This window comes from Papio anubis, chromosome 9 (genome assembly GCF_008728515.1).
Source record: "Papio anubis isolate 15944 chromosome 9, Panubis1.0, whole genome shotgun sequence".
In the NCBI taxonomy this organism is placed as follows: domain Eukaryota; kingdom Metazoa; phylum Chordata; class Mammalia; order Primates; family Cercopithecidae; genus Papio; species Papio anubis.
The window spans coordinates 70,651,321-70,795,499 of NC_044984.1; the positions used below are offsets into that span (position 1 = coordinate 70,651,321).

Below are 144,179 nucleotides of genomic sequence, written 5' to 3' on the forward strand. Positions count from 1 at the left end.
TGGCTCATGCCTACAATCCCAGCACTTTGGGAGGCCAAGGCGGACACATCACCTGAGGTCAGGAGTTGGAGACCAGCCTGGCCAACATGGTGAAACCCTGTCTCTACTAAAAATACAAAAATTAGCCAGGCGTGGTGGCACGTGCCTGTAATCCCAGCTATTCCAGGAGGCCGAGGCAGGAGAATCGTTTGAACCCAGGAGGCAGAGGTTGCAGTGAGCCGGTATTGTGCCACTGCACTCCAGCCTAGACAACAGAACTACACTCCATCTGAAAAAAGAAAAAAAGAAGAAAAAAAAAAGGCACTGTTCTCAGCCAGGCATGGTGGCTCACGCTTGTAATCCCAGCACTTTGGGAGGCCAAGGCGGGCAGATCACCTGAGGCCAGGAGTTTGAGACCAGCCTGGCCAACATGGTGAAACCCCGTCTCTACTACAAATACAAAAATTAGCCGGGCGTGGTGGCGTGCCTGTAACCCCAGTTACTCAGGAGGCTGAGGCAGGAGAATTGCTTGAACCTGGGAGACGGAGATTGCAGTGAACCAAGATTGCGCCACTGCACCCTAGCCTGGGCGACAGTAACGCTCTGTCTAAAAAACAAAACAAAACAGGCATTGTTCTCTCTTGGGGCTGTCATTGTGGGAAAGCCGGCTGCCATGTTATGTGAACACATCAAGCAGCCCTATGGAGACACCCCCAGAGCGAGGGACTGAAACTTCCTGCCAGTAGCTATGTGAGTGAGAGAAGTGGATCCGTCAGCCTCTCAGGTCTTCAGTATTTTGACTGCAACCTTATGAAAATCCCTGAGCCAGAACCACCCAGTGAAGTTACTCTCAGCTTCCTGACCCACAGAAACTATGTGAGAGAATAAACGTTTGCCTTGTCAAGCCACTAAATTTGGGGATAATTTGTTACACAACAATACAGAACTGGAAGAACCAATAAGGGAAAGGATGGGAAATTTGAGAAACTTGTTTAAGGTCCCACAACTAGTAAATGGCAAATCTAGGATCCAAACACCAAGTCAGTGTGTCTCTAAAGCCCATGTTCTCTGTACCATGCCATACTTACGTTTTACTTAGTATGGCAGTACTAAGTATGGCATACTAAAGATGCTTAGTACGGCAAATGTAAAAGTCATTTCACTGTGCTATTATAAAATCTTTGCAGATTGGTTCATGTTACAGTGCCAGGAGGTTGCTTTCTGTATTTCCAAAGAAGCTGCTGACTGGAGGAATTTCTGTGAGAATGGTGAGTAAAACGGCAATTCTAATGAAGAATTTTAATTGTGCTTTGCTATTTAAAGCATTTCCATGAAGACGTTTTGTTGGAAGAATAGATCAAATCAAGTTTGTTATGAGTTAGAAAAGAGATAACTTGAAAGTGACTTTTTTCTTCAGTTCATCATTATGGCATTGTAAGATAGTTTTCATAGTGTGAGTGGATTATACTAGATTTCTCAATTTTACAGATATTTAATATTTATATGCATCAACATATATTATTTTAAAATATATTTAAATACTTATATTTTGCATTTATGAAGAAATTACCCAAATTCAGTATTTTTCTGAGATTTCTTAGTACCATTTCAAAGACCCAAACTTTGGAGTAGTCAAAGATTTCTTACACAAAACACAAGACACACCAAATTTAAAACTTGTATCATCTACTACTACTTTGGTCATACATGCCCTTTTTTGGACATACTCAATCATAATGGAACCTGGCAGCATTTAACTAATGAGAGTTTTGATGTAGCTTCTAGTCATACCTAATTAGCCATTGTAAGCTATTTATATGCTTGGTGCTTAGTGGTTTTCTAATCTACCCTAATTAGACCTAATATTTTCATCCCATCACCCTGGAATAACTCATTTCCACTTTCTTCCCTGACTCCTGTTTACCTAATCAAATTCATAAAATATTCCTTCTGTCTAATCTTTCCATATTTTTACTTTCTTCATTAAAGCATTTTCATTGGTTTCTTTTCTTACAAGTATTAGACTCTTTGAGATAACTTAAGTAGAGGAATTTCGTGGCATCCAAAAGCAGGAATACTGCTGGGCCTTGACAAGCTTCGGGATTGCAACCTGAAGAGATTGTCTCTGATTTCATCTTTCCATATGTGCAGTAGGTTTAATCAAGCCATTTTTATTCAGTGGCACAGAACATGGAACACTGGTTCTTTCAATAATTTGGCTTTTTAAGAGTCTCAACTCATCCTGGAGCTGGAAAAAAATTAATATTATGCCAAATAACAGCATTTGGGTCTCTTTGGCTAAATTAAGCCCATGCCAGTGACTGCTTTTAAAGCTGGGTTATTGGCTGGGTGCAGCTCACACCTGAGGCCAGGAGTTTGAGGCCAGGCTAGAAAACATGGTGAGACCCTCATCTCTACAAAGAATTTAAAAATTAGCTAGGCATGGTGGTGTGCACTGAGGTGGAGGATCACTTGAGCCCAGAAGTTCAGCCTGCAGTTCAGCCGTGTTTGCACTCCACTGCACTACAGGCTAGGTGACAGAGTCAGACTCTGTCTTAAAAATAAGGCTGGTGATATCTGTTGATTATGGGGTTTTATAGGAACCAATAAATAACTCTACTCCCACTGGGAGGCAGACAGGGGAGTCAAGCTTGAGGGAGTTGGAAAAACTACAGTAACTCCGGATAACGCTTATGCTGAATAGCAGGCCCTAGGTGCTAAATCGAACAGGCTGGTCCATGCTCCCTCTCTAAATCAGACCAAATGCAGTCATGATCCCCAACAGCACTGACTCCTGTTCCAGGCCTATGACAGTAAAGCTGACCATGCTTCCCTTCTTTAACTAAGAGAAAGAAAGTGAATGTTGAGCCAAGCATGTGCTGTTCTTCCACCCAACCCAACAAGTAAGTCCCTTTGCCTTCCCTGGGGGGCAGTGAGTGTGACAAGAAGCAAAGAGGAATCTCAACCAAGTAGGACAAAAACAATCCAAATAAACATATAAGAATATGTACGCACATGCTTGTATATGATTTTATAAGCAGCACAGTGAAATGTGTGGAACAACATCAGGTAGGTATTTCACAGGATTACTTAGGTTCAGGGGTGGTGGCTGGGACCCAAAGTGAAGGGAGGAGCAGAAAAGTGTGGGGAGATAAGCAGAAAGGCAAAAGAAAACAAAGCACTGAAAAGCAATATGTGTGGCATGATCACATAAATGTGTATATTACACATATACACATGCATGTGCACACACACACCATATTAAGGAATGATACTCCAAATCCTTAAACCAGTATGGCATGTCTAATACTTCATCAGAGTGGACACCGAAGAACTGAGGCAGAATCTCTGGAAGTCCCTCTATTGAGCCAGGCATTAACCTGAGTTGTGGGGTAGCCCACAGGGTCTGGGGAGAGGGGCTGTAAGGCCAGGATGGCAGGAAAAGATGTGAGAAAGGATGGTGGCACTTGGGAGGCTCAAGACAGTAGCTATTTACAAAACCAAATCAGAAGTACGTCAATGTTTTGACAACATGTGCCGTTCTATCTGTGCATTCCAGCTGAATAACATACTTGCTGACTTACTCATAAGATCAAATTCTTAAAATATAACAGGAAAGTTTTCTTCTTGTACTAATATAATTATTTTAGGTGGGGATAGGCAGAACTCACATGAAGAAAACCTATATTCTGGGTCTTGGGGGAGCCACTTCAAAGACTCACTCAAATGACTAGAAATTTGGTGCTTGGATATTGGTTGGAAATTTTGCCAGGACTGTGAATTGGGACCTTGGTTCCTCTCTACGTGGGCCTCTCCTTGGGCTGCTTGAGCTTACTTACAGCATGGTGGTTGGGTTCCAAAAGTAAGAAGTCAAGGGATTTAGGAGGTTCAATATTCCCATTCATAATCTAAATTACAGTGTCACTTTCATTATAGTCTAATTGGGCAAGGCTGTCTCAAGGGCTCGTTCAGGTTTAACAGAAGGGGACAGAGACTCCACTGCTCTATGGGAGGAGTGTGTAGGTCATACTGTTAAGAAGACCATGTGGCAAGGGAAATATGGAGGAAAATACAGTCTGCCAAAACACATTTCTGCGACAACTGTAACATCCATAGTCCATGCTGGCATGGATCTCAAAGGTTTCTCCTATTCCCATGATGCCACACTTAGGACACAGAATAGCTAGTATAACTGAAAGACTGGAGGAAGGGGGGTAAAGTTAAAAAAGTATAGTCAACCAAAGGAAGAAATAAAGCTAATATTAAGCTCTTAATAATGTGGCAGGCATTGTGCGAGGCACTTTGTGTTAGAGTTCTCTAAGAGGGACAGAACTAATAGGAGATTTTATCTATATATATATATATATATATATGAATAGATATAAAGGGGAGTTTTACACACACGCGCGCACACACACACACACACATATATATATGGGAATTTATTAAATATTGACTTACACGGTCACAAGGTCCCACAATAGGCTGTCTGTAAGCTGAGGAGCAAGGAGAGCCAGTCCGAGTCCCAGAACTGAAGAACTTGGAGTCTGATGCTCAAGGGTAGGAAGCATCCAGCATGAGAGAAAGATGGAGGCTGGGCGGCTGGGCCCGTCTCTCCTTTTCACATTTTTCTGCCTGCTTTACATTTGCTGGGAGCTGATTAGATGGTGCCCACCAGATTAAGGGTGGGTCTGCCTTCCCCAGCCCACTGACTCAAATGTTAATCTCTTTTGGCAACACCCTCACAGACACACCCAGGATCAATACTTTGTATCCTCCAATCCAATCAAGTTGACACTCAGTATTTACCATCATACACTTCTTATAAGATATCTTCGTTAAATCTTCACCACAGGTATGTAAGGTAGGTACTATTATTGCCATTTCACAGATGAGGAAATAAAGGCAGAAGTATTTAGTAACTTGTCCAAAGTTACACAACTGGTAACTGGTAGAGCCAGGATGGCAACACTGATCTGTTTGATTTCAAAGACTGTGTTTTTTTCACTACACCATGCTTCAAAGCATAGAAAATAAACACAATCTGTAAAATGTCCCTCTTTTTTTATAGCTATGCAGTTCATTCTATTTCCTCTGATACATATCTAAAAGATCTCTCTCTCTCTCTGTCTCTCATTTCTCAAAAGGGTTAGAGTAAAATATTGCAAATAATAGAAATTTATTCCCCCAAATAACCAACAAAGTATTTTCAAGGAGCACATTAGACAACTCCCTTCTCAATTCATGCCCAAGTTATCACTGGTTAATGCTCATGTAGGAATTACTATCTGGAAGATTGGGTAAGAACGTCAAACTAATTATTAAGACTAACATTGCAAATTAAATTGCAAGACACATAATACAAATTAGAGGAATTCAGTATGGGAGTTTATTCAGTACAAAAAAGATTTGTAAATTGTGAAGAAAAAACAAGTGAACTCTCAGGAAGTTTGCATAAATGTAGTCTTCAGAAATGTATGATGACTAAATATACCATGGGAGCTCCCTGCTTAAAGAAAATAGACATTTCTTTTGTTGCAGCCAAGATTTCCCTATATTAGAACACAGACAATGGAGTTCATAATGAGAAACCCCATGAGTAGCTCATGGAGCACACCCAATCGGTAAGTAGGTGTATTCAGTTGAGGCACAAGAACGTTGGCTGCAGTGATCAGGGAGGTTCTTACCCAGATATCTCTTTATAATAAGATCTGCAATTGGTGATAGCAGGGATGAGGATCCCCCACCTCTTTTCCTTGTTGCTAAATACAAGCTTCCAAAAAAATGGTTGTGAATGACAGAGACTGTAAGAATTATGCATATTTTACCATACCATTAACCTGAGCAAAGCATGATTCAACCACAATATACCATCAATACATGGGACTACAGTGATGCTTCTGGCAAAAATTTGGAAATAAAATTTCTTGCAGAGAGAGACTCTTTGAAATTAACAAATAATTGTTTAGCAACAGAGACATGTTAAGTAACCTGTAGAAGACAGAATGGTTTCAAAGCTGGTGGGACTCTGCAGTAAGCTGGTATTTTAAAAAAGCTGTGTCCATCAGAATTTAAGTAGCATTGGAAGTATACATAAATGGAGTCATTGAGGCAAATTGGATCCATCCAATTACTGCTCAGGGAAAGGCAGCTTTAATCAGGCTTTTCAACTGGTCTAGACCTATTAATTCCTTCATTTACTCACTGAACTTTATTGAGTCCTTACTACCTCAGGCATTATCCTACACGCTGGAGATACGGAGGCGAATAAGTCAAAATCCTCATGTTTATACTCTGGTGGGAAAGGCAGTCAATTAAAAAATAAACCATACACCAATGACATCAGGTTTGTGCTTCAAAAAATGCTTAACAGCCGGGCGCGGTGGCTCAAGCCTGTAATCCCAGCACTTTGGGAGGCCGAGACGGGTGGATCACGAGGTCAGGAGATCGACCATCCTGGCTAACACGGTGAAACCCCGTCTCTACTAAAAAAAATACAAAAAAATTAGCCGGGCGAGGTGGCGGGCGCCTGTAGTCCCAGCTACTCGGGAGGCTGAGGCAGGAGAATGGCGTGAACCCGGGAGGCGGAGCTTGCAGTGAGCCCAGATCGCACCACTGCACTCCTGCCTGGGCGACAGAGCAAGACTCCGTCTCAAAAAAAAAAAAAAAAAAAAAAAAGTGCTTAACAAGGTGGGAAGATATAGTGAAGGAGGGAGGTTTTGGGGAAGAAATAAGGTATTATTTTAGATTGGGTGTCAAGAAAGGCACTGCTAAGAATGTGATATTTAAGCAGAGAGAGCTGCCTAAAGTGAGGAAGACAGCCATACAGAGATCAGAGTTAAAGAGTTCTAAGCTGACAGAACAGGAAGTGGCAAGTTCAGAGGTTGGAATAAATTTGTGTATTCAGGGAACAGAAAGGCCAGTTTGGCGTGTGTGTTGTTTGCCAAATGTTCTGGTTCTCCGTCCTTCTAGGCACAAGATAGGATTGCACCACTGGTTCTTCTGTGGATGTCTATAGGACTATGTGACTAGTTCTGGACAGAGTCATAAGCGAAAATAATATGTTCCATTTACAGAGAGAACCAATGTAAGACGCTCTAGAGCTCTTTTCCCTCTCTGGTACGATCAACAATCACCAATGCGCGATAGTGGCTGCTCCATCAGCCTAGATCTAGCAGTAAGGAAGGAAACAGAATCACCAGTTGTCTTCTAGTAGACATGTAATGTGAGTAACAGCTATTTGTATTGTGGTTGTTTTTGTTTTGTTTTGTTTGGAAATGGGCTCTCGCTTTGTTGCCTAGGTTGGACTCAAAACTCCTGGGCTCAAGAGATCCTCCTGCTTCAGCCTCTTGAGTAGCTGAGACTACCGGCACACACCACCATGCCTGACTGTATTGTTTTAAGCCTGTGAGATTTGGGGATTTCAATATGGTGTTACCTATCCAGACAGAGACAGTAAGTGTAAACTGGTGGAATGTAAGCTAGAGGGAGACTGGTAGACTATGAGATCTAAGGAATAGGTGGGGGTCAGGTCACGCTAAGCCTTGTAAATTATGACAAATTTGGATTGCATTCTGTGTGAGGGAAAATCGTTGGAGGACTTTGAGCAGGGGAACATGCCATGATTTGCATTTCAAAAGAATCAGTCATGTAGGGGAAACTTCTTATTCGTAGGAAACATACTGAGGTATTGAAAGATAAAGTATAATGCTTTCTACAACTTACTTTCAATTGGTTCAGTAAAATATGTGTGTGTGTGCATGTGTGTACATGCACAAAGGGGGTAAAGTGTTAATAGGTGAATCTAGATGAAGGTTTCATTGTACTCTTTCAACTTTTTTGTGGGTTTAAATTTTTAAATAAAGTTGGGGTGAATCACTCTAGAGAACTGTAAGACCATTATGAGCTGGTGGAGGTGAGATGAAGTGGTTTGGGCTGGAATGGCAATGGTGAGAAATGGGTGGATCTGAAACCCATTTTGCATTTGAAGCCAGCAGGATTTGCTGATAGATTGGTTGTGGAGCATGAAGACAAGTCAATGTGCTTCTTAGGTTTTTGTCCTGAGCAGGTGGGAGGTGGGTGATACCATTAACAGACATGGGACGACAGTGGGAGGGCTAGGGTTAGGATATGGGAAATAGCAATTCTATGTTGGGCATGTTAAGGGTGAGCGTCCAAGTGGAGACTGTGTTGGCAGGTGGATAAATGAGTTGAGAATTCAAAGAGGTCTAGGTTGGAAATATATAATTTGGGATTATCAGCATCTATTGGCACCCAAGCCATCATGGATGGATAGGCTCTCCTAGGAAGCAACTGTAGGTAGAGGAAGGCCAGGACTATGCCATGGGGAACTGGAGCATGAATGGACTGGAAACAGGACCATATATTTCATTTGATTTCTCTTGTTCTGATTCCACGCTTACTGAGCAAGCACCTAATTATTGTTTGACTTCCCATAGAGGTCCACACACAAAGGAAAGATTGGCCATATGGACTTGGAATATTCTAGTTCCTGGGAGAGTTCTCACTGTAAATAAATTTATCACATTCACAAGCTTCGTGCGAGTTAGCCCCTGAGACAAAGCCATAATCAGTGTGCTGACAAAAATCTGATGGTGAGTCTGCATAAGGGAGAGCCAGACCCTGCACTGTGGAAATTCCCACAAGAGAATGAAGCACTGCTTGCTGGCACTCTTCCATAGCTCACATCTCTTTGCAGCCTGCCAAGTGAGGATGTTCTCATATTTCAAGAACTAGTGAGACAATCCTAAGCCAGGTGTAGCTAAGAGAATATTCCTTTTTTTTAGGTGTATATCTTTTATTGTCAAAGTTCTACTTATTTGTCAGGGTGTCTCTCACATAGTTTTTCTTCCACGCTGATCTTGCATTTCCTTAGATCAGGGTCCTTATTACTTAATTACTATTTGGAGAGTATTCTCTATATGCTCGCACTAGATCTATTTTAAAATTTTATTTCATTTTTGTATAGGTAATATTCAATTGGTTCAAAAATCAAAATGACATTGAGAAATCTTCCTACCTCCTCCTGATTGGTAGGAGACACCCCCACCCCTCCAAATCATTGCCTCTATCTCTTTGTGAATCCATCTAGCTTTCAGGCTGTTAGCAATCTTTTGCTATGACAAAGTTGCAATTAATAACTATATATACATACATATACATGGTTTGTGAGCTGTAGTTTTTGTTTTCTCTGCTAAGCTGTGATGATGGGAAAGACATATTCTACTTCTTTTGGGAGGGGATGGGCAATTTCTGATAAAAGTTCAAGCTCAAACTGCATTCTTCTTCCCCTTCCCTTTTAGTCTGAAATGTGGATAACATGGCAATTCCTGTACAACATGATTAAATAGCATCCCTGGCTGAACCAGTTCAAGGATGTTCAAGTTTAACTATTTAGTGTCTATTGCTTTGAAAATAAAAATGGCTCATGCTGGCCCAAGGAGAAAAAATAAGAAGGTCTATAATGATTATTGGAGAAAATGTGTTTGTGGGAGGTGGATCGACATGTAACTTAATAATAAAAAGAAACGCAGCTGAGAAGTTAATGCGTATGTCTTTTCCCTCCCATGGTGCAGCAGATTGTATTTTCCAAAGATAGCTGCCTCAATATATCCCATCCCACATGCTCTTATGATGTGACACTGACACTGTTCCCATTGAGTGGTGGGGCCTGCATTCTTCTCCCTTGAACCTCAGGTAATACTTATGACGGCTAAACAATAGAATACAGCGGAAATTGTCCAGTTAAGCCCAGTCAACCCCCAGAATCACAAGTAAATAACATAATAATTCAAAAAACTAAGTTTTGGGATTATTCATTATGCAGCAGTACAAAATAGAAACATGATCTTGATTTTGATTTTAACTTGTCTTTACATTTTCCTTGGTCTTGATTTTTAAATTTTCATTCAGATTTTACTGTAATTTTGTCTGTTCCTTTTCTTGGGTGGGGGTGGTCTGTTCTTATTGCAGGTCATTTCACATCCTTTGTGGTAGAAGGTATAAGTATAATGTAATTATATTTTTAAAAGTGCTTTCCTATCTAACTCAGTGATGTAAACTGTCTAGTGTCATTCTGTAAATAAGGATAAATCCATGAAAGTTTTACCACTATTTTTGAGGGGTTTCTTTTAATGAAAAGAAAAAGGATTACTTTGTGTAGAGAAGTCCTTTGCCCATGAGTTTATAGAAATTATAATCCCATCTATGAGGACCAAATGACTAATTCATTCAACAAATAGGTCCTCAACAGACATCTATTGTGTGTAAGATATAGACCAAGTGCCAAACATAAAACGACTCAGTCTCACTTCACAACAGGGTTCCCCCGTTCCTGGACTAGTGACTATTTATACCTATTAAATGCTTATCATATGCAAAGCACTGGGCATGCCTGGAAGTCATTAAATGCTTACAGTAATGGAGGAGTGTTTAACACAACCACAAAAAAAGGAAAGTGACTAAATGACCTGAAAGGCAATTTAAAAAAAAAGAAAAAAATTATGCAGCAATTTTAAAGTAAGTTCATTCATCCATGAATTCAGCAAAAGAGCTCATTTATTCTCTCCATATTCACAGAAACAAAATAATGCATCATATAGCATAAATGTTTAAAAAACCAGAATTATATTTAATATAAAAGATTGTGATATTATAGTTTTTAAAATACATTAGTCACCACTTTTTCAACTGTAATGAAAGTTTTTTTCTTCAGTTTTCCTAAGTTCAATCCCAACCCAAGTAAGAATCTGTTGAATAAGTAAATTGGAAACATGTAATTAGAGGAATGAATTAAAGATAACACTGTTTTATTCAACAAGCATTTCTGAATACTTGGAGTAAATATAGCACTGTTTTGGCTATTACAGAGAACTGATAAAGGTAGAAGACACTGTCCTTGTCCATGGCAAGATGCATAATGTTATTTACATTGATAAGCTTTTAAAATATGAACATTTGTAAATGAAATAAATTAGAAATAAAAATAAAAAATAAAACAAACATTAGAAATAAAAATTGTCAAATTATTTGTTACTGTGGAACTCTGGCTATGCACCAAATACAAGAAAAACCAGTAAATACATGAAATATCCTTACAAGCTCTTGGGGTCAGGAGAAACTGAAAGTATTAATTGTATATCCTTTCTAGTATTAACCTTTTACTACAGAAATGAAAGAGTTCACAATGCACAGTTATATTTCAGATAACATATATTCAAAGGTATATCAAAGGTGAAAATCTATCCAAGGTGGCAATAAACCAATGACCACATAAAAGTAAAAATTAATTTTATGCTTTTTGAAAAAAAATTTGAGCCTTTTATTCACTGCTAATTTTATGCTTTTCGAAAAAATAATTTGAGCCTTTTATTCACTGCTTTACAAAGTATGAGTAGGGAAAATTAATGCAAGTAATGTATTCAATATTAAAAACAATTAGAATAAGCCTACCCAAATCAGAAATTAAATGATTCTATGAACTAAACATGTAACGATGAAGGAGGGCTGGAGTGAAAAAGATACAGAAGAGTAAAAAGGAGCTACAAAGAAACACCCTACCCTAAACACAGAGGCTAACACAGAGCTGAGACACAGAGGCATAAAATAGGGAAAAAACAGACACACTTAGCCAAATCTTGGCTTCCCCTCTAGATTTGTTCCATAAAGTAATTTAGTATTTGCATCTGGTCTGGCGACCTTAGTGCCTTTCTTCTAAAGACTTTTAAAGTTACACTATTTTCCTAAGCAGACTGAACTGACTTTAGAATCGGTGGTCACATGCCTGCTCTACTTGGCTTGAGTTAGATGAAAAGTTTGGTTAAAAACTTCTGATGCTGACCGGGCGTGGTGGCTCACGCCTGTAATCCCAGCACTTTGGGAGGCCGAGATGGGCGGATCACGAGGTCAGGAGATCGAGACCATCCTAGCTAACACGGTGAAACCCCGTCTCTACTAAAAATACATTTAAAAAAATGAGCCGGGCATGGTGGCGGGCACCTGTAGTCCCAGCTACACGGGAGGCTGAGGCAGGAGAATGGTGTGAACCCGGGAAGCGGAGCTTGCAGTGAGTGGAGATCGTGCCACTGCACTCCAGCCTGGGTGACAAAGCAAGACTCCGTCTCAAAAAAAACAAAACAAAACAAAAAAAACTTCTGATGTTATAGTTCATCTTCTGAATCTTGATTGTGAACTTTCTGAGGGTGTCTCTTAACAGTGATTACCAAGTCAATGGTTAATATTTTTGTCAAACACTGAAGGACTGAAGTTAGTAGCTGGTATTTACCTGTTACTGATTCCAAACCTGTCTGACTGCTTACCAAGGGTTGATTGGTTTTCAGTGCATGGACAGCTCTTATATATATATGTGGAAAGCTGTACTTTCCTGTTTTAGATTTATAAAGGACTCTGGGAATGCCTAAAAGTGCATTAGCTATTATCATACTAACCATGGTTTCTTCTGATTGATGGCATTTTTTGGCATAGTTGAGAAGATAGTAATGTAACAAGATCTCAAAATTACCACCTACGGGCAAAACACAACCAGCTGGCATAGATGAGGAAAGGTAACTCTGGGAAGCACCCATATTCTGTAACTTACAACTCACTGGTAACATGCTTCCCTTTCCAGTAATATTTGTGACTTGTAAATTTTCATAAGAAATGTCTATTCTCTTGTTTCCTCTTGTTGAATAAGCAGTGGAATTGTTTTTGAGTAATGGTTCATAATCATCAGTTAGCCTGTTTCTTTCCAAAGACAAACATTTCAGCGTTTCATCTGTTTGGAATGTATCTGTTGGGGTTGAATACGGAATATATGTTTCTAATTCTACATCTGAAATTACCAAATTAGAATGTACTTTTAAATATGTTTGAGGTTTTTCCAATTCATCTTTGTTCTCTACAACTGTGTCCTGATAAGGCCTTTGTATTGAGCCCTTACCAGTATCTGGTGCTTGATAACTTTCTCCACTGTTCTTATAAATAAAAAGACTTGAAGTGCCATTTTGGTCACTGGTTTGTGTCATGTAATTTAGATCAAGGTCTTTAAATAATTGCCGAAGCATTTTAAATGCTCCATGTAAAGCATCCTCATGTTGTTCAATGAGACCCCGCACGGGTCCACAAAGAACTACACAGTGTGGTATAAATGTACACGTGCCAATCAAGCCGAGATGAACATATCTTTTGGATCTGAGGATAAGAGGTTTACAAAATTTCACCAAAGCAGTGTTAGATATTTCACACTGTGAAAAGGCCTGTGGTGGTACAAATGGAGAAAGACCAATGATCCTCCGGATAAGAGAAACTTCTTCTGATGATAAACACTCAACCACTGATATGCCATTCACCCCTGCATAATAAATAACTAAATCTGGTTGTTTCACACTAGATAGGAGCAATTTTACATTCTGACTACGTAGATGTTTCATTATTGCTTTTGTCTTTTCCATAATCCAAAATTGAGATGTTTGAAACTGTGCTTCTGAATTTAGAATAAACTCTGACCCAGAAGTGGAAAAAAGAGGCTGAATGGTTTCTGTTACTATCACCATTCGTATGTCACCATCTGCTGGGCAGTACACAGAAAAATCTTTCTGAAGCACAAGACCAGCTATGATCCTGGAATCTGAAACAGGAAGGCCAGTGACACCAACATTCAACTCTACAAAATAGTCATCCACTAACTCAAACACATCAATCCCAGTTTTACAAGTCATACACTTGAAAAAGTAATCACACATCAACTGTGAAATAAATTTGTGATTATTTCTTCCCACTCTTCCACAAAAGTATGCTTCTAAGAGCAACTCTAAAGAGCTCCTACACAATGTTCTCTCTTTAACAGATGAAAAGATAGACAAAAAGTGTCTACTTAGGTACTGGTCCATAATACCGTCTAATATTTGTGTCTGAAACGTTACGAGAGCCTGGGAAATAAATTTCCACTGACAACAATTTTTCCAATGCCTTCCATGGGTTTGAATGTTTTCACACATCAAAGGATCCTTTTCTCTGTCTGTGACTGCATGAAGTCCTCTAAGCAAATGGCAAAGAAAGATAATAAATGTTTTTGCACCATCTCCTGTTTTTTTGAGATGACTGGAAACACAGTCCACTATCATCCTGTACAAAAAAGAAATAAAGCAACTCATTTTCAAAAGGCCGGCTTCCCATATTTTAAATTAAAATCATGTTTACACAGCCATAAGTATAAAATGAGAATATTGTTCCTTTGATACATCCTTAGTTTTTTCCTTTCTTGGAAAAAATTGTGCTCTATTCCCAGATTCTACGGTTGGGTGGAGTGGGGAGAAGTGGTCTTGGGAATTGGTAAGATTTGGGGTAAAGGAGTGTTCCCTTGGGCAGGGCTCTAATTCCGAGCAGACAGCGGTTTCACCCGAGGTCAGTCTTTCCAAGTACGTATAGCCTCAGGATGGGACAAGAGGTCCACAGAGGCTGCCTGGGGTGCCCAGCTACAGGCTAGCGTGTGGGACGCGGGTACCTGGCTATGGGATGCTGTAAGTGTAGCGCCTCCAGGAGGCGGCCTCCATTCCGGCTGAGAAGCACCTCGCCAGTCGGCTTCGTACACAAAACCTGCCGTCCCTCGGGCCCCATGCAGCAGCTTACGATGGCTTCCAGCACCTCGGCCACCTGCAACGCCGCCTTCACAGACCCTGTGGCGGCCATAGAACTTAGCATCTGGGCCGCTTCCCCTTTTTGGCCTGCTTGCAGAACACCGGGGCCGACCGAAAAAAGGGGTGGGAGCGGCCGGAAACGGAATAGGCGGGGAGAAAACCCGGAAGCCGGTAACACGGCTTCTTGGTTGGGCGAGAGGGCTGCCCTTCTGTCCGCTTGGTGGAAAAGCCCCGCAGCTTTGCCAGGTGGGGTGAGCTGCCCTGTTGTCTGCGAAGACAGATAAAAAGACTAGGATTTCCAGCAGCTGTACCAGGAGCGGCAACCCTAAGCCCTTCCCCGACTCCCTAGGTGAATTCATTTCCCTCCAGTGGCGTCCGCTGCCCCCAAATCCCTTAGTCTCCCGAGAAACTTTCTTCCAAAGTCAGCACGGTATTGGGGCCTGCGCGAAGGAGAGGGCACCCCGGTTGGAACTCAGCTGGCTTTCATCCCCTGCCAGAAGCTGCTTGTTCCGGGGCAAAACCTCTGTCTGCCTTGGATTCACGCATGTTCTGTCCACATTCTCCACGAATTGGTCTCCTTACCGTCACGGAAATAATTTGTAGATGCAGGACAGGTGAGGAGAGCCTAGCTACAGCCATGAATTGCAGGCTTTATGTCCGCTGCAGAGGCTTTACCACATTTCCTTGACTCAGGTATCACAATAAAACTCTAGACACCACAGAGATATTAAGCAGAAATGATGCGAAGATTCCATTTATTTATTTATTTATTTTTTGAGATGGAGTCTCGCTCTGTCGCCCAGGCTGGAGTGCAGTGGCGCAGTCTCGGCTGACTGCAACCTCCGTCTCCCGGGTTCAAGCGATTCCCGTGCCTCAGCCTCCCAAGTAGCTGGGATTACAGGCATACGCCACTGTGCCCAGCCAATATTTGTATTTTTAGTAGAGATGGGGATGTCACCATGTTGACCAGGCTGGTTTCGAACTCCTGACCCGAATGATCCACCTGCCAGGGCCTTTCAGAGTGTTGGGATTACAGGCATGAGCCACCGCACCAGGCCGATGTGAAGATTTAAATCCATTAGTCACGTTGGTGATCAACAGTATGCTTTAAAACACATGGCCAAGGATTAGTGTATATAATCCAAAGACAGAAAATACTGTCTCTTATATTACAACCCTTTTTTTTTTTTTTTTTTTTTTTTTTTAAAGAGACGAGGTCTCACTCTGCCGCCCAGGCTGGAGTGCAGTGGCGCCATCATAGCTCACTGCAGCTCCGAATTCCTGAGCTCGTGATCCTCCTGTCTTAGCCTTCAAGTCGCTTTGTGCCTCACTACACCCGGTTATTTTCTTTTTTAGTAGCGACAGGCTCTCCCTATGTTGCCCAGGCTGATCTTGAATTCCTGGCCTCAAGTGATCCTCCAGACTTGGCCTTCTAAAGTTTTAGGATTACAGGCATGAGCCACCTTGCTTGGCCTAAAACACAGGCACTTGAGAGTATGGGCTTTGGATTCAGACCTGGGTTTGCTCTGTCATTTCCTTACCTGTGGCATTCACCAAGCATCCTCTTTGACCTCTGCTTTTCTCATCTTTAAAAACAATGGGCCTGGTGCGGTGGCTCATGGCTGTGATTCCAGCACTTTGGGAGGCTGAGGCAGGCGATCACAGGAAGCCAAGAGTTCAAGACCAGCATGGCCAACATAGCGAAATCCCGTCTCTACTAAAAACACAAAAATTAGCTGGGCATGGGTAGTGCATGCTTGTAATCCCAGCTACTCTGGAGGCTGAGGCATGAGAATCGCTTGAACTCGGGAAAGGAGGTTGCGGTGAGCGGAGATCGCACCACTGCACTCCAGCCTGGGCGACAGAGCAAGACCTTGTCTCAAAACAAAACAATCCCCGCCAAAAAAACCAATGGAGATAATATATATAAAATAAAAATCTCAAAAGGTTTTGAGGAGCTCTGGAGAATGTTCACTAAACACTTTGCATAGTGCCTGGCATAGTTAGCACTCAACATTCAAATACTTATATTACACCTGTTTCAGGAAAAGGGTCCCAATCCAGACCCCAAGAGAGGGTTCTTGGATCTCATGCAAGAAAGAGTTCAGGGCGAGTCCATAAAGTGAAAGCAAGTTTATTAAGAAGAATAAAATAATGGTTACTCCACAGGCAGAGCAGCCCCAAGGGCTGCTGGTTGCCCATTTTTATGGTTATTTCTTGATGATATGCTAAACATGTTAGGGGTGGATTATTCACGCCTCCCCTTTTTAGACCATATAGCGTAACTTCCTGACATTGCCATGACATTTGTAAACTGTCATGGCGCTGATGGGAGTGTAGCAGTGAGGAAAACCAGAGGTCCCTCTCGTGGCCATCTTGGTTTTGGTGGGTTTTAGCCAGCTTTACTGCAACCTGTTTTATCAGCAAGGTCTTTGTGACCTGTATCTTGTGCCAACCTCCTATCTCATCCTGTGACTTAGGATGCCTTAATCGTTTGGGAATGCAGCCTAGTAGATCTTAGCCTCATTTTACCCAGCTCCTATTCAAGATGGAATTGCTCTGGTTCAGACACCTCTGACACACCCACCAAATTACTGTGGTAGGTCACCACTCTCCTGGTTTATTATTCCCACAAGTGATATTTTGTGAGATGCAGAAGATTCAACTAGCATAACAGCACAACATACATCATCTAGAGTAGAAATATGCCAATATTAGCAAGAAAATGATCTTGTAGATGTTTCACTGAGGTTGGACAATGAGGGGCCCGTTTTCCTTAATCCTTATTGCTATGAACAAGATAGGAGGAACCGGCAGGCCCTCACATCTTTTTCTCCCCAATTAATCAAACCAAACCAAATGACAGCCAGAAGCAATTGGACCCTGAGCAGAGAGAAGAAAGGAGGGTGGGGGAAAACCAGAGAGGAATGATGCCTCGGAACTCATCTGATGTTGACTTGGTATAGACTAATAGGTGATCTGAGGGGGGTAAAAAAAAAAAAAAAACCCTTTCATATGGATTTCGTGTATGTTTAATAGTAGGGTTTTTTTCTGGTGCTACTCGGGTTACATTACTCAATATCAACCAGTGGATTATATTCCTGACATTTAGAAGTGAAGTGCTATTAGAGTTCTATTTAAGTGTACTATGGAGATACAGATTCAAACTTGTGTTTTTACTCTTAAAGTAACAGTGGGCTACCACTCTTACTCTGTAGCTTTTGGAGACATTCAACCTCTCTGAGCCTCAGCGTCCTCATGTATAAAATCTGGCTAACTTCCTCTTAAAGTTCTCATAGAGGATTCGAGAAGAATGAATATAAAGCACCAAGCAAAGCATACTTCAGGGATTCTCACTGTTGAATCCCTTTCAAGTCCTTTGCCATCCTTTGCAGCTATCCCTATCCCCCTAAAAGGGGGGATTAAAACAAATTAGCACTAATTTAGTCACCATATTGTATTAAAAGTCACTTGATCACCGTTTGCTTTTTTTAAAAATTTTATTTAGAAGCCTACTTGTAGAAGTTAGCATAATTTTACAGATTATTAGAAAAATTCAATTCTTTTCTCTCTGCAAACAGTTATAATAGGTTAGGAATAATAGATTAGAAATGTACTACATTACAAAACAGTAGCCTATAACTATCTGTACATTTACTGTGCACCTTAAGGAAAAGAATTTGACAGTGTGCTGTACTTACACTGCAGGTAACATATTTTTATTCTGTCACACAAAACTGACCAGTGGTAGTGCTTGTATTTATAAATGGCCATTAAACAGAATATTTAAACTCAGATGTATATTTAGCATGCTAAAAAGTGAAAAAAATTTCAGCTGAAGTTCTGTGGCTCATCAATTCAAATGTTTCATGACATTTTTTTCTTTAAATGAAAAATTTTGATATTGTAAAACAAATTACATAAATGCAAAAAGATATTTTCTAAATTTTTAGAAAGAATATTCACATTCATTTTGTCATGGGTTTCGTGTGGCTCTTGTAAATATATTAATCATATTAAGACGACACTGGTCCTATACAATTTTAACAGTCCATCTTCAATTAAAAACTGTAATAAAAATAAACAGTATGTAAAGAGTAACAAAAAGTAAATTAAATATACTAAACTCACACAACAGGTAGAATAAAATGAAACCAAATTACATAATGGCAGGTTATACATTTTAAAGAATCTCTTTCCACTTAGTCAAATAAGATAGAAACTGAAATGTAAACTTACTGATTTCTGTGGGATTTTCCCCACTGGTTCAAATAGGAAAATTTGATATAAATCTAGTATTTTATTTCTGTACATTTAATATGATTCAATATAATCTGCAGTCTCATGTATGGCTTATCAATAATGCCATCATCACTGTATGTCAAACAGAAAACCTCACTGCTTACTAGAAATGCTAAACACTGGAAAAAATGGAATTTTATACATTTGTTTTCTTAAATTTTGACAGATATTCTTCAAAAAGTTAAAACTGCCTTCCACAAAATTTTGTGTGTATATGGCACAAGTTAACAGCCAAAAAGTGTGAAATCCATCGAAAAGGCACTGTTAACAATACTCAGAATAATCTGACAAGTCTACATCAATGTCTGAGTAAAGAATAGGTAAATAGACAAACCCTTATAAAAGATAGCATTATTGTTTAAATATAGCTATATAAAAAGAAATAAAGTGACACACAGAAATGACCCTTTTATGACAATTAAGCCTATAAACACCTTGAATCATATTATAGTTCTGTAACACAAAAAAATGACAAAAATATTTTCTTAAAGGCACAAAAGCATGAATATTAAATGAGAGTTGTATTTTACAAGGCCAACTTTTCAATGGAATGCAATTACCAGCTGAGCTGTGACAAAGAGTACACTGTACCTTTATAACTGATATAAAACAAAAAAGTACTAAAATGAAATATAAGTAAAATATCTATTGCTGTAACTTAACATTTCACATGCTCTATTTATTGTTTTTTTTTTACATGTCATGGGCCAGCTACATCTTACTAAATGGTGGATGATGGCATAGTACATTTAACAGCTAAAAAGAAAATGCACATGTGAATAATTATTACTCAGTTAAATTTTCATGTAGGAAAATAACATTTGGATAAATGAAAAAAACTGGTCATAAATCCTAGAAACCCTCATGAGGCTCTCAGACAACTTGGAACCGTAAATCACATTATGAATCCATATGTGAAGGAAGATTAATTTCAGGCAAATAACATTCAAAGTCAATTACATATATGGCTACAAAGTTAGTAATTATGTGTTTTAAAGATTCATATAACTAAGTCTAGTACAAGCACTGATCTAAAATTAAGCCACCAATTCCTGAGTTTTGTGTTCAGTTCATAGAAAGAAACTCATACAACTAAAAGCATAAGAGGACTATTAGATTAGATGCATGCTTTTAGTGTATAAGGAACAGTCATGAATAACCCTGCTCTTTCTTAAGAAATAGTTTTTGACTCTTTGGGTAAGAACCCATAACATTTGCTCTAAAAAGAAATTTTAAAAATAAAGAACATAACTACCTATTTAGTCTTAGAAGATACCCATACAAATAAAATATTATTTGGACCAAATGAAAACAACATACACGTGGATAAGACCAAAGTCCTAAGAGGTGGGTCACCAATAAAAAAAATGTCAACAAGGTTTAATGATGAAATGATTTTTGTGATAAGCCAATAAAGTTGTATGTAATTAACTAAACCATAAAAAAGATGAAACTGTACAATATTTACAGAATATCATATATCAATGAATAGGCAGAGTGTAACAGAATGTGAATACAAACATTATATTGACAAATACAAAATATAACCAAAACTCCATTTGTTCTAATGTCATGAAAACACTGGGTATATTTATGCTTTTATCAATTTAAAACATCCTGTCACATGTACATATGGAATACAGCATTATTTTGCCAACAAAACATGGGAAATGGTTCTTCATAGAAACCTAAGGATACTTGAGATAGCTATATTGATTAGGGAAAAAAGCAGGCTCTTTTTATCATTTTGATTTTCATAATTTACCAATCAACCCTTGTATTTATCATGGCATAAATGATTGTAATTTTACCATTTCACAGCCTCCTCCTACAGAAAGGCAAATGTGGTGGGGGTGATTATTCTCTCTGACCTTCATTTTCATTAAAAAACATTTCAAAATCTATACTTTCAGGATTCTGAGATATATTTTAGAACAACATATTCCTAAACCTAACTACCTTGGCAAAAATTGCTTTCGAGGAATATAAATATTTCTGTAAAAATACAAAGTCAAAATATTAAACTGAAGAAACAAACAAAAAAACTTAGTTTGCCTTAGCCTGAACAATAGGAATCTTAAAGAATTGTGGTTTTGCCACAGAAAGAAGTTACTAAGAAGAGGGAGGATAATAAAAAATTAAACTTCAGAACTTGATACTCTTCGTAAATACTCAACTTATTGCACATTTTACAATTACCAATTTTAATGTTCACATAAAGGCCACCACACAGTGTCTTTTCTTATTGCCTTTCTCTTTTTGGTTTTTGAAGTAAAATACTGGTTATAATTTTTTGTATCCTGCTTATTCACTGAACACATTAGAGTCTAAAGCTAAAATAAATTTTCATAACGAAAAAACATGAATTATCAGCACTTCAAATGCCCTACAAACATCTCTAGAATTTGGCCTATGTTATGAACCAGCTGACTTAAGAAAAACAAAAATAAGAAAAAAGGACAGCAATCAACTTTGACCACATTTTTTTCAGCAAGTGCTTAAGGTGGTATTATAATCAATCCAAGTAGTTGCACACCAGTGTTTTTATACTGATGTAAACAAAAGTATATATATTTACCTGGATCTATAGATATTAAATTCTAGGGGTTAAAAAAAATCTTATGTAAACTTTTAAAAAAGCAATTTGCCATTTATCTCTCTCAGTGTATTCATTTTGACTATTCATACTTTTTCTTTCCTTCTAAGAAGACAATTGAGCTGAGTGCTTTGCAAATGATTTTAACAGTAGTGTACTGAATTAATTATGTCTATTTTTCCATCATTTCTCAATCTGTAATTCCTTACTGATAAAAGTTTTGTGCCTGTTTTATGAAGAAAATAGATTACATATATTTATAAGATTGATAGCATTTTTTGTTATGAACAATGTTAACATTATATCTCAGAACATACTATAGAATACAAAGACTACTATCAGGTAAGAGTACATAAGAGACAATTGTGTATACATGTGGGTTTATTCTACTCACATGTAGACACATTCTCACAAAAGCTAGAAATGTCCTGGCACTTAACACATAGCTCACTTTAATAATCAAATAGGATAGCTCTTGTTTCAGTGTGAAGATAAAAGATACGAAAAGTCAATACCTCTACATTTATCTCCTAGGTTTTTTGTTTTCAGAATATTGTGATTTTTAATCAAGACCAAACCAACTTGAACACTGGTCCCAGGCCAAATCAGATCTTTCTAGTTCACTGATTCAATGGCAGAGAACTTCTACTTGAACATGAAATTTATTATGACTTGAAGCAAAATCAGGAGGAAAATGATGAAGTAGTCTTTTTGTTGCAGAAAATAATCTGTGGCAGGTGTGCTTGAAACTAAATGATTTCGAAGAGCCATAATATTTCTACAAAAATAAGCAACAACAAATTTTATAATGATTTGCCAGAAATGTTGGCATAGAGCCCACAATTTGATATTATACACTCACAGAGCACTTAATAATTTTTAGTTGCTGGGTAATGGGGTGGTATGTAGGGGCTGGGGGAGGGGTCTGAGACTGCAAAGAGGAATACTTAAGGGCTCAGAGAGTGAATATTTACCCACTGTTATGGATGCATTTCAATATTTCAGCTGATGCATTCCAATGAAATAATAGCCATGCACAGAAGGCACTATAGAGGCCTTTGTTAACTGACTTTCTCAGAAACAACCCCACCTCCACAGGCAACTCAGCTACATTCCTAGCATACTACAGGAGTAAATAAAGTGATTCCAATTCTACCCTCACAGAGAAAAAACCTCTCCTCCCTTCCCAAGTATTTTAGTGATGGAGGAATTTCATAAGTGTCAAACATCAGGTGATAGAAACTAACATTCTATTTTAACTTAGCTAAATGTTATAAAAATATGAAGTTTGCATATGATTTCCCACATAACAGGATCCTTAACTACTCCTTGGTCTCAAAGGAATAGTAACTGTTAGCATATTACCTTTTAATTTCTTCCTGTGTTTGTTTTATAGATTCGATGGAACTCTGAATGTCTCCCAGTTCTATTCCTTTCTTTCTTCTTGTACTTGGTTTTACTGATTGAGCTAAAAAGACATTTAGAATGAAGCTGAAACTATAAAAATAATCTACAGTTCAATTTAATGTTTCTCATGTAATAAAAATTTTCCTGGGCATTTGTTTTTGTAGCCTAGAGATTAGCATAGTAATATGAATACTCTGCACTTTTGAAGTTTCAAACACATCATTGCAACACTAGAACACTACAAATATATTTAAAGAACTACACAGTTGAATTGTGGATGGCACCAGTTTTATTTTTTAACTAATTAAAACAAATAATTCATTAGAAAATATATATTAACTTGAAGAAGGTATTACTCTTTTCTGTTCCTTGCCCATTTGCCTACCTCTGAAGAAGTTAGCTTCTTGAGCCCTTTTTTCAATATTTTATTGTTAGTGTTTAGTTACCCAAACTTTAAATCCCTTTCGACACTTCTGCAAATTTTTACTGCCAATCAGCAAGCTGTATATGTTTTTCCAAATTCCCTCTCATATGCATTCCTTCCTTTCCATTTTGGTTCAGATCCTACTTAACCTCTCTACAAGTCTCAGCTTTCTCACTTTAAAAATAGGGATAATAATACCAGACTTCACAGGGTTGTTATAAGGTGTATTTAACATACAGTCTGGCACATATTAATTACTCAGTAAATGTCTGCTGATACGTTATAGTTATATAGTAAAGTGGATGACAAAGTGAATTAAGGAGCCAAAAAAAATCTGCATATATAACATACATATACCTACTTATGGGGTATGTGACCTTAGGCAGGTTAACTTGTGTCTGTTTCTTTTCTTGTAAAATGGGAATAACAATAATACAACCAATACTCTCTTCTAACACACTGGGATGCCATGTGACTCCTGCTTTTAAACCCTTATTTGTTTCATTCCTCTAACTACTCGAGTATGTTACCTCACCCCACTCCCCAAGCCTAGACTGCTATAATCCATTAGAAATCCTAATAATTCATCAGAATTCTAAGAACTTTCCCTCGAATTGAATTGAGCTCCCTCTCCTTTAAACTGGTTATCGCTTGTCATCTAATTTCTTAGTAATCTACCATTTATTCACCTCTAGTGTTATCTTTATAGGTTAAAATGGGCTCCGTAGTTCAGTGTAAACTCAGTAGAGATTATGGCTTAAAGTTTTTTTTTTCTTTTTTTTTGTCATAATATCACAAACATCACTTTAATCCTTTCATGATTATATCTCAATGTAGTTCAAGATAGTTTACACATTATCTGACTAGAATAAGAATGGAGTACAATTTAATCTAGCAGTTCCTAAGTTTTATATTTTTATTGTCTGTCACTTCCCAACACTACAGTAATATATTCTGGAAATGAAAAACATTTTTGAAGCATGGAAGTGAGCTCAAAGCTCAAAAAATGCTTCTGAATTCAATCTAGGGAACCATCAACAATTTTTCAGAGGTTAACAAGGCATAAGAGGTAGCTATTACCTAGAGTGTGGGTTTTTTTTGTTTTTTTTTTGTTTTTTTTGAGACAGGGTCTAACTTTGTCACCCAGGCTGGAGTTCAGTAGTGCGATCTCGGCTCAGTGCATCTTCTCCCTCCTGGGTTCAAGCAATTCTCGTGCCTCAGGCTCCCAAGTAGCTGGGATTACAGGTGTGCACCACCGCACCTGGCTAATTTTTTCCTATTTTTAGTAGAGACGGGGTTTCGCCATGTGGGCCAGGTTGTTCTTGAACTCTTGGCCTCAAGTGATCTGCCCACCTTGGCGTCCCAAAGTACTGTGATTACAGGCGTGAGCCACCACACCCGCCCTAGAGTGTGGTTTTTATTTAGGTGTCTCCCCTTTTTCATTTTCTGTTTCTTTACCTTGCGTCCTTGTCTCACAACTTATCTATGATCTAGAATCGCTTTTGTACCTCAACCCTGCCCCAACCAAATCATGTAACTTCTTGAGTTAATATGAAAAACCATATTGATATCAAATTGTGTAGTAATTAAAAAAAATTAAGACTCTCATTAGTCTGCAATAAATGTTTTTACCTTCACTTCCAGAGGAGTCTTGGATGTCAGGTTCTGGGGAGGAATAGCCTTTTGCTACTTTCTTCTGTTGCCTGGTTGGCTTATGTTTCATTTTGGGGACATTAACCTAAAGAAAAAAATAACTATTTTGTGAATTTGCACTGTATTTTGGACTGAAGACCAATTGTGTACAACTGTCAAAATTATCTGCACATAGGCATGATATTCAGAAAAAAAAGACAACAATGAAATAGTCTAATTCAAATTTAACAAAGGTGATGCGCTTATGCAATCAAATGATCTTATTTTAATAGGAAGTAATTTGGCACAAATGTCAAAAAGTAAAATACACAACAAACAGTATACCCAGTCTCTCACACTAAAGAGGTACCCATCACTATCAGTTTATATCCAGGGATATTTTTATGTATACATAAACAAATACGAATATAGATCCCCCTACCTCTGACTGCACCAGCTAGTATCTCTAGTAGAATGTTAAGTAATAGTGTGTATAAATTATATTTATCTTGTTCCTGATGTTAGAAACATTCCCACTGAATGATGCTGGGTTTCCAGTAAAACTGTTTATTTACTTTTAATCACATCTGGGTAGTACAGAAAGTATCTTATAATAAATAAAAATGATACTATTATTTTGTAGAGCATTATTTTAACTTATTGAAAGCAATTAAATGGATGCACAAGATTCAAAAGTATACGAAACCATCAACTATGACTAAATTTTCCTTAGAATAATAAACTTTGGACTCTATCCTATTAATAGATTTGTAATTTTGGTGTTCAGTATTAAACTTAAAAACCTAAATGCAAGATTAGAAACTAGAATCAGAAAGACAAGATGTATTAGTCCATTTTTATGCTGCTGATAAAGACATTCCTGAGACTGGGACGAAAAGGAGGTTCAATTTGACTTATAGTTCCACACGTCTGCGGAGGTCGCAAAATCATGGCAGATGGCAAAAGGCACTTCTTACATGGTGGCAGCAAGACAGAATGAGGAAGATGCAAAACTGGAAACCTCTGATAAAACCATCAGATCCCGTGAGACTTATTCACTACCACAAGAATAATATAATATGGGGGAAACAGCTCCCATGATTCAAATGATCTCTCACCAAGTCCCTCCCACAACACGTGGGAATTATGGGAGTACAATTCAAGATGAGACTTGGGTGGGGACACAGAGCCAAATCATATCATTCTACCCCTAGCCCCTCCAAATCTCATGTCCTCACATTTCAAAACCAATCATGCCTTCCCAACAGTCCCCCAAAGTCTTAATTCATTTCAGGTTCTTAGAGACCTACAAAGAGACTTAGACTCTCACACAGTAATAGTGGGAGACTTTAACACTCCACTGTAAATATTAGATCAACGAGACAGAAAATTAACAAGGATATTTAGGACTTGAACTCAGCCCTGGATCAAGCAGCCCTAATAGATATCTACATAACTCTCCACCCGAAATCAACAGAATATGCATTCTTCTCAGCACCACATCACACATATATTAAAACTGACCATATAATTGGAAGTAAAACACTCCTTAGCAAATGCAAAAAAACGGAAATCATAACAAAAAGTCTCTCAGACCACAGCGCAATCAAATTAGAACTCAGGATTAAGAAACTCACTGAAAACCACACAACCACCTGGAAACTGAATAACCTGCTCTTGAATGACTACTGGGTAAATAACGAAATTAAGCCAGAAATAAGTAAGTTCTTTGAAACCAATGAGAACAAAGATACAACGTACCAGAATCTCTGGGACACAGCTAAAGCAGTGTTTAGAGGGAAATTTATAGCACTAAATGCCCACAGGAGAAAGTAGAAAAGATCTGAAATCAACACCCTAACATCACAATAAAAAGAACTAGAGAAGCAAGAGCAAACAAATTCAAAAGCTAGCAGAAGACAAGCAACAACTAAGATCAGAGCAGAACTGAAGGAGACACAGACATGAAAAACCCTTCAAAAAAATCAATGAATCCAGGAGCTGGGTTTTTTGAAAAGATTAACAAAACAGACCACTAACCAGACTAATAAAGAAGAAAAGAGAGAAGAATCAAATACACACAATAAAAAATGATAAAAGGGAGGTCACCACTAATCCCACAGAAATACAAACCACCATCAGAGGATACTATAAACACCTCTACGCAAATGAACTAGAAAATCTAGAAGAAAGAATAAATTCCTGGACACATCCACCCTCCCAAGACTAAACTAGGAAGAAGTCGAATCCCTCAATAGACCACTAACAAGTTCTGAAATTGAGGCAGCAATTAATAGCCTACCAAATCAAAAAAAGCCCAGGACCAGACGGATTCACAGCTGAATTGTACCCGAGGTACAAAGAGGAGCTGGTACCATGCCTTCTGAAACTATTCCAAACAAAAGGAAAAGAAGGACTCCTCCCTAACTCATTTTATAAGGCCAGCATCATCCTGATGCCAAAACCTGGCAGACACAACAAAAAAACTTCCAGGACAATATCCCTGATGAACATCGACGCAAAAATCCTCAATAAAATACTGGCAAACCGAATCCAGCAGCACATCAAAAAGCTGATCCACCAAGATCAAGTCGGTTTCATCCTTGGGATGCAAGGCTGATTCAACATATGCAAATCAATAAACTTAATCCATCACATAAACAGAACCAAGGACAAAAACCACATGATTATCTCAATAGATGCTGAAAAGGCCTTTAATAAAATTCAACACCCCTTCATGCTAAAAACTCTCAATAAACTAGGTATCGATGGAACGTATCTCAAAATAATAAGAGCTATTTATGGCAAACCCACAGTCAATATCATACTGAGTGGGCAAAAGCTGGAAACATTCTCTTTGAAAACCAGCACAAGACAAGGATGCCCTCTCTCACCACTCCTATTCAACATAGTACTGGAAGTTCTGGCCAGGGCAATCAAGCAAGAGAAAGAAATAAAGGGTATTCAAATAGGAAAAGAGGAAGTCAAACTGTCCCTGTTTGCAGATGACATGATTGTATATTTAAAAAACACCACTGTCTCAGCCCAAAATCTGCTTAAGCTGATAAGCAACTTCAGCAAAGTCTTAGGATACAAAAAAATCAATGTGCAAAAATCACAAGCATTCTTACACACCAATAACAGACAGAGAGCCAAATCATGAGTGAACTCCCATTCACAGTTGCTACAAAGAATAAAATACCTGGGAATACAACTTACAAGGGATGTGAAGGACCTGTTCAAGGAGAACTACAAACCACTGCTCAACGAAATAAAAGAGGACACAAACAAATGGAAGAACATTCCATGCTCATGGATAGGAAGAATCAATATCGTGAAAATGGCCATACTGCCCTAAGTAATTTATAGATTCAATGCTATACCCATCAACCTACCACTGACTTTCTTCACAGAATTAGAAAAAACTACTTTAAATTTCACATGGAACCAAAAAAAAGCCCATATAGCCAAGACAATCCTAAGCAAAAAGAACAAAGCTGGAGGCATCACGCTACCTGACTTCAAACTGTACTACAAGGCTACAGTAACCAAAACAGATATATAGACCTATGTAACAGAACAGAGGTCTCAGAAATAATGCTACACATCTACAACCATCTGATCTTGGACAAACCTGACACAAACAAACAATGGGGAAAGGGTTCCCTATTTAATAAATGGTGCTGGGAAAACTGGCTAGCCTTATGCAGAAAACTGAAACTGGTCTCCTTCCTTACACCTTATAGAAAAATTAACTCAAGATGGATTAAAGACTTAAACATAAGACCTAAAACCATAAAAACCCTAGAAGAAAACCTAGGAAATGCCATTCAGTACACAGGCATGGGCAAAGACTTCATGACTAAAACACCAAAAGCAATGGCAACAAAAGCCAAAATTGACAAATGGGATCTAATTAAACTAAAGAGCTTCTGCACAGCAAAAGAGTCTATCGTCAGAGTGAACAGGCAACCTACAGAATGGGAGAAACTTTTTGCCATCTATCCATCTGACAAAGGCTAATATCCAGAATCTACAAGGAACTTAAACAAATTCATGAGAAAAAAAAAAAAACACCACCACCACCATGGAAAAGTGGGCAAAGGATATGAACAGACACTTCTCAAAAGTAGACATTTATGCAGCCAACAAACATATTTAAAAAATCTCATCATCACTGGTCATTAGAGAAATGCAAATCAAAACCACAATGAGATACCATCTCATGCCAGTTAGAATGGCAATTATTAAAAAGTCAGGAAACAAGAGATGCTGGAGAGCAGGTGGAGAAATGGAACGCTTTTACACTGCTGGTGGGAGTGTAAATTAGTTCAACCATTGTGGAAGACTGTGGCGATTCCTCAAGGATCTAGAACTAGAAATACTATTTGACCCAGCAATCCCATTACTGGGTATATACCAAACGATTATACATCATGCTACTATAAAGACACATGCACACGTATGTTTATTGTGGCACTATTCACAATAGCAAAGACTTGGAACCAACCCAAATGCCCAACAGTGATAGACTGGATAAAGAAAATCTGGCATATACACACCATGGCATACCATGCAGCCATAAAAAAGGATGAGTTAATGTCCTTCACAGGGACATGGATGAAGCTGAAAACCATCATTCTCAGCAAAGTAACACAAGAACAGAAAACCAAACACCGCATGTTCTTACTCATAAGTGGAAGCTGAACAATGAGAACACATGGGCACAGGATGGGGAACATCATACACCGGGACCTATTGGTGGGTCGGGGGGTAGGGGAGGGATAGCATTAGGAGAAATACCTAACATAGATGACGGGTTGATGGGTGTAGCAAACCACCATAGCATGTGTATACCTATGTAACAAAACTGCACATTCTGTGCTTGTATCCCAGAACTTAAAGTATAATTAAAATTAATTAATTAATTAATTAATTGACCATGGATGTCTAGCTTGACATTTAGACACTCAATTCTATTCCATTGGTCAATAAGCCTGTTCTTACATAAGTACCACATTCCTTCGATTACTGTAGCTTTACAGTAAGTTTTGAAATCGAAAAGTGAGAGTTCTCTTTATACTTCTTTTTCAAAATTGTTTCGGCTATTTGTGGTCCCTTGCAATTCCATGTGAATTTGAGGATCTGCTTTCCCATTTTTGCAAAAAAAGGTTTGTAACATTGACAGGGATTGTGGCGAATCAGTGGGTTGCTTTGAGTAGTACTGTTATATTCTTATTTTTCTGAGACAGGGTCTCACTCTCACCCAGGCTGGAGTATAGTAGTGCCGTCACGACACTGCAGCCTTGACCTCTCTGGGCTCAGGAGATCCTCCCACCTCAGCCTCCCAAGTAGCTGAGACTACAGGCATGTGCCACCATGCCCAGCTAATTTTTCTATTTTTTGTAGAGCCAGAGTTTTGCCATGTTGTCCAGTCTGGTCTCAAACTCCTGGGCTCAAGCAATTCCTCTGCCTCAGCCTCCCAAAGTGCTGAGGTTACAGGCATAAGCCACTGTGCCTGGCCAAAATCTTAACAATATTAACCTTTTCTACCTGAGAATATGAGGTGTCTTTCCCTTTATTTAAATGTTCTTTCATTTCTTTAGCAATGTTTTATAGTTTTCACTGTAGAAGTCTTTCAGTTCCTTGGTTAAATTTGTTCTTTTAGATGCTATCATTGAATTGCTTTCTTAATTTCGAGAGTTTTTACTGTTAGAAACATAACTGATTTTTGTGTGTTGATCTTATTCCCAGCAATTTTTCTTAAGTTCATTAGCTCTAGTAGCTTTCTATGGATTCTTTGGGATTTTCTATATATAGGATAATGTCACCTGTTAATTAGAGATAGTTTTACTTCTTTGTTTCCAATTTTGATGACTTCTCTTTTTTTTTCTTGCTCTAGCTAGAACTTCCAGTACAATGGTAAATAGGAGTGGTGAAAGTGGGAATGTTTGTCTTGTTCCTGATGTTACGGGGAAGGCTTTCAACCTGTCACCACTGAGTCTACTATTTGTGGGTTTTTCATGCATGCCCTTAATCATGTTGAGGAAGTCTCTTCTCTTCCTAGTTTTATGAGGTCTTTCTTTTGATTATGAAAGGGTGATGGATTTTGTCAAATGCTTTCTCTATGTCAATTGAGATGACCATGTGATTTCCCCCCTTCTTAATGTGATATATTACATTGATTTTCTTACGTGGAACCAACCTTGCATTTCTGGAATAAATTCCACTTGGTCATGGTGTGTAATCTTTCTAATATGCTACTGAATTTTGTTTGCTACTATTTTGTTAAGGATGTATGAATCTTACTTATAAAGGTTATTGTTTGTAATTTTATTTTCTTGTGATGTCTTTATCTGGCTTTGACATTAGGGTAATGTTAGCTTCAGAGAATAAGTCAGTAAATGTTCCCATCTCTTCTAGTTTTTAGAGTTTGAGAAGGATTTGTGCTTGTTATTTAAAGTTTTGTAGAATTCACCAGTGCAGCCATCTGATCTTGAATTTTTCTTTGGAGGTTTTTGGTTACTGATTCCATCTCTTTATTGTTACAGCTCTATTGAGATTTTCTGTTTCTTTTTGAGTCAGTTTATGTAATTTGTGAGTTTCTAGGGATTTGTTGGCATACAATTATTCATAGTGTTCTCTCATAATCCCTTCTATTTCTTTATGATTGGTAGTAACATCGCCACTTTAATTGCTGATTTTAGTCATTTGTTGTCTTCTTTCTTGCTTCCTCAGCCTAGCTGATGGTTTATTGATTTTATTTTTATCAAAGAGCAACTTTTGGTTTGGTTTCACAAATTCTATTTTTTTCCTATTCTCTATTCTGTTTATCTGTACTCTAATCTTCATTATTTTCTTCTTCTGCTAGCTTTGGGTTTAGTTTTTTCTTCTTTTTCCAGTTTCTCATGGTATGAAGTAAGGTTATTGATTTGAGATCTCTTTTAATGTAGATGTTCACAGATATATATTTTCCTTACCTCTGCTGCATCTCGTAAGTTTTGTTATACTGTATTTTTGTTTTCACTTGTCTAAGGATTACCTAATTTCCCTTGTGTTTTTCTTTGACCCATTGAGTTTTTTTTGTTTTGTTTTGTTTTGTTTGTTTCTGAGATAGAGTCTCACTCTGTTGCCCAGGCTGGAGTGCAATGGTGTGATCTCGGCTCACTACAACCTCCGTCTCCCAGGTTTACATGATTCTCATGCCTCAATCACCTGAGTAGGTGGGATTTACTGAGACATGTTATATGGTGTAACATATGGTCTATCCTGAAGAATGTTCCGTGTATACTTGAGAAGAATGTGCATTCTTCCGTGGTTGGGTGGATTGTTCTGTGTGTCTGCTAGGTCAAGTTGGTTTACAGTGTGGTTCAAGTTATCCATTTCCTCCTTATTGATCTTCTATCTAGAGGTTCTACCCATTGCTAAAAGTAATTTACTGAATTTTCCATCTATTGTTATAGAGCTGTTTCTATCTTCCAATTCTGTCAGTTTGCTTTGTATATTTTGGGGCTCTGTTGATTGGTGTGTATATACATATATATGAATTGACCCTTTTATCAATACGCCATGTTCCTTTTTGTCTCTTGTAACAAGTTTTGACTTAAAGTCTATGTAGTCTGACATTAGTATAAACACCTCAGTTTTCCTTTGGTTACTATTGGCCACCTCAGTTTTCCTTTAGTTGCTATTTTGCACATAATATTATTTTCTAACCTTTCATCTTACTCTGTCTATGGATCTAAAGTGAATCTCCTGTACACAGCATATAGTTGGGTTATGTTTATTTTAATCAATTTTTACAATTTGTCTTGCTCAGAGAGTTTAATCTATTTACATTTTAAAGTGACTATGGATAAGAACTTCTGATTTTGCTACTTTCTATATGTCATATATGTTTTTTGTTTCTTATTTACTCCATTACTGCCTGCTTTTGTGTTTATTTCTTGTAGTAAACTGTTTTGATTCCCTTCTCATTTTCTTTTGTGTGTATTTTTTAAGGTATTTTATTTGTGGTTACTATGGGGATGACATTTACACCTACCTCTACAACAATCTAGTTTGAGTCGATACCAACTTAACTTCAGTAGTACACAAAAACTTTCCTCCTATACAGCTCCATCCTCTCTGCTTTTATGTTGTAACAAACTATATCTTTATACATTGTATGTCTGATAACAAAGATATGTAATTAAGTTATTTTTCATTCATTTATTTTTTAAGTCCTGTAGGAAATAAAAGATGACTTACAAACTAAAATTACAACAGCACTAGCTTTTATATTTGCCCAACTATTTACTGAAAATATTACTTCATACAGCTTTGAGTTTCATTTTATTCTGAAGGATTTCCCTTAGCATTTTTTTGTAGGGCAGGTCTAGTGGTAATGAACTCCCTCAGCTTTTATCTGGGAATGTCTTAATTTCTCCCCCATTTTTGAATGACAGTTTTGCCAGATATAGAATTCTTGATTGACAAGTTTTTTCTTCTACCACTTTAAATATGTCATCTCATTGCCTTCTGGCCTCCATGGTTTCTATGAGAAATCGGTTGTTAATCCTATGGATGATCCCTGATGTATGTGATAAGTTGCTTCTCTCTGCTGGTTTTAAGACTCTCTTTGGCTTTTGACAGTTTGCCGTGGTGTGGTTCTCTCTGAGATCATCCTACTTGGAGTTTGTTCAGCTTCTTGAATTTGTAGATTTATATCTTTCACCAAATTTAGGGATTTGGGGGTCTTCTTTCCTTAAATATTCTTCATTTGTTTCTCTGTCTTCTCTCTGTGGAACTCCCATAATGCAATGATAACCCATTTGATGGTGTCCCACAGGTCCTTTAGGCTCTGTTCATGTCACTTCATTCATTTTTCTTTCTCCTCCTCAGACTGGATAATTTCCATGATCTTATCTCTAAGTTTCCTGATCCTGTCTTATGCTTGCTTATATTTGCTTTTGAATATCTCTGGTGAATTTTCATTTTCATTATACCTTTCAGCTCCAGAATTTGTTTGGCTCCCTTGAGTAACTTGTCTTTACTGATTTTCTCAGAGATGAGTGCCTGTGTAAGTCCTTCAGGTAGTATCCTGACAGCTTAGGACAGACATACACAATTGTGTCTGAGGTCCACTCTGTTCCTTCTGGAACTAGGAACTTACACTGGCAATGCAGGGGCCCTTCAAGACTGCTACTGCACTGGGAAGGACCTGGGGCAAGGGCAGGAAAAATGCCATAAAGCTTTCCTCTCTTTGCACTTTCTTGATCCAGTGTTCACTTGGTTGCTGAACACCTCTGACTGTTTTCCAGAGTTCTGGCAAACTGAGTTGACAGTTTTTGCTTGTTTTCTGATGTTTTTTTGGGGTAACAAGAGTTCAGAGCTGCCTATTTTGCTCACCCCAAATTTTACATTTTGAAACCAAATTTTAAATGTTGGTTGTTACAGATACTAAAGATTTAACAAATTTATGTATCTAGTGTATCTGGTTTTTTATTACATACCATTGGAGTACGATGTTTCACTTTGGTCTGAATAACACCATCTTTTTCAAATTGTATCATATCATTAAGTGGGTCCCATGGTCGGGTACTACATAAATGGAAAAAAAAAATACCATTTGCTCAATGACTAAACAAAGAACTTTAAAATTTTCTATTATATGATTCAATTTTATTAATAATTATATACGTAGTTCTAATAATGAGATTTCCCCATATCTAATCTTTGGACCCTCATTTTATAGGCTAACTACTATCATAGAGTCAAGCTTATAATGAATGCAAAACCAAGTTTAAAAATCTCACACTAATATACATGGTTTAATTAAAAACTACTCCAGCAACAAATATTCTAGAAATAAAGGCAATAAACCATGCTAATAATATACTGTTTGAAATACACTATTTTAAGTTACTTACTCTGCAAACTTGTAATGCCATTCTCCTGTGAGTGGATCAAGTTCAAATAATTTGCAAGACCATTCTTCATTTTTTGTTTTCCGATCTCTGGCAGCTTGTCTTTGAGCTTCTTCCAAAACGTACTTCTCTTGGGTAGCTTCAGTTTGGTCTTTGGCATTTATGGCTCGAGTTACCCGTTGCCAGAGTCTAATACATGTGCAAAAATAGTATTAAAAATGCAACAGAAAATAAAATCTATATAGAACAGGCTTCAATCCCCTTGTAGAGAAAAAAATGCTCACATGAATTTCTGGCTTTGACAATACTTATGCTCATAGGCTTAGAAATGAGTCAAGATACAAATTCAGTCCCTTGAGTAGAGAGAGGGACTCTCTATGAACTAAGTTCATAAGTGGAGACTAATTTTATTTTTACTTGGCAAGAGAAACTTACTATATAGACTCTAAAACTCATGGTAATAAGTGTTGCTGGCTCAAGATGATAGGAATGTAATGAAGGTAAAGTTCAGGAATCTATGCTTTAAGCAAGCTTCCTAGATGATTCTTACACTGTTTAACATCAACTGGCTTCAGAAAGATCCATTAACGTAATGCAGTGCTTCTCAAGTTTGGATCCATGAATTATCAGAGATCTTTTATAATCAGAATCTCTGGGGTCAGGCCCAAGTATTGATACATTTTTTAAATGTTTCCCCAAAATATTTTAATGTATTGCCAGTGTTGAGAACCACTGGTTTAACAGAAAAGACTACTGAGGTAAAATGATATCCTCTACTAGTTCTTTCTTCTGTTAAATAAAAGTATATCTATATCCTACCCATCTAGAAAGGCAGCATGTTAAAACCAGAAGAAAAGGCTTTGGGATCAGATAGACTTGAGTCAAGTCCTAGAGCTGCCACTTCTTAGCTGGTGCACTTAAAGTTATTTATCCTAAGTCTCATTTCCTCATCTTCAAATATGCTGAATTATACACTCTCAAAAATTATCCTATGTATGCCTTGGCAAAGCTTATCTCTGGATAAAGAACATCAAGTGGTTATGGCAGAATATTTAGAACTGGTACATACACATTCTTCCATCTTTGACAACCTTAATTTTGAGTGTAGAAAGGAAGGTACACACACACTTGAATTCTCATGAGAGAGAATAATATGTATGTGGGAACATGTAGGGAGGACTAAGTTGCATAATGAGTGTTTAGTGCCTAGCAAAGTATCTTTTATACATAAGTCTCTTTCTCTTAACACAAAGATATAATAACAATAAAATGGGGAATGTGTATATAATATTTTTGATTCAAAAAAGTTCATGACTTAAGAACAGAAATGATAGCCTTAATTATTATCCAACTAATAAGTCCTTTAGAAGCCAGTCCATCCAGTAACTTTATTTTTGTTTCAGAGAATGGTACAGAAGTAGATTCTGCACCATTCCCTTTACCTAGAGTTCTAATGCCTAAACTAGGTTAGAAAACAGTTGCCAGGTAGAAACTAAGAGTCACTAATTAGTCCTGTAATCTTATTTAAACAAAAACTTTTTTTTTTTAAGGTTCTGGAGAAGTTGATAAAGAAAAACATGAGTAGTTTTGAGGTACAGAAAAGCAAGACGATATATATTATATTTATTTGACATTCTTATACACAGAAACAGAATACTGTCACATTCCACAAATGATAAACTATTTTGCTGAATTAAGATATGACAGAAGAAAGGTGACAAAATGACCATTTCATTAAGGAATTGAAAAACTACTCTCTGATCCTTATGAAGTTAGCTGTAAAACAGTATACTTACTTCTCTGATTCAAAATCTCCCTGTTCTTCAAATTTTACAGTGTGCCTTATTAATCTCCATTGCTTAATGTCAGGTGTTGGATTCCAGAAAACCTCTGAATTATCAGTCTTTTTATCAGTAATAAAAACTTCACTATCCTATATTTAAAGAAATTCAAAATTAATGTAGAGAATTATACTTAGAAGGCAATTTTATAGTATAGTAATATGATGGTGAGAATTTCTTTTGGTTAATCCTCCAGTTAAAAACATTTTTAAAAACAAATGTAACTAGCACTTTTCCAAAAGCCCCATGTTGCTTATCATTTTTATAAAAACATTAAGATTGAATACATAATACTAGTTAATGAAAAAGAATTTGGTTGAATATCCAGTTTGTGATATTTCACAAGTTTTACTTCATAAATTTCAAACATTACATGCAAAGCCTCAATAACCATCTCCAAACTGTCAAAGTAGAGCATAGTATTTGTTGCAGCTACAATGAGATGCTATTGACTATCCATGGTTTCAATATACTCATACATACACATACACATCCCTCTGAAAGAGGCTTTCCTAGCATTAAAAATTTGAGGTCTATCTCTATCGAATAATCTTTCTATCTAAGAGATGGTCTTACTCTCTTGTGTAGGCTGGAGTGCAGCGGTGCTATCTACCTTATCTATCTAATCTATTTTACCTATCCAATTTATCTACCTGTCTATCCATCCTTCTCTTTCTCTCTCTCACTCTCATCTCTCTCTCTCATCTATATCTATCTGAGACAGGGTCTTGCTCTCTCACCCAGGCTGGAGTGCAGTAGCACAATCATGGCTCACTGCAGCTTTCACCTCCCAGGCTCAAGCAATCTTCCTGCCTTGGCTTCCTGAGTAGCTGGGACAGGCATGTGCCATCATGCCCATCTAATTTTTTTATTTTTATTTTTAGTAGAGAAGAGGTCTCGTTATGTCACCCAGGCTGATCTCAAACTCCTGAGATCATGCAATCCTCCTACCTCAGCTTTCCAAAGTGCTGGAATTATAGGTGTGAGTCACCCCACCTAGACAGAAATTTCGTTTTTTAAAAATGACTGCTACTTTTTTTCCAGAAGATGCTCAGATTTAAGGCAATTAAAAAAAATTTTCAGAGTGTATGTGGCCACTTAGCGGAGTCCCTAAATACAGTTTCACTTTCTCATATTTCTCAACATTTTCTGCTTACTGTATGCAGCAAGGAGCATATACTCAGTGCTCATAGTACGGTATATCCATGCAGTGCCATGATTCTTTTTATTCATTTAAGTGTCTCTTAACAAAATTACATAAATATGAATTTAGGTTAGCACAGAAGTAAATAAAAACCATTGCTCTCGTACACCACTATATCCTTTCCATGTTCCACTGAAAGGAATATAACTAATTGGAACTATGCCTCTTTCTTCTATGTGAGAGGCAGTAGAGTGCTGTGCATAAAAGCACAGCCCTGGAGCCAGGGTTCCTGGGCTTTAATTCTTGTTCCACCACTTACTTTGAGCAAATTATGTGAACTCTCTGTGCCTCAGTGTCCTCTTCTATAAAATGGGGACAATAATAAACAATAATAAAATGGTCATGGCACCTATATACTCACCTCATAGGGTTATATGTTATAAATATTAAATCAGTTAATATGAGTAACATTCTTAAATAATGCAGTAAGTCATATATATAAGTGTTAGCTATTTCTACTGATTTTAAAGTTTTGGAAATAAAATATTACATAAAATTCATTATTGTTGATAACAGATCAACACCAAAATATCTGCTATTAAGCTGATGCTTATGTTAAATAGTGATGTTTTCAGCAATGGAATAAGTTTTAAATTTTAAATGTGATTGTTATTTTTTTTTCCCACAGAATAAAATCCTTTACAAAAATATGTACCCTCTCCCCTCCAGCTCACATACTCTTCCTCAAGGAGACCTTGCCACTTTCCCAGTGAGAAGTGGGATGTATATTTCTTCTCCTTGAATTTAGGTGGTCTTACAATTCTCCAAATAATAGACGACAGTGGAAGTAAAATTCTTTACAATACAAAATACTTACCCAATGTCCTTCCAAAGTAGCTAGGACTTCTTTTCCCAGTTTAAGTTTCCCTGATATTTGATTAACACAGTCACTACTCCCTAGGAATGGCTTTCAAATGAGAAAATGTTAAAACATTTTACTTAGCACTTATATTTACATATAACGTAAAACCAAAACAAAAAAAAACAAAAATTACTTGCATAGTTACAGTGCTCTTGAATGCACAAGCAGTAAAAAATACTGACTCAAATTTCAGTTAGAAATGTTTAATAAGAAATCTGAATTGCTGCTATGAAAAAATAGGATAAAACAAGCAGACTATGTTAAATGAAAATAAACATATGAAGAAAGATCACATTGATATAACTGACTCATGTTCCATGTATGCTCAAATCCTGTGTCCTCACCTAACTGTCAAGACTGTGCCCTATCAATGTGACATTATCTTAAGCAATAACAACTCAGTAAACCTAAGGGAATTAAACGATCCATTGAAATAAATAACACCCCTTCCTTAAAAAATAAACAAAAGTAAAATACATAGCTAAAAAAAGCCTACAAAAAATAAAATTAGAAGGAATATATTTTGAGTTACTATAATACCTAACGTCTCTCCTTAGAGACAAAATTTTGATGCTCCAATGTAATACTTAAAGGCGTCATACATACTTAAGAACTCATTCATCATGATCTTCAAACATTATCATCACCATACAAGCAAAATTTTGCCAAGGTGAAAGAAAAATAAAAAAAAGACATTGCATCAAATAATACTTAAGAGGTCTTTTTCATTAGAGCAAAATTGCTTATCAGCTGGATATCAACATAGCATCAATTTAGTAATATAGTTCACAGAAATATTTTTATCTGAACATAATATACTATTGTTCAAGAACAATTAATTCACATTAAGTTCTCAAATTTCCCTTTCATTTTGAGGCAGACAAAAATTTCCAAAGATGGCCTTGACAATAGGTACCCTCTCCCCTCCAGCTCACATACTCTTCCTCAAGGAGACCTTGCCACTCTCCCAATGAGAAGTGGGGTCTATATTTCTTCTCCTTGAATTTGGGTGGTCTTATAATTCTCCAAATAATAGATGACAGTGGAAGCGATATAATTTGGCTTCTCAGACTAGGTCATAGAAAGCAAATGCAGCTTCTGCCTTGCTCACTGGGGCACTTGCACTTTGAAACCCTCAACTGCCAAGTAAGAAGTCTACTTTGAGGCTGTCATGCTGTCAGGAAACCAAGTCACATGGAAAGGCCGTGTATACAGGTGCTCAGATTAGCAGTCCTAGTCCTTCGGTCACCCTAGACCAGGTATCAGATATGTAGTGGTAAGTCTTCAGGTGATTACAGTCCCTAACTATTGAGTCACCCATGGCCTACAAAGTCTTTCTGAGACCCCAGACATTATGAAGCAGAGATAAGCTATTCCCAATATGCCCTGTCCAAATGTTTGACTCATAGAACTCACAAGGAACAGCACAGTTATTAAGTCTGTTGAGTTTTAGAGTAATTTATTACATAGAAATAGTGACTAATACAACTGTGCCTTAGTTTACACAGCTAGACTGCAAGATGACACATATCTTCTAGTATTTGGTAAAAACAATCCTTTAATTTATTAAGAAATTTCTGTCTAATCACTTCTTAAATCTCATCTTCTATATAATACCCACAGTTTTATTAATTAAGATGAAAAACAAAAAATGTCTTTGTGTTAATTTGAATTTTCCAAGGCTGCTATCTTAGGCTATCCGAAGATACTCACCTAGCCTTGTCCTTATCCCTTAGATGCTCTTATCTTTGACCTGACGTAAATTGTTTTCTTACATTTAGTCCTTAATTAGGAAATACATGGTGCCCATTATTCAATATTTATTGTATGGCTCTCCTTCTAGTTAGGTGATACCTACTATTATCTCTACTAACCTTTAGTTTAAATTCAAGTATTGCACTGTATCCAGTTTTTTGACATGTAATATTGACTGTTCCACCAAGCTCCAGTGTCATTGTACCATAAAGAATTCCTAAAGGAAAAAGATTTGACAAAAAATTTATATGTATATGGCTCACAATAAACAGTTTAGTAATCTAATCTCCTTTTAGGAGGAACGTAATTCAAAATCACTCTGTCCCACTCAAATGAAAATCTATAATATAGACATAAAGATGGTTCTGTGGGATATAAATAGATAACAGCTGATTCACATTATGTGCAGATTCCCTATCTGTAAATTCACCTACTCAGTAAAATATCAATACCCAGAGTGCTTCTGTAGTCATTTGGAGACATGTGCAGAGTAGTGAAAAATTTGAGTCACCTGATGCACACATTCTGAGCTGAGGTTGAGCAAGGCAAACACTCTTCCTTGTTTCAGCTTCCACATTGTTAAAAAAAAAAAAGTGTCCTTTTTGCAGTGTATTTACTACCATGTTTTCACATTTTTGTGCTTTTCATTGGTGGTTCTGCTGTTTAAAGTGGACCCACATGTAGTGTTGCACTGCTGTCTAGTGTTCCTAAGTGCAAGAAAGCTATAATGTATCTTATAGGGAAAATGTGTGTTAAAAGCTACATGTAGGTTTTAGTTCTATTGACTGTTAGTTCAAGGTTAATGACTCAATAATATGTAATTAATGTTATAATGACATCAGGTTTCTTTAAATAGAAGCACACATAAAACAAGGTTATGTACTGATTGACTGGTTGATGAAAATGTTAGGACAAGAGGCTCACACGAATCCAATCTCATACTCCCCCCAGGAGCAATGGCTCAGTATTTGCTAACTCAGTGGTGACTTTATATAACCACTGCAAATAACAAGAATCAAATGCATAAGCAAAGCAAACAAAAAAACTACAGAATAAGTTCTGTGTTTAAAAGCTGGGGAAACTCTAGGTTTAACAAAGCTAAACAGGTTGTGTATGTGCTGTTGGTCTAAGATGTTAAGGCAGCCTTTAACATGCAACGTACAATATTATCTTTTGAGAGGGGAACAGACTATGTAATGTTTCTCATACTTATTTGGCTATGGAACTCTTATTTTACAAAACAATTTGTGAGGCTAGTGACTTGGGGGAACATACCTTAGAAAACATACAGGGTGAAACAGCTTATAAAAATCATTTCATATGCTCATTCACAAGCGGTTATAACTTCTTTTCTTTTTCCATGCATTGCTATAAAAAATTTTCCCTATTGTTAGCTAAGTATGGGCATGGATATCTACATGGAACATAATTTTATTTTTTCTAAATGATAGAAAATTTAAATATATTTGTTCTTATCAATTCATAATTAAAGATATTTCACTCCATGCTTACTTCAAGCTCTAAGAATAATCTAGACTGAGGCCGTAAGTTAGCCTCTTTTGTACATGCTGGGTTGGCCTTCAATAAGATTCAACCCTCCCAGGTTTCTCAACTGTGAAATAAGGCCATATCAAATAATTCCTTTTAAATTGTACTTTAAGTTCTGGGATACATATGCAGAACGTGCAGCTTCGTTACATAGGTATACATGTGTCGTGGTGGTTTGCTGCACCTATCAACCCATCATCTACATCAGGTATTTCTCCTAATGCTATCCCTCCCCTTGCCCCCCACCTCCCGACAGGTCCCAGTGTATGATGTTCCCCTCCCTGTGCCCATGTGTTCTCACTGTTCAACTTCCACTTATGAGTGAGATCATGTGGTGGCTGATTTTCTGTTTCTGTGTTAGTTTGCGGAGAATGATGGTTTCCAGCTTCATCCATGTCCCTGCAAAGGACATAAACTCATCCTTTTTTATGGATGCAAACTATTCTATGGTGTGTATGTGTCACATTTTCTTTATCCAGTTTATCGCTGATGGGCATTTGGGTTGGTTCCAAGTCTTTGCTACTGTGAATAGTGCTGCAATAAACATACATGCGCATGTGTCTTTATAGAATAATTTATAACCCTTTGGGTATATACCCAGTAATGGGATTGCTGGGTCAAATGGTATTTCTAACTCTAGATCCTTGAGGGATTGCCACACTGTCTTCCACAATGGTTGAACTAATTTACACTCCCACCAACAGTGTAAAAGTGTTCCTATTTCTCCACATCCTCTCCAACATCTGTTATTTCCTGACGTTTTAATGATCACGATTCTAACTGGCATGAGATGGTATCTCATTGTGGTTTGATTTGCATTTCTCTAATGACCAGTGATAATGAGCTTTTTTTGAAAAGTGTCTGTTCGTATCCTTTGCCCACTTTTCATACTGAATAATTTCTATGTTCCCAAAATAGAGGATAATTACCAAAAAAGTTATTTTTAAGATTTTAAGAAACCGGTTGGAAGGGAGGATACACATCATGACCACACTAAACTGATGCAAAACAGTTGAAAGTTCAGAATGCAGAGGTAAACCACCTGGGTTCAGATCCTGACTTGCTGCATTTTAGCTGTGTGATCTCAGGCATACATTAAGCCTCTTTGTGCTTCATTTTTCCTCTTCTATAAAAAGGGAATAATAATATTTCTATTTTATAGGAGCTGCTGAAATGATTAAATAAATGCATTGAATAGTTGGGTGCCTAGTATGTTGTAATGTTGTAGATGACAATTATTATGTAACACCCTTATCTGTATTTTAAATAATGGGTCAAAAAGCATAATACATTAAGAAATTGCCAAATGAGGGTGAGAAAAATCTTTTAAAAACTTGGTACACTAAAAAATAGTAAATTAAAATTTTTAAAAAGCATGGTGGTGCAAAAAGAAGAAAATCATCTTTACAGATTCTGAAATAACAGACAGTTTTGTCAAATTTGAAAATTTGCACATCAGGTAAGTGCAAAGAAATTTCATTATGATAAGTCAGTCTCTTCTGACTAAAATATACATCACAAAAAGGTCCATTACAGGTGAATTAATTCACCACAGAAATATTCAGCAAATGATAGCAATAATCTTAAATATCTGTAAACCAAGGATGCTTTCAAACAAAATATAGGTTTGACTCCATCAATCACAAAGCATAACAAATCACAGCTACATACATTTACTTAAAAGGAAAGCTTAATATCTAACTCAAGTATAGAAAATATTTACCTTTACAATGAGCATATGGCATTGTCATTACATAATCTTCACCTCTATTCAAGAAAGTTAACCGTGCTTCTCCCTCTAATATTGCAGATAATGAGTTTCCTGAAATAAAATGTTGTTTATTAAATTTCACAAAACATATTCAACCAATTCAAAACAAACAAAATATATTTAGAACACCTACTAGACATCTACAGTGGAAAGTCTTAAAAATGTCTCAATCTCAATGTGCCCAAACATGTATTCATTACTTTATATCCAAAACATATTTCATCCTTATTCTCATTTTTACATAATGACTACTTTTAAAAGATACAGTTATGTGCTTTTTTATAATTAAAAAAAATTTTTTTTTGAGATGGAGTGTCTCACTCTGTTGCCCAGGCTGGAGTGCAGTGGAGTGATCTCGACTCACTGCAATCTCCACCACCAGGGCTGAGCAATTCTCCTGTCTTAGCCTCCCGAGTGGCTGTGATTACAGGCGTGTACCACCACACCCAGCTAATTTTTATATTTGCAGTAGAGACAGGGTTTCCCCATGTTGGCCAGGCTGGTTTTAACTCCTGACCTTGGGTAATCTGCCCGCCTCGGCCTCCCAAAGTGCTGGGATTACAGGCATGAGGCACTGCACCCGGCCTATTTTATGAGAGTTATAAGAAAATGAGAAAACATGGAGAATACTTAATATTAATAAAACACTGTTTCGCCGAATAGCCTAATTTTCTTTTTTGAATAAAACCATTATTTTTTAGCTGTAAGTCACATTACTTTACAAATCTCAAGCTTTAAATGCTTATAATTGATATAATAATCCTATAGACAATTTAGAAAAATAAAAAATATAAAGCACCAAAATATAGTCAACAATAAAATACTATGGTAATTTCTTCTAAGTTTTCTCCTGTATGCATTTTCTCTCCTTCTATTCTCAGTTTTACTTAAGTATAAATTTACATACAGTAACTAACCCATTTTAAGTGTGAAATTCGAGTTTTGGAAATTGCAGAGTGATATAACCACCACCACAATCAAGATACAGAACTTCCCATTATCCCCAAAAAGTTCCTCCTTGCCCCTGAGCAGTCAATCCTTTCCCTCAGCCCCAGGAAACCACTGGTCCATTTTAAATCACTGGCTTTACCTATTCTAGAATTCTGTACAGATGGCATTATAGAAGATGTAGCTTGCTATGTTTTACTTCCTTCAATTAGCACAATGTCTTTCAGGTTCACCCACATTGTTGTATAAGAATTCTATTCCTTTTTATTGTTAGTTAGCATTCTGTAGTTGTGACATTTCCTTACCAGTTGATGGTCCTTAAGTTGTGTTTAGTCCTGAATTATTATGAATAATGTTGTGTATACTTAAGAATATTTATGTACAAGTCTTTATGTAGCCATCTATTTTCATTTTTTCATGGGTAAATACCTAGGAGTGGAATTTCTGAGTTTACGGTACATGCATGTTTAACTCTGGACAATCATTTCTCCCACGTCAAAAAACATTTGACCATGTGTACAGGTCTACATCTGAACTCTATTCCATCCCATTAATTTATATATCTACCATTACATCAATTCCACACTGTAATGATTACCTTAGCTTTATACTAAAATTAGGCAGTGAAAGACCTCTTGTTCTTTTTCAAAATTGTTTGGCTGTTTTGGGTCCTTGGCTTTTCAAAGTAATTTTAGAGTCAATTTGCCAATATCTTCAAAAAAGCCTGCCAAGATTATGATTAGGATTGCAGTGAGTCTATGGCTCAATTAATGGAGCTCTATTATCTTAATATTAAATATCTCAATATATAAACATAGTCTATCTATCCATTTATTTGGATCTTCTTTAATTTTCCTCAGCGATGTTTTAGTCTTCAGTATATAGGACTTACATCTTTTATTAAATTTATTTTTAAATATATTATTTGGATGCTATTATAATTGGAGTTGCTTTTAAATTTCATTCTGAGCCAGGCATGGTGATGTGTGCCTGTAATTCCAGCTACTCAGGAGGCTGAGATGAGAGGATCCCTCATGGTAAGACACTGTCTCACAAAAAAAAAAAAAAAAAAAAAAATATATATATATATATACACACACACACACACACACTTCTGCAAGCATTCATTTCTAGTATATAGAAATATGACTAATTTTTCTATTTTGACCATGCATCTTGAGACCTTACTAAATTCACTTATTAGTTATACGAGCTTTTTTGTATATTCTTGAAGATTTTCTATATAATCTGGTATATAAACGGCTTATCTTCTTCCTTTCAATCAGTATGCTATTTTTCCCTTTAATTTGCCTACTGCATTGGCTAGGACCTCTAATACAATTATGTATAGAAGTAATGAGAGTAAACATCCCTGCCTTGCTCTTGATCTTAGGTAGAAATTATTCAGTTTTCACCCTAAAAGTATGAAGTTGGCTATGTATTTTTCATAGATGCCTTTAATCTAGTCCTAGTTTCTTGAGGACTAAGAAATAAATAGGTGTTGAATTCTGTCAAATCATTTTTCTGTATCTATTGAAATCGTACTTTTCTTCTCTGTTATTCTATTAATATGGTAAATTACATTTTTATCAGATGATAAACCAACCTTCTATTCCCGAGACAAAATCAATTTCATCATGATATATTATTCTTTTAATATATTGATCATGATACTTTTACTTATATGTATATGTCCATATATTATTCTTCCTATATGTTGATTTGTTACTACTTAAGAGTTTTTGCATGTATGTTCATAAAGGATATTAGATCTGTAGTTTATTTTCTTGTAATCTCTGGTTTGGGGATCAGGATAATCTTGGTCTCATAAAATGATCTGAGGACTGTTTTTTCTTCTATTTTCTGCCAAAAATTGTGTAGAACTGTTATTTCTGCCTTAAATCTTTAGAAGAACTCAAGACATGTGGGCCTGGAGTATATCCTTGAAGAAACATTTTAAATTACTAAATCAATTTATCTGATATAAGAGTATTACAATTTTACACCACTTCTTGGGTCAGCCGTGGTAATGCGTATCTCTTAAGAAAATCTGCCCATTTCAAATTTCTGTCTCTTTTAATTCTGTTTTTGCTTCATATTGAAGTTCTATGCTTAGGTACATAGGCATTTATGATTATTATGTTATCCTGAAGAACTGAACCTTTTTATTTCATTATGAAATGTTCTTTATCTCTACTAACATGTTTTTGTCTTGAAATCTATTTTATTAATATACTCACTCAACTCTACTTGTACTTAATACTTGCATAGTTTAGCTTTTAACTTTTACTTTCCATTTACTTTCTTTTTTTTTTTTTCTTTCTTGAGACAGAATCTTGCTCTTGTTGCCCAGGCTGGAGTGCAGTGGTATGATCTCAGCTCACAGCAACCTCTGCCTCCCGGGTTCAAGTGATTCTCCTGCCTCAGCACTCCGAGTAGCTGGGATTACAGGTGTATACCACCATGCCCAGCTAATTTTTGTATTTTTAGTAGAGACAGGCTACATTTTGGCCTGGCTAGTATGGAACTCCTGACCTCAGGTGATTCACCCACCTTGGTCTCTCAAAGTGCTGGTATTACAGGACTGAGCCACCATGCTCGGCCTACTTTCCACTTACTTTCAAACTATTTGTGTGTCTACATTTAAGGTATGTTGGTCCTTGCTGTTTTAGCTAATCTGATAATCACTGTCTTTAAATGAGATTATTTGGGCCATTAAGACTGATACAATCATATTATTGGGTTTTGGTCTATCATTTTGCTATGTGTTTTCTATCTGTCCCCTCTGATTTTTGTTCCTTGATTGGGCTTTCCTGTTTCTTTTACAAATTATTTAAACTATTGTTTAAAATTTTCAAATAATTTCATTTTAATTTTCTTACTGACTTTTTGCCTATACTTTTTGGTGGTGATTTTTCTTCATGTGTGTGTGTTTGCTCTAGTGTAGGGCTTCTCAATGGTAGCATTCCTGACATTTAGGGGACCGGATAATTATTTGTTGTAGGGAGTTATCCTGTGCATTGTAGGATGTTTAGCAGCATTTCTGGCATCTACCTACTGGATCTCCCAACTGTGAGAACCCAAAATGTCTTCAGACATTGCCAAATGTCTCCTGAGGAGAACCACTGCTTTAGGGATTACAATATTTATCTTCAAAATGTCACAGTTGGCTGGGTGCAGTGGCTCATGCTTGTAATCCCAGCACTTTGGGAGGCTGAGGCGGGTGGATCACTTGAGGGCAGAAGTTCAAGACCAGCCTGACCAACATGGTGAAACCCCATCTCTACTAAAAATACAAAAATTCACTGGGCGTCGTGGTGGGTACCTGTAATCCCAGGTACTAGGGAGGCTGAGGCAGGAGAATTGCTTGAACCCGGGAGGCAGAGGTTGCAGTGAGTCGAGATTGTGCCATTGTACTCACTTACAGTTAATCTTTTACCACTTTATATAGAAAAGAAAATTTTACTACTTCTAGGTCCATTCTCTTCCAGGCTTATATACTACAGTTACGTGTGTTAAATCTGCATATGTTATAAAACTCACAAGATAATGCTGACATTTCTGTTTTGAACAGTTACATGTATTAAAAGGAAAAAATAAGAAAAAATGTCTTTTGAATTTACCTATAGGTTAACCAATTCTGACAATCTTAAATTCATTCTAGATTTAATAGACTCTTTCAAATTATAAAGGAACAGATAGCTCTAATGTATATAAATTGTACCATAACACAGAAAAAAGGCCCACTGATGAAGTAATCCCAGAAAGCAAGCTATGCACATTGTACTCAATAAAAATTTCTATAAAGTTAGAACACACACTCAGAAAAGCCATTTATACTATAGTCAGGGTAGAACAATGGAGGGATGAAAGGTGAAGTAGGTAAGAAATATATCAAATATAAAATACATATAAACTTAAGGGAAAAAAAAAAACAAGCAATCACCATCTTAAACAAAACAAGGTTAAAAAACCAAAACAATAAAAAACCCCAAAACCAAATGAAAACAAACATCAAGGGAAATAAAAGATACCTTAAAGAAATATAACACATACCAGGTTCCTGATCAAAAACTACTCTTAGATATCCCTGTGGCAGACTTAACTAGGGCTCACCACATGCTCAGGTAACCAAACCTTGGATTTCTGTTTACATACTTTATTTTTCCTTTTTTATCATAATAATTTTTTTCACTCAGGTTTAAAATTCTTTGGTTGAAATTTAATTGTTCTTCATTTAAACATTTTAAAAAACTATATAAAAGCATTTTAAGGTTATATATGTTTTACTGGTATATAGCTTTGGCAATGATTTGTTTGAACTGTCAAAGTTTTTGTATTAATGTTTCCTACTATAACCTTTTCTCTATTTTCCCTTGTACTTGCAAACAGTTTTTTTGGGTATGTTATTTAGTCCAAAGTTAAATATATTTACCGATTGACCCTGGGCCAGGTCTCCTAAACATACTTGAATTCTTCCTCTCTGTTCAAAGACTACAATAGAAAGACTGATCCCTTAGATACACTGAGATGAAACACAAAAAACTGGTCAGACTAAAGGCAAAAGAAATACTTTATGCACTAAAGGGCTATAATGGGCAATCATTCTGTCTTTTCATAAGTGATGTTTATGATATATTTACATATATGTGATGAATACATAAGCCACACCTTTATGAGTGAGCAGAAAAAAGCCATTATTCAAGGAAAGATGATACTTAAAATGACAAACTCCATGTTGCAAATAGCCCATGACACTTACTAAATAAAAGCTCACCAGAAAATAATACCTCCCAGGAATGGGTGCAAGTTGGGACAGGGGGAAACTCACCATAAAACTTGGACTTAGCCAGGATACTACCACTAAGACAAAATCCATCTTTTCGATTACTAACATAAAAGGCAGATATTGGTGGATGATGGGACACCTATTAAACACAAGAAAAAACATGCATATATAAAATATAAAAACATGTTTATATAAAGTATAAAAAGATAAGCATATTATTGTGCCATTATCAAAAGTTCAAGTCTTATAATGAGTAAGAAAAAACATTTAATAAGCAGTAAAATTAAATATTGATGGTTATAGTAACCAGCTTCCTGTCTCCTAGTGAGACCTACACTCCTGGTATTCACATAGGCCCCTCTTATATTGTACTGAAATTGGTTTGTGTGGAAGTGATACTACGTAATTTCTGAAATTACGTTACAAAGCACCTTCCACATTGGGGGCTCTCTCTGCCGATCTCTCAATCATTAGTTCTGAAAAGCCATCTTTGAGATTGTGAAAAACCCTACAGAGAGGCCTATGTGATGAGGAACTGAGTTCTTCTGTCAACAGCCATATGATGAACCTGGACATGAATCTTCCTGTCCAGTCAAGCCTGTAGATGACTGCAAAGCTGGCTGACAGTTTGACTGCAAGCTCATTAGAAATCCTGAGCCGGAACCACCCAGCTAAGCAGATCTCGGACTCCTGAAACTCATCATATGAGATAATAAATGCTGCTTTAACCTATTCAGTTTTGGCAGTAATTTTTTAGACAGCAATGGATAACTAATATAGTGATTAGTCTTCATATGCATTACTGAATGACTATAAGAAACAAAAATAAAAAACACGTTATTTAATAATCTAATGCCTTCAACAATATATTTACCTCTTATGTTCTCTTACATGAGACAAACTAAAATCAGCATCTCAAGCTTCTTAATTTCATGAAGAATTAAATCACTGACTTTTAAAAAATTTAATATAGATGAGTGGTTTTGATTTCAGGGGGTTATCAAAACCTCTAGAAGAAGGTTTTCCAAAGAATACACGGTCTTCTCATTCTCCTTACACTCAAAGTGAGAATTACCATAATAAGGAGCCACTGTTATTGAAAGAGAATGTCATATTCCTCAAGTTTATGCAGACAGAAGACTGAAAGTCATGATTATGGATGTATATGAGTTCAAATTAATGAAAGTTTAAAAACTAAAATATTTTCTGTCTGTATACAACAAAAAGAGAGGTATCACAGGGGAGAAGAGGGAATTAAAGAAGCTAACAATTCAATTAGGAAAATAAACATTCTGTAAAAAGGTAAATGATACGAATGTTAAAATAATAGCTTAATGGATAATCACAAAAACAATACAGAAGTTTGAGAAGGGAAAAATCACTGGGAGCTGCAGTCATTTGGATCATGAAGGATAAGTGAGTCAGGGTTTGTTTTGATAAAGAATAGCTAAGAAGAAATACTGGAGTGGGAGAATTAAATTTAAAAATGAAGCAAGAAAGTGTGAGATCAGGTTACCTAGTCATGAACTGCACAGGTTTGACTACTGTGGAGAACTAGAAAGGTATTAATTTGAGATAAATTTGGAAAAGATATAGAGGACTTTGAATGCCAGACAAATGAATGCCACACCACTGAATAATTCTGAGCATGATCAAAAGTTGTTTTGGAAATACGAGTTCGGCCAAAAAAAAACATTAAAAAAAGGGCAGGGGGTATAGCAAAGGAAAAATAAATATTTATTTTTGGTCAAAGGATTCCATGAGTGTAATAATAATACCTATGAATATGACATTTAGTAGTATTTAATACTAAAAGGTTAAATGTTTACCAAATGTGCACAAGTAAGAAAGGCTAAATAATAGTGAGTTTACTGAGTAAATATTTTCTATAAAAATATTCCAGTAACTTCCAGATAAGTTTTGTTTCCATACATGCATTTCTAATACCTGTTCAGCAATATAAAAAGTTTTGCTGTTTGTTCTGGGATGAATCCATAAACAACGAAAAGTCTCACCAAGTATAGGATTATAAGGTTTCTTCAGTCCCTGGTTTAAAAAAAAAATGCAATTTCAAATTACAAATACAAAGGATTCAAAATAGCTTAAACTAGTCAAAATGGGTTTAACTGTACCATGTGGGAACCATCCTTATAAAACTTCAGAGTAAATAAAATTTACATTAAATAAAATTAAACGACTTCAATCATAATACAGGTCTAAATCATCAGGTATTTTGCAATTTTGCTAAGTCAAAGAAGCCCAGTAATGTAATCGTTAACAATCTACAGATTACATAAAATATAAAGCACTCATAAAACACTAAAGACAATAAAATACAAACAAACATTACCTTTGGCTTTTTATAGAATCCTGACAAATACCATTTCACTACTTTCTTCAAACGGAAATAAGGATTTTCTTCAAGAGCAGCCCTAAAACACAAAATGGTAAACAAAAATTTTACAAAATAAATCACAAATTCTCTCTCACATTTATTAACTAATAACTGAGTATGAAATATGATTGGAAAACATAATTCTTATTTTAAATGGATGACAAAACAAGCATGTAATCAATTTTCAACCATGTAAATCCATTTCTGTTTTTCTTAACCTGGTCACATTTTCCCATTCTTTGGTACACTGCCCGGGTCTTCGCTAAAGTAGATTTTGGAAACTCTCCAAACCAATGTTTCTGAATTGGGATTCTGCAGAACCTGAGATGTTGTTAGTGGCTCTGTGAAAATTGTGATTGAAAAAAATAAAAATGGATTTTGGATTCATGCACTGTGTGATTTCTAGCATTTGCAATGATAGGCAGTGGCCAAGCAGCCTCATTAACAATTCTGATAGAAGTCTTCAGCCTCATATGTCAGTGAAGGACTAATGTTTACTTGGTTGAGTCCATTTTCAGTTGTTGATGTTAGAGTAGATCAATGGTAACTGGTGGGTGCTGTAGTGCACATAGGGGAGGACATACGTTGACGTTAGCCTCTTTTGTGCAAAGTACCTATCTAAATATAGGATTTTATGGGTATGCAGTCCTTAGTACAAAACACAGAAGTTTCAAATTACAAATATGAAGCAGAGTCAAAATAATTAAATCAATACAGAAGGTTTTAATCTATTTTTATTCTTCAACCTGCTCTTGTGTACTATCAACTGATTTTCCAGAATAAAAACTCAACCAGAATAATGGATAATCAAAGAGTAATTTTCATTTTAAAAAAGTTTGTAGGAGCCATGACTCAGCTGCCCCCCATACAGTTCTGCTGTTGTTGTAATCATTGCAAAAACCTGATTGTGTATGTCTGAAGTAAATTTTACTGAGAAGTTGTTTTTGTTATTGCTGTTTTCTGTTTGTAATGTAGTTACTATACCCTTATTTACAAAAAGGCATTTATGTTTCACAAGCATGTCTGACAGTCCAATGTGGTGATTTTTTAAAAAATGAGACGTGAGACAGAAGAGCACAGACCTAGGCTTATTGACAATTGTGCTAAGTTGAAAGCTTGTGTTTTTCTGGAGTAGCAACCCTCTGATTGCTCTCTGTCCATCTTGGTTTAAATTCCCTTATTCTGCAATTTTATTTTAAAATTAAATATATATAGTTCAAAAGTCAAAGCAATATAAAGAAGTACACATGTCTTGTTACTGCCCCATCTCTCCACACTGTTCCTACTTACCTTCTATAGGTAACTTTTAAAAAAAGTTTCCTTCTAAGTTTTCTTTAGGCATAAACAAGCATATATAAACAAACAGTCCTGTTTTTCCTCAAAAAGGTTTGCAAACTATACATACTCTTCTGTACACCTTGCTTTTTTCACACACAATTCTGGAGGTCCCTCCAGATCAGTTTATGGAATTCTTCCTTATATGGGTGGATGTGTCACACATTATTTAATCAGTACACTGTGCTGGACACTGGAGTTATATCTAATGTTTTATTATTACAAACACTGCTGCAACGATCTTGTGTATATGCCATTCTGTATATGTGGCATTATATCTGTAGGAGTTATTCCCAGAAGTGAGATTAGTGTATCAAATGATGAATGCATCTATACTTTTGGTAAATACTGCCAGATTACCTTCAGGGTGCTGTGCTAGTCTGCACTGCGCATGGTAGTGCATGATCACCCCTGGTTGCCAACACAACCTTGGCAACAGTGTGTAATGCCAGAAAAGTACAATCTTTCTATTTGGGACAGGGGGCATCTCTCAAGATCTTGTGAATCACAGGAATTTGCCTTATATTCTGAGAGAAATGAATTTCCAGACAGATAAAAGTACAGAAGATATTAGAACTAGGATATAAAAGATTTTTGACTTTTTGTCAATGTGATGGAAAAACAACAATAACTTACTATAATTCAAGTGTACATTTTCCTTATTTTGCATGAGGTTTTTACATGTTTAAGGACTGTTCCTATTTCTTCATTTTCCAACTGACCGGTAATTTCTTCCACTCCTTTTTCTATAGGTTTCCTTTTCTATAGAATCATTTTCATTCAAATTTTAAAAGCTTTTTTTAGGGAGGTTAAACATTTTGTCTATGATGAAATTTGCAAAAATTTCCCAGTTTATCGATTATCTTTTGACTCAGCTTATTATTTTTTTCAATGTTTGCTCATGAAATTTATAGACAGAAACTAGTATCGATAAAGATTCTAAAAATCAGGTCACAGGGCCAGATATCAGTGGCACAGAAAGTACAGTGCCTTGAAACACTATTATTGGTAGAATAGGGGCATCAGGTAAGAATTGGAAGCATGGACACAAAGTTGCTGTTCCTTGCAAAGTTTACTGGTTTTCCAAGAAATTGCTGGGACAGAGGTGGACAGCACCTCCTCTGCCTCCTTTAGGTGTGCCTTCTTCAAAATTATACTCAGGATCAGCTGGCAGCTTCAGAAGCAAAGAAAAGAAGGATTTGTTCCAAAAGCTAGCAACTGGCAGGGCATTTTAGTTCTGGTAAGCCATACATACCTCACAAGCATGCAGACAGGTAAGTATGAGCAAAAACAGAGGCCCCAGGATGGGACTGAACAAGGGCTTTCATAGAGGAGAACAAATGATGCCAATCACCTCTCTCTGTGTTAGGTTAGTGAACTGAGGTTAAGGAGCCTATAACACCAGTGTTCAGTAAAGGGTAGAATTCTTGTTTTCCTCAAGCTTAGGATATCTCAATTTCCCTTCATAAACGGTAACATTATAGCAAAGTATTAAATATGCTTCTTACTAAGAAGTGGTAGAGAACAGAGAGTGATGTGTCATTAGAGCCTGATTTTGGAAAGGAATGATAACTGAAAATAGTACTCTTGACAGCTTCTAAAATCATGAAGTATTGTCTATTTTAAGAAATAAGAATCTACTTACTCAGAGAGGAAATCTGCATGATAGTAGTAATCTGAAAGTTTATCCAGGAAAGAACGGGGTTCCAAAATAAATGTAGGCAGAACCACCTTGGATAGGTCCATGCCAGGACGGACTTGTTTCAATAGTGTCCAGATAAGGCTTTTGTTTTCTTCAGACACAGTTTCTGTTTGAGAAGCCTCACCTGCCTTTATCAATTAATGAAAATTACCAAAACATTACATTTATTTCAGACAGATATGTAAACAAGCCAGCTTATGTTGAAAATATGAATTCTTTTCAGGACTACTCCAAGCATTCTTTAAATGTGGAAACAAAAAGTAATAAAATCTATAGCTATAAAACTTAGGTAAAAAGGGTAGCTGAAAAAGACATCAAAGTGAACAATATATACAAGAGATCCACTAGAAAAATATTATAGCCTATTATTTTACACTGCATTTACTTCCATGATGCACTGGCAATAACAAAGTTATAAACTCATGCTTCCTTGCAACTTACTTTGCACTGGCAATGACATCAAGCAATATCCTACTTCAAAATCAAGCTTGAAGAAAATGTAAACTTTAAATTTAATGGAATATATTGGTATTTATGTGAGTATTTGTGTTTAGTTGTTTGTAAATCCTAATATATTTCATATGTGTGCAACTTTTAAAATATCACATTCCATCACAGAAAAATAGGCAATAGATGAAGCAAATAATATCTTCAATTTCATTTAACAACTCCCAAGAATATGAAAATTCAGAATCTCTAAAAATAACAGACTTCTACCTCTCCAAGTTCTTCATGGCTCTGTTCAGTGTAGGTAGTCTCCTTTAAAGGCTCAACAGGCTCGGGTTCGATATATGAGTCATCTTGTCTTTCTGATGTATCTGTGTCACTTTCTTCACTTTTCCCCATCACCTCATTGTCAGACTCATCATGTTCTTGATCATTTTCTTTATCAGATTTATCAGAATACATATCTTGGTCCTTAAAATGTTGTCGTTCAATTTCACTATCATTTAACCTTAAGGGAAAGAATTTTTAGGAGGAAGAATAAAGGATGTTAAGAATGCTCAACTCATAAATAAAAATTATATACAACATTTATTGAGAATTTACTATGTGCCAGACAGTGTTCTAAGTGTTTTACATAGTGTTAATTCACTTAATCTTCAAAATAACCCTATGAGATAGGTAATATTATTATTCTCATTTTACAGATTAGTAAACAGAGGCATAGAAAAGTTAAAAACCTGGAGAAATGTGAAAAGATGATACTCTGAGCTCTTTGCCGCTCTACCAATTGGGACTAAAATCTTCCAAAACCAAAATTTTAGACTTCTTTCTAGATATTTTTCTTAGTTTTTCAAACAGCATCACTTCCATCAATCTCACTGTCACCTATGGTATGAAGAAATGCAGGTCCAGATAATCCGATTCTCAACTGAACTCAAATAAATTATGACTTTCCGCCCGTATATGGAGGTTTCCAAAGTCACCTCATGAGCCCAAGAAAAAGATATGAAAATGGTAAATGGTAAACAATTATATTAAATTCTATTCGTCTGAAAGGTTTAATCCTGAGCAAAAATCCAGAGAATTAAAAATGAAAATTTCAGCTGAAGGAAATGACCTATGGACTAAAATCAAGTAAGTTTTGCTGAATCTACCCTATTCTCACTTAAAGTGATTAGGGTAAATAGTCTGTACAAAAAGGGGAAAGTCTTGGAAAGAGGTTCCAACAAATACCCATTCCTCTGTCAGTAGCCCACCCCATTCCATCCTATCTCACTCAGGCACCAGGTATTTGGGATTAAGATAAAGCTCCAGATTGTAGGTCTGCAAAGAAATAAGATAAAAGGTCAGGTAATGGAGATTTTCAAGAGAGTGGGGAAAAAAAGAAAAAAAAAAGCCAAAAAACCTGGGCAACATAGTGAGACTATGTCTCAATAAATAAATAAATAAATAAATAAATAAGCAAGCCAGCTCAGTGTGGTAATACAGGCCTGTAGTTCTAGCTACTGGGGAGGTTGAGACTGGAAGATCAGCTTGAGCCCAGGAGTTCCAGGTTACGGTGGGCTATGACTGTGTCACTGCACTGCAGCCTGGGCAACAGAGTGAGACCCTGGCTCTAAACATTTTTTTAAAGTAATACAGAGAGAGAAAAAAAAAGAAACAGGCAAAAGGATAGGGAAGAAATGTTTAAATCAGGCTACATGGAGAAGAGGAGAATAGCAGTCTAACTTTGAGAAGAGCAACCTCAATGCTGATGAAAGTAACTACAGAGCAGAAAACAAGGGGTGGGGAAAAGGAGGAAATGGAAAAGTCTGATGTTTTTCCTGCAAAGCAACAAAAAGACCTGAATCTCAAGAAAGTCTTTGCACTACTGCCCAGTTTCCTTGGAGAAATGCTTTTTTAGTGTTAACTACAATAAATGCTTCAGGGAATAAAACCACAAATAGGACACAGTTTCATTCCAAACAGGATATAAATGAATTTCACAAATACCAGGTAGAGTAAGTCCAGTGCCATTACTAAAAACGTGTTACTCTATAGAAAGACAGATTATGTCTCATAGTTATAAAGCTTCACATATGATGTAATATTTGAGACTGATCTTGAAGATCAGGCAGAAATCATTCTTAATAGAAGGAACATCATGCACAGACGAGGTGAATAATTAGCATGGCTATATTTGGGAAAGATAAAGTAAATCACATTGGCTGGAATCCCTAAGGAAATACATTTCTACACCTGATTATAGCAGCTAAACAAATTTTAAGCCAGGTCTTAGGCTAATAGGAAGATATGCAAATTTCAGTCCTAGATACACTACTAAAATTCTAGGCCTGCCAACTAATTTTGTGAACAGCACAGTCTCTGAAACATTACCAAATCAGTGGCAATATCTACTTACTGGAAGTTGTCACCACTGTGGAGATTGTTAGCACGTAGTAAGCCATAGAAAGTTACATGTGTGCTATCTGATGAAACGCTTAGGTCATGTTCCTTTCCTTCTCTGATCATTGTACGTTTAAGAAGACTAGAACATTTCAAAGCCAGCTCCAAAGCGTCCATCCAGCACCTTCCTAAATGAACACAGATTCACAAGCAGTATAATTTTTAAAACTATGAAACTAGCATGCATCTTAACTTACCCTGTTACCACTATTTCTTTGAGAAACATGCACTAGAAAAGTTAATCTGAACATAACATCTGCTAGAACTTTTTAATGCAATCTTTCAGTTTTCCAAATGCTTTTCACATACTAAGCAGCTACAAACCACTGATAAATGAATAGTATACAGCATGCATTAGAAAGTATACCCAATCTAAAATAAACATACTTTATTTTTCAAATCTTAGGACATTAACAAGCAGTGTAATTTGAAGGTATCAAGCAAGGTACATAAAATATACTGGAGGATTTATGGTTCTACTATAAACAAACTATCTGAAGTAACTGTTTTTGATAATAGGAGGTCTATCCTTAAGATTAACATCCATTCTACTTGTTTGTCTGAAACTTTTTAAGTCAGGAAAATGCCTATATAATGCTACTATTAACTGCCATATTAGTTAAGAGAAACATTAATAGTTTTATTTTTTAAATAAAAATTTAAAAGTGAATTAGCAGAAAACTTTTCACTTATATTTGGGGCTCTTAATTTTCATATATATCACTTCAAGATTTGCTGGGAATATCAGTCAAGTAAAGCATTTTCATATTGAAAGCTCATACCTATATTTTAATTAAAAAAAATCATCTGAGGCCAGGTGTGGTGGCTCACACCTGTAATCCCAGCACTTTGGGAGGCCAAGGCAAGTGGATCATGAGGTCGAGTGTGAGACCATCCTGACCAACATGGTGAAACCCTGCCTCTACTAAAAATACAAAAATTAGCTGGGCGTGGTGGCGTGTGCCTGTAGTCCCAGCTACTCGGGAGGCTAAGAGAGGAGAATGGCTTGTACCAGGGAGTCGGAGGTTGCAGTGAGCTGAGATCGTGCCACTGCACTCCAGCCTGGCAACAGAGCGAGACTCCATCTCAAACACAAAAACAAACAAACAAACAAGCAAAAAAACATCAGATAAAAGTAAACTTTGGAAGGTTACAAGATTCCCTACACCAACCTTGTCTAAACTACGAAACATGAAAGCATGAAAGTGAGGACAAAATCTGTTATTAAGATTTGAAAACTACCTTGATATCACTTAAGTTTTTCTCTCCCCATATTTGCTTCATGAATTAAGTATTAAAGGAGGAATAAAAAAGGTTGTACTCGAATGTCTTATGTAAAAACAAAACAAAACAAAAAACAGTATATGTCTCATAAATGGTAACATTTAGTAGTAAAATATAAAAAGTATTAAATGTATCTTTAAAATAAAACATGAGTTACCATAAAGATCACTAACAAGTTAAAAGGTGTTAATATGTCCATGGAGGATGAAGAAGAAAACTCTGAACTGCTAACTCATTGATAAATCACACAATGCTTCCTTTCTATCAGATTTCCCTATTTGTCTATTAAGTTACTCATATATTTAGCATTCAAAGCAATTTACGGTTACCATGCTTCTGCTGCAAATGCCATACTAAAAATATATTTCCCCAGAATAATACAAAGTGGCACAAAAAAACTCTTAAAAATGAAGACCAAAATCCAATCCATCAAAAACTATACTTACCATCTGACTCTGAAGTAGCTCGGATGATCAAATAACTGCTAGGTAAGGGCTGAGTAATGGATCCAACCGCTTCACCTTTTGGACCCTTAATAACAAAATAAACAAAATAAATGGTAGAGAGTAAGTATTATGAGATCTCAACTTTATACTATCCAATATTATCTGTAATAATCTAAATCAGGTATGGATTATAATCTAAAAGCAAATAAGCTTTAATTTCATCATTCTTGATAATGCAAATGTTAAGTATTAAGAAAAATTTTCTAACAAATATATCTCCTTAGCAGAAAACTGAACAAATTATCACTTAAATATTACCTCTATATATTGCTTACATACTAAAAAGAACCTGCAATTTACCATATTAAACCAAATTTTAACTTAACAATGTCCATCCCATGGATACAACTAATGAGATAAGAAATACTAAATTTCTAGAAGGCTAAAGAAAGCATCTGGAAATAGAATTATAATTCAAAAGAAAAAGAGAAATGAATTTTAACTGGGTCTAAGGAAAAATAAATCTCTACTTTAAAACCAATGACATATACCTGTTTTTAAACACCAACTATATAAGCTGATTTTATTTTTCCAGAAACATGAAAGAAAAAGACATTCTGTTGTTGTTTTTGGCTAGGGTTGTTTTATAAGTATACAATACCAACACTAATTAATATCACCAATGCTAAACTTAGGTAGACACAATAGAAAGGAAACTAAGTATTGAATTTAAAATATAATTTTGATACAAAAGCTTAATTTTTAAGTTGTTTTCAAAGGGTTCTTTAAAGTTATCAGGTCAAAAAACAAAACAGATTTCCAAAACGCATAAAACGTCAGAAAGTAAAGATGTAGATTCAAAATGAAAACAGAAAAAAAATTAATATGGCTTTAACAAATTCCGTAATATTCTGCATTTTCAAATAGCTTTACAATTTATGGGCCAGTTCCTAAAACCAGTATACAGTGGGACATGGAATCAGACCGCCTGGGTTTCAATCATGGCTCCATGCTAGAAAAACAGAGTTCAATCTCTTTATGTGTATAATGGGAAGAAACTGTATCTTCCTTATAGGTATGAGAATTAAATAAATGATTTCATGTAAAATACTAAAGTACCTGACATGAACTCATAGCTGTTACTATTTCCTAATCATAAACACTGGCTTCCAAAATATTTAAACAATATCCTAAGTAGGTTTTGCTTGTGGGAAGTATTTATATAATTATACAGATTTCTCTCTTCTTCCAATAGTAAGAATTAAATATTATAAATTTGACATTAAAATCATTAATGGCTTAAAATTTATTTTAATGCTTGCAATTCCTAAGAGTAGTAGAATACTATATTTATATACACACACACATATGTGTGTATATATAGTATTTTTGTATATGTGTATATGTATACATATATTTTGTTGTTGTTGTTTAAAAAGGTTTTGAAAGTCATTTTCTCCACTTGAGAATCACTTAATATATAAATGTCAGAGGTTCGGGGGTTTAAATTCTTTCCCCTGCGGGAAGCACCTAACCTCAGAATGGAACTAACTCGGTAATCCCAAATTTATTCTTGCTGTGACTCCAGGCTACTGAAATAAAGATTAAAAAGTACAAGTTTTTTCCTAGGTGTATGTATATTGCATTATTAAGCAATACCCTCCCCGCCCCACAAAAAGGATTAAGCTACTTTTCGTTAACCGTAATCTCAATGAGGTGGTTTTCCCTAAAGGAGAAATTCTAACTTCTTTATTCTACAATAACTGGCCTTCTTAGAACTAAAGCAATGATCATTTTGTAAAAACTTAAACTAGGCTAGGCATGGTGGCTCACATCTGTAATCCCAGCACTTTGGGAGGCTGAGGCAGGAGGGCCCAGGAAATCAAGACCAGCCTGGGCAACATAGAAAGACCCCATCTCTACAAAAATTTTTTTTTAAAAATTAGCTGAGCATGGTGGCATGTGCCTGTGGTCTTAGCTACTTGGGAGGCTGGGGTGGGAGAACTGCTTAAGCACAGAAGGTTCAGGCTGCAGTGAGCAATGATCATGCCACTGCAGTCTAGCCTAGGTGATAGTAAAATCTTGCCTAAAAAACACACATACATACACAAAACCACTTAAACTTGACTCATTTATTCTGTTAGTATAATACTTTTTTTTTTGAGACAGGGTCTTGCTCTGTTGCACAGGCTGAAGTGCAGTGGCATGCTCATGGCTCACTGAAACCTCCTTGACCTCCCAAGCTCAAGTGATCCTCCCACCACAGACTCCTGAATAGCTGGGACTACAGGTACATGTCACCATACTCGGCTAATTTTTGTATTTTTTATAGAGACGCAGTTTCACTATGTTGCCCAGGCTGGTCTCGAACTCCTGAGCTCAAGCGATCCAACTGCCCTGGCCTACCAAAGTGCTGAGATTACAGGAATGAGCCACTGCACCCAGCCACAGTAATGCTTTTCAGTTATAAAAAACATTAATGCTTCATCTTTAAAGAAACCTCTTTCTCAAGAGTAAGTAATTAAAAAAAAAATTTTTTTTTAAAAGAGTAAATAAGATTGCTTCTGCTTATAATAGGCTTCCCATCATACCTTTGCATCACTACAGGAAAGACCACAAAAAAAAAAAAGAAAAAAAAAGAAAAAAAGGCAATTTCTGTTCCAGGGAATTCTACTTACCATTTTGATAAAGAGAAAAAACATGGGGCGGGCCGCCGGAAACAAAACAAAACCAACAACAATAAATATAATACAATGTTACAAAGGTGAGTTAGTAATTACAAACTGAAAAACATAGTACAAATTGAATCCCCAAGGGCAAAAGAGATAAAAAGATGCAATATAAAAAGTTAGACCTCAAAGGTAAAGTTTTTTGGTGCACATTTTGTTGTGAGTAGAGGCAGAATGGGGAATAATGCACTGGAAAGCACAACAGATTTATAAGTCCTGGCAGAGGACGAATCTCATTTGATTGATTTATCTCAGTTCTATTCATGGATTATCATCTTTACCTTTCACCTATATAACAAGCGCTTACATACCTTCACTGCCCAAATAGATTGCTCCAAAGGATGGAAAAGTTTGAAACAAAAGCCATCCTTTTTTGATGGACGTTCAATGATTTCACAGGCATTCAGAAGAACTGTTCCTACCCACTGACCATTTTTTTGGGTTTTATAGATCAGTAGCACCCCAGGTTTCAACACACACCATAACTTGGTCCAGCTCTTTAGAGTACCACGAATCTACAGAAAGATAAATTTATTTTAAAAATGAAGATCTGTTCTCCAAGGTCCAAACCAAAAAATTGCAAATACAATGTTTTAATCTAAAATTTCCATAACATGCACACTTTAAATATTTTATTTAAAAGCCACTACATGGCAAGCACAGCAAACAGACATGAAAATGACACGGCTCTTGTTTCTAAGACACTTAAATTTTAGTGAGAGACAGGCCAACAGTTTCGAAATAGTGTACTAAGTAGAATAATTTTCCTAATCTCCCTGACCAGGTCAGGGCCATTAAAATATACTTTCCTAGTACTGAGATTCTTCTTTTTGTAACATTGATCATGGCTATAATCTTATTTGTGTGTATATGATGATTCTGCTTAAAATAATTTTTCCCCTTTACCACATCAACAGTGCTGAAAACACTGCTGGCACACACTAGGCATTCCCTAAGTATTTGGTGAGTGGTAGGAAGAGAAAATAATTTCCTCCTAGCCCCTAAAATTACCTTATTCAAATTACTTTGTTCCCAGTAATTACATAAAGTATGCCATATAAATTTACTGGAGGATATTTTAAAATACAAGTTACATGAATCCCTATACTCTCATAAAATGTTCCTTATCCTAGGGTTTAACGCTATGTCAATAGTAAGTCTAAAACTACTTTTTCTATAAATTTCTATTTCCATCACCTATTAAAATTGTATCTATGCAATTCAGTGAATTCAAAATAGTGAAATGATATTAATATTTAGATCAAAAATAAGAATTATACTTTTATTTACTGTAAAACATCTGTTATTTCAATGCACCTACATGAAGTATGAAATAATACAGGATTCCATAATCCCCCAAATAGGCATACCACCGTAACTCTCAACAAGAAACATTTAGAAAGAAGGAGTTTGGAACCAGGCATGAAGAAAAGAGAAAATCTAAGATATGCGTATAAGTAAAAGAATGGTAAGACAAGAGAGGCGAAAGGAAGACAGGTACTCTAAAATAACATTTTGCATCATGGAGATGCAACAGAACACGGAGGACAAATTATCAGAAGGAAGGTAAGGTAGAGAAAGTCAGCCAGAGAATGTGTTGGGGACTTAATAGAGGGCAGCTTTAACTCTGAAAAACCTAAGTGAGATCTTGAGCTAACGCACTTCTAAGTAGAGTCAAAACAAGTTGGAAGGTGTTATTAGCACAAGATTGAAAACCCTAGAATTAGTTACCTGAATTGTCAGGGAAACTATCACTAGACTCTCATTTTAGTGAGGGGAGTCCTGTGACAGATCTCATAAGGCTTACGAGGTCAGAGGCCTTAGTAAGTCTTGGCAAAAGTGGAAAGTTTTCAGGGTTGGAGTGATTCTCAGGTACACGCCAAGTACTAAAATTTCCTGTGAGTCAGAGTCCTACAAGATCATTCTTAAACTTAGCATTCCTACAGCTGTCTTTCAGATAAGAATGAGAAAGAGGATAGAGTGACCAGGATGAAAGAAAAGGAAATAAAAATAACCAGAGGCCAAAAGAATAGGGTCCGGAAACAGCAATGTGTGCTTGTCTGATAATTAACAATTTTCATTTTTAAAAAATATATTATGTATCCAACTATTTTAAAATAGCTTTTATATTAAATTTGTCTCATCTTTTCAATAATATACTAAGTGTACGGTAATACTTAACAATAATTGGAATAGCAAGCAACATATTTTTTACAGCACATTGTATTAGACAACATATCACACAAATCTAAAAGCTTTTTTAAAAGAACTGCTATACTGTATGTAATTGATGCTACTGTTAAGAAAGACATTAAGATTCCTTCTCTTCATTAAGATGGGAACACAGAACCTCCGGGAATACAATAATAGTTTCTTTGCCAGTGAAAAACAATCATCTTAGGAGTTGTTTTTGTCTTGCAGGCTTTAGGTATACTCTGGGCTTTTCCATTCCAGTAAGTGAACATCCAGCAATCTGAATTCATGATTCAAAACACACTGACCTTCAACCAATCAGCCATAACAATAACAGAAGGATCTGTGATTGTACTGAGCAGCTCCTTTGTGGCTCTTTTCTTTTCTTCTCGGTAATTTTTCTTTTGTACCTATTTTATAGAAATAATAGAAAAGCTAAAAACTCAACAGAAATGAGCAATTTATTTTAAGTTCAGGGGTACAAATGCAGGTTTGTTATATAGGTAAACCTGTGTCATGGGGGTTTGTTGTACATATTTTATCACTCAGGTATTAAGCCTAGTACCCATTACTTACTTTTCCTGATCCTCTCCTTCCTCCCACCCTCACCCTCTGAAAGGCTCCAGTGTGGGCTGTTTCCCTTTCCCTCTGTGTGTCCATGTGTTCTCATGATTTTGTTTCCACTTCTAAGTCAGAACATGCAGTATTGGTTTTTCTGTTTCTGAGTTAGTTTGCTAAGGATAATGCCCTCCAGCTCCATCCATGTCTCTGTAAAAGACATGATCTCATTCTTTATTATGGCTATATAATATTTCACGGTGTACCATATTTTCTTTACCCAGTCACTCATTGATGGGCATTTAGGATGATTCCATGTCTTTGCTATTGTGAATAGTGCTGCAATGAATATACACATGCATGTGTCTTTATAATAGAACGATTACATTCCTTTGGGTATATACCCAGTAATGGGATTGCTAGGTCACATAGTTCTGTCTTTAGGTCTTTGTGGAATCACCACACTGTCTTTTATCCTAATAGTCTAGTATTCTAAAGAGGTTTAGAATTTCATACTATAATGGTGAGAGTATAGTATAAAATTCTAAACCGCTTTAGAATTCCAGAATCTGACAATAAAAATACTCTCTCTCTATATATTTTTTTTTCTTAGCAGGAGTTAGTCTTAGACAACCAAGGTTAGAATCTAGTTTTTCTGATCACTAGTGCAGTTCTACATATCTTTTAAATAATTTTACTTTTTTTTTTTTTTGAGACAGTCTCACTCTGTAACCCAGGCTGGGGTGCAGTGGCAGAATCTCAGCTCACTGAACCTCCATCTCCTGGGTTAAGGCAATTCTTGTGCCTCGGCCTCCCAAGCAGCTGGGATTATAGGCATATGCCACCATGCCCGGCTAAGTTTTGTATTTTTTGTAGAGATGAGGTTTCACCATGTTGGTCAGAATAGTCTTGAACTCCTGGCCTCAAGTGATCCGCCCACCTCTCAAAGTGCTGGGATTACAGGCGTGAGCCACCACACCTGGCCAATTTTACCTCTTTTTAATTACACAATGCATTAACACAATCTCACAATAAAAATTTCAAACATAAAGCTAGAAGCCATTTTTATTATACCCCATCCTATTCCAATCCTCTAAATTGATGACTGTTAATCTTCTGGAAAACACTGTCTTTTCAGACCTTTTCTAAGTAACAACCTATAAAACATTTACATTTTGTGTTTAGCATGCAAAAAGTTTCCCAAGTAAACATTTTTTGAAGAGTATTCACGTCTGTATCATTCTCATTCTTTTAAGTGTTACATAGGATTCCTACTGCAAATTAAAATAATAAGCGCTCTAACACTGAGGGCATTCTGTGAACCAGCCACAGTTCTAAGCCCTTTACTTGTATTGTCATTACCTCATTTAACCCTCACAACAACCTTGTGAAGTAGAAGTATTATTGTCCTTGTTTTATAGATAAGAAAACTGAGGCAGAGAGAGTAACCTGCTCAGAATCACACATTTAGTAAATTGTAGGGTCAGCATTGAAACAGAGGCAGACTAGCTCCCAAAGCTATTCTTTTAACCACTGGCCTATACTACTTCTAAAATATTTATTAATATATTCTCTTACTGATAGAAACCTTCTCTGTTACCAATTTTTTCAGATAACAAAGAACGCCACAACTGTTTGCAATTGAAGTTTTGTTCTCTTTCCCAATACTAATATGTAAGTTATACATAATTAAGAAACCATAACTATAAAATTAGTTTATCCAAAATATCAAAGTTTCACCTTCATAAGTAAGTTAATTCTAATCATTTGGGGAATCAGCAGTGGACTAATGAGGTCTTATTGTTGCTTTGTTGTTATAATTTGGATAGGGGAAGAGTGATGATAACCTATTAGTGACTACATTTTTAAAAACTAACAAAATCTTATGCCAGAAAAGTTGCATTTAATGATAAACAGACTAGACATAATACAATTTTAATAATTCTATACCCTCAAAACTTTAGATTTTGGTCTTTATTAATCTATCTGATTTAATATGGGATGCAAATACAAATATATATAGGACCAGGCATGGAACACAAATGGTAAAATAGACTAGGCAGGAACCAGAGCCAGTTGGAAAGCAAGTGTTTCTTAAACTCCAGATTCTATGGCCACTCAGGAAGGTAAGCCCAATGCTACATATTTCTCAGAGAAATTGGATAGCTGAACTTTTAATTAACTGTTGGGTCAAAATTTTAAAACATTATGCAGGTCAAGTTCAGGCCATGACCCAGGAGTTAGTAATCTCTAAATTCAATGGGTGCCAGAGTTCCCATCAGGAGTTCCACAACACAGGGATGATATACCTAGTTCGGATACATCTGTGTAAAGATATCAAGTCCTCAGCCTCTGCAGCTGCCATTTGAGGCCTGAAGCAGTCTGCTCTGGGACACTCATCAATCAGCCTTATCAGTTGACCACAGTGTACCATACAAATATTAACATTTTCTATGTGTGCCTGCCTGTCTGTACCACTGGATGTTTTTTCTTTCTTTAGGAACACACATATATATTTATCTTATTAGCCTACTTCCAAACACACATGCAAAGCACAATGTAAATTACCTTTCAGAAATAACTGGAAACTAACCTTAAGAGATTCTTTTTTTGTGAGTTTGCTTGAAGTTGAACTGTCCTTCTCTGAGCCATTATAAAGTTTAGATTCAGACTGAAATCATACAGAAACAGAAGAGAAATAATTAAATCCTTCAGATTTTCTACACATAGCATAAAAATTAATGTTAAAACTATGTGACATCTTTCTCATTTATTGCTATGATTTAAGCAAATGTCAATTTTCAAATAGAATTTTTCCCTATATAGTATGTCTTTAAAAATGAATCCATGTTAAATCCATAAATATAAAAAAGTTAAAACTAATCAGTATACAAACCTACAATGTGAAGTTAAGTAAGATCATTTGTAGATTCTACATTTTTTTAAAGAGTATTTCTAAGAACATATATAATTATTTATTCCTAGGACAAAAGTAGCCAAAGTAATGTTATCTTTTAACAGTTGAAATATTCTAAAAAAAAAAAAGACACAAATTCTAACAAGCTGATGCACATATTGCCCTGCTTCTACTCCTCCTTCAATAGGAAGAAATACAAACACTTTTAGAAACCAGTATTAAGTCACTCTATCTAATCTGTACAGTGTGTAAACACCAATATTTCTAGGATCTACTACTTTCTACCTATCAAGTGAGTGGGATTTCCTCACTAAATTATTCATGTCTTAAATTTCTTTCCAGACTTTCAGTTTATACTTCACATTTTTATTTAATCTTCACAAGAATCTTGAAAAATAGGCACAACAGATTGTTTTATCTCCATTTTACAAATCATGAAACGGAGGCTCAGGAAGGTTGATTTTCCAAACTAACAATCACTAAGCAGAGATCAGAACCCAGGTTTCCTAATGCAATGCTTGTTTAAAGAGACCACATAGGTTCACCAGAGTAGAAAAGCACAAAACTTAAAAGCTCTATTTGTTTTGGAAAAACAAAATTAAACATACTCCTTCAACGTCCAGAAGTTTTATTTTTAACTATTGTTAGACATAGCAGAAGGCACTTAAAGTTCTTAGCAGTACTCCTAAGTAGTGCCAAGAAAGTATGCAGAACCTGATCCAAATGGTGGCTTTCAAATGTTGAGCGGCCAGATGTGCATAATATTACTAGATATCATCAAGGATACACACCTTTGTATACAATTCCCTCAATTTTTAGATTAATAAGAACAGATAACACATTTATTTGTCAACGATACCCAGTGTGTATCACCCAAAGAAAAGAAAGAACTCAGTAAATATCTAATGAATTAATAAAATGAAAATAAAATAGGTACTTGCAGCTCATTTCTCTCATCTCTCCTAAAAACACTTCTGCTACTTGGTATGAAATATGGGCTATTAAGGTGATGGTATTAACTGGCTGAACCAGAAGGGAAATGCAAACAATTTTCAATGTAGAAATCAACCTAGTTAAACTTTTGGGAAAGTTACTCCTTTAAGAACTGGAGTTGAAACATCACATTAATTACTCCAATGATGATGGCATATATTGTGATACCAAAACAATTTCATAACATTCCTCAAGCCAAACAGGTTTCTGTCTTCTCCTTGGCCCTGGGAACACAAAATGGCATGGCTATTGTCAGAGGAATATGATGGCTTAAAATTATTAGGAGATTCTATTTCCCACAACTTAACAGGATAATGTTTACAGTAGTGTACTTTTTAAAAACTATTAAACAAAAAATGTTAATAGTATTACCTTAAAAGTTAATGAATATTCATGGTTGTTTACTATTTACCAAGTACAGTTAACTCTTGAACAACACAGTTTGAACTGCGTAGGTCCAGTTATAGGCAGATTTTTTTTCTACAAAAGTTACACTGAGTGTACCTGCCTTTCTTGCTTCCCCTACCACCTCCTCCACCTCTTCTGCCTCTGCTACCTGAAACAGCAAGACTAACTCTTCCTCTTCCTCCTTAGCCTACTCAATGTGAAGATAACAAAGACAGACCTTTCTGATGATCCACTTCCACTTAATAAATAGTAAATACATTTTCTCTTCCTTATGATTTTTTTTAAATAACATATTCTTTCCTCTAGCTTACTTTATTGTAAGAATACAGTATACAATACATATACAAAATAAGTGTTAATTGACTGTTATCAGTAAGGCTTCTGGTCAACAGTACACAATTACAGTAGTTAAGTTTTTAGGGAGTCAAAAGTTATATGCAGATTTTTATATGCACAGGGGAGTGGAGCGTCAGTGCCCCTAACCTCCATGTTGTTCAAGGATCAACTGTATATGTTAAACATTTACATACTCAAAGCAGACTTAAGAGATAGAGTTGTATCCCTCTTTTACTAATGAAGACACTAAAACTAACAGATTACATATCTTTCCAAAGTCGCAAAGCTACAAAGTGGATGAGCTGGGATTTGTACCCTCATCTAATTCCCAGCTTCATGTTCTTACTTATCTCACTATATTAATTTCTCATCTTTTAAAACTGTTCATATGGTATCTTACAGTTAAGATCTATCTTTACGAACAAGAAGAAATCTGTGGCCGGGCGTGGTGACTCATGCTGGCAATCCCTGCACTTTGGGAGGCTAAGGCGGGAGGACTGCTTGAGCCCAGGAGTTCAAGACCAGCCTGGGCAACATGGTGAGACACCATCTCTATGAAAAACACAAAAATTAGCTAGGCATAGTGGCATGTCCCTGTATTCGGGAGGTTGAGGCAGGAGAATCACCCGAGCCTAGGAGTTTCAGGCTGCAGTGAGCAGTGACTGCACCACTACACTCCAGTCCGGATGATAAAGTGAGACCCTGTCTTAAAAAAAATCAAATTTGTTTCCCTAACAATTAAGCTCTAGCTTGGTTATTCCTAAAAGATTACTGTACATAGGGACCAGCAGGCCAGAAGGGTGTCACATGAGCTTGATAAACCGACCTCAAGGAATCTTTAACTCACATACCTCAAGGAATCTCTGACATAACGTGCAGTCTAGTTCTGAAATACAAAAAGGAATGACCACGTTCCAGTCTTTTCTACATTATTACCTCAGTTTTTTAAATCAAAACACCTTTCAAATGCCAAAAATGTAAATGATTTTTTTGCTGGGGACATTTTACTAAACTAAGTTTCCCTTCCTTCATAAACTTTATTAACTACTCTCTTAAGGATGACCATCAAGATAGGCAAGTTTAATGTATATTACTGCTTGCCTCTTTGTTAAATGGCATTAGAATGCTTAGCATGTTATATTTTTTATTTCTTTCCTTCTCTTTTTCTTCTCTCTTTTCCCCTTTAACTGCTGTCCCCTTATAGGCTCTGTGACTTTGAGAAGTTAATTTCATCTGTCAGTCTTAGTTTCTTCATCTGTAAAATGAAGACACTACTACTAATTTATAGGGTTGCTTTGAGGGTTACATGATACTTAAAGTGTTTAACTTAGTACTTGGTAATATATTGTTTCAGGTTTATGACTATATCTCAGATTGCAAGTGCTATCAAAAATCTGACCTTTAGAGATTTAAATAATGGGACATTTATTTATGAAAATACTTTGCAATTTGCTTTGAAAATTATATAATGCTACAGATATAAGGAAAAACAAGGATAATGATAAGTTACTGTAATCACATCAGACATTTTGGTTTAGAAACGTTTGTTAACCGTCCAGGTAAATGTATATTTTAAAGCAAGTAACAGATTCAGCAAACCTACAAGGCAAGTAGTTAAATGGTTGAAGAATCAAGAGATGTGAGCTCAAAAACCCCTTATCCTTTTAACAGAATTCCTTTTATCCCACTAGACACATTAGTTATGTTGTAATTCCTTTTGTTGAGATGGATAATTAAAAATTCATTTTAAAATGCTACTTTCTTTGGGATAATCTGATTAACCAACTTTTCCAATTCACTTATTCATACAATGAAAAAGCCTAGGAAAAGGTGCATGAGAAAGAGGAATTGCCTTATTTTATTTCTTGAGACAGGTCTCACTCTGTCACTCAGCCTGGAGGGCAGTGGTATGATCACAGCTCACTGAAGCTTCCAACTCCTGGGCTCAAGTGATCCTCCCACCTTAGTTTCCCGAGTAGTGAGTCAAGGTCTCGCTAGGTTGCCCAGGCTGGTCTCAAACTCCTGGGCTCACGCAATCCTCCCACCTCAGCCTCCCAAAGTGCTGGGATTACAGGCAAAAGCCACTGTGCCCAGCTCCTTTATTTTTAAATAATGTCTGGGGATGAGGCAGGTGTATTTCATTGTGTTAATCAGGCTCAATTAAGAATTTTAAGAAATGACATTTAACCTAAAATCCTGTGACCAAAATGAGAGTATTCATATTTTTTGCATCAAGTTGGGAAAAGTTAAAATTGTTTGATGTTCTCAGTTACACAACTCAATCATGAAAGGAATAACAAATCTTGTTTTCCAAAATTACTCAGGTAAGAATAAAAATCTTCAGAATTCCACAAGTATGAGGTTTAATGATAAATGTAAAATTTTACACTGTTCTGAAAAACAAGAGAGTTGGTTGCATGCTCATACATATATACAAATTTATACATTTGAGATAAGGTCTCACTTCGTCTCTCAGGCCAGAGTCCAGCGGCACAAACACAGCTCACTTGCAGCGTCAACCTCCTGGGCTCAAGCATCTCCTGCCTTAGCCCCCCAGGTAGCTGGGACAACAGGCATGTGGCATGTGTCACTACACCTGGCTAATTTTTGTATTTTTTGTAGAGATAGGGTTTTATCATGTCCAGGCTGTTCTTAAACCCCTGAGCTCAAGCAATCTTCCCATCTCAGCCTCCCTAAGTGCTCAGATTACAGGCATGAAACACTGTGCCTGGCCGCATGTTAAAATATTTGAAGACAAAGGAGCAACTACAGACATCTTAAGCTAACAGAATAAACTAAGATTAAATCTAAATTATGAGAAAATCAGTAAGTTTCAGCTCTTGGAAAATAATATGATGAGTATAATTTTACTTATATACCAAATAGTTATGTTAAGAATCCCATTCATTCACTCTAATGCTTTATTCATAAGAAAATATCTTCTTAACTCTCTATTGTTAACCAGCTACTTTGTCAGGTACTTTCTGCTACCACAATCTGGGAGGTAGATCTTACCTCCCCCGAACAAAAAAGAAAACTGAAGCCACTGTGAACTCTAGTTTTAAGACTTACTATTTTGAGTCTTGGGGAATTAATTTGTCTGAGCCTCAGTTTGTTCATTCATAAAATGGAGCCAACAATACCTGTCTTCTAGTATTGTTATGAATGTTAAAATGGCCCAAGTAAACTCTCAACAAAAAGTAGTTATTAAGTTGGGCATGGTGGCATGTGCCTGCAGTCCCAGTTACTTGGGAGGTTGAGGTGGGAGGACTGATTGAGCCTAGGAGTTCGAATCCAGCTTAGGCAATATAGTGAGGCCTTCAACTCTTTAAAAAAACAAAAATATTAGCTATTAATGGCCGGGCTCAGTGGCTCAGGCCTGTAATCCCAGCACTTTGGGAGGCCGAGATGGGCGGATCACGAGGTCAGGAGATCAAGACCGTCCTGGCTAACACGGTGAAACCCCGTCTCTACTAAAAATACAAAAAAATTAGCCAGCTCTGGTGGCGGGCTCCTATAGTCCCAGCTACTCGGGAGGCTGAGGAAGGAGAATGGCATGAACCTGGGAGGTGGAGCTTGCAGTGAGCCAAGATCGTGTCACTGTACTCCAGTCTGGGTGACAGAGAGAGACTCTGTCTCGAAAAAAAAAAGTAGCTATTAATAACATTGAAACTAACAGCTAAAAATTTATAGATAATAGGAGAGTCAAGATTCAAATTGACTCTTTTCATTTTAAAGCAGTGCTGCCCAGTAGAACCTTCTAAATGCCAGATGTCTTATATCTGAGCTGTCCAGTGTGGCAGCTACTAGCCATATGTGGTTACTGAGCATTTGAGGTGTGACTAGTGTAATTGAGGAGCTAAATTTCTAATTTTATTTAATTTTAATTAATTTAAAGATACACATATGATTAGATGCTACTGTACCCAAAGCATAGTTGTAAAGCTTGAGGTTTTTTTTTTTTTTTTTGTCCCCCCAATTAAGGCACACAGCTTCATTTAAAGTATGCAAAGTTCCTTTTCAGGCCTCCCCCATTAAAGGGTACATATAGATGGCAAATAGGTAGCTGTGGTATGTAGATCTGTGTGTTTAGGTGTTTAGGCTTTGGAGTAGGAATACCATTATACCATGTATTCACCAATTCTGGTATTAATTGCTTGAAAATAGGTCTTTTAAAAAAAAAACTCTATAAATCTCATTATATTTCTAGCTGTGGCAGACCTAAGATAAATTATTTCCTACTTTCTTTAATAATAGAGATCATGTAAAATGATTGACAGAGCTCAAAACTCACAGGGGCATACTGACTCTTTTAAGTCAGTATAAATACAAAATACAGGGGCATACTGACTCTTTTAAGCTAAAGGAAACTGAGAAAACTTGAAAAGCAGAAAGGTCACTCTCTGACCTTCTGCCTTTCTGCTCTAAAGCAGGCCACAATATACTTCTCTGACCTTCCCCTGAAGCAGGTGCTCTACCTATCCTTAGAAGAAAGAACCCAAAGACACAGAGATACCAAGAAGAAGCTGAACAAACAGGCCTTGCTAAATTCCCCTCAGTGTATTAGCATCATATAATACCCCCCAACCTTTGTCCAATCATACTTCTGTGACTGTCTGCTCTTCATCAAACCAAAGTATAAAAATACACAGATTTCCCTGTTCTTTTGGGTCTTCATTTCTGAAAGCTCCTGTGTCACACAGAACTTATATTAAACACATATGTATGCTTTTCTCTTGTTCATCTTTCTTTTGTTATGGGATCTCAGCCATGAACCTTGCAATGGGGAAAGAAATCTTTTCTCCCATTGGTGATCCAGGCATTTCTCATATATGTTATATAAATACAAAGTACTTTTAAACTTCTAGCCTAAGTGCTTTACACTAATATGACAGATGAACTTTTGTGTAATGTATACATGAAAAGTGGGAATAATATTTGTGTAAAATCCTACATAAAAATGTATTGTGCAATCTTCTCAACCACTCTCAAGAATAGGATATGGGGGAGCTTATACGGGTTTAATGGTATTTTTAAATTACTTGGGAGGTATAATGGTTGCTTTTGGTTACGCTACGGCAATGGCTATTGAAGAGTATCCTGAGGCATGGGGTTCAGGGTTTGAGATACTGGGGAGTCTTTTGGTAGGGTTAGAGATGGAGGTAGGATTGATTTTATGAGTTTTAGATTTTGATGGGTTAGTGGTGGTGGTTAATTTTAACAATATAGGGAGTTGAGTGATTTTTGAGGGAGAAGGGCCGGGGTTAATTCGGGAGGATTCTATTGGTGTGGGTGCTTTGTATGACTATGAGCGTTGGTTGGTGGTAGTTACTGGTTGAACATTGTTTGTTGGTGTGTATATTGTGATTGAGATTGCTCGGGGTAATAGGTTACGTTATTAGAAATAAGGTTAGGGTGAGAGGGATAAGGAAAGAGAGAAAATAAAATTTGATTATACCTTTTTGAGTGGTTGTGAGGATGCAGGTGGTAATGTGGGTGTGTGAGATTGTTTTAGGTATAGATTTTTCTAGTCAGATTGAGTCTAGTAAAAGGGAAGCTGGGTTTTGACTTATAAGCAGGTTTTGGTAGGGAGCTGTGCGATGAATTGTAATGGGAAAATATCCTAGTATGTTAGAGAATTTAAATATGTATGATGGGATATCCATTTTAAGTTTATTGGTTATAAGAGTAAGATCCAAGGCTACTAGGAAGCCTAGAGCGGTTATGTACAGGGCTGAGAGTTTTAGGTGAGATGATATTGTTAGTTGGGGAGGTGAGGTGGGAGAGATGCTATTGGTAATGAGAAATCCTGCGAGTAGGCTGCCGATTGAGAGCTGTTTGATTGTGTTTAATAGGGTGGGGGTGTTTTCGTTAATGTTGATTAAGGTTGGGAAGCGAGGTTGTCCTGTTAGGGTGAGGAGAATAGTTCAAGTACTGTAGGTGCTTGTTAGGGAAGTGGCAATGAGAGTGATAGATAGGGTTCAGGCGTTGGTATATGATGTGTTTGCGGTTTTGATGATGAGGTCTTTGGAGTAGAAGCCTGTGAGAAAAGGCATGCCTGTGAGTGCCAGGTTACCGATGGTTAGGGAAGTTGAGGTAAGGGGTATCATTTTAAATAATCCTCCAATTTTTCGAATGTCTTGCTCATTGTTTAGATTGTGGATAATAGACCCAGAGCAAATAAATAGTATGGCTTTGAAGAAGGCATGGGTGCAGATGTGTAGGAATGCTAAGTATGGTTTGTTGATGCCAATAGTGACTATTATTAGGCCTAATTGACTTGAGGTGGAGAAGGGTACGATTTTTTTGATATCCTTTTGTGTTAGGGCACAAATTGCTGTGAATAGAGTAGTAATGGCCCCTAGGCATAGTGTAAAGCTTTGAATTAACGTGTTGTTTTCCATTAGGGGGTGGAAGCGGATAGCTATGACTATGGTGCTGGAGTGGAGTAAAGCTGAAACTGGGGTTGGGCCTTCTATAGCGGAGGGGAGTCAAGAATGGAGACCAAGTTGAGCTGATTTTCCTGTTGCTGCTAAGAGAAGGCCTATCAGTGGGAGAAAGTTTAAATTGGAGTCTAGGATGAATATTTGTTGAAAGTCCCATGAGTTATAATGTAGGAGAAACCATGTTAGGGTTAGGATAAAGCCAATATCGCCCATGCGGTTGTATAGGATTGCTTGGATGGCCGCTGTGTTGGCGTCTGTTCGAGCGTGCCATCAACTAATTAGTAGGAAGGATATAATTCCTACACCCTCCCACCCAATAAAAAGTTGGAAGAGGTTGTTAGTAATTAGAATTAATACAGTGGTGAGAAAAATAAGTAGATACTTAAATTGCTTAATGTTTGGGTCTGAGCTTATATATCATAATGAGAATTCTATAATAGATCAAGTGATGAATAGTGCAATTGGAATAAATATTATGGAAAAATAGTCTAGTTTGAAGCTTAGTGTTAGTTCTAATGTTTAGGCTGTTGTTCAATATCAGTTTGAAATAATTATTTCTCGGTCTAGGAAAATATATAGAGTTGTGGAAGGAGGCTAGTAATAAAAGCAGATACAATAATTGTTTTTACATAATTTGGGTACAAGTGTTTTTTGTTAGGGTTGATAAAGGTAATGATGATCAGGAGGATTAAAGAGGTTAGGGTTATTATGGTAATGGAGGTGTACACGGTTATTACTTTTATTTGGAGTTGCACCAATGTTTTTGGTTCCTAAGACCAATGGATAACTGTTATCCTTTAAAAGTATCCAAAAGATGTAAGTTGTAAGAGCAAGCCCAACTGCTGAGAATAACAGAGAACTTAGTCTTTAGAAACAATTGTCTTACAGTCATGGAAGTTTGATCCCATAAACATAAAAGCTCCTCCTGCTACTAAATCTTACCAGAAAAAAAGTCGAAAGTCAAATCCCCTCACAAGTTATAGAAAATCTAGTGAACTACAAACCCACAGGGAAACTGTTTACTGCATCACATAGTGTTTCTCAAATCTGAATATGCACTCTTAAAGAAAAAATGCTCAACAGGCCTAAGAATGTGTCTAAGTCTCCCAGTTTGAGAAATACTGATTCATAAACTATGTCTTATTCTAAGAAAATGTCTGTCAATCATAGACAATTACTACTGCAAAGATCTGGCTTTTAACTGGTAAAATATATTTATTTTGATCGTCATCTGAATGAACTCAAAACACTTAAGAATTTTTTTTTTAAAGCCATAAACCCTGAGAATATATCTGAATGCAATCCTCAGACTCAAGTTTGAGAAGTGCTGCTATAGCAGAGATACCAGAAACAGTATTACTCTGACAGGAAAACTGGTTACCAATCAGCTGTATTTCTAAGTAACCAACAATACTTACATTAGCCCCAATGGAACTTCACTCTTTTAATACACACTACATGGTTTAGATGTATCAACATAAAAACATCACATAAAAGCTTCATAGGATTTCAGTGTTAGTTCCCTCATCTGAAATATTAGGGAAATGTCATAATCATGTATTTGCTTATATATGCTTACCTTGCTCTTTGACATAGAAAGTGAAGATTCATCTTTATTTTGAGAAATATCTTCCTTTCCTCTTTCAAAACCTGAAAAAAAAAGTCAGTATATCAGTATTACTATTTTTGAACATGTATAATAAGTCATTCATTTTCAAGTATAGACTATATTTGATATAAATCAGTTCAGGAAGCCTGTACATATGGCTTTAAACTATTAAAGATCTCTAAAGGGTCATATCTAGTAAAATCCTTTAGAATTAAGGCTTAGAAACAATGAAGTATTTCCCTGAACCCACCAACATTGTGAAATATCTGTTTTCTTTGCTCCTGCAGAACTTTGCAAAAATTTAGCCCTCATAGAGCTTTTATTCCAGTGAGCTGGTTTCCAGCAATGAATTCTAACTAATGGAACCAACCCAACATACTTTTCATACCTCTGGTGAAAATGGAAAACAATTTCAGACGAGGTGATAAAAGATTAGGGAAAATAAATCTGGATTGACTTTTTAAAAATCTTATAATGTGCGTATGGTGAGAATTAGATGAGGATACATACAAAGCACTTAGCACAGAGTTTTTGCACACAGCATACATTAATGTTCACTTTTATTATCATCACTTTCTATTGTTATTGTAAAAGGATGAATCTAAAATACAAGAGTGCATTGGGACAAACATGCATATACTCCTGTAATCACATAACACTTTAATATATAGCACTAAGCCGACACCAATGAACAAATTACTATTATAAAGGTACAACTAGGTGCTTCCAAGATGGCTGAATAGGAACAGCTCCAGTCTACAGCTTCCAGCGTGAGCGACACAGAAGACGGGTGATTTCTGCATTTCCAACTGAGGTACCGGGTTCATCTCACTGGGGCTTGTCGCACAGTGGGTGCAGGACAGTGGGTGCAGACCACCGAGTGTGAGCCAAAGCTGGGTGAGGCATCACCTCACCCAGGAAGCACAAGGAGTAAGGGAATTCCCTTTCCTAGCCATGGGAAGCTGTGACAGACAGCACCTGAAAAATCGGGTCACTCTCACCCTAATATTGCACTTTTCCAACTGTCTTAGCAAAAAGCACACCAGGAGATTATATCTCGCGCCTGGCTCGGAGGGTCCCACGCCCAAAGAGCCTCGCTCATTGCTAGCACAGCAGTCTGAGATTGAACTGCAAGGCGGCAGTGAGGCTGGGGGAGGGATGCCCGCCACTGCTGAGGCTTGAGTAGGTAAACAAAGCGGCCAGGAAGCTCAAACTGAGTGGAGCCCACTGCAGCTCAAGGAAGCCTGCCTGCCTGCCTCTGTAGACTCCACCTCTGGGGGCAGGGCATAACCGAACAAAGCGCAGCAGAAACCTCTGCAGACTTAAATGTCCCTGTCTGATAGCTTTGGAGAGAGTAGTGGTTCTCCCAGGATGGAGTTTGAGATCTGAGAACAGACAGACTGCCTCCTCAAGTGGGTCCCTGACCCCCGAGCAGCCTAACTGGGAGGCACCCCCCAGTAGGGGCAGACTGACACCTCACACGGCCATGTACCCCTCTGAGACAAAGCTTCCAGAGGAATGATCAGGCAGCAACATGTGCTGTTCAGCAATATTCGCTGATGTGCAGCCTCCACTGCTGACACCCAGGCAAACAGCGTCTGCAGTGGACCTCCAGCAAACTCCAATAGACCTGCAGCTAAGGGTCCTGTTAGAAGGAAAAAGGACATCCACACCAAAATCCCATGTGTATGTCACCATCACCAAAGACCAAAGGTAGATAAAACCACAAAGATGGGGAAAAAACAGAGCTGAAAAGCTGAAAATTCTAAAAATCAGAGCACCTCTCCCCCTCCAAAGGTCCACAGCTCCTCTCCAGCAATGAAACAAAGCTGGACGGAGAGTGACTTTGATGAGTGGAGAGGCGAAGGCTTCAGAAGATCAAACTTCTCCCAGCTAAGGGAGGAAGTTTGCACCCATCGCAAAGAAGGTAAAAACCTTGAAAAAAAGATGAGACAAATGGCTAACTAGAATAACCAGTGTGGAGAAGTCCTTAAATGACCTGATGGAGCTGAAAATCATGGCATGAGAATTACGTGACGCATGCACAAGCTTCAGTGGCCAATTCAATTAACTGCAAGAAAGGGTATCAGTGACTGAAGATCAAATGAATGAAATGAAGTGAGAAGTTTAGAGAAAAAAGAGTAAAAAGAAACTAACAAAGTCTCCAAGAAATATGGGACTATGTGAAAAGACCAAATCTACGTCTGACTGGTGTACCTGAAAGTGACGGGGAGAATGGAACCAAGTTGGAAAACACTCTGCAGGATGTTATCCAGGAGAACTTCCCCAACCTAGCAAGACAGGCCAACATTCAAATTCAGGAAATACAGAGAACGCCACAAAGATACTCCTCGAGAAGAGCAACTCCAAGACACATAATTGTCAGATTCACCAAAGTTGAAATGAAGGAAAAAATGTTAAGGGCAGCCAGAGAAAAAGGTCAGGTTACCCACAAAGGGAAGCCCATCAGATTAACAGCGGATCTCTCAGCAGAAGCTCTACAAGCCAGAAGAGAGTGGGGGCCAATTTTCAACATTCTTAAATAAAATAATTTTCACCCCAGAATTTTGTATCCAGCCAAACTAAACTTCATAGTGAAGGAGAAATAAAATCCTTTACAGACAAGCAAATGCTGAGAGATTTTGTCACCACCAGGCCTGTCCTACAAGAGCTCCTGAAGGAAGCACTAAACATGGAAAGGAACAACCGGTACCAGCCATTGCAAAAACATGGCAAATTGTAGATTGATGCTAGGAAGAAACTGCATCAACTAACGAGCAAAATAACCAGAATGACAGGATCAAATTCACACATAACAATATTAACCTTAAATGTAAAGGGGCTAAATGCTCCAGTTAAAAGACACAGACTGGCAAATTGGATAAACAGTCAAGACCCATCAGTGGATCTAGAATTAGAATTACCATTTGACACAGCCATCCCATTACTGGGCGTATACCTAAAGGATTATAAATCATGCTGCTATAAAGACACATGCACACATATGTTTACTGTGGCACTATTCACAAGAGCAAAGACTTGGAACCAACCCAAATGTCCATCAACGATAGACGGGATTAAGAAAATGTGGCACATATATACCATGGAATACTACGCAGCCATAAAAAAGGATGACTTCATGTCCTTTGTAGGGACATGGATGCAGCTGGAAACCCTCACTTTCAGCAAACTATCTCAAGGACAAAAAACCAAACACTGCATGTTCTCACTCATAGGTGGGAATTGAACAATGAGAACACTCGGACACAGGAAGGGGAACATTACACACCGGGGCCTGTCATGGAGTGGGGGGAAGGGGGAAACGGACAGCATTAGGAGATACACCTAATGTAAATGACAAGTTAATGGGTGCAGCACACCAACATGGCACATGTATACATATGTAACAAACCTGCACGTTGTGCACGTGTACCCTAGAACTTAAAGTATAACAAATAAGAAAATAAACAAATAAATAGCATACAGAAGAAAAGAAAAAAAAAAAAAGGACCCATCAGTGTGCTGTATTCAGGAGACCCATCTCACATGCAGAGACACACATAGGCTGAAAATAAAGGGATAGAGGAAGACCTACCAAGCAAATGGAAAACAAAAAAAAGGCAGGGGTTGTAATTCTAATCTCTGATAAAATAGACTTTAAACCAACAAAGATCAAAAGAGACAAAGAAGGCCATTACATAATGGTAAAGGGATCAATTCAACAAGAAGAGCTAACTATCCTAAATATATATGCACCCAATACAGGAGCACCCAGATTCATAAAGCAAGTCCTTAGAGACTTACAAAGAGACTTAGACTCCCACACAATAATAATGGGAGACTTTAACACCCCATTTTCAACACTCGACAGATCAACGAGACAGAAAGCTAAAAAGGATATCAAGGAATTGAACTCAGCTCTGCACCAGGCAGACTTAATAGACATCTACAGAACTCTCCACCCCAAATCAACAGAATATACATTCTTCACAGCACCAAACTGCACTTATTCCAAAATTGACCACATAGTTGGAAGTAAAGCACTCCTCAGCAAATGTACAAGAACAGAAATTATAACAAACTGTCTCTCAGACCACAGTGCAATCAAACTTGAATTCAGGATTAAGAAACTCACTCAAAACCACTCAACTACTTGGAAACTGAACAACCTGCTCCTGAATGACTACTGGGTACATAACAAAATGAAGGCAGAAATAAAGATGTTCTTTGAAACAAATGAGAACAAAGACACAACATACCAGAGTCTCTGGGACACATTTAAAGCAGTGTGTAGAGGGAAATTTACAGCACTAAATGCCCACAAGAGAAAGCAGGAAAGATCTAAAATTGACACCCTAGCATCATGATTAAAAGAACTAGAGAAGCAAGAGCGAACACATTCAAAAGCTAGCAGAAGGCAAGAAATAACTAAGATCAGAGCAGAACTGAAGGAGAGAGAGACACAAAAAACCCTTCAAAAAATCAATGAATCCAGGAGTTGGTTTTTTGAAAAGATCAACAAAATTGATAGACCGCTAGTAAGACTAATAAAGAAGAAAAGAAAGAAGAATCAAATATATACAATAAAAAATGATAAGGGGATATCACCACCCACCCCACAGAAATACAAACTACCATCAGAGAATACTATAAACACCTCTACGCAAATAAACTAGAAAATCCAGAAGAAATGGATAAATTCCTGGACACATACACCCTCCCAAGACTAAACCAGGAAGACGCTGAATCCCTGAATAGACCAATAACAGGCTCTGAAATTGAGGCAATAATTAATAGCCTACCAACCAAAAAAAGTCCAGGACCAGACTGATTCATAGCCGAATTCTACCAGATGTACAAGGAGGAGGTGGTACCATTCCTTCTGAAACTATTCCAATCAATAGAAAAAGAGGGAATCCTTCCTAACTCATTTTATGAGGCCAGCATCATCCTGATACCAAAGCCTGGCAAAGACACAACAAAAAAAGAGAATTTTAGACCAATATCCCTGATGAACATCGATGCGACAGTCCTCAGTAAACTATTGGCAAACCGAATCCAGCAGCACATCAAAAAGCTTATCCACCATGATCAAGTGGGCTTCCTCCCTGGGATGCAAGGCTGGTTCAACATTCGCAAATCAATAAACATAATCCATCATATAAACAGAACCAAAGACAAAATCCACATGATTATCTCAATAGATGCAGAAAAGGCCTTTGACAAAGTTCAACAGCCCTTCATGCTAAAAACTCTCAATAAATTCGGTACTGATGGGACGTATCTCAAAATAATAACAGTTATTTATGACAAACCCACAGTCAGTATCATACTGAATGGGCAAAAACTGGAAGCATTCCCTTTGAAAACTGGCACAAGACAGGGATGCCTTCTCTCACCACTCCTATTCAACATAGTGTTGGAAGTTCTGGCTACAGCAATCAGGCAAGAGAAAGAAATAAAGGATATTCAATTAGGAAAAGAGGAAGTCAAATTCTCCCTGTTTGCAGATGACATGATTGTATATTTAGAAAACCCCATCGTCTCAGCCCAAAAGATCCTTAAGCCGATAAGCAACTTCAGCAAAGTTTCAGGATACAAAATCAATGCAAAAATCACAAGCATTCTTATACACCAATAACAGACACAGAGCCAAATCATGAATGAACTCCTGTTCACAATTGCTTCAAAGAGAATAAAATACCTAGGAATCCAACGTACAAGGGACATGTAGGACCTCTTCAAGGAAAACTACAAACCACTGCTCAATGAAATAAAAGAGGACACAAACAAATGGAAGAACATTCCATGCTCATGGATAGGAAGAATCAATTATCTTGAAAATGGCCTTACTGCTCAAGATAATTTATAGATTCAATGCCATCCCCATCAAGCTACCAATGACTTCCTTCCCAGAATTGGAAAAAACTACTTTAAAGTTCATATGGAACCAAAAAAAAGCCCACATTGCCAAGACAATCCTAAGTCAAAAGAACAAAGCTGGAGGCATCACTCTACCTGACTTCAAACTATACTACAAGGCTACAGTAACCAAAACAGCTTCGTACTGTTACCAAAATAGAGATAAAGACCAATGGAACAGAACAGAGCCCTCAGCAATAATACCACACATCTACAACCATCTGATCTTTGACAAACCTGACAAAAACAAGAAATGGGGAAAGGATTCCCTATTTAATAAACGGTGCTGAGAAAACTGGCTAGCCATATGCAGAAAGCTGAAACTGGATCCCTGCCTTACACCTTATACAAAAATTAATTAAAGATGGATTACAGACTTAAATGTTAGACCTAAAACCATCAAAACCCTAGAAGAAAACCTAGGCAATACCATTCAGGACATAGGCATGGGCAAGGACTAAAACACCAAAAGCAACGGCAACAAAAGCCAAAATTGATAAATGGGATCTCATTAAACTAAAGAGCTTCTGCACAGCAAAAGAAACTACCACCAGAGTGAAGAGGCAACCTACAGAATGGGAGGAAAATTTGCAATCTACTCATCTGACAAAGGGCTAATATCCAGAATCTACAAGGTACTCAAACAAATTTACAAGAAAAAAAAGAAACAACCCCATAAAAAAGTGGGCAAAGGATATGAACAGACACTTCTCAAAATAAGACATTTGTGCAGGCAACAGACACATGAAAAAATGCTCATCATCACTGGCCATCAGAGAAATACAAATCAAAACCACAATGAGATACCATCTCACACCAGTTAGAATGGCAATCATTAAAAAGTCAGGACACAACAGGTGCTGGAGAGGATGTGGAGGAATAGGAACACTTTTACACTGTTGGTGGGACTGTAAACTAGTTCAACCATTGTGGAAGACAGTGTGGCGATTCCTCAAGGATCTAGAACTAGAAATACCATTTGACCCAGCCATCCCATTACTAGGTATATACCCAAAGGATTATAAATCATGCTGCTATAAAGACACAAGCACACATATGTTTACTGTGGAACTATTCACAAGAGCAAAGACTTGGACCCAAACCAAATGTCCATCAATGATAGACTGGATTAAGAAAATGTGGCACATATACACCATGGAATACTATGCAGCCATAAAAAGGATGAGTTCATGTCCTTTGCAGGGACATCGATGCAGCTGGAAACCCTCATTCTCAGCAAACTTTCTCAAGGACAAAAAAACAAACACCGCATGTTCTCACTCATAGGTGGGAACTGAACAATGAGAACACTTGGACACAGGAAGGGGGACATCACACACCGGGGCCTGTCATGGAGTTGGGCGAGGGGGAAAGGATAGCATTACGAGATATACCTGTTGTAAATGACAAGTTAATGGGTGCAGCACACCAACATGGCACATGTATACATATGTAACAAACCTGCACGTTGTGCACATGTACCCTAGAACTTAAAGCATTAAAAAAAAAAGGTACAATTGTATTGAGACTTGTGTGGTAGGCATAAAAGGAGCAGTACACATTTTAATTTTAATGAGGTTTTTCTATTTTTGAGGACAGGTACTAGTAACTCTTCCCTATAATTATTTGGTCAGAGTCCAATAAAAGCCTATGTTAAAAAAATACATACATTCATAAAGCAGCATTTTTTAAAATGTCAAGTAGTACCAGTGCCTAAAGTATTTTAAAATCACTTCTAGAACATCAAGGATAATACTGTTGATTCTGCATTTGGTTTATTAATACAATAGCTAAAAAAATCTGTTCCATTTTCTTAATCCAAATATTTTACTGAAAATTTTATATGATATAAAAAAGGGATCTTTTTTCCCTCTCTGGTAAGAAAAAAGATTACTCAATGCCAATACTAAAAATAAAATGTAAAAAAAAATGAAACTTTCATGAATGCAACATGGAATGTTAAATGAAATTAGTGATTTGGGGTAGTAAATTCTCTTCCAACTATCCTCCCCACTCCTACAATGAGACAGAAACCTACATCCCTATTAGAATGGCTAAAATTAAAAGGACTGACACTATCCAGGTACAAGTGAAAACATAGTGCAGCTGAAACTGTTTACTACTGGTGAGAACACAAAGTGGCCTAACAACTTTGAAAAACTATTTGACAGTATCTATTAAAGTTAAATGTACACCCGTTCTAACACACAGGAATTCTAGTCCTAGATATACCCAACAGAAATGAGTGTGTACATCCATCAAAAGGGAGGCACAAGAATGTTCATAGAAGCTTTATTCATAATAGCCAAAATCTGCAAACACTTCAAATGGCTATTAAGAGTAAAATTAATGAATACATTATAGTATGGTCACACAACGGAAAATTAGACAGCAACAAAAAAGAACAACAAACATTGAGTGAAAGAAGCCAACTCTACCCATTTAAAAAAAAAGTACATACCAAATGATTCTATTTACAAACTTAATCTATGGCATTAAGAGTTTGGAACAGTAGTTTACCTTTTTGGAGGAAATACTGACTCCGAGGGATGTGAGAGAGCCTTCTGCTATGGGAAGTAATTACACGTGTCTATATGCAACTAAAAATTCAAAAGCTGCACACTTAATTACATGTAAGTTATATCTCAATAAAAATAATTTTAAAACACACCCTTTCCCTATTCTTCCAGTTTAGTGGGTTTCTCTTGCTTTGACATCCTATTCCACCTAGTCTATATGCCTTTAACTTTAATTTGTTCCATATCTGGCTAATTCTGATTCATTTATCAGCAATAATGATATTTATACTAATTAACACAATAATATTAATAAAAACAATAATAAAGCAACCAATATCTATTTGTGAGAACCCAAGTGAGTGTAACACACTATGCTACAGGTTTCATTTTTTTCTAATCCTTAAAACAATGCCACACACAGAAAAAATTAACCATATTTTACAGTTGAAAAAACTAAAGCTCACAGAAATTAAGTTGACCAACATCAACAAGCGAGTATCAGAGCTGATTTAAACTTAGGTCTACATTTAAAACTCATGCTGTTTCTACAATGCCATGGTGCCTCTCAAGGCACAAGGCCACCCCGTCAGGGAGGCCTTGTTTTGACTTTGCAGGCATAGTTAGCTGCTCCTTTCTATGACACAAACAGCACTTCACACATACTTGTACTAAAGTATTTACTGCAGTGTACTCCAATTATCTTGATGTTCATGTTGACCGTGAGTTCCTGAAAAGGGTCTAATTCTTGTATATTATCTGAAACTTATAAATTTCATAAATTAATAAAAAATTTAATAGAAAGAACTCCATTTTTATTTCTAAAGGTTTTTAGAAAATGTGAAATATAGCACATCTTCAGAAAAATGCCTAAAACATAAATGTATAACTTAACACAGAGCTTACTTAACCATCACCCAAATCAAGAAATAGAGAATTGCTAACATTTCATAAGATTCCTCTTCCATGCAATTCTTAATCACAATCCACCCTTTCTCCTCAAAAGTAACTTGACTTGCGCAATAATTATTTACTAGCATGTCACAGCAGGTACTTCATTCATTTTCACTGCTGATTAGAATCCTACCACATGACTATACCACTATTTATCCATTCCACCATTATCAGACACTGGATTGTTCCTAACTTTCCCCTGATGAACAATAGTGCTATGAATATTCCTGGAAATGTACTGTTGTAGACACCCCTAAGTTTCTCTAAGGTTTAAATCTAGAAGGAGGAATCCTGGGTCACAGAGCACGTGTAACTGAAACTTTATACCAAACTATGCAAAAATTCTCTTTTCTCCATAACTGTAGTAACTTCAGTATTGAAAATTTTTAAATATTTTTGCCAGTCTGGTGGATGCACAATAGTTTGTCAGTGAAGTTTTAGTCTGCATGTCCCTGATTACTAATGGTGCTGAGAATTTTCTCATATTAATTGGCTAATTTCCTTTGTGAAGAACGTCTTCAGATCTTTTGTACATTTGAAAAAAAAAGTCTATCTTTTCTTATTATATAAGAATTATTGATGTAGGCTAGATACTAGTACTTCACCAAATGTATTTGTTGCCAATATCTCCTTATTCTGTGGCTTTTTATAGGCTATATGGTTTCCTTTGGTGAAGAGCTTTTAATTTTCATGTACTCAAATTTAGCAATCTCTTCCTTTAAAGGTCAGTGCTTTTGGGTCTCAAGAAATTCTTCCCTAAATCTGCAGTCATAAAAATATTTTCCAATAATGTAGTTTTACTTTTTGCATCTACATTTACAGTACATCTGGAATTGACATTTGAGTACAGTGTGATATACACGTACAATTTCACTTTCTTTGCATTTAGACACCAACTGACCTGCCACCGTTTATTGAAAAGAACTTCCTTTATTAATATGTGTCAAATGTTCATATACGTGTAGGTTTGTTTCTGTGCACCCTGTTCTATTTATCTAGCACTTAAAGTACAATATTGCCTAGAAATAGTGAATGCAGGCATTCTTGCTTGTCTTGTTTCTAATCTCAAAACTGTCAATATTTAACCATTAAGTATAATGTTTAATGTAGATTTTTGGTATATTTTTATATATGTATTTTTATATATATTTGGATATATTGATATTGGTACATACATTAATATAGATATTTAAGGAACAGGGTTTATTTTTCTGTTTTTTTGTTTGTTTGTTTGTTTGTTTTGAGACAGGGTCTTCTCTGTTGCCTAGGCTGGAGTGCAGTGGTGTGATCTCAGCTCACTGCAGCCTCAACCTGCCATAACAGGCAATCCTTCAACCTCAGCCTCCTGAGCAGTTGAGACAAGAGACACATGTTACTAGGTCTTTTTTTTATCTTTTATTTTTTTTGTAGAGATGAGGTCTCACCATGTTGCCCAGGCTGGTCTTGAAATCCTGGGCTCAAGCAATCCTCCCACCTCAGCCTCCCAAAGTGCTGGAATTACAGGTATGAGCCACCATGTCCAGCTGGAACAGGTACTGATACAGATATTTAAGGAAGTTCACTCCCTCTAGTTTTCTAAGAGTTGCCAAAACGAAATTTGGATTTCATCAAAACTTTTCTCACATCTATTAAGATAACCATATTACTTTTTCTGCTTTTAATCTGTTAGTATAGTGAACCACATTTATTTCTAATGTTAAGTCAATCCTGCTTCCTTAGATTTTCATCCAACTTAGTCATAATGCATTGTTCTCTTTATAAAAAGATATTGCTACTACCATTAAGGAGTTTTGTAATCCATATTCATTACTGATTGGAAAAATTATAGGACAATCTCTTTCAGTTGAATTTCATGTCAAAGTTATACTATTACTAGTGTTCTTCCCACTCTGCACTTCCATCCTCTGAAAGCAGTTGTGCAAGACTGGAATTATTCCTTCATTTAATGTTTGGCAGAACTTGTTATGTACTTGAATTTGGTGCTTTCTTGTTTAATTTCTGTTTTTCTTTTTTTTTTTTTTTTTTTTTGAGATGGAGTTTTGCTCTGTCGCCCAGGCTGCTGGAGTGCAGTGGCACAATCTCGACTCACTGCAACCTCTGCCTCCTGGGTTCAAGCGATTCTCCTGCCTCAGTCTCCCAAGTGGCTGGGATTATAGGTGCATGCCACCACGCCTGGCTAATTTTTGTATTTTTAGTAAAGATGGGGTTACACCATGTTGGCCAGGCTGGTCTTGAACTCCTGACCTCAAGTGATCCACCTGCCTTGGCCTCCCAAAGTCCTGGGATTACTGGCATGAGCCACCGCACCCAGCCTCTGATTTAATTTCTTAATGGTTATTAGGACTATTCAGGTATTCTGTTTAAAAACAATTTTAGTAAACGATATTTACTAAGAATTTATTTCATTTGAACTTTTGAGTACATCTCGCATACAAAAGTTCACAATATTCTCTTACATGTTTAATACATGCTCCATCTATAATTGTATATCTTTTTTATTTTTGATACTGGCTAACTGTATCAGAGTAACACTTTAAAAAAAAAATACCTTTTGTCTGTTGATTTGCAGTGACACTCTTTTTCATAATCAGTCGTACCACAGGTTTGTCTATTAGTCTTTTTCCAAGAATTTTAGGCTTTATTGAAACTCTCCAGTGTGTGTATTTTCTGTTCCATTAATTCTTACTCTTACCTTTATTACGGTCTTTTTTTCATTTTGGAGATTTATTTTGCTCTTATTTTTTGAACTTAAGAAAGATACTTAGCTTATTAATTTTTATTCTCCTTTCTGTTTCTAAAATATGCACTTAAGGCTAAACATTTCCCCCAGTCACTATTTTAAAGCTATATTCCACAAATTTCTATATGTGATGCTTTCATAATTGTTCAGGTCAGTTATTTTTTCAATTCCTATTTTGATTTCTTCTTTGATCCATGAGGCATTTAGAAATATATTTCTGAATTTTAAACATAACAGAATTTTTATTGAAATTTTTGTTATAGATTTCTAACATAAAAATAAGGTCAGATAATATGTTCTGAATACTTTTAATAATTTAAAATGTGTTGAAACTTACTTTATGGCACAGCATATGAGCAATTTTTATAAATATACCATACGTATTAGATAAGAAGGTATACTCTACAGTTGTTGGATATAAAGTTCTATATTTGTCCATTAACACAAATTTGTTAGTAGAGAAGTTCTATTTCATATGTATTTACTGATTTTTGTCCTTTTCTCCCTCAATTACAAAGAGAAGAATAGAAGTACAGATTTATCTAGTTTCCATGTTGTTTTCTATAAAATTTCCTTATATATTTTGAGGGCATATAATGTACTCATGCTTTTTGCCTCAAAATTTATTCTGTCTGGTATCAACAGATACAGGAACTTTCTTTTCAGTAGTGGTTTGCAGCACTTTTTATCCCCAGTCCTTGCCTACCCCAACTTTTCTTTATTCTTTTATATATAGATATGTCACTTGTAACAGCACAGTACTGAATTTTTTAAATACTAATCTTTAGATCATTAGTACTCAATATAATTGCTGACTTATCTTGATTTATATTTATCTTATTTTGGACTTTCTAGTAGTTCCTTCCATGCTCTACTGTCCTCTACTATCTTGCCTTCTATTTACATAAAATAGTCAAGATTAAAAAACATAAGTTAATCATTCTGTTTAGTGGTTTCACTCAGAAATTAAAACATGTATACTTAACTTTTCAAAGTTTAAAGTTAATTATTAATTTACCCTCCTTCTGGGAAATACAAAGGCCTTGGAAGAACTTATTTACCTCCCTTCCGGCTTATATACAATAACTGTCATGTACTGCAAATCTTTCTTTTTAACTCCAAAAGACATCATTTGTATTGGATTTAGAATTATTAAATTTGCCCATATAGGCCTTGTTATTTGTTTATCCTTACAACTTCAGACTTTCCATCTGAAATCACTCTCCTTTTGCCTGAAGTACACCTGTAGCTTCTACTGTTTCAGTAAAGAAGTCAAACAGATGTGTGTGAGTTTAACTGTTGTTATTCTTGTGAAGGAAATCTGGGTGTTTTCACCCTCTGTCTTTGATGGTCTGTAGTTTCACTATGATGTGTTTAGGTGTAAGTTTCTTTTTAATTTGTTTTCTTGAGAATTTGTGGACTAGTATCTTTGATCAGTTCAATTAAAGGCATTACACTTAAAGATTGTTTTTGTCCTATTTTCTCTACTTCTTTTATTTATGACCAAAAACAGACAGCTTTTTTCCTTTTATTCTGCATGTCTCAACTTTTTTTTTTTTCATCTTTTCCTTCCCTGCTGTATCCTAAATAATTCTTCTGACTTACCTTCCTCTTCACTAATTCTATCTTCATCTGTATGTCCAATCTGCTACTAGTATGTATACTGAGTTTTTAATTTTGGTTATGTTTAATTTCATTTCTAAAATTTATATCCTAATATTTCACAAATCTACAGGCTATTTTAAATAATTCCATTTTGAAAGTCTGCATTTATGTTTTTAAAAATAGTAAACAGAGCTTTAAAAACAATAGTCTATATCTGACCACTCTAATATCCAAGAAGTCTTACAGGCCTCTTTCTACTGTCTGTTGTTTCAGTTATTTCTCATTCATGTCATATTTTCTTATATATCTGGCCATCTTTGACTTGTGTACTAATTGCTGACTTTGAAAAAAATATTTGTAATAATAATTAGAGACCTGGAATGAAAAAGCCCGTCTCCAGAAAATTATACGATTTTCAGTACTTTTTTTTTTGAGACCGAGTTTCATTCTTGTTGCCCAGGCTGGAGTGCAATGGCACAATCTCAGCTCACCACAACCTCTGCCTCCCGGGTTCAAGCAATTCTCCTGCCTCAGCCTCCCGAGTAGCTGAGATTACAGGCGTATGCTACCATGTCCGGCTAATTTTGTATTTTTAGTAGAGACGGGGTTTCTCCATGTTGGTCAGACTGGTCTCAAACTCCCAACCTCAGGTGATCTGCCCACCTTGGCCTCCCAAAGTGCTGGGATTACAGGCGTGAGCCACCATGCCAGGCCGATTTTCACTACTTTCTTAATAGCCTTTCTCCAAAATATTCTGTCTCTTGTTTTAACTTACATAAAGTAATAAGAGTATCTCTGGGATATTTTATTGAAGCCAAATTCCTTCCAAATGGTCATTAAGTAGCTAAGTGAGGATTGGAAACCAGGTAGTCTTGCTCCATTTTCACTCTGCAACATACACTCACGCTGACTTTCACATTTTCTAAGGTTATAGAACCTATAACAATAGCACATATTCAGGTCAGGCGAGGTGGCTCACACCTGTAATCTCAACACTTCGGGAGGTTGAAGTGGGCAGATCACTTGAGGTCAGGAGTTCGAGACCAGCCTGGCCAACATGGTGAAACCCCGTCTCTACTAAAAATACAAAAATTAGCTGGGTGTGGTAGCACACACCTGTAATCCGAGCTACTTGGGAGGCTGAGGTGAGAGGATCACTTGAACCCAGGAAGCGGAGGCTGCGGCGAGCCAAGATTGTGCCACTGTGCTCCAGCCTGGGCAACAGAGTGAGACTCCGTCTCAAAACAAAAACAAACAAAAAAGCAGATACTGAGAATGATGACTATTTAGACTGACAGATGGCCATCCTTTCAACCAACTAAGAAATAATAATGAATTCACCTGTTATAAATATAAATATTAGGCTGAGCATGATGGTTCACGCCTATAATCCCAGAACTTTGGGAGGCCTGGGAGGCCAAGGCAAGTAGATCACTTGAGGCCAGGAATTTGAGACCAGCCTGGCTAACATGGTGAAACCCTGTCTCTACTAAAAATACAAAAACTAGTTGGGTGTGGTGATACATGCCTGTAGTCTCAGCTAGTTGGGAGGTGGAAGCAGGTGAACCCCTTGAACCCAGGAGGCGGAGGTTGCAACGTGCCGAGATCACACCACTGCACTCCAGCCTGGGAGACAGAGTGAGACTCCATCTCAAAACAAAAACAAAAACAAAGCACAAGTATATATATATGTGTGTGTGTGTGTGTGTGTGTGTGTATAAAAAATATAAGTATTTATAGTATACCTATCTGTTACACAACACATTGTATTTAGGGATAAAAACATGAAAAGACATTGTTCCCTATCATTCCTTTCTTTTAAAAAGGCTATTGTCTAGGGAGAAGCCAGGTATTCAAACAAAAATTATAATACAGTAAAATAACTACATATAATGAAGTCAGAGGGATACCTGAGAATAAGCTATGGGGTCAGACTATCTGTCAAGCCTGGCACCACCATTTACTAGCTGTATAACACTGGGCACGATACTTAACTTCCAATGATTCAGTTTCTCTAATGGAGAAAGGCATGAAAGTGATAAAGTACTTAAGACTGAAGCAAAAGAGTGCTATAATACTCTCTTCGTATGAAAAGAAAAAAACATACTAATGCGTTTCGGAAATGCTTTTAGCCATCAAAGCAAATAAAAAAGAATTTCCTAAAGCTCAACCCCAAAAGAAAAATTAATGACATTCCAACCTGGTTGAAAAAAGTCTGTCATATCTTTCTTCCAATCTTTTCATTTTGGAAGTAGTCACAGTCTCACAATAATTCGAGTGAATATAATAACTCTTCCATCAAGTAATTATATAACCATGGTAAGTTCCTTAAATTCCAGGGACTTCAGTTTCCCATCTACAGGAAATTTCACATTAGATGATCTCTCGTGTAAGTACATAGGTTTACTTTCTCCTGCTAATGCAATGGAATATTATCCCTGAATAAATTAGTGTTCTGCCCTTAACCTCTAATTTGTCCACAAAATGCAAGTACTATCATCACTGATAAGGCATTATCTTTTTGATATACCTGGTTCATTAATGTTGTGATATAATAAAGCAAATTTTATGTTGCTTCAGTCATTAAAATGAAATTATATATACAAATCTACAAATAAATATTTTATAAGTATCTACAAAACAAATACAGAATTGCTACATCAACTATATTGAATACAGTCAAGAGCCAAGAAAAAAATCTGAGAAGTCAAAATACACAGAACAACTATGCCCTAAAATGTACAATCTATAGATGTCTATAGATGCTTTCTTTGCCCAAAGTTTATTTACTCCAATTTGTAGGTACTGTTGTAGAGATTAGTAAAATGAGCATTATCTAGAAGTAACAGCTGAGATCAACAGATAGATAATCAGATAGGAACTAAATAAACACATTGCATCATGGCATCACTATGGGTACGGGGCAGGGGTGTCACATCCATGTTATAGCTAATCATAAAGAAAAAGGCTATGCTGACATATTTATTAAGGCAGAAGTGACTAAAAGAAAAAAGATTTTTTTCAGGAAAATTAAAATTTAAAAAGGGTTATGCTCAAAGCAGTAAGAAAAAGTTATCTTTAAATATCACTAACGAAGAACAAATCTTTCTCTAATTTCGTCAGATAAAAGCAAATGCATGTAAAATAATTTTTTCAATACAACAATGAAGTATATATCAGGAGATATTAGACGTACTTTTTACTTTTACCTTAAGTACACAACAAAAAGCCACTTCTTTGAAGCACTTAATTTCATTCTACTTCTTAGTTGATAAAAGCAGATATTTTATAGAGCTTTTTATCACAGCTGGTTGTATTAAGGAGATGATGGAATCATTTCTATGAATATGATTTTCTCTATTTCAAGAATTAGAAAACAAAGTAAACCATTTACTTTTCTATAAAAACAAATCCATCTAAGATGGCTTTTAATATTTCTTTGACAAGATAAACTGACAATTTGCCTTTAACTGCCTAATTAAATAAGTACCAAACTTAAAAGCTAAGTTTTCTATTGTTCATCAAGGTCACATGATTATTCTGTAAAGCTAAGTAGACTTGTGGCATGAAGGTCAGCAAACTATATTAGCAAGCTTGTTGGCTTAAAAAATGCAAACAAAGAGACAGAAACAAATACAGAAATGAAACTTATTTTAAAATAAAAAATATTTAACATTAAAAAAATCTCAGTATTTTGTATTTGCAAAGCCACTTCTGAATGACAAAAAACTAAAATTTACACCACTTAAAACATAAGAAAGACACATGAGAGTAACCATGCTACACTAAGAAGACTTAATATGGATTATGAGTGCTATTTAAAGCTTATGCTACTTAGGGAGAGTTGAGGACTATGGTTTCCAATTCTTTTGTGAAACACTCTTAGAAAAGAATGAAATCAGTCAATTTATAATAATTTATTTAACTGCCCAGGTGAACACTTTCTATGAGGCATTTCACTATCTCAAAAGAACATATATACCACTTATCAACACGAATATTCAAAAAGCCAAGAATAGAGGTTTTTGTGAAAATAGGGAATTTAATTCAACAAAATCTAAGTGTCAGAAAAAATATATAAATGCAAGTATCAGTTTCAGTCAATATTTCTTTGTCATCATTATTAAATAATACTTTTATTTTAAAAGAATATATAACCTTAAAAGAGTAGACATAATTATATAGTGTTTAAAAATCTGAAAGGAAAACAAAAGATTATTTAAACATATTCAAATATTTGCTATAATTTCAAATAATAAAAGATCAATTTATATCTACATCTCATTGACCGATTGTTTAATGCCTAAATCATAGCTGTCAAATGCCTAATAAATATAACTCTAAAAATATCATACATTTTCATGACAAAAATTAATCACACACAAATATATCTAACAACAAGAAGAAACTAAGGTATTTCAAAAACTATACTTGAGTAGAAAGCTTCACTTTAGTCACAGTCTGAGATAAATTTAGGAATTTAAGATAAAAACATTAAGATAATAAAGTGGTAAAATTAAAGCTTACATTAAACATCAACTTTAATACAGCTACCATTCTGCAAAAAATGAACAAATATCAATATTAATATCTGGGTTTCATTTGGTAAACCCTCAGAGAAATGTGTTTGTTTATATAATTTTGTGTTTATCTCAAGTCTAGAAGGGCTTTAATTTTATCAAAGGGTCATAATATTTCTATAATTAAAGCAAAAATTTATGCTGTAAGCACTCAAGATTCCCACTTTACTGAATCATTACTTCTCAAGTTTTAGCTGAAGAGACTCTAAGAGAAAATATGGAAAAGCCAAGCTGTTTAGCAGCAGTTACTGAAACCTAAGCTTTCACTACAGAATTGTTTTGTTCAAATGAAAGCAGCTTTAAAACGTTAAAATGCCTGGTTTATTTTAATTAAAAGTCTGCAAGAAATTAGAAATGCAAGATTAAACACACAAACCTGGCAATGAAGGAGAAAGTTCATTGTATCCTCCAAATGAAGCATTCCGAACAAGCTTTCGGCCATCAATCCGTGGAGGAAATAAAACAGGCGAAACACCAGTACATGAAGAAAATCTACGTTGTTGTGAGCTCTCTTCTTTCATAGCTCAGAAGGTCTATTTAATGTATATGCTCACCCAGAGGCTAATCAGACCAATATGGCAAAGACAGGCTTTTCTCTCACATCCAACTGTAGCAAAACCCACCACCACAAACAAAGAACACACACATTTAACAGCAAAGGAGAAGGACCAAAGACTGTCAAATCAGCAGTAAACAGATAGAGAAAGCCTGACAGAAAAAGCATTAAACCATGCTGCTAATTTTTTAAAAAATGAACTGATAAACACTAAAGGCTATTCTACTAATGTTTTCCCTTTTTATCAAGCCACCCTGCACTGAATTGCTGCTTTAGGAAAATAAAGCAAGATCAATACTTAGCAATTCAAGATGAAGTAACAAAGTCATTTTCTCTTCTTAAAAATGCAATCCTTTTATCACATCCATTATGTTTTTGTAGTATCCGGCCACACTTTCCACCTCTTCTGAGTCCTTCCTTCCCAGCTTTTACTTACTTCAAAGATGGATATAAATGTAATGCTTTTTATCTTCCCTGAAGCTTCTAGATTTATATCTAATCTACAGCTTGCCTCAGCCATGATTAAAAATTCATAAAGAAAGATACTCTTTCAAGCACAATGTTGATGGATTCCAACAGTTAAAGCAGAGAATAAACATTTAAGTTTTGCCTCCAGCAGGGATATGAGTCATTAAGACAGTGGTAGCGCAAACCAATCAACAGAGGAGATTAAAATGACACCATAATGCTGTATGCTCTAACATGTTCCTTGAAACAAATACGAGCTGCTACTGTTCCTCTTAATTATATTTAAACTGTTCAAAATATACAATCTATCAATGAGTCTTTCCGGTTTGTAATTTTTTTTTTAAAAAGTAACTTTATTATCACAGTGACAAATGTACTATGTTTAAAACTAAGCCACTAGTATTGACATCACGTCATTAAATCTAACAGGTACTTTCCTATCCTTATAATGATACCATCTCTTTATACCTAATCTTTAAAATTCCAAAGAATTCTCTCCCAATTATACTAAAATCCATACACCTTACCCTACCGTAATTCAAATTTAAAAGCTCTAATCAGTTGCTCTTTCTATATGCTGTAGATTGATTTTTTTGGTTATAATTATTTCTTTCAATCTGAAAATACACCCACTCAGCTGGACCACAACCAACTGCGTTAAAATTTACTTCGTGGTTCGTTTTCATAGGTATCTTACCACAAGATCTCAGTTTCCTTCCTTACTATGCATACACTTCAAGGCTGGTTCTCTATTCATGCACGAGATCTCATATAATCTAAGACTTTGTCCTTACCAGAAAGGACACACACAAAAAAACCAAAACTCAATTTCTTTCTTTCTTTTTTTTCTTTTTTGAGATGGAGTCTTACTGTCGCCCAGGCTAGAGTGCAGTGGCACAATCTCGGCTCACTGCCACCTCTACCTCCCGGGTTCAAGTGATTCTCCTGCCTCAGCCTCCCAAGTAGCTGGAACTACAGGAACCTGCCACCATGCCTGGCTAATTTTTGTATCTTTAGTAGAGATGGGGCTTTGCCATGTTGGGCAGACTGGTCTCACACTCCTGACCCAGGTGATCTGTCCACCTTAGTGTCCCAAAGTGCTAGGACTGTAGGTGTGAGCCACCACACCAGGCAAAACTCAGTTTCTTGCATATGACATATTCTTCCTTGGGCAAAGGCATTTCAAAATCAATTAGTGGAGAATAAGTTTACCACTAATACTCATAATTGCAGCAAGTTTGTGGGTTTTAGGGGTTGGTTTGGTTATTATTTTTTGCTTTTCTCCATATCATAAAATGTACATTATCATTAACTGTAGACAACAAATAATTATAATTCATGCAATGCTGCTTGCCTTTAAAAGCATAAAGAACGTCACAAACAGCATTATACTAGTATAACAGTTAAGCAGGATTTGAAATTAAACTGCATTCAAATCTCTGTTTTATCTTTCCTAGAAATACTTAAACAGTTTACTTAATTTCTCTGGGTCTTTGTTTTCTCATCTATAAAATGCTAATAGTAGTATTGATATCATAGGATTGTTACGAGGATTAAACGAGATGATACATATAAACTCTTAAAAGAGTCTAGGTTAAAATGGCAAAATGAAGATACTGAACAAATGTGTTCCCTCCTAAAACTCAAGTAAAATCAAGAAAAGGGGTATTTTTAAAAAATAAACAAATATGTATATATATCCCAAAAGTATGTATCCAGGAGAAGATATATTAACAACATAAATTTGACACTGCAAACCTTGAGATGAACAAGTAGTCATGGTCTTGCAGATCCAAGAAAGCTAAATCAAAACCAGCAGTAGTAAAAACTGAGAGTCAACCCTATTTACACCAAAGAACCCTTCTGCACATAATTCACAGCACCAAGCTCCTCTGGATCATGAATCAGATAGGCTATTGATGTCAACAACAATACTGGAAGCAGGCCAAAAATATAACCAATATCTTCAAAATATAAAAGAAAACTAGTTTCAATTTGGAATTCCATACCCAGCCAAATTATCAATTATATATTAGAGTAAAATAAAGATATCTTTAGACATGCAAGGTCTCAAAATTTTAATTTCTATGTACCTCTTAAAATAATTTAGTACAGCAGACCCTTCTCAGCTGGGGTTCTGCAATACAATTAAGCCTAATGTACTAAGGCATCCATTGTTCAAGATGAATTAAATTTATTTCCCATGCATCTATAATGTTTCCAACCATGCACTATATCTTTGGGAAAACAGAGAAAATATTCCTATAGGATTTACTTCTGTCATAAGACCCCAGTTAAGGAAGGCTGTACTAGAAGATAACACTGTACTAAAACATGATAAATCAAGAATGCATGGGGTATAGAAACAGGACGTTCAATATAAAAGAGGTGTCATTACCAAAAAGTCCCCCTGCCACTGCACCTTTTTTTTTTTTTACATTTTATTATTTTTTTCCATAGGTAGTATTTTATTTATTTATTTATTTATTTATTTATTATTATACTTTATGTTCTAGGGTACATGTGCACAACGTGCAGGTTTGTTACATATGTATACATGTGCCACGTTGGTGTGCTGCACCCATTAACTGGTCATTTACATTAGGTATATCTCCTAATGCTATCCCTCCCCACTCCCCCCACCTCACAACAGGCCCCGGTGTATGATGGTCCCCTTCGTGTGTCCAAGTGTTCTCATTGTTCAGTTCCCACCTATGAGTGAGAACATGCATGCACCATCTTTTTTGACACATGGGCAAACTGCTTGGGTGAGCTTTGCCCAAGTTCTTTGTTGACACTGGCTTGTGTGTCTGACTGTATGCTGATAAAACTTCTTTTCTTCCAAGCTGATGTTTGGATCAGTTGAGAATACTTCCAAAACAAGGAAGCATTCTACTTTTTACTTATTCCTGGTAGAACATGGTGAGCTAAAAAGCAGAATATACCTCTCCTGGTCATATTCCTGCCAGGTGTCCAATAACTAAACCACAAGCAATAATGAATCCTGTATTTCCCAAGACCCACTAATTATCTTGTCAAATGCTTTCTTCAGACGACTTTTGTTAAACTCTCAAATAAATCATTAACAAACTATGGCTCAGAGACTCTTGCTCAGTTTATCTTCCAGCAATGTTGCCCTTTCCTTACCCAACCAGGTTTGGGCTTGCTACTGTTAAATAAGCAGGAGGCCAATGGCCTGAGGCTATCTCTGTACTTTTAGTTCCCAGTAATGAACTACAAGCTAACTTTGGTATGTAAATGAACAGAAACCTAACTTAGGAATCTAATATTTGTAACAAATAGGCTGATCTTTGCCAATCACAAGCAGGTGAGCTTCAGACAATCACAGGCAACAAACTAATCAGATCATGTTCAAATAAGGCAGAAGCCCAGCTGTAGCCAATCAAGCTACTTCTGTATTTCTGAGTTCTGTCTATAAATATTCACTGCTTATGTTTCAGAGTGGTGCTCTCTGGACCTCTTCTGGTTTTGAGTTTGCACAATCCATGAATCGTTCTCACTCAAACTCTGTTAAATTTAATTTGTCTAAAGTTTTTCTTCAAACACACTCTAAATAGTGTTTAAAGAAATAACCATAAATTGTCTAGATATGCACACATGATGGTAACATTACTAGAAAAAAAGAAAAGGCACACAAAAGTGAGGATTCTGGTTACCTGGAGCATGTAGAGGGCAATATAAAGGGGAAGAGATAAGGATCAGGAGATATATGTAAGATCTCCTCTAAATCTGGGATGCTGGGTATGTAAGTATTGGTTTTATTATTATTATTTAACTGTAAATGCATTTTATATACTCTTCAGACTGCATGAAACATTTCACAGTACATATACATGTAAATGTCTTTTTCTTAAAACAAAGTTCTCAGATTGTTGCCAGATACATAGAAAACATTTCAATGTAAGCTATTATTATGTCCAGGATCTTCATTCAACAGTTCAGAAAAGGCAGGTAAGAAAAACAAAATATTACTAAATACAATAATAGCAGGATTTATTTTCCCTTCCCTGATAGCCACCTGTTACCACTTTATCCTTCCTTCTACTCTTTGAGTAATCCTAACTCAAACCAGTCATCTGTACTCCTTCTCCCACAAGATGTAATCACTGGTGTTTAATTATTTAGAAATTCAAGTAAGAGTGCCATCTTTCTTACCTCATCTGAATGGTGGTAAAATAAGTGTGGTTTAGCCAAAGATGTACCATAGGTTACACCAACTTCATAAAGCTTCCATTAACATTCTTCATGTTAAAGGTTTTACAATATTTGGTAAGCTCAAAATACCTGGGAAACTACTTGGCAAACTAAAAAAGTATTATTTCAAGAGAAGCAGTGGAAACATTATATGATAGCATATTTCTGGATCCTAAATCTGTTCAATTATTCTCTACAACCTACCTTGCCTATACATCACAGACTCATGAGGATGAAATTATATATATGTATACTCACACCTATGTGTATATGTGTATTGTTTTGATCAATTTGATCATTTATGTCACATAAATGTAAAGTAGTAATAAAAGTTATATTTCAAATCTATAATTCAAAGAAAACCATTATATTACAATAATCTCAAGACAGGATGTAATTGCTATAGACTAATTTCACAAGGGAAACACAAATACTCTTTTCTTCAATAATTTAAAAAAAAACTACTAAAAATTTTAACGGCAATTGTTCATTCAAAACCAAAATCTAGATCACTCTAAAAAGCTAAAGATGTATTTTTAAAACATTATATATACCTTTGTGATTTCAATTTAATTTGAGAATTACTTATAATCACTACAGATTTTTGTAATTTTAAAGTAATACTAAGGACAAAAGAGCATCAATGTTGCAAGATCATCATGACAGTTTTAAGCTACGTGAGGCATTTATGTTAGAAACAGATTCTGGTCTTGGGATAAACATGTACTTATTTAAAAGTGTTTTTCAGGATACAAGTCACCACACATTGTTAAGTTGAAAAATCAATTTGGTGGGTCACAAACAGTGCTTTTAAAAATTAAATGGGTCAGGATAGAAAATATCAAAGTGCATCCTACTCTGATATTAAAGGGCAAATTGTTTCATGTTGTTTTAGGCTTTTTACATAACTATTTACTATGTTTTGGGTAGTGATATAAAATATATGTCTTACAAGAGACCATGGTCCAAATTAGAAAACACTGATGTAAATGATATCTTTCTTCTGAAATTCCTTAATTTTAAAAAATAAATAATTACAAAATGTTATTACCACCTTGCCACTGAAGAGACCAACTACATATATCATATATGGTCTAGCGGCTCTTTCCATTTGAAAATGGTAGACAAACAAAGGCAAATACCATAAAAGGTCATAAGAGTTTCTGGAATCTGCTAAATGCCCACAGAAAATGCCCAGCCTACATTTCTTTCTGTTAAGATAAAAGATTCAGACTGGGGAAGATACCTCATTGGACAATTGGAACTTTAATGGGTTATCTGGACAAATTCCAGACCATCTCTATTTAAGAAAAAAAAAATGAATGGCAAACATAGCTGATATTCTGAAATAACCTAATTAGTATTTGGAAAAACCCCTTTAAATTCTATAAAATTCTACGTGCACACTCATGATAGAAAACACTGAATTACATTAGGATGAAAGCACTGTAAGAGTTACACATTTTATCTTGAATCTCAAGATAATAAACCTAGGCTTTAAGAGATTTTAAAATCCTTAAAGCAGCAGGACAAGTTCGAGAAAGATCAAAACATTAAGAACAAAAATCAACCAACAAGAATTTAAGAAAGTACTATGTCCAGACACACAGAGAACCACCACTCTATAAAATGAGTATCTGAAGACTGTTGTACACAAATTCAGCAGTAAGTTCCCTTACAGAACATGTGAGTCAAATAAGAATATATTCTTATTTGACATATTAGAGCAGCTCAGGCTTAGTAAACAAGTCTATTCATAACATTAAAATGATCTGTAAATCAAGATGGAGCACATAAACCAAAATGGGAGCATATAAATTAAGATGGGAGATAATGAACTTTGCTTTAAAATAGAAAACACAACAATAAGGCTCTCCGTCAATTTCTGTCCTCTAATAGGGCAAAGTAGTTTCTTAGCTGTAGCTAGCAAAATCTTACTAATGTTACTAATAATTACATGGCTGAAAATTATACCAAGCAATCTTATTGTCCTACATTTCCTCAGAAAACACTGCTGTAGATTCTCCATTATCAGCATTAAATATGTTCTCAACATGAAAGCACTTATAAACACACATACAAAAATAAAAGGATAGCTTAAAACAATTTTAGATAGCATTCTTGTCCATGTACCTACATTCATTGCAAGAAGTGTAAGACCGTACTTTCCTCTGGATAAAAAATTTTCTATAATTTCATATATATAATTAAAATCATCCAATAAAAATTAAGTGAGCACCTACTGTGTGCTGGGAACTATGTTAGGCACAGCTATGTTAGGCACCTTAGCTTCCGCTCTTACTGAGCTTTCAATGTGAATGAATACATGTTCATTATATGTTGACTGAAACACAGAGACACTATTCCCACAAAGTATTAAATGTTATATGAAATGCTTAGGTTTCATATAACAATCTATTCACAAGTTTGTGAATAGACTATTTACAAAAATCTATTTATAACTAAAAATGTACTAAACTAATAGTACCTATCCATGCAACCATCACAATACTACCTCATAATTAAATAATATAATTTTAATGAGTGTTCTGTGTATGTTCTCAATAAATTCAAACAACAATGTGACATACAAAAGGAGTGTCCTTGTTTTATGTATAAAGTAATCTGGATGAGAGGCACATATTCAAGGTCACACAGTAAATGTGCAACAGAGACAAGATTAGAATTCAGCCATGGGAATAGTGCTTACTGTCTCTCTCCTTTCCCTAAGTCAGCCAACACAAATGCCAGCATCAAGCATTTTTTTGTAAGGTGAGATTCACAGACAAGTGTTTTTTTTTTTTAAAAAAGATGGTACCAGCTGTGACCTGGCTGGAGCCTTACTGATTCATGGTCTAGAGGGAGTCGTGCCTGCTCAGAAACTCACCTGGTAAAAACCATGCCCACTAGCACCCCTGGTAACAAGCCTGCTGACTTCCAACACAACCACAGCTCCTCAAACAGCCATGACCCCAGCTGCAGCCCCACTCTAGACCTCAAAGACAATCCTGTCCCTTGAATGACCTGTCTGCAGAACACAGTGGTAATATACCCAACCACATTCCTCTTAATGGACCTACCATCTACAGAATTGACTGAGGCCCTTCTGAATGTGGCCCTATATTGTGATTCCAACCCTGCTCAACCGCAGTTCAGAGATAGGCTTGTCTGACCAAGAACCAGGCAGGAACCACATCCACCAATGCCCCAGGTAACAGGCTCACCAATAGCAGATGCAACAGAACCAGCTCCAGTCCCACTCAATCACAATGTCAGAGGTAGTACCATGAGTCCAGAAAAATGGCAACAGGAGGTCTTTATCTGTTGAATTCAGTCTCCAAGGACTGGAGGAGGTATCTGCTCCTTCAAATGCAGACACTAACGTAAGTCAGAAAAACAAGACATCACCAAAAGAGGCAAATAAAGCTCTGTAACCAACTCTAAATAAACATCATGAACTGCTTCACAAATAATTCAAAATGATTTTCTTAAAGAAGCTCAGTGAGCTACAAGAGAATACAGATAGAAAATCTAACAAAATCAGGAAAACACTGTAAGACTATCTACAACATTTTTCAGTGGAAACCTTGCAGGCCACAACAGAGTAGAATGATACATTCAATGTACGGAAAGAAAATGTTGCCAGCCAAGAACACTTTAAAATGTGAAACTGTCCTTTAAGAATGAAAGGTAAAGACTTTCCCAGACAAACAAAAAATGAGGGGAGCTCATTCCCACTAGACTTACCTTACAATAAGTGCAAAGAGTTCTTCAAGTTAAAAATGAAAAGATGCTAAACAACAACATAAAAGCATATGAAAGCATAAATCTGAATGCTAAAGGTAAACATAAAGACAAACACAGGATATGATGATTCTGTAATGGTAGTAAATAAATCACTTTTATTACTAGTATATAAATTAGAAGACAGAAGTAGAATAACTATAATGACATAAACTTATTAATAGGAACACAATACAGAAAGAAGTAAAATGTGACATTAATTACATAAGTATGAGGTGGGGGGAGGTAAAATGTGGAGTATCTAAAGACAGCTGAAATTTGTTATCAGCTTAAAATAGACTGTGATAACTATATAATGTTTTATGTGAATACCACAGTAATCACCCACAAAAAATGCACAATAGGTTAAAAAGCTAAAGAGAAAAGAAAACACACCACTGCCAAAAAAAAAAAAAAAAAAAAAACCCACAAAGAAAGAAAATGAGAGAAAGGAAGAAGAGAACTACAAAACACATAGAAATCAATGAACAATAGGGCAAGAATAAGTTATTACTTATCAATAATTATTTTAAAGTTAAATGGACTAAACTTCCTAATCAAAAGAAACAGAGTCACTGAATGAATAAAAAACAAGACCCAACTATATGCTGTTTACAAGAAAATCAATTTAGATTTAAAAATATGCATGGGCTGAAAGGGCAGTGGCGGAGAAAGATATTCTATGCAAAGAGTAGAAGTGGCTATATATGTATCAGGAAAAATGGACTATAAGTCAAAAACTGTCACAGAGACAAAGGCCATTATAATAAAATCGCTAATTCAATAGGAAGACAGAACTACACATATATATGCACCCAACTTCAAAGCACCTAAATACATAAAGCAAACATGGACAGATCTGAAGAAAGAAAAAGAGCAATACGATAATAGCAATTCAATACCCCACTTTTTTTTAGTGGACAGATTGTCCAAACAGAAAATAAAAGGAAAAGAAGTGAACAACATTACAGACCAAATGGACCCAACAGACACATAGAATTTCCCCAACAGCAGAAGAATACATATTCTTCTCAAGTGAAAATGAAACATTCTTCAGGATAGATCCCGTGTCAGGTAACAAAAAAAGTCTTAAAAAATTTAAACTATCAAAATAATATCAAGTCTCTTTTCTTATCCCAAAGGAATGAAACAGTAAATAATCAAGTAAAAGTATCAACTACTTACTGTTAAGTAATCAATAACAGTAAGAAAACAGAAAAATCACAAATAGATGAAAACTAGGCACACTAGAACAATCATTAGGTCAAAAAGGAATTAAAAGAGAAATTTTAAAAACGTCTCAAGACAAACAAAAAACACAACTTACTAAATTTGTGGAATGTAGCAAGAGCAGTACAAAAACGGAAGTTCACGGTGATAAAGACTACATTTAAAAAGGAATCACTGGCTGGGTGCAGTGACTTATGACTGTAATCCCAAAACTTTGGGAGGCAGGAGAATTGCTTGAGCTCAGGAGTTCAAAACCAGCCAGGGCAACCCAGCAGGACCCTGTGTCTACAAAAAGTTTTAAAAATTAGCCGGGTGTGGTGGCACATGCCTGTAGTCTCAGCTACTTGGGACACTGAAGCAGAAAGAATGCTTGATCCCAGGAGTTTAAAGAAGCAGTGAGATGTGATCATGCCACTGCATTCCAGCCTGGACAATAGAATGAGATCTTGTCTAAAAAGAAAGAAAAAAAAAAAAGAAAAGAAAAGAAAAAGAAAGAAAACTCAAATAACCTACCATTATACTTCAAGTAACTAGAAAAAGAACAATAAACTAAGCCCAAAATTAGCAGAAGAATAAAAATTAGAGCAGAAATAAATAAAAGAGAGAATAGAAAAACAATACAGAAAGGAGTTTTTTGAAAAGATAAAATCAACAAACTCTTAGCAAGACTAAGCAAAAAAGAGAAGATTCACATAAAATCAGAAGAAATAGATATTACAACTATGAACAACTATACACATAATGTATACTTAATAAAATATTGGCAAGCATAATTCAACAGCACACTGAAAGAATCATACACTATGGTCAAATGGCATGCAAGGATGGTTCAACATACACAAAGCAATCAATGTTATACACCTCATTAACAGGATGAAAGATAAAACCATGTGATCACTTTAGTAAATGCGGAAAAAGCATCCGAAAAAATTCAACATCTATTCATAACAAAAACTCTCAACAAAATAGGCATAGAAGAAACTTATCTAAACACAATAAAGACCACATATGAAATACCCACTGATAACATAATAAGCAATAGAGAAAAGCCAAAAAACATTTTCTCTAAGATCCAGAACAAGGCAAGGATGCCCACTCTTACCACTTCCATTCAACCTAGTATTGGAAGTCCTAGCCACAAGAATTAAGACAAGAAAAAGAAATAAAAGGTGTCCAACAGTAAAGGAAAAAGTAAAACTCTCCCTATTTGCAGATGACATAATCATATATGTAGAAAACCCTACAGGTTCCATAAAAAACTTTTAGAACTAATAAACAAATTCAGTAAAGTTGCAGGATACAAATATTAGTGGTGTTTATATATATAATGAGCTACTCAAAAAGGAAATTAGAAAAGAATACTAAGAAATAAAAAGAGGTGAAAGATTTATACACTGAAAATTAATAGTGATGAAGGAAATGAAGGAAGACACAGATAAATGGAAAGACATCCCATTTTTGTGGATCAGAAGAATTAATATTGTTAAAATGTCCATCCTATTCAAAAGATCTACAGACTCAAAGACATCACTATCAAAATCCCAATGCCATTCTTTAAAAAAATACCAAAAATGGCTGGGCGTGGTGGCTTACGCCTGTAATCCCAGCATTTTGGGAGGCCAAAGTGGCGGATCATGAGGTCAAGAGTTCAAGACCAGCCTGACCAACATCGTGAAACTCCATCTCTACTAAAAATACAAAAAAAGAAAAATAGCCAGGCATAGTGGTCCACACCTGTAATCCAGTTACTCAGGAGGCCGATACAGGATAATTGCTTGAACCCAGGAGGCAGAGGTTGCAGTGAGCCGAGATCATGCCACTGCACTCCAGCCTGGATGACAGAGTGAGACTCCGTCTCAAAAAAAAAAAAAAATTCCTAAAACTCATATGAAATCACAAAGACCCAGAATAGCTAAAGAAATCTTGATCAGGCCGGGCGCGGTGGCTCACGTCTGTAATCTCAGCACTTTGGGAGGCCGAGGCGGGCGGATCACGAGGTCAGGAGATCGAGATCACAGTGAAACCCCGTCTCTACTAAAAATACAAAAAATTAGCCGGGCGCGGTGGTGGGCGCCTGTAGTCCCAGCTACTCGGGAGGCTGAGCCAGCAGAATGGCGTGAACCTGGGAGGTGGAGCTTGCAGTGAGCCGAGATCGCGCCACTGCACTCCAGCCTGAGCGACAGAACTAGACTCCGTCTCAAAAAAAAAAAAAAAGAAATCTTGATCAAGAAGAAGAAAAAAACCAAGCTAGAGGTACCACATTTGCTTATTTCAAAATATATTACAAAACAACAGTAATCAAAATGGTATAGCATTGGCATACAGACAGACATACAGACCAATGGAACAGAATAGAGAGCCCAGAAACAAGCCCACACATTTACGGTCAACTTATCTTCAACCAGTGTGCCAAGAACATATAATGGGCAAAAGATACTCTCTTCAATAAATGGTGGTGGGCAAACTGGATATCCACATGCAGAAGAAAGAAATTTGTCCCTTATCTCACACCACATGCAGAAGTCAACTCAAAATGAATTAAAGACTTACTGTAAGAGCTGAAACCATAAAACTACCAAAGAAAAAAGGAATAAAAGCTTCTTGACATTGGTCAGAGCAATGACTTTTGGGATATGACACCAAAAGCCAAGGCAACAAAAGCAAAACAAGTAAGACTGCATCAATCTAGAAAGATTCTGCACAGCAAAGGAAACAATCAACATAGTGAAATGGCAACTGACAGAATAGAAGAAAATATTTGCAAATGCTGTATCTAATATGGGGCTAATACACAAAATATATTAAAAACTCAACTCAATAACAAAAATTAAAAAATGAAAAGAAACACAATAACCTAATTAAAAAGTGAGCAAGAGACCTGAACAGGCATTTCTCAAAAGAAGATATGCAAATGGCCATTAGGAATATAAAAAATGTTCAGCATCACTAATCATCAAGGAAACACAAGTTAAAACCACAATGAGATATCACTTCATACCTGCCAGAATGGCCATTATCAATAAGACATAAGTTAACTTTTCACTAGGATGCAGGGAAAAAGTGACTCTTTGTACACAGCTGGTGGGAAAATAAATGGGTACATCTATTATGAAAAGCAGTATGAAGGTTCTTCAAAAGATTCAAAATAGAATTACTGTATGATCCAACACCACCACTTTAGAGTATATATCCAAAGGAAATGAAATCTGTATCTCAAAGAGATAACCGTACTCTCATGCTCACCATAGCATTATTCACAATAGCGAAGATATGGAAACAACCTAAATGTCCACTGACAGAGAATAGATAAATAAACTGAGGTTTTTATATATATGTGTATATATACATATACATATATACACATATACAATAGAAAATTATTCAGCCTTGAAAAAGAAGGAAATCTTCCCATTTGTGACAACAGAGACAATGCTGGAGGACATTACGCTAAGTGAAATAAGCCAGACATGGAAAGACAAATACTGCATGATCCCTCTTATATGTAGAATTTAAAATAGTTGAACTCATAGATGCACAGAATTAGAATGGTGGTTGCTAGAGGCTGAGGAGTGGGGGAAATGGGGAGATGTTAGTCCAAGGGTACAAGTTTCAGGTATGCAGTATGAATTAAGTTCTGGGGATCTAATGTATGCATAGTTAATACTGTATTAAATACTTGAAATTTGCTTACAGGGGAGATCTTAACTGATCTCACAACACATGCCAAAAAATGGTAACGGTGAGGTGATAGAAATGTTAAGTAGCTTGATTGTGGTGATAATTTCACAAAACACCAAGTTGTACGAGAAATATATATTATTTATATTTGTCAATTACATGCCAATAAAACTAAAAAATAAAAAGATAGTTCCAGGCAGCAATACGATCTGTGGTGGGAAGGGAAAAAAATGAGTGACATCACAATGACAGTAAAGAAAGGACAGCTTATAGAACCTAAATCACCCAAGTGGGTCTTCCTTTACATATAAAGGCAGTTTGCAAATCAGGGACTCAACCCAAAACTTTCAAAGCATCATTGTTTAAAGAATTCTACCACTAGAAATCTATCCAAATATCATATTAGAAAGGGCCTACTACTCTTTCCAGGCACTATTTCTTCTCTATAACTAAGCTCTCAAAACATAAAGAAAATCTTACTCCCCACCGTACATATTCAAATGCTCCAAAGGTAACTGGACTCTTGCAGCCATTCTCTGTAAGCATGAAAACCAAGCTATGAGAGAATACTGCTTATTCTAGAACAGCAAGTCTGAATACTGGTGTCTCCACTCCCTTTCCTAGCTGATGTTTATATATTGGTGCCAATGCTTGCATCTTTTTACTTACCCACAGAGACTCTATCTAACCTTATGGGCTTTGTATTTGGATATAAATTACTGGTTGCCACACTCCAAAAATTTCCTGCATGATGAGCCTAACACTGTCCTTAAGAAGCTCTTTTGGATCCATGGTTGTAACCATGTTTCAAACTAACTTCATGGTTCATTACTTCATCTAAAAATGTAAGAATTTTCACATCTTTATCATGTACCCACAATCCTCTCATATGGTAAATAACATAAACCAATGGTCCCTAAATTTTGAAATTTGTGGACCAGTAAAATTCCATGCCCCTCAACAGCTATCTGGATTTTCATCTTGATAAGACATATTCAAAAAACAAACAAAAACAAAAACAAAAACAAAAAACACCTGTAACTCACAATCTCCATCAATTCATAAAGGGACATTAAATACTATACATTGGAAAAACTATGATCTTATAATAAAGGACAATGTTTTGAATTGAAGGAATTTAACTTAACAAAAAAACTCATGGTAGTGTACTCATTTTTTTCATCTAGTTACAGAACTAGGAAAACATGACAGAAACCAGTAACAGTCCCCAAACTATACTTTTAAAAAAGAAAGAATAAACATTTATTTTAAATATGATATATACAAGTTTACATAACACATGTGCATTAGAAATATCTCCCTCTCTTCCAGCCAGAGTTCACCATTATCCCCAATTGTTTACTCATTCCATTGTTTTATCACATATCTACCATTATCCCTAATTCTGTTTACTCATTCCATTGTTTTATCACATATCTATCCCTATTGCCTATAATGCATTGGTAAGTTTTACTTGTTTTTAAACTTTACATAAATGTCTTAACTTTAATTTGTTTCATAAATTCTTCCATGTTGATTCCTGTAGCTTTAAAGCATTCATTTCACAACTGTATGATATTCTATTGTATGAATATATTGTAATATTTATTCATTCCACTCATGACAAACATTTAGGTTTTTTCAGGTGTTTTTCTTCTATTACCAACAATTCTGCTGGTACATGTGTGAGAGTATTCCTAGAAGCATAAAAGCAAAGGATTCGAGTTTGTCTTTAACTTTACTATGTAATGTCAAACTATTTTTCAAAAATGGTTCTACCAATTATGCTTCCATCAGTTGTAAATGGGAATTCATATGATTTCATATCCTTACTGACACCTGTAATTATCAGACTTGAAAATTTTTTTTGATGTGGTGGGTGGGTATCAAATAGCAATTCATTACTATTTGGTGATTAACTACATTTGGTAATTCTTAATGATGTTAAGCATCATTTCACATTTATTGGCCATCCGTGTTACCTCTTCTGTGAGGTATCTATTCATGTCTTTTGGACATCTTTCTGGCGAACTTTTTGGTCTTTTTGGTTAATCCATAGGAGTACTTAACTTTCTCTGGATAGTAATCCTTTGTTAGTTACATGCACTGCAATGCATCTCTACTCCCACCCTTGCCTGGTTCTGCTTTTCTTCAGGAGTATCTTGACTCTTCTTTGCTCTTTGCTTTCCCTAGAGAGTTAAGAATGGTCTTATCAAGTACTTTCAAAAAACTCCTGTTGAGACATTGATTCAAAATGCATTGACCCTATAAAATCAATGAGAAGTGATGTCATGCTGGAATAGTGTTGAATTTTCCTATCATAAACATGGTCTATTTATTTAGAATACACAATCTTAATGTTCACTTTCCCACATAAGATAATTTCACGTCTCTTATTAGACTTATTGTTGTGTAACTTATTTTCTATTATTTTAAGTAGTGTATCTTGAATCACATTTTGCTAACTACTTGTTATGGGTCCACAGAACTGCAGTTAACATATATTCAGTAACTTCTTAATAATATATATATTTTTTGAGGCAGGGTCTGACTCTGTCGCTCATGCCGGAGGGCAGTGATGCGATTACGGCTCACTGTAACTTCGACTTTCCTGTATTCAAGCAATCCTCCCACCTTAGCCTCCCAAGTAGCTGGGACTACACCATGCCTAGCTAACTTCTTAATAATTTTAATGATTTCTATGTCAATTAGGGGGTCTGTATAGAACAGTTATTAGTTTGTTTCTTCCTTTACTTTTTATTCACTGGCTAAATTTGAAATATTTGAGATGAAGTGTAAATAGTCCACACCTTTTTCTTGTTCTAGATTCTAACTTCACAAGGTTAGAACAGATCCCGTCTATTCCTAGTTTGCTAAGAGTTTTTATTGTGACTAGATGTTAAAATTTTCAAATATGTTTTCCTTATTAGTAGGATGATAACAGTTTTTCTTCTTTAATTTGTTAAAGTGTTAAGTGGAAATCATAGCTTTTCTAATATCAAACCCATCCTTGCACTACTGGAACAACCTGATGTGAGTACAATGCTTACCTTGCTAGATTCAGTTTGCTAATAATTTTTGAATTTCTGCATCTAGGTTCATGAACAATAAATGTCTTATAATTTTTTTTCTCTGGCAATGTCCCTGTCTGCTTCTCATATAAAAGCCTGATTTAAGGAATGTTTCTTTTTTTCATTTTATCAGTTCTAAGATGTCACCAACTACAGGCTATATTCCTGACTTCAGAGAGGTCATAAAATACAGGGAGAGGTGGAGAGACTGATGGCAATTATAAGATACATAGCACACAGGCTGGACGTGGTGGCTCACGCTTGTAATCCTAGCACTTTGGGAGGCCAAGGTGTGTGGATCACGAGGTCAGGAGATCGAGACCAGCCTGGCCAACACGGTGAAACCCCATCTTTACTAAAAATACAAAAATTAGCTGGGCATGGTGGTGCACGCCTGTAATCCCAGCTACTCAGGACACTGAGGCTGAGGAATCACTTGAACCTGGGAGGCGGAGGTTGCAGTGAGTCAAGATTGTGTCACTGCACACCAGCCTGGGCGACAGAGAGAGACTCCATCTCCAACAACAACAACAAAAAGATATATAGCACACATCCCAAACTCAGAATGATTTTTAAAAATCCAGTGTTTAACAATAACAGTGACCAACAGAGATTGTAAAATACCATCAATTTAAGATTCAACTGAATTTCAGAGATGACAGAATATGTATGTGCTGGGGGGGGAGTGTTTTTATAATTAATGAAATACAGTACTAATGTGAAATTAAACTTTTTATTTTTCCCCTAAAGGTTTGGTAGAATTTGTTTGTAAACCTGAGCTTCATGTTTTCTTTGTAAAAGTAATCTGTATTACTAATTAGGTGACTTTAAAGATTATAAAAATCACTAGAATTTTCTAATTATGGAGTCAGTTTTGGGAAATCATCTTTCCAGAAATCTGTTCATTTCATTAAACTTTTGAAATTTATTGGCTTAAAGTTGTTTATAATATCTTTTAAACATCTACTTGTATTTTTAGTTGTATCCCCTTTCATTCCTGATGTTTCTTTTTCCGCTTAAGTTTGCCAAAGGTTTGACAATTTTACTAGCCTTTTCAAACAACCACCATCTTCCCTAATCTCAACTGTGTCTTGTCGTCTATTTAATTAACTTATTATCTTTATTATTATTTCCTTCCCTGTTTACTTTGGGTTTATTCTATTATTCTTTTTCTAGTTCCTTACTTCTTTTTTTTTTTTTTTTTTTTTAATTTATTTATTATTATTATACTGTAAGTTGTAGGGTACATGTGCATAACATGCAGGTTTGTTACATATGTATACTTGTGCCTTGTTGGTGTGCTGCACCCATCAACTCGTCATTTACATCAGGTATAACTCCCAATGCAATCCCTCCCCCCTCCCCCCTCCCCATGATAGGCCCCGGTGTGTGATGTTCCCCTTCCCGAGTCCAAGTGATCTCATTGTTCAGTTCCCACCTATGAGTGAGAACATGCGGTGTTTGGTTTTCTGTTCTTGTGATAGTTTGCTAAGAATGATGGATTCCAGCTGCATCCATGTCCCTACAAAGGACACAAACTCATCCTTTTTGACGGCTGCATAGTATTCCATGGTGTATATGTGCCACATTTTCTTAATCCAATCTGTCACTGATGGACATTTGGGTTGATTCCAAGTCTTTGCTATTGTGAATAGTGCTGCAATAAACATACGTGTGCATGTGTCTTTAGAGCAGCATAATTTATAATCCTTTGGGTATATACCCAGTAATGGGATGGCTGGGTCATATGGTACATCTAGTTCTAGATCCTTGAGGAATCGCCATACTGTTTTCCATAATGGTTGAACTAGTTTACAATCCCACCAACAGTGTAAAAGTGTTCCTATTTCTCCACATCCTCTCCAGCACCTGTTGTTTCCTGACTTTTTAATGATTGCCATTCTAACTGGGGTGAGATGGTATCTCATTGTGGTTTTGATTTACATTTCTCTGATGGCCAGTGATGATGAGCATTTTTTCATGTGTCTGTTGGCTGTATGAATGTCCTCTTTTGAGAAATGTCTATTCATATCCTTTGCCCACTTTTTGATGGGGTTGTTTGTTTTTTTCTTGTAAATTTGTTTGAGTTCTTTGTAGGTTCTGGATATTAGCCCTTTGTCTGATGAGTAGATTGCAAAAATTTTCTCCCATTCTGTAGGTTGCCTGTTCACTCTGATGGTAGTTTCTTTTGCTGTGCAGAAGCTCTTTAGTTTAATTAGATCCCATTTGTCAATTTTGGCTTTTGTTGCCGTTGCTTTTGGTGTTTTAGACATGAAGTCCTTGCCCATGCCTATGTCCTGAATGGCATCACCTAGGTTTTCTTCTAGGGTTTTTATGGTATGAGGTCTAACATTTAAGTCTCTAATCCATCTTGAATTAATTTTCGTATAAGGAGTAAGGAAAGGATCCAGTTTTAGCTTTCTACTTATGGCTAGCCAATTATCCCAGCACCACTTATTAAATAGGGAATCCTTTCCCCATTTCTTGTTTTTCTCAGGTTTATCAAAGATCAGATGGCTGTAGATGTGTGGTATTATTTCTGAGGGCTCTGTTCTGTTCCATTGGTCTATATCTCTGTTTTGGTACCAGTCCCATGCTGTTTTGGTTACTGTAGCCTTGTAGTATAGTTTGAAGTCAGATAGCGTGATGCCTCCAGCTTCGTTCTTTTGACTTAGGATTGTCTTGGAGATGTGGGCTCTTTTTTGGTTCCATAAGAACTTTAAAGCAGTTTTTTCCAATTCTGTGAAGAAACTCATTGGTAGCTTGATGGGGATGGCATTGAATCTATAAATTACCTTGGGCAGTATGGCCATTTTCACGATATTGATTCTTCCTATCCATGAGCATGGAATGTTCTTCCATTTGTTTATGTCCTCTTTTATTTCACTGAGCAGTGGTTTGTAGTTCTCCTTGAAGAGGTCCTTTACATCCCTTGTAAATTGGATTCCTAGGTATTTTATTCTCTTTGAAGCAATTGTGAATGGAAGTTCATTCATGATTTGGCTCTCTGTTTGTCTGTTACTGGTGTATAAGAATGCTTGTGATTTTTGCACATAATTTTGTATCCTGAGACTTTGCTGAAGTTTCTTATCAGCTTAAGGAGATTTTGGGCTGAGACAATGGGGTTTTCTAAATATACAATCATGTCATCTGCCAACAGGGACAATTTGACTTCTTCTTTTCCTAACTGAATACCCTTTATTTCTTTCTCTTGGGTCAGGCTGGTCTTGAACTCCTGACCTCAGGTGATCCGCCCCGCGTCAGCCTCCCAAAGTGTTGGAATTACAGGTGTGAGCCACTGCGCTCGGCCTATCTTTTGAAGTATTTCTGAAGTATTATTTCTTTTTTCTCTTGAAGCAAAGGAAACTGCTTCATACATTTTATTAGAGGACAAAATCCTTTATTGTATTAAAAATTGATTTTATAAATGGTTTTTTAGAAGAGAGCAACAATTTAAAAAATATGTATGAATGTTTTTTGTGTGTATAAGGGCTCTCAATTGAGAAAATCTTTAAGATTCTAATTCAGGTTGGGTACCTTGAATCCAAAAGCTTTCTGAAGTGGAAGGAACTGCACAAATGATTTAGTTCAGCAATTCTTAGAATATAGTCAATGAATGTCTTTGTGGAGAGCCTAGAGATGATCCAACTTCCTGTAACTGATTTTTATATACTGGGTGAGTTATTGATAATTTAGATTTGGTGATCATAAGGTAAAATTGCTGTGTTATTAGAGTTTATTCAAAGCCTTAAATCATATTCTAAGAAGTCCGGCTATCTATAAAAAGTAGCAACATTTTAGAGCTTGTGCACGCAAATTAATGGAATTACACCACTTTTTGCTACAGTATTATTTTGAGTGGGTCACAGTTTTTAAATATTGCTATTTTTGTCCTGTTATAAATACTATGAGATTAACTTCATTATTATGATTATTGATTTTAGTATATTATGTGGTGTTCGTGATAGCATCTTTCTAACAATAGTATTCACATTTTTTTTTAGTTTTAAATTTTTTGTAGAGACAGGGTCTTACTCTGTTGCCCAGGCTGGACCGTACTCGTGTGATCCTAGCTCACTGCAGCCTTGAATTCCTGGGCTTAAGTGATCCTCCCACCTCAGCCTCCAGAGTAGCTTGGACTACAAGCCTGCCCCACTCCGTCTGGCCAATTTCTAATTTATTTTAAATAGATGCAGGGTCTCGCTATGTTTCCCAGGCTGTAACAACAGTAGTTTTTTATGTACAACTTCCCAATAATTGGCCTCGAAGGCAGTGGTGCATTCAAATTTAATGATAATTTATTCATATGCCAATTACTAATCCTCTGAAAGTATTGTTGTACAATAGCACTTCTTTAAATTTTACCGTTGGTCATTGTGCTCGTATCCTATTGCGACTATAACAAATTGCCACAGATTTAGTGGCTCAAAACAACACAAATTTATTTTCTTAGCCGTTCTGGAAGTCAGAAATCTAAAAGCAAAGTGTTAGTGTTGTTTTCCTTCTGAAGACTCTGAGGGAAGAATCCATTTTCTTGCTTTTACTAGTATCTAGAGAATGCATTAATCTTTTTTGGCTTGTGGATCCTTGTATCACTTCAACCTCTGGCTTTTGTTATCACATAACCTGCTGCTCATTTAGGCCCTCTTGTTTCCTCCTTATGAGGACACTTATGATTACATTGAGCTCAGTTACATAACCCACTCAGAAAATCAGTTAACTGCCCTATATCAAGGTCCTTAACCTAAATCACATCTGCAGAGCCCCTTTTACTATAGAAGGTAACATTCACAGCTTCCAGGGATTAGAGTGTGGACATCTTTGGGAGGCCGTTATTCTTTCCTCCAGAGCCAGTATTAACCTCTGGAGTAACCTAACCTATTTGAAGTGGGTCCTGTTGCTGGGTAACCCAAAGTCTGTGGTCTGCCCAGGCATCTCACCTGGGAAGTTGCCAGCTAGACTGAAGTCCTAAATAATGAGAATTCTTAGGTTGCAGGGATCTCCTTATGTAAAGTAAAAATAACTGAAAATTTTAGTCACCAATTTATTACTTACATTCTTATTTTCTCATGTTAAAATAATTTCATCTTCCCAACAGCTGCTTGCTAACTCTAACAGTTTGTATTAATCATACATACAAGATTGTTAATGGAAGTTATTCTTGAACTGAAATGGAGTAGTAGAATGTATCCCAATGTTCCCATTACTCATCTTCAACAATTATCAACTTGGGTCGACGTTGTTTCATCTATACTCCCACCTTCCTAAGCCAGAGTTTTTTTTTTTTTTAACAAATCTTAGGTAAATCATTTTATTCATAAATATTTACTGTCTGTATATATCTCTAAAATATAAAGACTTTAAAACTTTGATCATAAATACATTATTCCTAAAAATTAATAACTCTTTAGTCAGATAATTATTCAGTGCCTACACTTCCCTAGTTCTCTCAAATTCTTTTTTTTTTTTTGAGACGGAGTTTCACTCTTGTTGCCCTGGCTGCAGTGCAATGGTGCGATCTTGGCTCAGTGCAACCTCTGCCTCCCAGGCCTCAGTCTCCCGAGTAGCTGGGATTACAGGCATGCGCCACCATGCCCGGCTAATTTTTGTATTTTTAGTAGAGACAGGGTTTCTCCATGTTGGTTATGCTGATCTTGAACTCCCGACCTCAGGGGATCTGCCAGCCTCAGCCTCCCGAAGTGCTGGGATTACAGGCATGAGCCACCATGCCTGGCTTCTCGTATTCTTTTTATAGTAGGTTGTTGTGTTGGACTTAGTTGGTGAGTCACAAGGCTTTTTGAATCTTTTAAATCTTTCCTATATCTGTTCTTAATTTTTACCTTTCAATTTATTGAAAAAACAAGATAGTTTATTCTGTGGAGTTTTCTACAATATGAGTTTTCCCCTCATGGTGATATTTAGGGTGTTCATCAGTCCCTTACATTTCTTGCAAGTTGGTTGTTAGAATTAGGGGCTTGCACAGATTGAGGTTCAAATTTTTTTGACGATAATGATGTATAAATGGTGTTGTACATAACTGTCAGGAGGCACATAATGTCTCATTGTCTCTCTCTCTGTGATAATAGCAACCATTGATGATCATTGCCTAGGTCTGTTAGTTCAATAGGGGTATACATCAGAATTCTAATTGGGTTAAAAAAGTGGAGGCTGGAAAGAATGATTATGATTAGTCTGTACCTTTTGAGCAAGCAAACCAATCAACATACATTTTTTTAATGCAATAAAAAAATTTTTATTTTAATTTAAAAAAAAATTGTGTGTGCAAGTGGTGCATAAATATATTTTGATACAGGCATGTATCACATGGAAGAGGGGTTATCCATCTCCTTAAGTTTTTATCCTTTGTGTTACAATCCAATTATACTCATTTAGTTATTTTAAAATGTACAGTCCAATCTACATTTTGTTAGGTATTTTGTCTTTTGCCACTTTCTAGCTTTATTGAAACTTCTATTAAAGGGAGATATTTAGAAAAGGTCAAAATGATTTGATAGGTATACTTTGTTATACTGAGACAGAGTCTCGCTCTGTCGCCCAGGCTGGAGTGCAGTGGTGTGCTTCTGGGTTCACGCCATTCTCCTGCCTCAGCCTCCCGAGCAGCTGGCACTGCAGGTGCCTGCCACCACACCCGGCTAATTTTTTGCATTTTTGGTAGAGATGGGGTTTCACCTTGTTAACCAGGATGGTCTCGATTTCCTGAACTTCTGATCTGCCCACCTCGGCCTCCCAAAGTGGTGGGATTACAGGCGTGAGCCACTGCGCCCGGCCTGTTATACTTTGTTTACATCTCCATTACTTTAACTTCTGAAAGTTTTGTTAGCAGTACTTAAATATTTGTAATTGTTTGAACTTCCCAAGTGGGAAAATATTGGTCACTATTACCTATTGTGTGAGTACTAAAGATTCCATCTCATTATATCATTTTTCTTTTTTTTTTTTTCTTACCTTATTAGATGGTTATTCTTGTTAGAGGCTTGAGTAATGTAAAAATCATTCAGGTATATAACTGGACTCTGTAGTAAATTTGGGGAGCCTAGTTGGAGAAAGTGTCAACTTTTTAAAAGAAAAAGAAATAACCAGTGGCATATAGAATATAACAGCAGAATTCCCAGCCACACATCTTTTGTGTTTCTATTATTCTTGGAGATGTTCTTAAAGTGGATTCCCAGGACTCTGGGACTCTCTAAGACCCTTTCAGAAAACCTGTGAGGGCTAAAAATTATTTTTTTTTGTGATAATATCATGGTATTTGATATTATTTTTCTTTTTTTTCCTCATTAGGGCACAGTACAACTTTCCAGAGACCACATAAAACATGATGTCATTGCTCTGGTGGCTACTGGAGGGTATGCTTGTGAATTCTTTTTTTTTAGATGGAGTCTTGCTCTGTTGCCTAGGCTGGAGTGCAGAGGCACGACCTCAGCTCACTGAAGCCTCTGCCTCCCAGGTTTAAGTAATTCTTCCACCTCAGCCTCCGGAGTAGCTGGGATTATAGGTGCACCACCACGCCTGGCTAGGTTTTGTATTTTTAGTAGAGATGGAGTTTTACCGTATTGGCCAGGCTGATCCCAAACTCCTGACCTCAGGTGATCCACCTTCCTCGGCCTCCCAAAATGCTGGGATTACAGGTGTGAGCCACTGCACCTGCTGTGAATTCTTTTGTTTTCAGGTTTTTTTTTTAGTTTAATTTTTTCTGAGGTATTTTTGGTAAAATAAGCTTTGTTTTAGAATAGTATTAGGTTTACAGAAAAATTGTAAAGATAATAGAGTTCCCATATATGTTGTACACCCCCCTTTCCCCTATTAAGAACATCTTATATTAGTGTGGTACATTTGATATAATTGATGAACTCATGTTGATACATTATTAACAGAAATCCATACTTGATTCAGAATTATTTAGTTTTTACATAATGTCCTTTTTATGTTCCAGGATCCAGTTCCGGATACCACATTGCATTTAGTTCTCGTGTTTCCTTATGTTCTTCTTGGCTATGACTGTGTGTCAGACTTTCTTTGTTTTGAATGAACCTTGACCGTTTTGAGGGCTGCTGGTCAGTTATTTTACATAGCATCTCTGAACTGGAATTTGTTTGATATGTTTTCTCGTGATTAGACTAAGTTTAATGGATTTTGAGAAGGAAGACCGCAGAGATAAAGTGCTGTTTTCATCACATCATACCAAGGGTATATTCTGTCAGCATAACTTATTTTTGCTGTTGACCATGATCATGTGGCTGAGGTGGTTAGTAAATTTCCCATTAATTTTTTTTTTTAATTCGGAAAATATTACTAGGCATAATCCACATATACCATAGCTCTTTGGAGTCTTCAGCAGTTTCTAAGAGTATAAAGGAATCTCGAGACCCAAAAGTTTGAGTTGCTCATCTAAGCCTTAGGCAACTAACACTTTAAGAAAGAATAATTGACAGCTGCCTGATATGACAAAAGGAACCAACAAGATGAGATTTGGGGGTGGGAGAGTAGAAGAAATAATTGATAGGGCCTTTAAGAATAAGGGAGTGATACCAAGATAAACTCTGGCTTCTTTATAACTCTGCTTAGTGTTGAGACAGGACCTCTACCTTTGAGTAGTTTTTTGACTTTGTTTCTTTCTTTTCTCATTTGGTAATTTAACAGATATTTGTTGAATGTCTACTTACTTTTCATTAATTTTGATATTTTGTCTGATTCATATAATTTGCAAATAATAGGTTTTTTTCCCTTTTTCTTCCATTCCTTATACAGTTGAGGCTGTGGTTTTATGAATGTATGTCTGGCGGTGAGACTTGGGGAGTCTTTTCTAGAAAAGTATTCATTCTGTGTAGGTTTTAAAAATTATTTAAAATTTAATATTCTGTTACTATTTAAATCTTTTATGCCTTCCTTTTGCATCTCTTATTTTCTGAATGTGGCACTTCTGTTTCATTCTTTAATCTTGCTTAACTTATGTATATTTTCCATCTTTTTTCTTCCTGATGACTTCTTTTTGAATTCCTTGATTATTCTTCTAGCTTATTAATTTATTATTGGATCACATTCATTTTGCTGTTCGAGCCTACTGTATTTTATTTATCTATATTTTTATACCCAGTATTATCAGCTTTAAAAATATTTGCTTGTTCATGCTCAGTTTTATAATATCCTCCGTTATCTTTTTAAACATGTTTATTAAGTTTTTGATGAGTTTGGTTCACCGATTTTCTTTTCTTTGACCAAGGTTGTTCAGTTTGTTGTCTTTCACAGCACTTGGGCTCCTTAGAATATTATTTTTGTTTATGAGCTTATATTCTCTTAATAATATTCTTTGGGAATATTAACTGCCTTGTCTGATACTGTCCTACATAGAAAGGTAAGAGCCCAGGGACTAGCTTTTGACCATTTTGGTCAATCTAGAGAATACATGTCTTAGGTTGGAGAATCTTTTTTATTAAAATCATAGCTTCCACCTCGTTACCCCAGTTGCTTATATATTCTGTTTCTTAGGGAACTTTTCTGTATCTCTGTTCTGAGCACACTTCTTATCCATAAACTGTCTCCTTAGTTGTAAACAGCCCATTTGAGAGAAAGCACAGTGGAAGGCAGTAGTCGGCCTCTCTGCCTGCATTTGGTATATATGTACTGTAACAGTACAGCATGTGTACGTGCACAGTTTAAAAGCAAAAATGCTTACTTAGGACTGTGTTTAATGCCTCTGTATGGAATTAAATCATGTTTTGTGCTCATAGTAAAAACAAGGTGTTCAATGATTAGAGAGAAAAGAGCATAGAAAGATGGCTGGCTTCCAACCCTTCCTCCTGTTCCCTTCTCCTGGCCTTTTCTTTATCCATGATATTCCACTTTCTGCATCTTCAGGGATGGGTTCAGGGGCTAGGGTAGGGTGGGGACTTGTTACTTCACTAGTAATTCAGTTCTCACTTGCAAAAGCAATTGGCTTCTTCTTTATTGACTTTGCATTCTCTGTGTATAGAGTGGCTGAAAGTGGACCAGAGATTTAAAAGAACAGCAGAACTGTTACACAGTTAATTCATATTAAGATCTTTGTCAAATGTGATACACAGTTTAAAAATGAAAAATAGAACTATTAAGGAACCACCTGAAAAAAACAGGCTGTCCTTTACTCAGTGTAGACAGTGAAATTATGTAACAGGAGAATAGACAAAGCTATTTGTTTTGCTAACCTAGACTTTGGGAGGAGAACTGGCTTTAAAGACTTATTATTTCCTTCAGTACCCATAAATAATGCAACTTCTCAGCTTTTAAACATATGATAGTTTCTTAAAAGTATTGTCATTTGCTCTTTCTCTCAAGTTTTAAGACATGCCAGAGCTTCTCATAAGCGGGATATAATTAAAGTTTAGACACCCACAGGTCCACATTTAACTCTTAATTAAAATGGTGTATGTTAAGAATCTTAAATTTAAGATTAAAATAAAATTTATGGGAGTCCCATAAAACCTCAGAAAGAAATGTGAAGGATTCAAATTTTAGCATATTGGAGATATGTGAAGATAAAATTTGATTAAAAGTCCAACCAAATCTCTGCCTGTCTTTCTAGTGACAATAGAACAATAAAGAGATTTTTATCCATACCTCAGCTTAGTAGGTTTTCATTAAGTTGTGATTGCTTCAGAAGTCACTGCTTCAGAAGTCAACTTAAGTTTAATAGGGTGAAAATAGCAGCAACAGAGCAAGAGAAGCTTGAGGATTGGGTGATGAATTTATGTATGTATTTGTCTATGTACATATGTACCTATAGACATAAAATTTAATTTGGGGCTGGTTGCAATGGCTCACACCTGTAATCCTAGCACTTTGGGAGGCTGAGGCAGGAGGATTGCTTGAGCCTGGGAGTTGAGGACTAGCCTGGGCAACGTAGCGAGACCTTGTTTCTACAAATAATAAAAAAAATCAGCCGGTCGTGGTGGCATGTGCCTGTGGTCCCAGCTACTCAAGAGGCTGAGGTAGGAGGATTGCTAGAGCCCTGGTGGTTGAGGCTGCAGTGAGCCAAGATCATGCCACTGCACCCCAGCTTGGGCGACAGAGTGAGACTCTGCCTGCCCTCCAGAAATTTAATATTATTTTTATACATATACACACAAAATTAAATTTATGTATATATGTATGTGTGTACATACACAAATGCATGTATGTAAATTTATCCCCCCATCCTAAGCTTGCTCTTGCTCCAAAGCTACTGTTTTCACCATATTAAACTTAAGTTGATTTCTGAAGCAGTCACAAGTTAATGAAAACCTACTAAGTTGAGGTATGGATAAAAATCCGTTCATTATTATACTGTCACTAGACAGACAAGTGGAGATTTGGTTGGACTTTAAATCAAAATATTTTTTAAAATTTTATGTTTTTAAAATTTATTTTATTTTATTTAAACATTTATTGGATTCAGCAAACTAACCTACCTTCATTAAGTACATTCTACACATAGTACCTTCATAGATTCATGCCTATACTGTGTTTAGAGCAGGTTTTATTTAGGTCTTATGGGTAAAACTGTTGGCTGCATTAGGGGAATTAGTAGAAAATAAAGCTAATAGAAATGAATAACAATTAATGTTTATTAAATTTCCACTGTGTGCCACCAGCTATTCAAAGTGCCTTGCCCATAAACTCATTTAATCTTAAAAATAACCCTGAGATAGATAGAATTATGAGGATACAGAGACAAGGACACACATCTGGTAAGCAGCGGAGCTGGGATACATTTTGACTCCAGCGGTGAACCTTTAATCACTTTCCTATACTGCGTCTCTTTGAATCAGATCATACGGGGCCTTGAATACTACTTTTACTGTTTGGGATCTTTGTTGTTAACACAGTATCAAATTCTTGAAGATTTTGGAGCAGGGAACCAGCCTGTTCAGAGTTGTGGTTTAGGAATATCAGCATGGCAAAATTGTGGAGTATTGGTGGGGCAACCAATTGAACGTTAGATTTATCTGGGATGTTTTCAAAAACTGATGCACAGCTACATTCCTATTCAATTGAATTAGAATCTCAGAGGGTGAGTTGCATATATTAGTACCTTTTAAAGTTCGTTAGTTGATTTCGATGTGCAACTAAGGTTGAAAACCATAGAAATAGAGGTGGTTAGTTCAGGGAATAAGTTAGCATGCTCTTGTGAAATCTAGATAAAAGGCAATTAAAACTTCTGTGGTAGTGGCAGCAGAATAGAAATTATGTAAAAGGAATTAGAGATGCAAATCAGCAGGACCTGGTGATTGATTGGATGTGTGGTTTCAGGAAGATACTAAAGACCAATTTTACATATACTAAACATGTAGAATCTTAAAAATGATGTTAAGATGGTGGTATCCTCATTTTACAGATGCAGAAACTGAGATAAAGGGAAATTATGTAGCTTTTCCTGAGCTATACAAGAAATAGATGATGGAGTCAGGACTTGAACTCAGGCCTTTGCATATCGAATTACATTTTCTTTCTATAAGTTTTAGGGCATTAATGTGTTTAGCATTAATTCATACTGGATGAGATGACACTGTTATAGATGACCATATACGATGCAGAAGGGATCATAAGAGTCACTTATTTTAGTGGAGTTGAAAAGTCATTATCAAAAAAGTGTTTTTAGACGAGGTAATGCTTAACCTGAGTGTTGAAAGGAACTTAGGTATTTGCCTGGTGAAGGTGAGAATGGCATTGTAGACAAAAGGAGCTGTGAGAGTAACAAGTAAATTGTTCAACAACATGGTATGTTTGAAGAAGTGAAAGTAATTATCAGTTTGTCACTTTTGTGATGTGTAGGATTCATGGGTGTTTGGAGGAATGCATGACGTAAGATTGACAAAATTGCGAAGAGCCTTGAAGATGGGATTAAATGTTTTTCTCTCCAGTTTTGGTAGGCTGTGGGAGCCTACCAAGTCCAAAACCATTGAAGTGGTTCAACCATGTTGTTGAACAACTTTAGAAGGCTCTCTGTGATACCAGTATAAACTACTTAGGTGTAAGAAATTCAGGTGGCAGGTAGTAGCAGTAACTGTGGACATGAGAAATAAAGGATAAACATGATAGACTATGTAGAACTTTAGGACCTTGTCCTGGACTTAATATTAGGAGTGGAGGAGAATATAGATGAGGAAAATAAAAGTGAAGGAGAAGTTTAGAGTGACTTAAAGGTTTCTCTGTTGTGTGATTTGGTGGGAGGTACCATTCATTAAGGGAGAAAATATAGGAAGAAGAGCAGGGGCAGAGAGAGGAAAGATGAAGTCAGTTTTCCACATGCTGAGTTTGAGATGTGTATCCAAGCGGAGGTGTACAGAGGCTTGGTGTTCCGTACAGTTCCTCATTTAATCCTTTCTATAATACTGTAAGGTAGATGTTACTCTGTTTTTAAAAGATGAAGAAACCAAGGCTCTGAAAGAGTAATTTGCATAAAGTCAGTTAGCTAGACAGTAGACAGCACTAGGATCTAAATGTAAATATTCGAATTCTCTTACTGAAAGAAAGGGCTATTTTTTTGGTTATAAACTCATCTATATTACACCTAGACTTTTAAGCATCTTTTTAAGGTTTTTATATTCATTACCTAATATAATTTTTTATATACATTGAAAAATATGTGATACATGACCTATTTTATTTAATCCAAAGCTTTATTTTCCTGTAACTATTAATAATTTTGACTTTTTTTTATCTAGGCTGAATATTTTGACATTTGGGCACCATGTAGTTGCAGAGACATGAGGAACAGTTGCTAACTGCATTCTTATGTGTGGTAGATTGATGAGTCATGGGGGGTTGACGTTTCCATGTTATTATTAGCAGTCTTGCCCGTGGCTTGATGCTATGCAGTGTGATATACTAATCAGTGATTTGTTAGAAATGGAATAGAAATCTAGAAGGCATGAAGGTATTTTTTTGCAGCTCTTATGTCTTAATTTAGATCTCAGTCATGATTTAATCTAGAATGTAGGCTCACATATCTCTATGTAAGAATGCAAAGAATTGGCCAAAATGAAATTTCAAGTAAGATGAGCTTTTATTTCAGATTGACAATTGAAATGTGTGAAACAGGTCATAAGATGAAGCATCAGACACTGAAATGTTTATGTATATGTCGGCTCATATAGCCAGTTCTCTCATCACCTGGCATGATTGTGATGTGATAATATGGTTTCGGTTGTGCTATTTTATAACCTTTTCAGGCAACTGTGGCTGGTTAGGCCAGATTTAGAGGAAAATGTTAATGAAGTTAAAGCTCAACGTTATGGCTTTAATTCTTTTAGTGGGCAGTAAACTTTTTCTGGTTTCCGAACCACAGAGTCCACCAGCAGTCTCACCAGATGCATGCCATTAGTTACAAGTGAAAATCATATTGGTTAATTTTGAGCTTCTCTTGTATGTGAAGATCTTGATAAAGGAGGTTGGATGAATCATGGCAAGAGACTACCAGTGCCAGAAGAAATATAATTCATGTTTCATTACCAAAAACTGATGGTGAATCTGTAACAATGTTATTTTATGCAGGACAGAACTATTTAAGGAAAAGAATGAGGGGATTCTTAGTGATGGAATTTGGGCTTATCAGATGGCCAGAGACTTTGTGCTAGGTATTAGGGTTGTAATCACTAAACCTCTTTTTTTTTTTCTTTTCTTGTCTTTGTTCATTCAGTATTTGTTGAATGTCCACAATGGTGCCAGGCTCTGTTCTAGTTTTAAGGGATATAGCAGTGAACAAAATAGACAAAATTTCCACTCTAGTGGAGCTAACATTTGAGTAGAGAAAGAAAAAAATATATAAATATGAACTGTGTTATGAGATGATTGCTGTGATGAAAAATAAAGCAGGGTAAGAAGGAGAGAGAGTAACAAAATAGGGGATGAGTGCTATTTCCTGGGAATATTATGCAAGTATTCTGATGAAGTAGCTTTTGAGCAGAATCCTAAAGGAAGTTTTCTAGGCAGAAATAAGAACTAAGTGTAAAGCTTGCATATCTGTTGGGCAGACAGTAGTGGTTAGTCTGTAAGCAGTCGGGGTTGTGGGAAAGGGTGAGTGAAGGAAGGTGGAGGTATAGGGTCAGTGTTCCTAGGAACACATGGAGCTCTGTGGGCCTTCCCCTGCAATCCGACCTGATAATAGAAGGAAGCAGTGACAAGACAGATGGAATATCTATTTGTTATGCCTGCAGTGGGAGGTCAGGAAATCCATTATCAAGGATGTCATGCTTTATATAAGAAGAATGAATTCACCAGGAGAATCATTGGAATGGCCTTGAGGGGCTGCAGCTCAGGAGAGGGTAAGGTAGGAAACTGATTTGGGGAGTTAGTGGTGAACTGAGCTCTTTAAAAAATCAAGTCAATGGAATCACATGAGGAAATCATGTTGAATGGAAATGAGAGATTCTAGGATGTAGGGGAGCCAGAGAGAGGGAGGAGAAAGAGAAAATAGGTTGGAAACTAAGAAGGGGTAGAGTTTTCAGAAAAGGAGTGGTCAGCAGTGGCAAATGCTAGAGGAGTGGTCAGTGTTAGGTTGAGCTAGGGAACGGTAAGGCTGTGCTAGACCTGAGTTGTCTGATAGTGTAGCCACTTCCCAAATGTTACTAATTTAAAGTTAACCTAATTAAATTAAAAATTGTTCCTTAGTTTTACTAGCCACATTTCAAGATTTCAATAGCTACATGTAGGTAGTAGCTACCCTGTTGGACATTACAGATATGCACTATTTCCATCATTGTAGAAAGTTCTATTGTGACAGCACTGTACTAGACCATTATAATGGTGGAGAAAAGTTAAATAACAATTGAATTGTTTATTTATTTATATAACAAGAGAGACAATACTGTGAGATAATTATGAATTATCAAAGAATTCACATTAGAAAGTCAGAGTTGGAGAATGATAACTTCATCTTGAACGTAGGTAGCAGAATTGGCAGTTTGAGCTCTCAAAGTGAGGGGTTTGTTGAGTGTCTGCTATAGTGCCAAGCTCTGTTCTAGTTTTAAGAGATGTAGCAGTGAACAAAATAGACAAAATTCCCACTCCAAAAAATTCCCACATTTGAGTGGAGAAAGACAGAAAATACATATAAAAATTTCAATCTATTGAGTAGGGAAGCAAAAAGAAAGTAGGGAGAAAATTACAGATCACTTTAAACAATTAGTTTTACTAGGCAGAATTTTAGCTAAGTGGAGTTTGAGTTAAGTGGAGATGTGAGACTGTCTCGTAGAAAATCATTATTTCTGTAGGATGAATAGTTGGGCCAAATTGTAAAATATTTTAACTATCCGTGTTGGGGGCTTATTTTTAAAAGAACAGGGTGCCACCAGATTTTCTTTAGTGGAAGAGAAATGAGGCCAGAGTGACTGCCTAGAAAATTGTTGGTAAATTAATCACTTTTTTCTGGGTCCTTTCTTAGTCTTTCTCATTTGTTTTAATAATAAGTAATTCTGCCTTATGTCTATATGCTGATTTTCAAAACAAATTTATATAGAATACTCATGTAAACTATTAAGCCTCATAACAATTCTAGAAATGTGTAAGGTTTAATAATTAGTGCATTTACAAAGGAGAAAAAGAAACCTCACAGAAAGAAGTTAAGTGGCATGCTAATGATGGGATAGCTTGAAGAATGAGTAATGTTGGGTAGACTGGAGATCACTTATGTTAGTGTTGAATAAACCGTAATACATACTGTCTTCTATGTGTGGTGATCTTGGCAGTAGGGACTATGTTTTTATCATGTTTTTTAATTCTGGTATGTAGCATAGTAAATGAATGAGTGGGCTGAGACTGCAGGCAGGGACATCTACTGAAAGGGAGATGCAGAAATTGACACATAAGGTGATGTGGGTCTGACATAGGGGGCACTAATGGGAAGTGAAAAAAAAGACTGAATGTGAAATAGGCACCATAGAGGCAAAAAAATCAGAATTTAATAATTTAATCCGATATTGGGGGAAATGTCTCAGATGAATCAAGGGTTTATGCCTGAGTGTTTGAAAGAAAAATGGGCAAATCAGCATGGAAGCTGGTTTCTGAGAGAAAGCTGACTACTATCCCTGATACAAAGATGTAAAGCCCTTCCTTTGTTAACATAATTTTAGAACTAGAAGGATATGCAATAATGTACATTTTATGTCCAAACATATACATAGAAATGTTTTGAAGTTTTGGAGATATGCTAGGTATGAAGAAGAAACTAGGAAGTTATCTGAATATAGGTAATAAATGAGCCTTGAGCATCAATGGAACCTGCAGGAAAAGAGCCGGTAGAGGAAGAACAACAAATAGTTGAGATTGAGCACTGGTAATGGCCATTCACTTATTGGCTGGGAGGACTAAGTGTGGAGGCAGGAAAATAGAAGAGAAGCCAGAGCAGAGGAGTAGTCTTAGAAACCAAAAGAGGCTTACATGAGAAGACTGATAGACTTAAATACATAAAGGAAGGATATAAAGTGTGAAAAAGTACCAGGCCAATGCCAGAGAAGACTCCACAGGTTGGCAAATTAACTGTAATTTCCTGATGACTCAGGATGAAAAAAAGAATTTTTTTTTTTTTTTTTTTTTTTTTAGAGACAGAGTTTTTTGTTCTTGTCCAGGCTGGAGTGCAATGGCACAATCTTGGCTTGCTGCAACCTCCATCCCCCCGGGTTCAAGCGATTCTCCTGCCTCAGCCTCCCAAGTAGCTGGGATTACAGGCACCCACCACCACGCCTGGCTAATTTTTTGTATTTTTAGTAGAGATGGCATTTCACCATGTTGGCCAGGCTGGTCTCGAACTCCTGGCCTCAAATGATCCGCCTGCCTCAGCCTCCCAAAGTGCTGGGATTACAGGCACTAGCCACCATGCCCAGCCTAGAAGAAGATTTTTTAAAAAAGATTCAATTTTCAGTGTAGAAGTAATTTTGAAAAATAGCTATTACTTAAAAGATTATTGCACCACTTAATTCATTTGATAAATTCTGGGTGCTCTCTAGATTCAGATTTAAGTATATGAGATTAAATCACTCCTGAGAAAATTTGTTTTCTTTTTAGATATTGCCATATTCAGAAGTTGCTGAAGTTCAAGAGACAGTGAGTAATATGTGGTGCTGTGTGCGACATGTTAACATTTTTTCATCTTTTTAGGATTTCAAGTTGGATTCTTAAAATATACTTCCCACTATACTTAATCACAGATAATTATGTCATAATAAGAAATAAGCTAGTGTAGATTGAAAAATATCAATTAAACACTGTTTATATTTTTTCCAAAATGTAAGTTTTTTTGACTGTAAAAATAATTCATACTAGTGTACCATATTTAAACAATACAGAAAAATATAAGTAAAATCCTACCTCCTAAAGTTAACTACTATTGATATTTTGGTGGCATCTTTCCCAAGTTTGTATGTGTATAATAAAATTTATAAAGGTAGGGTCATATCATACAAGCTTCTTTATAACCTACTTTAAAAGCCAATATATAATGCATGTTTTTTAGTAGGTGAAGAATAAACTTTTTTTGTGTGTGGGGGGGGACAGAGTCTTGCTCTTTCGCCCAGGAGTGCAGTGGTGTGATCTCGGCTTACTGCTACCTTCACCCAGGTTCAAGCAATTTTCCTGCCTCAGACTCCAGAGTATCTGGGGTTACAGGCACGTACCACCACACGTGGCTAATTTTTGTATTTTTAATAGAGGCAGGGTTTCACCATGTTGGCCAGACTGGTCTCAAACTCTTGACCTCAAGTGATCCTCATGTCTTGGCCTCCCAAAGTGCTGGGATTACAGGTGAGAGCCACTGCACCTGGCTGGAAAAAGAAACTTTAATGACTTCATGCTATTTCATTGTGTGAAGGTATTTTATTACCCTATTTAAAACAGGTTACTTCTTTAGATTACTGTAAATGGTGTTGTGGTAAATATCCATGGACACATTTTTTTTTTTTTTTGAGATGGAGTCTCGCTCTGTTGCCCAGGCTGGAGTGCAGTGGCACGATCTCGGCTCACTGCAAGCTCCACCTCCCAGGTTCACGCCATTCTCCTGCCTCAACCTCCCAAGTAGCTGGGAGTACAGGTGCCCGCCACCACACCCAGCTAATTTTTTTGTATTTCTAGTAGAGACGGGGTTTCACTGTGTTAGCCAGGAAAGTCTCGATCTCCTGACCTCGTGATCTGCCTGCCTCAGCCTTCCAAAGTCCTGGGATTACAGGCGTGAGCCACCGCGCCCAGCCGGACACATCTTTTTGAACATTTTGTATGATCCCCTTATTAATATTCCTAGAAGGGGAATTGCTGGATCAAAAGTGCGATTAGGTTATTTTTAAATATCTGCTTGGTAGGCCAGATCATATTCTTTATCCAACAGTGAAAAGCTGTAGTTCCGAGACAAATACTCCTTTAAAATCTCTCCCATGAAACTCAGGGGTAAAATGTGCACAAGTATGTTTTGCAGATGACTACAGGAATATTAAAAATTCAGCTAAGTGTAGAGTGATGACTCCTGTTAAAAGAACAGACAGTTCTCAGCTGCACTATATAGCTCTCTCTGAAGTTTCTTATTCTAAGGGCTTATAATAATGCTAAATAGAGCACTCTTCAGATGTTTTGTATACTCTTTCTGAATTGTAGTTTCTCAGAGCCAGCTGCAGCAGAATTGCTACTGTAACAACTTGATCAACTTTATTGGGTGAAGAGGTGCCACCAGCTACATCAGTGCTTGATGAGCTCTTTGTCATGAGTCAGATGAGTTAAATCAAGCCATGATGTATATTAAGAGGAAAGTGCTGTGCCAAAGGGAATGGAATCAAAGCTATAGATTGCGTGGGATTACTTCTTTAGTAGTGTGGCCTTCCATCGTGGTTTGAGACTGAGAAGTTTCCCAGGCCCTAAAGGTTGTGTGTTTACTGCTAATTATAGATGAGGTGGCAAATATTTAGACATACAATAAAATGCAATCACATTTTTTTGCATAGTGCACTATTTCTGAGATTTATAGACTAAAATTAGTAAATATTTGGGTAATGGCTATAAATATTTCATGCTTTTAAATACTTTGGTAATATGTCTGAAACTTTTATTATCGATATAGTTACCAATATATCTTATCGATATAACAAAATTAGTGAGATAACTGGACATTGTCTGTGGGATAATGGTAAACATAAGTTACTGAAATAGAGTCAATTAGAGAAACTGTTTCTTTTTAGAGACAGGGTCTCACTATGTTGCTCAGGCTGGAGTGCAGTGGCTATTCACAGGTGCGATCATGGATCATGGATCATGGTACACTGCAGCCTTGAACTCCTGGGCTCAAGCAATCCTCCTGCCTCAGTCTCCCATGTAGTTGGGGCTACAAGGCGCCCATGATGACCTTTTTCTGAATAAACTTAGAAGCTGTTCTTGGATTCTCTGAGATTCTAGCTTTATTTAGGTTCTTTAACAAAAACCGAGAAGAACGCCTAGCATTTTACTTTTTAAATATTGTACAAGGTAATTGTGTAGAGTGGTTCCACAACAGTAATTTCACATTGTTTTTATTCGTGTGTTATACAACGTGGTACTGTACAAATTTGACCCAGGTCCTCAAAGTGGTAAGAATAAGAAATTAGTATGGGGCAGTTTAGCCATGTGCAGGAGACTTCAGTGATGTATATGTTACTTTGTAAATTTGATATGTAATCCTCAGTTACTTATATCCTGTTTCCCATTGACATCACTTACAAGCAACTCTGGAAGGATGATTTCGCTTAACTCCTAGTTTAGTGCTTTTGTATTCATATCCTTTTGAGGAAGGTTTCTGAAGCCATGTTTATTTTTCATTGTGTTTCAGCTTTGCATTTGCAGTGTTTGAGTGTGATTCTTAGTTGTGTTGTTCGTTATAATATATGTTTTTCTAGGGCCTGTTCTTTTATCCTATGGCATTTTCCAATCTCTTGTGATTAAGCCATTCAGGTCATATATCATAACTCTCATATTTATCATAATTTATCTTTTTCTTACCAGCCTGAACCTTTCCCTTTACAGATTTGTATATCCAACTGCTTACTTGACATTTCCACTTGGATGAATGTCTGGCATGCATTTCAAACTTAGTTTGACCCAAAGTGAGCTCCTTATATTTCTCCCTGTAAACTAGCTGCTCTCACTATCTTTTCTGTCTCGGATAATGGCAGTCCCATCCTTCCAGGTGCTCAAACCCCAACACTTGACATTACTTTGTTCCTGCCTTTTTTTCTTTTATCTCACATTTGGTCTATTTAGAAATCTTGTTTCCTCTATTTTCAAAATATATTTGGAGCTCAGCTACTTTTCATCACCTTCACTGCTAACACTTTGGTCCATGATTCACCTTCTCTCCTAGATTATAGCAGTAACCTCCAAAGTGGTTATACCTTTGTCTCTCTAGTCCGTTATCAACATAGCAATCAGAGTGATTCTGTTAAAATATAATCAGACCGTGTCAATTATCTTCTCAAAACCATCCAGTGGTTCCCCATCTTATTCAAAATAAAACTGACTACACTGGGTGCAGTGGCTCATGCCTGTAATCCCAGCACTTTGGGAGGCTGAGGTGGGTGGATCACAAGGTCAGGAGTTCGAGACTGGCCTGGCCAATATGGTGAAACCCCATCTCTACTAAAAATACAAAAATTAACCAGGTGTGGTGGCACGTGCCTGTAGACCCAGCTACTGGGAGGCTGAGGCAGAAGAATCACTTGAACCTGGGAGGCGGAGGTTGCAGTGAGCCGAGATCACACTACCGCACTCCAGCCTGGGCAGCAGAGCGAGACTCTGCCTCAAAAAACAAAAAAGAAAGACTGACTGGGGGTGGAGGGTGGAGTAGGAGATCTGCTTCGAAGTTCACCTAGTGGTGTTGGCCGACCTCACTAACACCATAGTTCTTTCACCTAGTGGGCCTCTCTACAAGACTGACATATGAAGTGACAGTGGTTCCCCAGGGTAATCTTTCTACAAGAGACTGAGAAACTGCATGCAAGATGGAAGTCACAGTCTCTTTATAATCTAATCCCAGAAGAGACATCCCATCACTTTGGCTGTATTCTGTTCATTAGAAGTGATTTAGGGCCTGGTGTGGTGGCTCACATCGGTAATTCCGTCACTTTGGGAGGTGGAGGCGGAGGCTGGAGGATTTCTTGAGCCAAGGAGAATATAACTTTGTCAACTTTAGTTTGTATGTAAAACAAAAGAATGAGATTAAATGGGAAACTGCACAAACATGAATAGAGCAAATGCCTTCAAGGCATTAGAAGATCATTTCAGGTATTGTAAAAAGCCATCACTTAGGGAAGGAATAGGTCCAAGATTTTCTTCAAGGAGGTCACAAAAGCCTAAAGCAAACAACTGCTAACTTGTTTTGTCACAGTCAATTAAGATCCTCAAGCCTCTTTAAGACCAACAAATAATGTAATTATCGGGAATTTTTTGTTTCTGTTATTGCATTTGTTTTGATATGTTACTGCATTTGGTATTTAAAGTGAAGGAGAGCTGAGAACTCTGTTCCTACCAGAACCAAAGCACTTGTCCATAGGCAACATTTAGAGTAATTTATGTTAAAATAGTTACTAAACAGAAGGTCAGCAGCCTTTTTCCTGTTTCTTTTAGTTGTCTGCAAGTTCTTCATTCAAGGGTTGGATCTTCTGACTTCCCAAAGACCAGTAGCTCGAAATATTATGCTTGATTTGTACTGGGCCCTAAGAAAATTTTGTCCGACTTAATAAAACTTGTTTCTAATTAATGTTTCTATGTTTTTTTTTTGACATTTGAGAAAAAATTTGTTCTACTTTGTTGATGCGTCTGTAGATGCTCTTCACACAATGCTTGGCATGTAACAAGTACTCAATAAATGTTCCTCACTCTTTTGTAGAAGAAACATACTAAACCTCCTTGTAGTGTTACGTGCTTTCATGGCATGCAGAACTAATCTTTAATAGTGCATGGGTGTTATATAGTTTTTAAACCACCTTAAATTTAAGGAATGCATAACTTGGCTGTCTCTTAAATTTCTGTGTAATTTTTACCTTTACTAACTCATATCTTGAATTATAATTGAAAGTAATTTTTGACTTAATTTTCAAAACGAAATACTTAGACGATCCATTTGTCTCTTACCACCTTCATTTTCTAAAAACAAAACAAACATTTGATACTGCTTAATCCAAGATCTTTTTTTGTGTGTGGAAAAGGAATTTTCTTATAAATTATTACGGTTATTACTATTGATGTGCATGTGCTTTCTACTTATAAACTAATGCTATTTTCCTTGTCCTTTTGTTTCACTGCTGTTTCCATCCTGATGCATTTTGCTTCTTCCTGATTTGGACTGTATTTGTTTGCTGCTCAATTACCCTGCCTTAAAAGCTTCTTGGTGATAGCAAAGATGTCCTTGGGCCATCAAGTAAGTAGCTAAAGCTTGAACGGCATGTTTGGGGACATGATAATATTTTGATGTGTAATTATTATGAAAGGCAAATGGTGTTTCAATTTTGAATTAAGTCTTCTACTTTTCTTTCCAGGAATTGAAATACAAAGTAAAGAATATAAATGGTCATTTAGTACCCAGTGCCCCATCTGTTCTCATTGTCCATCTGAGATTCATAGGTAGTGTTTGTATACTTACATCTTGATTATCTAAAGATGCATTGTTTACTTAATTATCTAACTCATAATTTGGGACCTCTTCTTCATAGTATTTCTTTCTACAGTTATCACAAGGCATAGTTATAGCACAAGGATTTCACTGCCATAGGAATGGGAGAAACACATTTGTCAGAATTTTTACTTAATAATTTGATTATGAAAATTGTTTTATACTTTGGGTATTTTATAAGTGAAACGTGTTTTACCTTAGGGATTTAGAAGATGTATCCTTGAAAATTATATCCAATTCACGTCAACAGATTTTACCGAGAGTTTTTTGGGACAGGGAGCAGCAGACACTGCCAACTTTTGGATGTACATAATGAATGTACATGATTCATATACATCCATAATGGATGTACATGATTCCTGCCCCTAAAAATTTTTATAGTTAGCTAGGGAGTAAGAGGGGCAGTTTTTATATTAAAAATCATATAATTGCTGAGGTGAAAGGAACTTCAAAAATTATCTAATAAAGCATTAATTTTATAGAGGAGAGCCTGAAGCTAAGACAGCACAAATATCCAAGAATTTAGAATTGGCTGCTAGTCCAGTGTGTCTTCCTTCTACTGTTATTCAAAGATAGAAGGAAACTGTTAGTTTGTTGCATTCAAGTATAACAAAATAGTTAAAATTTTACTGCATCATAAATTAGATGAAGATTTTAACTTTATTGATGAATAATATAGGAAATTATATTGATTTAGGAAGTTTTATTATTGATTCCTGAACAATTATCTGATTATTGCAAGTCAGTTTACTGTTCTGGGACTTATATTTCATTGACCTAGGAAAGGAACTGAATGAGATAATGGTAAAGGTTTCTTCTAACTATGAACTTTTTTAGTCTAGATCAGTTGCTGTTTATCAGTTGCTGTAACTCTAACTGGTTATAGTATGTATGTAATTTTTTTTTTCTAAAAAGAGAGGATTTAAAGTAATATGCTAAATTCCTTTTTTTTTAAAAAAATTCTTATTTTTTAGAGACAGGGGACTCACTCTGTCACCCAGGCTGGAGTACAATAGCACAATCATAACTCACTGCAACCTTGAACTTCTGGGCTCAAGAGATCTTCCTGCCGCCTGAGTAGCTAGGACTCCAGGCTTGTGCCACCACACCCAGTTAATTTTTAAAATTTTTTGTAAAGATGCGGTCTCACTATGTTGCCCAGGCTGGTCTTGAACTCTTGGTCTCAAGTGATCCTGTGGCCTTGGCCTCCCAAAGTGTTGGGATTACAGGTGTGAGCCACCGTGCCTAGCCCTTTTTTCATTCTTAAATGCAGTAACTCAAAATATTTTATAAATATTATTTATTATACAATTATCATTAGGAGGTAGAAATCTTAAAAGTAGGAAAAAGAACACAAACCTCAAAATGTTGTTTTTGATTTTCTTGAGACAGGGTTTTACTCTGACACCCAGGCTGGAGTTCAGTGGCACAATCACAGCTTGCTGCAGCCACAACTTCTCCCAGACACAAGCGATCTTCCCATCTCAGCCTCCTGAGTAGCTGGGACTACAAGCATGTGCCCAGCTAATTTTTTTTTTATTATTATTTTTTGTAGACACAGGGTTTTCCTATATTGCCGAGGCTGATCTTAAACTCCTGAACTCAAGCAATCCTCCTGCCTTGGCTTCCCAAAATGCTGACATTGCAGGCGTGAGCAACTGCACCAAGCTTCAAAATATTTTTATGTTTTGTTGTTCAGCCTTGTGATACTTACTTGGCGTATAATTTCAATGGATTCTTCAGTTTCTTTAATTACCTCATATATTTAGACATGGACTCAGGTGAACTGAATGGCACTGCTAAGCTTTATAAATAGAATAACATTTTAAATATTAACTGAAATATTTTATCTTAGGAACTGGGTTTTTACAAATGGAGATATTTTTTACTTGGAATAGAAGAAATTTACTTAAGGTTATATATTTCAAGCATATATAAATAAAAATATGCATCATGATATTGGATATGACTTTATAATGTACTCTGCCAAGTATTAAAAGGCTGGGTCTGTATAATCATTTGTTAGAGACCATATATCTTTTAAAGTGAAGTACAGTTGACCCTTGAACAAGACAACTTTAAACTGCACGAGTCCACTTCTATGTGTATTTTTAAAAATAAATATATTGTAAAAATTTTCTGAGATTTGTGACAATTTAAAACTCACAGATGAACTGTACCTTAGAAACATAGAAGAAATAAAGGAAAGGTTAGGTATATCATGAATGCATAAAATATATGTAGGTACTAGTTTATTTTCTCACTACTTTAAAATATACACAAATCTATTACAAAAGTAAAAATTTATCAAAACTTTTCACACACACTGTACATGTTGCCATTCCCAGTTGAGAAAAATGTAAACAAACATAAAGATACAGTATTAAATTGTAACTACATAACATTAACTGGTACATACTGTACTACTGTAATAATTTTCTAGCCACTTCCTGTTATTACAATGAGCTCAGGTGTTTGGAATACATACTTAAATGCTGTGTGATTTATGCTAAACTTAAATGCTAATCATCTCTGCATGAAGTTCTTTGCTCCCGTAAATTGCATATTGCTTTAAAAAGTCATTTCTCACCATTCTTGCCTATTTTCATCATATTTCGTGCAATATTGTAAACCTCGAGTAACGCCGTGGGACCCATATGAAGTAACACTGTTGACGCTTCAGTTGCTCCAAGAAGCAGACGAAGGTCATGACATTACAAGAAAGAGTTTAATTGCTTAATATTTAGCTGTAGATTGAGGTCTGCAGCTGTGGTTGCTGCTATTTCAAACTGATGATTCATCTTGTAAATAGATGGCATAAACTTATATCAGTAAATACGGTATAGTACTATAATTGTATTTTCTGTTATGATTTTCTTAATATTTTCTTTAGCTTATGTACATGCTATATTACATAATACAATATTAATACATACAACATATACAATATGTGTTGACTCTTCGTATTATGTATAAGGCTTCTAGTCAACAGTAAACAGTAGGCTATTAGTACTTAAGTTTTTGGAGGGTCAAAAGTTAAATGCACTTGTTTTTTTTGACACAGAGTCTTACTCTGTCACCTAGTGCAGGAACGCAACCTTGGCTTACTGTAACCTCTGCCTCTGTCTCCTGGGTTCAGTAGCTGAGGTTACAGGCATGCACCACCATGCACAGCTAATTTTGTATTTTTAGTAGAGATGGGATTTCACCATGTTGGCCAGGCTAGTCTCAAACTCCTGACCTCAAATGATCTGCCTGCCTCCCAAAGTGCTGGGATTACAGGTGTGAGCCACCACTCCCAGTCCCTAAATATACATTTTTGACTGCTTAAACATCAACTGTAATTTCATGGTACTTGATTAGGATCTGTACTATTGAATGAAAAAACTACATGATCTATACTGACATTTAAATTATTGGAGTATTTGAGAAAAGGTATACTTTAGAAGAAAAGGAGATACAGGATTTACATACAGATTATTATTTATGACTTTAAAAAATTACTTCATCTTATTTTAGCTTCCACTTAGATTAAAGGCAGACTTTGAAACTTGTAAAATTCCTCAAATTTTATATTGATGAGTTGAATTCAGAAGGTAAAAATGTTAGTTTTTGATTCATGTTCTCCTTAGATGCAGCAGATATGTTAATTAACTATTTCAGTGTGATTTCTACTAAAGATGAGTAATGTTACGAGTAGCAAAGCATGTTGCTTTACTTCCACTTGAAGTAGAAACAGCAGAGGGCACTGTAATGTTATCTTTGGTAGGTGAGACAGTAAAACTGCACTGGAATCACACAGTGATTCATTTGCCAGATATCTATTCAGTCGTTTAGAGAGTATTTAGTGAGTATCAGTTATATGCCAAGGGATACAGAAAAAAAAAGTCACTGTCCCTCTTAAACTTATATTTGAATAGTCTACTATTATGTAACTGATGTGGGAAATCATAGTGATTTTTATATTCCCCAGCTGCTTTTGTCTGTATAGTTGTTAATGCTTGTGAATGGGGTGAGGAAACAAATAGAAACATGGGCTTTCTGGTTTTTTTGGTAAAAAGGTGCACTCTGTATATTGCTGTTTCTGCATACTCTCTTACTTCATGGTTATCAAAATCATATAGTAATACTTCCATCGAAAATGGATTAGAAAAGGTGAATAGAGCTAACTTCACAGTTCAGGCTGTTTTAAAGTTATTCAAGACATAGACACCTATGTTTTACTGACAGAATACTAAAACCTACGTTAATTCTTCTTATGGTTCTTATAAAGTATTTTAAATTAACGTTAAATGTTCTGTCTGATATGACACAAAAGAATATGTGTCATATGTAAATGAGAGCATAATTGTACAATGAGCACTTATTGACCTATCACTCAGCTTAAGAACTAGAATCTTCCACGTACCTTCCGTCTTTCCATCTGCTGCTTTTTTATCCCTGAGCTTGCCCCAAGAGGGCATGACTAGGTTGTATTTTTTTCTTTTTATTATTCTTTGCTTTTTAAAAAGTTGGTTTTATTGTTGTTTTTTACTCACGTATGTATCACTAGATTTTGCTTGTTTTTTAATTTTAAAAGAATGGTATCATGGTTTATATAATTTTCCAGGACTTGCTGTTTGTAGTTACTTTTTTTTTTTTTTTTTTAAGTTTTTAAAGAGACAGGGTCTTGCTCTGTTGCCCACCCTAGGGTTCTTTGGTGTTATCACAGCTTACTGCAGCTTCGAACACCTGGGTTCAAGTGATGCTCCCACCTCAGTCTCCCTAGTAGCTGGGACTACAGATGCCTGCCATGCTAGGATTACAGCATGAGCCACCACGCCCAGCTAACATTTTTTATTTTTATTTCTTTTAGGGCTAGGTCTTGTTATGTTGCCTAGGCTGGTCTTGAACTCCTGACCTCAAGCAATCCTCCCATCTCAGCCTCCTGAGTAGCTGGGATTATAGATGCAAGCCACTGTGCCTGGCTGTAATTAACATTTTACTTTTAATATTCAATCATGTTGTTTGTTACAGAACTAGATCATTCCTGTTTAGTGCTATACACTATTTCATTATATGCATATGCCACAATTTATTAAAATTCATTTTTTTCAATTGATGAATATGTTTTGGTTTTTACTGCTATAAACAGTGTTGCTATGATTCTTATTCTTGCCTCTTGGTACACACCTGTGAGAGTTTTTCTAGATACCAAGAGTGGAATTGTCAGACCCACAGGGTATTCAGTTTTATATAAGAAGCTCACATTGCTTTCGAAAGTGCTTGTATCAACTTATACTCCACTAATAGTGCTTAAGATATCTCGATGATCCCATCCTCATCAGTATTTGGTATTATCAGAGATTAATCTTTGTTAATTTTACTGAGTATAAAATATTTATTATTTTGATTTGTATTTGCCTCATTACTAAAAAAGGATGAACATCTTTTCATACATTTATTGCCCGTTTGCAGTTTTCTTCTGCAAATCACTGTTCAAGTCTTTGCCCTATTTTGCTATTATGATGATGTTCTTTTTCTATTGATTTATAGAAGTTTTTTTTTTTTGAAGAGCTTTCTAGATACCAACCTTTTGTTAATTATGGGTGTTGCAAATATCTTGTTTTATGCCTTTTCAGTTTATGATATCTTTAAATAAATTTATACTTTTAATATTGAACTTACTGATTTTTTTATTTTTGGGTTAGTGTTTTTTTGTGTCTTTTTAAAGGAATCTCTGTCCCAAGTTTATGAAGATACTCTCTTATTCTAAAGGTTTTCCAGTTTTGCTTTTTACATTGTGTCTGTAGTCTTCATAGAAGTATTCTTTGCATGTGGTAAGAAGTAGAGTTCTATCTACTTTTCCAATATTGATGACCAGTTGAAACCTCCTATGGTGAACTGAGTAATTTATTTTCCCAGTTTCTGTTGTATATCTGAACTCCATGTATGTATGTGTCTGTTTCTGAAAGCTATCTGCTATGTTCTGTAGGTCAGTTTATCTCTCTGCATCAGTACCATACATTTAAAATTATTTTTTAATAATTATTTTTAGGAATCAAATGAATCTTGGATTTAGTAACTGAAAGAGACACCATATATTTTATGATGTTTTCTAAAAATATAAAGTTGTTTTATTGATTCATTCAATAGAATTTTATTGAACATCTTTAGTATGGTAGGAAGCAACACCTTCAATATGGCAGGAAGTTTACCAGGACTTGAGAATTTATGGGAAAATAAGGCAGACAAAACTTCCTTCTCTCATGGAATTTAATGTCTACTGGAGGACGACAAGCAATAAATAAACTGTATTATTTCAGATAATGATAGGAGCTACAATGAAAATCATGTAAGGTAAAATGATAGAGTATAACTGTGAAGTGGTGGGTACTAACTCTAAAAAAAAAAAAAAATGCTTAATTGTGCTGTGTTAAAATTAAGAACGTACTAAAAAGCACCATGAAGAAACCAAAGGGCTTTTCTGAAGAGATGGCATTTGAGCCCATACAACAAATGAGAGGAGCCAATAATGTGATGATCTGGGGTAGGAATATTCCAGGTAGAAAGAACAAGAGGTATAAAGCCCTGTGACTGGGCAAAAGATGGCCTTTCTTGAGGAAATACCAAGAAGACTATTATGGCAGGAGCTTATGATTTTAAAAGATTGCTCGGTAAGAGAAAGAGAAAAATAAAAACACATTAAGGTTTTGGCCTGAGAAAGTAGTGGGAGGGGAGTAGTGATGGCACAAACTGAGACTGGGGAGAGGCAGGTTTGGAGGATGAGCAGAATCAAAAATTACATTCTAGATAAATCTGAGATGCCTGTAAATAAGAGGTGATTATAAGGCAGGCAATTGGGTATGTAAGTTTGAGTTTAGTGGGAGATATGAAGTTGGGAGTCATCAGTCTATTTTTTTTAATTGACTTGGAAAAATAATTTTTTATATTTTGGATGAAAAGTGCAGTGTTTTTATATTTTTACTTTGGAATCTAAGGAGCTGAAATAAAATATTGAGAACTATCACAGTAGAAAACATTTTAAACCAATTAGATTTAAAGGACGTGATGATAAAAAGGTGAATGTGAAATTCTGAAATTCTGTGTTGACAAATAAAACCTATGGTGGAGACTAAATCATCTTTTTTTGGGGGACGGAGTTTTGCTCTTGTTGCCCAGGCTGGAGTGTAATGGCATGATCTCTGCTCACTGCAACCTCCGCCCCCCGGGTTCAAGCAATTCTCCTGCCTCAGCCTCCCTAGTAGCTGGGATTACAGGCGTGCCAACACGTCCGCCTAATTTTTGTATTTTTAGTAGATACTGCGTTTCACCATGTTGGCCAAGATGGTTTCGAACTCCTGGC

General features: G+C 36.2%; 2 protein-coding genes and 1 long non-coding RNA gene across 4 annotated transcripts in view; 1 reads left to right on the forward strand and 2 right to left on the reverse strand.

Moving 5' to 3' along the window:
- Nucleotides 1-11,954: 11,954 nt before the first annotated feature.
- Nucleotides 11,955-15,429, reverse strand: BBS10 (Bardet-Biedl syndrome 10). Its single transcript, XM_009181238.4, has 2 exons — nt 14,504-15,429; nt 11,955-14,124 (listed from the first exon to the last, which is right to left on the reverse strand). The coding sequence occupies exons 1-2, from the start codon at nt 14,698-14,700 to the stop codon at nt 12,159-12,161; spliced, it is 2,163 nt and encodes a 720-aa protein (XP_009179502.2). The 5' UTR covers nt 14,701-15,429; the 3' UTR covers nt 11,955-12,158.
- A 146-nt stretch (nt 15,430-15,575) lies between these two features.
- On the reverse strand, nt 15,576-98,056 carry OSBPL8 (oxysterol binding protein like 8). 2 transcript variants are annotated; one of them, XM_021922632.2, is made up of 21 exons: nt 96,560-98,056; nt 77,837-77,907; nt 67,751-67,828; nt 64,908-65,009; nt 62,718-62,921; nt 59,678-59,762; nt 57,904-58,075; nt 55,773-56,010; nt 54,999-55,183; nt 51,974-52,055; nt 51,571-51,669; nt 49,666-49,762; nt 43,839-43,937; nt 40,687-40,784; nt 38,768-38,857; nt 36,702-36,838; nt 34,909-35,094; nt 34,492-34,579; nt 24,998-25,103; nt 22,900-23,002; nt 15,576-15,741 (listed from the first exon to the last, which is right to left on the reverse strand). In XM_021922632.2, exons 1-21 carry the CDS (start codon nt 96,702-96,704, stop codon nt 15,591-15,593), a joined length of 2,616 nt encoding a protein of 871 aa, XP_021778324.1. In that variant the 5' UTR covers nt 96,705-98,056; the 3' UTR covers nt 15,576-15,590. The 2 variants fall into 2 exon arrangements, with proteins under 2 accessions (XP_021778324.1, XP_017801508.1); XM_017946019.3 differs by lacking the exon at nt 15,576-15,741 and adding an exon at nt 18,118-22,312 and having other exon boundaries at nt 96,560-97,336.
- Nucleotides 98,057-131,015: 32,959 nt separating this feature from the next.
- The window catches only part of LOC116268894, a 16,162-nt gene continuing 2,998 nt past the window's right edge, over nt 131,016-144,179 (forward strand). The window contains exons 1-2 of the long non-coding RNA XR_004176128.1: nt 131,016-131,259; nt 136,546-136,582. This is a non-coding gene — a long non-coding RNA (uncharacterized LOC116268894). The remainder of the gene's footprint in view (nt 131,260-136,545; nt 136,583-144,179) is intronic.

Coding starts and splice junctions, on each gene's coding strand:
- BBS10 (XM_009181238.4), bottom strand. CDS start 14,700: ATGCTAAGTTCTATGGCCGCCACAGGGTCTGTGAAGGCGGCGTTGCAG. Junction 14,125..14,503: donor TTACAGCATCCCATAGCCAG/GTACCCGCGTCC, acceptor TTTTTTGTACAG/GATGATAGTGGACTGTGTTT.
- OSBPL8 (XM_021922632.2), bottom strand. CDS start 96,704: ATGAAAGAAGAGAGCTCACAACAACGTAGATTTTCTTCATGTACTGGT. Junction 49,763..51,570: donor CTTTTTATATTGCTGAACAG/GTATTAGAAATG, acceptor TGTGTTTAATAG/GTGTCCCATCATCCACCAAT. Junction 36,839..38,767: donor CTACTTTGGAAGGACATTGG/GTAAGTATTTTG, acceptor CTTTAAATATAG/GATAGTGAAGTTTTTATTAC.